This window comes from Meleagris gallopavo, chromosome 1 (assembly GCF_905368555.1).
Source record: "Meleagris gallopavo chromosome 1, MGAL_WU_HG_1.1, whole genome shotgun sequence".
NCBI lineage: Eukaryota > Metazoa > Chordata > Aves > Galliformes > Phasianidae > Meleagris > Meleagris gallopavo.
Window position 1 is genome coordinate 50,774,504 of NC_139404.1, and position 139,331 is coordinate 50,913,834.

The window sequence follows — 139,331 nt, forward strand, 5'->3', positions numbered from 1 at the left end:
CTGACCAGCACGGTGACTCCACTGCAGTACGTGATCCCAGAACTTAAATTCCATCATTTAAGTGCCACTCCTCTTAAACACAGTTATGTCAATTAACCTGGGGGCAGTGTCTAGTCTATAACAAAAGTGTCACTAGGGATGTTAGATCGGGGGAACAAAAACAGTTTGATGCTTTAATGCCACGCCAAGGTTGCCATTTTGATACAAAGCAGAGCCTCTTGCATCCTGGTAATGTTAATAAATTCGATAAAAAGATCACTGATACAATAAACAGTGGCTCCCCGCAGAGCCATTTTAACAGACGTTTTTCGGAGTAGAACCACAGTTTAAGGGGAAGATAACAGCAGATATAGTGCAATGTTGTAGTTTTGAGAAGCGCTTGTATGTGCAGGGCAGGAAATTCAAAGTAAAGGTTAAGAGAGCATTTTTTGGAAAGTACCAGAAATAACTTGACGAGCGTCTAGAGATCTTCACAATATATCCTAGCAGAAAGCAAGCTTTGGTGGCCATCAGGGCCATCTCTGTCCACATCTCCATGCTTCCTGCTGAGTCTACAACCTTCCCACCACTCAACTTAAGAAGATCACAGAGACATGACATTGAGATGGATCTACAGAGCCCTCCACCGAGCTTGTCCCTGGTGAGCTTGATGATTTCTAAACCACAAGCAAGGCATCCCAATGAGCTTGGGACCTCAGCTCCAGCTGAGAGCTAGCAAAGGGAAGTGGTGTGTCTAGCCTAACCAGCTAATGAGACAATAAATCATGCCATGCTTTTGTACTTCACACTTCTTCACTCTCTTTCTATTTAGTGAGAGTGTTCCCCTGTCCACCTTGAAGAGTCACTCAGCAGACGTGCAACTGAAAATGAGAAGTTTCAGCAGCACTTCTCTTCTCTTATGAAAGCAGAAGGGAGGCAAAAGATCAACCTGTCCCAGCCTTGAGGGCTGGAAAAAACTGACATTGCTTCTGACACATTGGTCTGGCCCAAATAACACCTTTTACCAAACCCCCAACTGTGCACTTTTACCTGCTGCTTTAACTCTGCACAGCTGAGCTTACGGGTGAGCTTGCATGCCTCAGTCACCATTGTAAGGACAGGAAGGCAATCACTAGAACACCTTGCACTTATCACTCACGGTGTGGTTTGTTTGGCTTTTTAAATTGCAAATGGCACCATTCCTAAGAACACCAGTGTAAAGGAGTTTAAAAGTGCCAAAGTCTCAGTAGTGCAGTGTCCTTGGCAACTGAGTCTGAAAACTGTGTATCAGATAGGGTCTAGACACAGCCCCTTCTTCCTACTCCATGAAGTTGTTGTTTTAATATATTCTCAACGTGTTTCCAACAGATATTAACAGTACTAAGGCAGTCCATGTATTCATGCATGAGTATTTTCTGTTAGATGATCAGTCAGACCATTCTTCCTTCCCCCACAGTTTTGGAAAAAATCAATCAGTTTCTGATTCTTATACATTAAAACAAAAACAAAATACCAAGGAAATCAGTGGGATTTTCTTTGCTTGATTAGCTGCACAATAAAACGTGTGTTTTATGCTCTTTCTTTCCCAAAGTGAAGGAAGGTGCAGATTTCTTTGTCTGAAGGATAAATGAGAAAAATGATGGTAAACATGAATACTGCATTGCAGCTGCAAAGCTGGTGATACCAAGAAGTTAATCCCAGAGCACGTCATTGCTTCATCCAGGCTATCAGCACCAGTGTAGCTGCAGTCATGCTAAGAGCTCCTGGGAAATGCTGTGTCCTGATGATCCATATCAGGAGAATCTTCTGTCTGGATGTGGTGTAGAAAAGCCCTCAAAGCCAGGAGTTTGTTTTAGGAGAAGCTGAGAGCAAGTTGCCACACATTGGGCCCGATGGCTGTCTCCAATACCCTGGGGACATGTAGGATTGCAGCCTATTCTTTGGGAAATGTAGATCTGATTTGAACAGGTGCTGGTAGAAATACTAAGAGATACTCAAAGTCCCAAGGTACCTATCCGCCATCCCTCTCTCAATCCTGATGGGAGCCTTCAAGGTGCAATTTGTGCAGTCTAAGCATACAGCAAGCATACAGCCCATTCTCATTCATATTCCTCTTCAACAGGGGCTGACTGGTCACATTCTCCAGTTTCTCTCTTGCCAGTCTTCAGATTGTCAGCAAGAGCATCCAGATGACACCTCTGAAATCCCTGGACTGTCAAGAGCAGGGAAGAGATGTTGTGCTCCAGACCAGTCCATGTGCTTGACGCTGTGTTGCAATCTGAACCGAAATGCTCTGCCAGAAATGGCTTTCAGGACCCAGCATTGCAGCCTCCTTCAAAATGCCTCTGCCTGTGCCTTCAAATCACTGTTTTGCTCCAACATTCTCTCTTCTTAAGATCTGATATCTTCTTGAGACCCGCTCTCTGGCTGGACTGCCTGTGACTAAGAACCCATCCTCCTCCCACACCCTTTTTCCACTACCTGAAACCAACATCCCTTTGTTGTTACAGGAAGCCCCATCCTCCAAGTTTGTTTAGTCCTCAAAAAGGAACTGCCTGGAGACCTGGGATTTGTAATTTTTGGTTGGGAGAATGTGCTGGTGGACATGTGCCTTGGCCTTGGGCTGCTCTAAGAGAGAAAAGTGAAGAGCAGGGAGAGTGGTGACCACCGTGTGCATAAAAAGAGAGTCTCATCTTCCTGCCACACACCAGTGGCCATCTTTGTACTGTCCAGACCAAACAGGAAATGTGAGGTGTGTTTCAGAGAATTCTATTTGTGTATGGAAAAAGAGAGGTGTGTGGGTTCACATGTGTGTGCAAGTTTATTTATGAGCCAGGCAACTAGTGGGCCTATGGACTGCAATCTGGATTGGCTTGGGAGGGCAAGTTGTGTTGGGAAGATGCCCGCAGTGAACGGCTCTTCTATTATTAACTGTTCCGTGGAGAACTGGGGGTAGATTGAGCCTTAGAAGAAAACTGATGTATTTTTTGCATCCTGCTGAATGGACTAAGTCATGTGAAGTAGGCACTGCAGTTGTTGTGGGCTAGCATAGACTGTCTGAACTGAGAGGTTCAATTCACAGGGAAGGGTTCGTTCTTCTGTGGCATGAGTGGGGTGTTTTGCTGGGTAGGCACACTACAGGACAGGTGTTCCTGTGGTGTCACACCATCTAAAGTGTGAGGGTTGTGCTGCTGGCTCACTCAGCGCTGCCCTTGTTCCACTCCAGCTCTGACCCAGGATGGATCCTCTGAAACTGGGGCACTGGTGGCAACGCTGGTTTCATTCTGGTGTTGCTTAGGTCAACGACTCGAGCTATTTTTCACTAAGTGGTTCATTTTGTATTTCTACAGCAGAGTGACTCCTTCCTCAGTTTCAGATTGAACTGTGCATGTATGCGGACACTGAAACTGAGCTTCTCTGGGTACCTGAAAAAGGAAGCTACGGGTCTCTTGATGGTTTCTGGAGAGGACAGGTCTTTCTCCCTCTCTTTTACTTCCCAGTAATTGTTACAAACTAGTCCCTTGTATATCTGAGCATTGTGAGCTAACACCTGATTCTCCACCCTTGTTTCTGCACCTATTGCTTTACCAGCAGGAAGTAGGACGTGGTTTGGGGCTTTTTATTCTCGGCCTCGCTAGCCTTTTCGATACTTCAGGGCCTCGTCTCATTCTGACAAGGCAAGCAAGCAGCAGCTTCCTGTGCAAAGGTGAGAGGGAGCAAAGACTGAACACACACGAGAGGAACAGCTCCGCAGCAGACCAGCCTGTCTCCTCTCATGCCAGCAGCTCTGGCTGGTGGGTGGATGTGCTCTGAGCAGAGCCCCCCTCCAGCCCTTCTCCCTGCTCCCTGCTCCCCTCCCAGTTGAGCCAACAGCACCTGCATCCATCTGTCCTCGCAACCCCACCCATGGAGCACTGGGTGCCTGGAACTGGAAGGTAATGCAAGTGATGCCAGCTCTGTCCCACATGGGGGTGGCTGATCTGAGAAGTGTCTTGGATGGAGTTTCGGTCTGACAAGCTGATTTTTGTCACTGGGGAGGGCTGAGTGCGTATTTATCTCTGTCTTTCCACAATCCTCTCAGATCATACCCCGCATCTCAAAACGACTTCGTCTGGTTTCTTTCTTTCCCTTTCTCTCCCCATTTGTCTTGAATGTGTTGTCATCCTGTTTTTCTTCCTCTGATCCTAATCTTTTATCATGACTGGGATCTATAGCATGCCTCATGCCAGCCTTTTAAAAAACCCCCAGCTCCCACTTCCCCAGTAGAGTTCAGCAGGGCTCTGCCTTGTGCCCAGCCCTGCCTGTGTGGAGAGGTAAGGATGGTCCCTTCTCCTGCAGGCAGTGACAGACCTCAAGGTACGGGTGTGTAGTTGGATGGGTACAGGGGGGATGCTTGCTTGAGCATAAGCCCCATTTGTGGGGATTGGCTACACAGGCTTTGCAGGGGTTACCTGATTGCAAAGCCTGAATTTTCTGCTATACCTGAAAGCACACCTCTTTTCAAGGCAGTGCAGGGTCTGCTTGGCAAGAATGGTGCATAATTTGTGTGCAACTGTCATATTTTATGATATGGTAAATCTTTACCTTTCCAGAACTTGGTAAACTTTCCTGATTTTACCATTTTCCCTGTCCCAAGCAAGCCATTCAAAATCTACCTCCCAAGCCAGCTTCTGGTAGTTGCAGCCCTCTCATTCAGCAGACCCCTAGTGATTTCAGTCCCAGGATTTACCAAAAAAAGCCACATGCAGCCACGGCAGCACTCTCTACCTGAGTCAGCAGCAGCCTGAAACAGTATGTGCAGAGTACTGTGCGCTCACACACATTTCCAGAAGACATCAACTCTGCAAACAGCCCATCTGTGTTGCTCTGTGGATGGTTTCAGTGCTGAGCAAAGCAGCAGCAAGGCAGGAAAACAATGAAGAGCTGAGGAAAAGCAGGCTGGAGTAGAAGGGGTATGAGTTTACGAGCATGGAAGACAAACACTGGTTTTGAGCTCAGGGAGAGTGGATACCCAATGTGAGTTGACAAATTCTTAATTAGCATTGCTGAATGAGGTTGTGGGGGTGGTCTTCTCTCTTTCAGTGTGTCCCCAGAACAGATGAAGCCCTCCTCACTGCTTCTGCACCACCTCTGGCTGCTCAGTCTGATTCCTCTCTCGTTGGCATCAGGCTCTACACAAGGTAAGAAATGATCTCATGTGTTGGTATCATTGTTGAGTAATGCCCACGTTGTAACATACAACCAGAGGAGGCTGCATTAATGAGAGAGCTTTTAGGAGCACTCCAACCTCCAAAGACAGAAAGCAGCCAGAGGAGTCAGTGGCTCTGCCTTTCTTACCTGGAGACAGCTATCTGACTGAGGGGTCTGTGTGTAGTTTGGGATGGGGCAGAATTGTCTGGGGTTAGTGGTAGCTGCTTAATGCCAAAAGTCAAGTAATTGTTAATTCAACCACAATGCTGTCCATCTCTTCCCTGCTGACAGGCAACTCCAGTCTCACTTGTTGGTATGACTCGAGGGCAGCTCTCCTTTGTGACTGGAACTCAGGCAGGGACCTTGCTGATGCACCATGCAATCTGACGATTTCATCAATATACAAATTTTGTGACAGGTGGGTGACTGGAAAGGCTGAGAGAAGGCAATGCTTTGAATGAAAAGTGTCCTGGAGAGAACATCAATGTAGGCTCCTTCTAACAAAGCCAGGTGTGGCAGAGTCACACAGCTGAAGGGTTTGTCTTTGAAATCTGTCTGTCTCTGACCCCAGGTGATCTGAGATATTGGCCACTGCTCAGTGTTTGTCATCTGAGGGTTCTAAACTGCCTAGCACCGCTTATATCCCAACTCTGTCATGCTGTCCTTCATTTTGCAAAAATCCTTCATCCCTAGTAGCAAGCCTCTGTATTGAAGGCCATTTTCAACAGAACAGAGGAATGTGCAAAGAAAGGGGCAGAGGGAGATGGAATTAAAGTTATATAGGGACCTTCTGCTCATTGCCAGAGTCAGATGGACATGATGATTGCACACTGAGCAACAGTGAGTGAAGAAATATATTGTTCTCCTGTCGTTTTTCATCCTTGGCCCTTACGTCCCTCTGAGTCAATGATACCCCAGAAACGGGCAATGGAGCTGTGAAAGGTCTGGAGCAGAAGTTTGATGGAGAGCAGCTGAGGGAACTGGGATTGTTCAGTCTGGAGAAGAGGAGCTCAGGGCAGACCTTATTGCTCCCTACAATGACCTGAAAGGAGGTTGTGGTAAGGTGGGGGTCAGTCTCTTCTCCCAGATAACAACAATAGGATGAGAGGGATTGGTCACAAGTTGTGCAAGGAGAAGTACAGGTTGGATATTTGTGAAATTTTCTTCTCTGAAAGAGCGGGCACAGGTGTCTCCATCTCTGGAGGTGCTCGAGAACCGTGTGGATGTGGCACTGAGGGACGTGGTTAGTGGGCATGGTGAGGAGGGCTAATGGTCAGACTAGATCGTCGTATAGCTCTTTTCTGACTTTAATGATTCTATGATGTTTTCCTCTCCCAAAGGAGGAGGGGTAGGTATGCAGCCAGTACTGCAGCAGGGGCTGGATTGTTTCTCTGTGGTCTCCAAGTATGACATTTTCAGTAGGAAGAGTTACTGGTCTACCCAGGGATTCACTGGGTGCTTGTCATAAGAAAAGACTAGTGTGGTTCTGGCAAGGGCAGATTGCTCCTGACTGTCAGTAGAGATGTCTCCAATGGGGTGAGATAGGCAGACACATTCTGAGGCTGGGTACATGGACCTTGACAATCAAACATGTCCTTGCCCTGTGGAATTGAATCAAAAAGTAAGGTACGCTCCTGGCTGGCTGGGATGTGACCTGGTTTGGAAGATGCCTCCTGCCTGGTGTCTGAGATGCTGTAGGGCTGTCAGTGGCTTGAAGGAGATGCCCTAAAGGGACTGAAACTGGCAACCGTCTCCCAAATCAATATGTAGCAGACGAGTTAGACAGAAGTTTGGAAGCCTCCTATTATCTTTGGTTTGAAATATCTGGGATGCATTTGTTCTCCATGCACGTAAAACTTGTCTGAGTGATGCAGTGGGGAGGGAAAGAGGGACTATATCCTAACTGTAAGCTGTTCAGAGTATGGTAGGTTGCAACATACCTTGAAAGGCCTTTAGTGTCAGATAAAATATAAAACATTGTAATAACATGTAAAACAGATTCCCCAGCTTACTGGAATTCTCCTGTTTAAAACCCAGGTTACATTCTTCGTCTGAAAAATCCGAGCATTGTGCGTTACCCAAGGCAGAACACATGACTGGGCTGAGGAGATGCATCAAGATTTTCAGCAAAGACTATAATGTGAGTAATTCCTCTAGGATGTCCTGGCTAATTATAAGGATGGTATGTCAATTTGGGGAATATAGAGTGTGACTCTCAGGAGCACTACGAAAATCCCAAGGCTTGACTGCAGTTTTGGGCTTGGGCTTGTTGTGTGATGCCCTGTGTGGGGACTGGCTTCATTGTGAGCTGGGTCATGATGGCCTGAGTCATGCAGAAGTGCAGGGTAGATTGCGTGCAGCGTCCCATGTCATATTTATCTAGGTTTTGCCCCCATCTCTTCCTCTGAGGAGGAATGACCATGATCCCCAGCTCTGAAGACACCTCTAGACCTTATCTTCATTGAAGAGTTCAGTACCATATTCCAAATTATTAACTACTGTGGAACCTGGTAAAATGTGCCAAATGCAAGATGCAACAGCTGTACATCAATGAAACCAATATTGATACAAATCCTCTGCTTATTATTCGTTATTTAAATCAGTCTCTTTTTTCAGGCTTATTGGGTACTTCCCTCAGTCATATCCAGAAATTACTGTAATTTCTGTGTTTTCAGAAAGAAAAAATAGAATAGCTAATTCCCCTTATTTGCAGAGTCACAATGAGTTCTGACAACAGCCAAGCTTTTTTTACTTTCACACATCATATGTGAAGACAAATTGTAGGGCTGGTAAACAACTCCGTAAGCTACTCTTTCAAACATATTTTCTTTCTAATCAAGCTGTTTGGCCCATTTCTTATTCAATTCTGCGTGATGTACATAGCTTTTTAGTATCATTGTAGAACTGTGTTCTATCAGTTCAAGAGTTCTACTCATTTCAAGAGTAAAATTGAATACCAATGTTATCTCAATCTTACCAGTGAACATAAAGCATTTTAGTCAAAATATTTTATCTCAATAAATGTCACTTGCTGAAAGTAACTTTTTCCTGCTTAGTCAGCATGTATAGCAATCCCAGCAAAATACCGTACCAAAATATTTTGTGCCCTGCTCTTCAGTGAGCAACAACAAAAAATGAGTAAAAAGTTTTGTTTCCTCTACTGAAAACTGAAGCTTATGCTTTTCAAAGACAAGTGTCACCCGTACTTACTGTCAAGAATTTTTAAATCTCTTATATGCAGGCAATGCTTGGAAGTATCAGTGGTTATTGATAAGGCTCCCTGTTACTAATGGTAAATTTTCTTTGCAGATGCAATGCTTCACTTCTGCAGATAGTCTTAACATGACTGTAGACTGCCAGATTGGGGAGAACAGGTCTATACCTGCACAACTGAAGGATTTTAGACCACTTCGAAATAGTGAGTGCTCTTCTGTCTTGCAGTCCCTGAAGCTCCCCTATGAAGGGATACCCAATTTCTTGTCCCTGTCTACAACTATGCAACACTCACAGCAGAATTACCTGTTTTCATTGTCCCCTGCTACAACTAGCAATTCGACCATATTGACTCCCACCCCATTTAGTGTGCAGTGTCATTCAGCCACTTCCCATCCTGCTCTGTATGTGGGACACTGGTGAATGATAACACATTGTGATAGGAGTTCTGGCTTCAAACAGGCTATGACAGCTCAGCTGACTTTCTGAAAAATACGTGCTAAAGAAGGAGAGAAAGTCTTGTTGCTCTGCCCCTCCTACAAGACATGTGCTTCCACTCTCCTTTAAGCCAGCTTTGCCAAGAATCAATCTGCTGACTTGATTCAACTCACTAATCCAGTCAAAAATCATCTTCTTAGTTCTTTTTCTTTTTTTGCTGGATGTGTGAGTTTATTTGGCTTGAGAAGACATCCAGTGAAGTTACTGCAATGTGAGCCATAAGAAGTCATGCCTGGAATCAGGGGTTGAGAAGATTCATCCCAGACAGTCTGTGTAACTCCTGCCCCTGTGGCTGTAGCTCTCTGAAAGAGCAGCTGAGAAGAAGCTGTCACCCCAACTGTGCTCTTTTCCTGTCCATACAACTGCCTTGTGGATAACCCTGTGAGATAGGATGAATGCAGTGGCAATTCTCACAGGCTACTGGAGGAGTTGCCTTTACTGTAGTGCCAGGCCTTTTGTCACCAGGGCCAGTGGGTAAGAAGGATGAACAGAAAGAAGGAACTCACTAAGGATCTCACTCAGCCACGGTGCTTAAGGCCTGTGTGCCTATGTACCAACCCAGCTGCCATGGTGTCTGACAATGGAGCCTGTCACAGATGGTGCACTGGTGACATTCCAGTTCTTTTTCTCTTTCCAGTAAAATTGTGGCCTCCAGGAAATCTTCAGCTGTTCAGCAAAGCTAAAAACACCTACAACTTAACGTGGAGCCTGAATATTTCCTCTCACTACTTGAGTGGGAACCGGCAATATGAAGTGCGGTACCGAACCACGAGTCAGTCATGGGAGGTGAGTAGACACCATACAAAACCTGGTCTTCCTTACATCCCCCAGGAAATTCCTCTCAGAATGGAACAAGTTGTAGTCTAGAGAATGGCCAGGACAGGTTCAGGCTGTATATTAGGAAAAACTTCTTCTCAGAAAGAGCAGTGCTGCAGTGGCACAGCTGCCCAGGGAGGTGGTGCAGTCACCATCCCTGGAGGTGTTCCAGAACCGTGTGGATGTGGCACTGAGGGACACGGTCAGTGGACATGGTGGGGACGGACTGACAGCTGGATTTGATGATCCTAGTTGTCCATCGTTAATGAGGGGCTTGTCTCCCCTCTCCCTCTTATGTGTGTCATCTGCTGCCAGTGTTTGGTAATGACATGGAAACTGATGGGAAGCTTATTTTACTTGGTGCTGTCACAAAAGAAATCCAGGTAGCTCCAGGGCACACCTGAAAGTGATGAGAAATACAAAGCAACGGACAGGTATCCTCTGGGATGAAAAATGCAAAGTGAAGATTTGTCCTCCAGTGCAAACAAGCAATGCACAAAGTGGAGGGATCTGAGACAGGTCCTCTCTGAGGGTCTTGGAAAGAATGAATATATGAGGCTGAGTCACAGCAGGATGCTGGGGATGCTATAATTTTGTCCCTATTCCAGGAGGCCGAGACCTTCATCATTAGTCAGGACCAGATGTGGGCACCTTTTGAAAGACTCTCCCCCAACATGAAGTACGAGGCTGCTGTCCGTGCAAAGCCAGGTGCCTCATGTTTCTGCAAAGGTGTGTGGAGTGACTGGAGCAAGACAGTACTGTGGAGCACACATGTTGAAGGTAAGGATCAGAGTCAGGCAGCCTGACAGGGAGGGGGAAGAGGGAACTCAGATAAAACAAGGCAGGAGGCCCAAGGCAGGAGGCCCAAATTAGGCTGAAAATCTGGAAGAAGAAGGATAGGAAGGATTGCATTAACTGAAGAACAATGAGATGATTGGAAACTGTCAGTTCCTCCTAATCTGGCTGGTCAGTCTGGCTTAACAGGGCTTAAGCACAAAGATTCTCAGTCCCAACAGATTAAATAGCAGCAACCCCTCTGCCTCCCAGAGGGCAGGCAAAATTCAGAAGGTACAATTCAGGGTCAGTTCAGTGAAGACACTGATCGGTAAAATGCAATGAAACTTGAATCTACGAAGCAAAGTCTCATAGAGAATGAAAGAGATTTACAAGTGTATAAGTTCCTTCCAAAAAGCTCTGCTGAGAGATGCGCCAGTCATTACCATGAACCACAGCATGGTGGACACCTACAGCCTTGAAATACAAGGCTCTGAGCAAGCCTCTTTAGTGAATCATGGGCTGTGGTCTCTGCCACATCTTTCCTGGAAAACAAGCTGCTAGAGGTTATTCCTCTTCACGTCATCCTGCTCTGTCCCTGCCCAGTCCCTCCCTGTTGTTTCTGGTGCTGATATAAACACAGGAGCTATGTTTAGAAAGGGCATTGCGTTGCTGTGGCGATCAAATTTTGACAGTGTGTGATGTCAATGAACAGGATACAGCCGCAACCAGTTGTCATAGCAACCAAGAACCAAAGATAACCAGGGTACCAAAGGCAGAGGAGACAAAGTGATCTGAGTAGTGTCTCAAGGACGGGCAAAGAAAGGGCTTTCTAAAACTGTCTTCTTTCATATCTCTCTGCTTCCTCACAAGTGCTCCAGAAAAGCTGTGCAGGCCCAGAGCAAGGGGCCTTAGGGATGGAGGGAGATGAGGGTGGCAGGCAGAGGAGCCAGGCACCAGAACAGCATGACCAGGCAAAGGTGCCTTGGGGAGATGTGTGAAAGAGGCAGATTAAAAAAGTTGGAGATGATGCCAGAAAAGGTTGAGGAATGCTGGCAGAGCTAGTAATGAGGAAATTCACTCACTTTGTACTATCCTTACAATTCAAGTATCAAAATTAGCGTGTGGTGGAAAGCTGTAGCTTTCTGAAAACTCTCCTCCAGATATCCAAAGGAAGAGGCTAAGCCCTTGACCCCAGCCTTGTCCATCCTTGGCCCTGCTGCCCTCTAACCCAGACCCATGAACCCCTTGATTCTATTTCTCCACTGACTCATAATGCTCTTTGAATTCTGCAACCTCTCTTAAACTGATTGTAGGACTCCCTGCTTCCTTTTGCAATGAATAGGGCAGGATGTTGAGCACTTCTACTAGTGGACTGCGGCACCTCATCCATGGCAGTCCTCAGCTGCGGTGCTGTTATGAAGAGGGAGTTCCAGCTGTTTAGCGAGAATAATCTATTAAACCATGCCAAGCAGACACTGAAACCCATCAAAGCTCCAAGGCATCCTACACAACAGAGAAGAACTCATTTATCTGACCTATATACTCTATTCTGTTCTATTCATTTCTATCCCATCCCATCTCATTATAATTATATTGTATTATATTACATTGCATTATACTATATTATTATTATTATATTTTATTATTATAATTAGCAACACATCATATAATAATAACATGGAAAAACTTAGTTTGATCAGTCTGAATAGCTGTGGATGTGCTGTAGCTCCAACGTCCAGAACCCTGGCTAAATGTTCATTGCAACTCCCTCTTTGTCTCCTATCCTGCAGGAACATCCCGGCCAGTCCTGCCAGCGATTATAGTGAGCACTTGCATCTTTGTGATCATTGGGTCTGCCTTCCTTATAAACTTACGGACCCCAAGATGGTAAATGAGAATCAGTTTTCCTGTTTGCTGTTCTGCTGTGTATTGTGTGTCCTTTATATTCTTGTTCATTTTTTAACAAGCATTACTCAGCATACAGAGAGACTCATATTATTCACGTCTCAGCATTTTGAGGTGAGATTAGAAATGGCTTCAGGTTTTCTCTTCTCAGGACAGGCACAGAGAAACAGGGCACTAATCCTAAAATTGTAGAATCATTAAGGTTGGAAAAGACCTCTGAGATCACCCAGTCCAACCATCAGCCCACCCCCACCATGCCTACTGACCATGTTCCTCAGTGCCACATCGACACAGTTCTGGAACACCTCCAGGGTGACTCCACCACCTCCCTGCGCAGCCTGTGCCACTGCAGCACCAAATGATACTGGTGGCAAAAATGTTCTCAGGGAAGAAGGCAGCAGAAGTTGAGATGGTTTCTTTGTAAAGAAAGGAGAAAGGTATTAACTTAAGATGGACACAAGGGAAATCACTGCTCACTGTGCTCTGCCTTGAGTCGTAACAAAAAGGTGAGGAAGGACTAGCTATATGGGACACAGGGAGACAAAGAGGCCTATCTCCACAGAGTGTAATTAACTTGTGGGTTTGGATGAAGGATAATGCTGAGGTAAGATGCAAGGAAGGATTAGACATGCATGAATAAAAATAGCATCTGCAGTGATGTAAGTTTGTGTTCAAGTGATGCTAGTTTATATTTAAAAACTAGCAAATTCTCATGCTTCGAGAATGCATTGATTGCCTCCAGAGGTCAGAAGGGTCTCTTCTCTAAGCTTCCAAAGCAATGTACCAGCAATGTGCTGACAGGATTAGCCAACCTCTTGGAGGGACCGAGGAGCAGATGATATCACTTCATGCTGCCTCAAGAGACAACACATTAGTTCCAGTAAAGCGGAGGTCATTCTACTGTTGTATGGCATGCTCACATGGGCTTGCACATCCAATAAGTTCCATATCATATGGCGAGGTCCTGTTCACGTCATGTGGTCCACTGAGTTATTGTGGTGTGAGCAAAGAGAGGGACAACTTGCAGAAGTTGGGCCGTGGAAACAAGAGACCTTTTCAGACCTATAAATGAGCAGAGGGCAATGGAAATGCTAAGGTGACTACCAAGGTAGAGAAGGCTGTGAACTGTTGGTTGTGGGATCACTCTTATACTCTTATACTTTACCTTTCCCCCACATCAAGATAGTAGCCGTGAGCTGCAGTGCTCCTCCACTACCACAGTGCCAGAGAGGTTAGGATCAGTCCCTACTTCGTTTCTCAATCTCCTTCTCTTTTCTCAAGGTTTAAGAAGATCCTGAAGATTCACATCCCAGATCCTGAGAAGTTCTTTCCCCCACTCATCTCTGTTCACGGAGGCGACATTCAGGTATGGGAAGGGTCCAGATGGTTATTAGGGAGAAATGAGGGAGAGGATGGTCCAGTTGCATGTGCCTCGGGCAGACATCTGGTGTGTGGACCTACACGTGCACACACAGCCCATGTGTCTATAGCACCAGATGCTGGGTTCTCTGCTTGAGTTTTATTTTTTGACCTAAAACCTGACACCCGGTTGATGCATCTCTGATTTCAGAACCGAGAAACGGCAAACCACGCAAACCTCAGCATGCTGCTCCACTAACAGGACACCCTGAGAAAATAAAAAGAACTTGTGGGAGGCAGCTTGGCCTCTCAGATCCCCTTCCAATCTGCTTCTTTCCCTCCACCTGTCCCAGACTGCCCAGCTCTTCACAGATTTTCTGCTTTTTCTCCCTTCTTCTGGTTGAAGGCTTTACCTCTGCTCTTGATGTTAATTGCCATTATTCTGGATGATACTTAGCCATATTCTACATTCTTCTTTCTTTTCCTTTCCTTCCCCATCCCGTTTTTCTCCTCTTTCTCCCTTCTCCAGTTTCTTCTTGAGTATAGGCAAGGAGACAATTACCATTCTGTGCAGCTTTAAAGGGAGCATTAGATGCAATACTGGAAGGTGGTCCCATGAGCAATCTCACTTTAAGAAGGACGGAGACAAAATGCAGAGAATCCATAGGACAGCAAAGTTTTGAAAAAGCTTAAGTGCAAAAAGCCTTTGAAAGCTAAACTTAGAAGGGAAGAGTGCCAGGGAGGGAGGTACAGTGGGCATCAGAGTCACTTTCTCAGCGTTGAAAAAACTAGAAGAATTTGCTTTACTGACGATAAATGAAACTAAGTTGGATATTATCAAAACCAGATTATTTATAAGGATAACGGCACACTGCAGGATGTAACTTGTTGTGAATGTAGAAGTCCAGTCACAATCAAATTGGGAGAGCAGTTCAAACAAGAGCTGCATGCAGCCATGTAGAAGTATTAAAAATTGGTTCAGTTCCTAGGAATAGATTGCATGAGACACAGCTGAGTAGTACTTTCTCTGTTTCCACCTCCACTCTTCATTCCAGTCTTGTCATTTTATCTTTTTCCTTTCCTCTCATCTCCTGTCTTCTCCTCTCTCTTCTCCTCTCCTCTCTTTTCTCTCCCTTTCTCCTCACTTTTCCTTTTAGTCATCCCTCCTCAATTACCTCCAGAAATTTCAAAATGGGTTTGCAAGACTGCTATTGATTTTATAGTGACACATAATGCCTTTGAAACACTGCAATTGGGACAACACAGACATGGATTTCTGTATCCCCAGTTCCAATTGCTTGGGCAAAGAAAAGGTCACTTAATAGCTCAGAAGGAGAGGCTCTTTGTTCCTCACTGTATTATGTTTGAGCATAACAGTCTCTCTCCTGTATTTCTTTCCCATCAGAAGTGGCTCTCCTCCCCATTCTCTACATCTTCCATGTGTGTGAACAGTACAGTCCCAGAAATCTCAATGCTGGAGGTGATGCAGAAGAACGATCAGGAATCCCAGCTTTCCAAGGGAACTTTGGCACCTGATCCTCCCTCAGAAACCAGTGGACACTCTGTGTCCAGCTGCTTCACCAACCAGGGCTACTTCTTCTTCCACCTTCCCAACTCCTTTGAGATCGAGCCCTGTCAGGTCTACTTCACATATGAGCCTTTCACCCAGGAGGGCAATGGCAGCGAGGACAGCGAGACTTACCATGATCTTCCCTCCCCAGACCTCTGCACACTGTCAGAGGACATGCCAGTGTTGCCCTACAACTTTCTGCACAGTATAAATGGGATCCAGGGCTTCCAAAATATCTCCTTCGTGGCAGAGACACAAGGTGAAGCCCAGTGGGCCATGGCTTCCCTGTCAAGAGCAAGCACCTCACCAACACCAGTTCTGAGGCAAGATGAGCAGATGACTGACAAAGCAGCTTTACAATCTGCTGAGGCCCCATGCCAGGTGGACATAGACTTTCCTGACTCACCAGACCTGCATGACAACAATACTTCTGATGTATCAAGTGGGAAAACAGGCCCTCCAATTGATCCCAGTGCTCCAGCAGCACATGCTACGTCTTCCTTTGCTCAGCCAGCAACTCCAAGGCAAACCCAGGATGAGGATCTTTGCAGAACAGCCTTTTCCAGCCAAGTGCCAAACACTGGTGCCTACCTTTCTCTCAAGGACCTCCAAAGCCAATACAGCCATGGCTCTGTCTAGGATCACTTGGGGAAGTCTACAAGCATAGGAAATACCTTCTATCTGAGGAAGATTAGATGGACATTTCTCCTATTCAGAGCATGAATGTAGTCTCCAGTCACTGAACCACTGGAACTGTTCTTTAACGAGGCTGGAGAACAGAGTTACTCTAGAGGGATGCAAAACTGCGGAAGGCATAGGGTGGACAAGGCGTAAATTCATAGATGGGTCTGATGACAAAATACATGAAGACATCTCTTCCTGACTAACCAAGAGTGTCTTTTATTTTTTTCCTATGATGTTCTTCCTCATGTCAGGTTTCAATCAAAGTACATTCTGAGCTGCTCACTCTAGTTTTAAACTCAGGTTCTAAGATTAGCTCAGAGCCATAGCTGTGTCAGCTGTCTAAGCAGTGCAGTGTAAAAAGAAATCCCCATTATTGGGTTAAAAATACTGGGGAAATCCCCTCCCCTTCCACTTTCTCCCCCAAGTCTGATGATGGCAGTAAAAAGAACACACACAATTTCCCATTCTTGCTGCAATATTTTTCATGAAATCGAAAGCCTCTCTGCTCTTCTGGCAAAATACCATTATTTGACTACGATAAGCTGATTGCAGAGTAGTTCATTCCACATCCTGTATTAGTGGAAAACGTCGTAAAGGTGCTGCCCATTCCTTCCATTGCTCAGGGGAAACCATTGCCTAGTTAGCGGCAAAGGTATGGTAAATGAGCCCAGAAAACTAACTCACAAATCAGCACCTTCATTGAAAAGAAGACTTCAATCCACACACCGAAAAAAAAAAAAAAAGAAGACTGCAAAGACTACTTTTTTTCTTTGCATTTGCTGATCTGGGTTGATAAACAGCAATAACACAGAAGAGAAGCGTTAAGGCAGAGCGAGACATGCTGTTCTGCTTCCATCCATCCTTGCATTCAACATCTGTACTGTCTGTCTTTTCTCTTGCCATGTTTCTGGCCTACTCAGAAATGGGAAAATACCAACCTGTTGCTACAGATCTTTCTTCTAAAATCAAAAACTTTCAAGGTTGTCAAACCTCTTGGTACTTTTGCCACTCCTTTGAGTATCACCTCAAAAGAGCTGCTCAAGGGACTTGATTGTGCCTACAACAGAGGGGGCTGGGGCAACCCTTGTCCTCTGCTCATCAGCTTCTTCATCTGCCTCAAGATGTAGACTGACCCTTTGCCTCCAGGACATATCAGATGAAGAATATCCCCACAGCTTCCTAGATGAGCAAGCACAAGATTTGCCCAGCTATTTGCTGTGCTTTGGGATTCTTTCCAGATGGAGCTCAAAAGGAGACACTGAATCCCTTGCCTCAAGAAGCAAATTGATACATTGCATAGGTCAAGGATCCCAGTTCTATGGATGGTTCTCCTGTCCCTATGTAGACCTTCATAAGCTTCTCAATTATTCTTGCTGCTATGATGAGAATAAAAAACCTACCCCTTTTTCCTCTTTGTAAATAAAAGAAATATTAAAGAATCTACAGTGTTTTATTTGGAGTTGAGGGGGGATACCTAAAAGATTTTATAAATACGGGACTAGGTAAAGCTTGGTAAAGATGGGACGAACATACCTTTAGCCCTCTTGCTCCTCCGTTTCTCAAGGCGCACCACCACCTAAAACAGGGGGTATTTGCACTGTGTGGGCAAGTGGGTTTTGAAGCCAGGGCAAAGGAAGAGGATGTATCAAAAGACATTTGCCTGGAGGACACAGCTGCAAGTAAACCATCAGAAGCCATTCGTAGTGAATGGCACTTCCCCTATGGACTTCAGCACGTTCTGAGTCAGCTCCAACATTCAGGCAAAGAGGAGTAGGGTCGGACTGAAGTTCTGAGGGGGAGATGCACCACTTCACAGGTTGCCAAGGTTAAGAAAGAAGGGAAGATGTGTTAGCTACAGCAAACACAGAAAGTTTGGCATACTGCCATAAGAAGGAGGCAGTTTTACTGAGATGTGCCCAGAGAGCAGAGCTGGAAGTGAATCCTGCTGTGGGGCCTTGAGGACCATCCTGCTGGTTCAGTACTTTTCCCTCTTGTGAAAATGCTGACAGCTTTCGAACCGGCAAGCTGTTAGCACTGCATTAGCAGCCACACTGGGTGTGAATGTGTGACACTCTGTGGCAGGAAGCCCTCAACATAAGATCTGTCGATAACTGGACCTTTCTTCCAGGAAGATGAGGTCATGTGGTCTCGTATGTGAGTAACCCAGGTTGTGAACACTGGTGACACAACATTCAGTGATATGGGGCCCTTTCTCTTCTGGGTCCCTGAGAGCTATCTGGAAATGTCACAGGGGCAAACGTTCCCCTCCCAAGCTGAGGTGAACATGCAGTGCAAGTCAGACCACAGACAAATGACAATGTCCATCACTACCAGAGTCATAGCGAAATTGAACAGCAGTTCAGCTAACAGCCACAGGCATCAGTCCTCTCTTTATCTTAAACCTGGAGGTAACAAAGATAGCTGTCACATCTCTCATTTCCCTCTTTCCAAAATACTTTATTTGCAACATCACTCTCAGACACATCCCACATTCCTCCTGTTTGTTGGTTGTTTTGTTTTTATTATGTTTCTTTTTTGCTGTGGAGAAGCAGTAAGTAAAGAGTATTTGCAAAAGGAATTCCTCTGAAGTCAAATCTGATCAAGGTTTTGGGTCCTTGGTTGATTCAAAAGGCTGTGGTGATAGATGTGGTATGTTTAGATAGATCAGATTGAAATCCTGTATATTTTGTTCTTCTGAAAACACCAGAGAAGGAAGGTGCTTCTTTCCAGGAAAGGAAAGATCTCTGCCACTGGGTAATACCCTCAGCTGGGTTCTGACCCACTGAGGCAAACTCTTGTAGCGTAAGTTTTGGAAAGCCATACATATACACTTAGAGATACAGCTATTCTTCAGTTATCTAGGGAAATTTTGGCTCAGAGACATTTCTGAAAGTGCAATCTTGTCACTTAAATCTCTTAAACAGTTCTGAAAGCATTTCTTATTGTCATTGCATGCCTCAGTTTCCCATAGGTGCAGCAATGGCTTAGTCAAGATAACCACATTGACACGTTCCCAGTCAAACACTGCAGGTTTCATCCACCCTCAACATTTTTTCTACTAAAACCCACCACAAGGCTACTACAACAGTGATGATGGGAAGAAACCCAACCCGACTGTGTGACACCTCCACAGACTGCAAGGAGGAAGTACTCAGTCCTACATCAGACAGGCAGGTTCAGAATGCCACTCAACCACAAGTTGGCCCCCCATTGGCTGGAACTCAATCCTGGGTCAAGAGTAGACCATGTGTTCTACTCCCAGCTTTATTGACAGGATAGCTCTATTTACACTGTGAAAAATAAGGGACACGAACAGAGCTGCGGAGCCATAGGGAGAAAGTAGTGCAGGCAAGAAGGACCTGGGAATTGAAGGCAGCAGATGCTGCAGGAAACAGGGAGTAGTGGTGCAACTGAGTGTGAGGAGCACCACAGCAGGACAATGGGCAGCAAGGAGCCCAGGAAGACCAGAGGGACTGTTTCAGGTCTGTACTGATGGACACTGTGCTTCGCTTTCATCAGCATGACTGCTGCCATCAATGCATGCAGTCTGCTTCCCTCTTTTGAACCTTCTACACCTGTCAGCCAAGGAGCTCTGCTTGCCAGCACCCAATGGGACCAAGGAGGGTGCCTGAGACATACAACAGTCGCTCAGCAACTCTCTGTCTCGTGAGGAGGACAGCCTAACTACCTGCACCAGCCTCCGGGGTTGCTCTCGGCACAGCTGGAGGTGCACCTAACCTGTAGATCTCCTTCAGCAAGCCTCTGAAAACTCCATCTCTGAGTGCACAGGGTGTGCTGACCCACCACAGTGGGACAGTGCAGGACAAAGGCCGAGCTAAAGGGACATGGCATCCAATTATTGATCCCTGAGGAGACCTTGAGCTTGGGTAAATAGATTTCTCTCCTCTCCCTCCCTGTGCATGTGTGAGCTGCCTTGCATGGGGGTTTGGGTTCATCCTCGCAAGGCGGCAGCAGGCTTCAAAGGTAGGTCTGTAACTCTGGGGGGAAACCCCTGTGTCTACAATTAAACCTTCAAACAAAGAGGTTCTTCTGCTGTCGTTTCCTGTCTCCTCCCCTCACCCTGCCCCTTGGTTTGTGGTTCTTTGCTTATGTCTGCTGTTGCTGTAAAGATCCTATGGTAGTGTCTCCCCTGGGCCAGCCAATGGGTTCGGTGAGGAGAACCTACAGAAAGGTGACCCTGCAGGGAAGCCCTGCTAGGCCTGTTTATACTGCATGTATCTCTGGAAGAGTGCCTCAGAGCAAGCACTGTGCTGCTGTATGTCAGAGTGTCGATGTTTGCCAAGCTAGGCTTGATTTTCTGGAGTGGATCACTTAGTGTTTACGTTGTGTGAACATGTCTCTGTGCTGCAAGCCAGCCTGGAGTGTTAAGGCTCAGTAATGGGGGGAGAGGAGGCAGGCCAAGAAGTCTTTGTCCTGTGAACGATCCCAAGGATGGAAGTTGTTTGCATGCTCTCACTGTGTTAGCACAGCTCCTGAGTCAGGGGCACCATGGGCTTAGCCCTGGGATGTGTGTCTGGGTGGGAATGGCATGGTTTGTTTGCTTGTAGGGACTGAGGGCAAAGTGCAACTTCAGGGTCCCAGGCTGGGGCTGCTGTGTGTGACCTCTTTATGAAATTGAGGGCACCAATTTACCTTTGTGTTGATCTCCAGGTCAACAAAATATCAGTTTTAAAACCATCCCCAGCCTGAGAGGACAACAATCTTGTTTATGGGGAATTTTATTATTGTACTCACTTGTGTTTTGGGCAGGAGAGGAAATCCAGGGATTTTGGTGTATGCCCCATTTATGGAGACATTCTTGCCAAGGCTGGACTAGGCTCTGAACACCCTGATCTAGCTGTAGCTGTCCCGGTTCATTGCAGGGGAGTTGGGTTGGGTGGCCTTTAAATGTCCCTTCAAATCGTATGATTCTATGATTATCTTTGAAAATTGGGGGATTCCCAGGGACCACAGATGGGACAGTGTCCCAGAAGCCTGTCTTCTATTTGTATAGAAGTTCAACTTGCATTTGCACTGAGCAAAATGTTTGATGGTTAGCCCACAGATATCTTGGGGGATATAGATCTGGGGAGAGGATCACAGAGCTGACAGTGCACTTCCCAAGATGGATGTAAGAGGCTGTTGGAAACTCATCCCGATTGTGGTAAACTCTGTCACTAGATACCCCTGATGGAGGCCGAGGAACAGGAGGAAGATGCCAGCTCCCTCTCAAAGAGTGATTCAGAGACTAACTCACGTGTCTACCTCCGCTATGTGTCTCTTGGAATAGTCTTTCTCTTGCTGGCTGGAGCTGCTGCAGCAACATGGTACTTCCTAGGTAAAAATTCAACATATTTTATCCCTACATAGGAGGTGGATGGGGTACAGTAAAGGCAACATCCAGGCCAATGAGCACTTGTGACCTTTGGTGATCTTTACAGATGAAAACTGAGTAAATTACTGAGCAAATCCCTCTCTCCTACATATCAGCAGGGTAATCTATAAGTGTCTTCTGTTGGCAGACTACAGACCATGGCACCTGGAACCAACCATCCTGCAGTTTTACTCTGGCAGTCTTCAGGTCCTCAATCGCCGATACTTCTCAGAGCTTGGACAGGTGGAATCCAGAGCCTTCTGGCTGGAGTCAGCTAAACTCCAGAACATGGTAAGGCAATATTATGACCAGAGCTGGCCCTGAGGCAGTTCAGTGAGTGAAAGAGGAAGGGGTCAAATATCCTCATCTAAATAACAGACCTGGTGGGTCTGTGCAGCAAGAGGGATGGAGGGCTGGACATATGTAATTCATCACTGTAATCATTGCATGATTGTTATCAAGTGACTTTCTCATTGCAGTTGAAAGATCTCATTCATTCCACAGAGCTGGGTCGATATTACAACTCAAGCACAGTGTATGCCTTTGGGTGAGTAACATCCACGGTATTTTCGCTTGTTTGCATGAAAAAGTTCCCTTGTACATTGGTATCACTGAAATCTGGCCATGACAAGCTGCTGCAGTTCTCACCATGAGCACAAGGCTTGGTTGGGCAGTCCATGTCCTGTCACTCCAGCATGATAGAACTATGGATGTTTTGATGTTCATATTCATCCATGATCGAGATGAAAAGCCAAAATCGATTTATTTATTTTTTTCTCAAAGAGACAGAAGTTCAAGTGAGGGAAAATACTGACTGAGAAGAACTGGAACAAAAAAATCTGGGCTTGGCATTCTCAGTATAAACTAAGCAGCTATAAATCAATTTCTCTAATTTGAGGAAGTCATTTTTTGTGTCCTGATTCTAAGCACCAAAATGGAGAGGTCAGAATGTACCTTGGAAAAGGTGTTTTGGCCAAGACATGTGGTCCACCTGGGAATAGGGAACAGCAGAATGGGACAGATCTGGTAATTCACAGTAATTCAAGAAAGCTGGAATAACTTCCAAACTGATATATACAATTGCTTCTGTTTTTTGTGTTGTTTTTTTTTTTTTTTCCTCATGGAAAACTACACCGTTAAACTTGTCCTTCAGATAAAGAAAAATCCAATTTTGATGTAACTCCATTCAAAGAGGAAGGAATTATTCCACTTGCAATTCTTCCTCTAGCTTTTTACTGAAGAAAATTTTGCTTCAACATCCCTTCCCCAGTCCTTCCCCATCCACCACCCAGTTTTCTGTCAGCTGGTTGGACAAAGACTTCCCGGTCCTAGTCTCCTGCAACTTGAGCCTCCTCAGCATTAATGGTTTGCGATAAGGTAATGAGTTGTACATCATCCCCTTGCCACCCCTGAGAGGTGATACAATGAAGTCTTGAGGGTGTCATTTCAGCTCCTTGCAAGCAGTACCAAAGGTCACTTCTACTTGAAATAATAGTACTCATTTAACCAGTCTTGGTTACATTAATTTGCCTGTGTATGGTCATCACTAAAGGCAGATGGCATAAAATGGATTCCTCCTGCAAAGGCCTGAGCTTTAACTAGTACTGTGGCCATAGCAGCTCTTCTACACCAGTCACAGTAATTCTTCTGAGCCACAGCAATGAGTTTGAGGGTCCTCTCAGAATTGCTTGAATTTGTGGATAAACACTAAATAATCTCCTGGGTTTGCCATCCCAGAAGATATTTAACATCCTGTTTCTCTGTTAGGGAGGGGGCTCTGACCTTCTTCTTCTGGTTTACCCTCCAAATTCCTGAGAGTCAGCAGAAGGAGATGACTGCTGAGAGGGTAAATGCAGTGCTCCACCAAGAGCTTACCAACAGCTTCAACAGTTCGGGCAGCCTGTCCTACCAGGCAGAGTACAGGGTCAACCCAGACTCGCTGATTCTGCTGGGTAAGTACCAGCTGCTCAAATGTGGCCTAAGCAGTCAGAAATGGCCCAAATTTGGCCAAAGGTGCTGAAGGGAGGTTATAAGAAGCGAGCAGAAGTCACTACTGAAGGAAATAGAACAAATCTAAGAGGATAAGGAAGGAATAAGGATCAAGATAATTACATATGTTTCTTCCTCATAGAGGAATTCAACTTTCATAATGGACATCTTTATTTGAAGGATTAAACATTCTTGGAGATGCAGCTGACCGTGACCAGTTAGGCAACAATTTTTTTTTCACCTTCTGAGAAGAAACATCTCACGCAGGTCATGACTTTATTGCAAATTTTGAACTGAGCTGATCAACTAGGTTGTCTCCTTTCACTGTCCTCTTTCATACGCCAGTCTACTTGACTGAGGGAACAAAGTCAACATATTTAAGTCACCACTAGTCTTACTCCGAGACAACGCATTGCAGCAGCTACAGTTCCTTCCCAAAGTAAAGATCACAGCCTGTTTAAAAAGAAATCCTACAGAAATTCTCTAAATCTGTGTTAGGTAAAGGACTATGGAATGTGTCTACATTCAGTGCATCTAAGTTCAGTGGAATTTGTATTTAGCCTTTATAATGAAACTTAGCTTCTCATCCTGATCTGATCCCTCCTACAGAGCCCCAAACCACAGAGGTTTTAAAATACATTGTGTTTCTTCTTTCCTCTACAGTATCTCACTTCCAAGTTTCTTCTTCACATTAAATGTTACAGCTCCAAGTTTTTTTTCCCCAGACAATGTTATGTTGCGTTTTTCAAAGATAAATCTTATGTTAATATATCCCACTCATATTTCTTTAATTTTTCCCTCCACATCTCAGTTGTTTTGATTTAGCTGTAATTTTTCTGATGTCCCCAAAGTAAATTTGATTCTCTTAAAATGATCTCACTCCCTCATCCATATATTTGTGTTAAGATATTGTGTTGAAACTGCATTCACATCCCATGAACACCTCTCTCCCTGCCTGCAGTTAGAATTAGTCACTTCTGCTTATCATTTGTTTCTGCCTATAATTTGTTTCCAGCATACTAGACCTTATGTTCAGCCAACTTAAATTAACTTTTTTAAGAGAGATGTCAAAAGACAATATGCTAACTGCTTCAAAATCAGCCCATCCTGCATTTTCTATTTACTTACTTCATAACGTAATTCACAAAAAATACAAATGATGGTGACATTCTTTTAACTGTCTCCAGTTTCCTCTTATTCCCTTTGCATCTGTTTCACTGCTGTCTTCATTTCAGGTAGATTTGCATGAGCAGGAAGCACATCTTCCCATTTTAAAGCTAACACGCTAGTTATAGTTTCTCTGGCTCTTTCTGCTTTCCCTCATCCTTCCTGCATTCCAGCCTAAGCCACAAACTTTTACACTGCAGGGCCAGAGTGAGTTCAGTCCAGTGGCTTAACCTCTGGCTTCCTTTGCTCTTTAAAAGCAAAGTGAAAAAATAGCCAACTAATAGCAAGCCATTAGCACTTCATTGCTTTCTGACAGTCTCACTTGCTGACCTGCTTAGCTCTAAATATGAATTCTTGCTGCTGTGGACTACTGTCTAGTGCATGAACATTTTCCAGCCTTCCAGTGCTTTATTTTTAACAACCACACTCACCTCAGGTCCCTCATTACCCCCCAGAGAGTATCAAGACTTCCTTCATTCTCCTCGCAGGAACTCAGTTTTATTACCTTCAGATGAAAGAGAATGTAAAGCCAGCTCAGCATGTCCTTCCCTATACACAGCATGTGTGTCTCTCCTTATGCCTGCAGGATCATCCTTTCCACAACACCTGTTTGTACCATGACAAAACACCAGAGCTCTCCCCGCAGAATTGGAAGCTTTGCTTAGTAGTCAAAAAAGACCAAAGCCCCAGCCTAGACAAGTTTCCAGCAGCAGTCCTCACATCCAGCTGACTTCATTGTGCCTCTTGTTCTGGCAGTTGCACCTGATCCCTGGCTGCTCCCTGTTCAGCTGGGAGGCTGAAGCAGGACCCAGCTCCTAAAAGGGTTGTGTACCCTGTAACTTTGTTCTGTGTAAATTTAGAGTCCATGCTGGTGCTTTTCTCTGCATCACATCCCCAGAAGTCTCTCCCCAAGACGCTATACTACACCAGGGAGTGGTCTCAGGGGGGGCTCAGAGGCATTGTTTGAATTATTCAGTTACTCTTCTGTGTTTAACCCTAAATTGCTGTGGTTATTCACAAAGATATCAGCAGAGCCTTCCTTTGACTTTGATCTGTAGCAAAAGCTGTCAACCCATAGCAGTACAATTAAGAAGCCAAACTCCTGATAATCTGAGAGGGTGGAGATCAGATTTACCCCATGACTTCAGATGCAAAATTTCAGGACCTGGACTTCAGTATCAGCTGGGACCTGGATATTTGGTGGAGTCACTGTCCCTGGAGGTGTTCAAGAAAAGTGGAGATGTAGCACCTGGGGACATGGATTAGCGGGCCTGGTGGTGATGGGTTGACGACTGGACTCGATCTTAGAGGTCCTTTCCGAACTTTGTGATTCTCTGATTTGGGGACTAGCACCAGGATACCAGGAGCATTCAGTCCAGGAGGCAGAGCTGCCAGCACCTCCAAAGCATGACTTAAAGCCCAGAGGCATCACTCCTGGGCTCCCCTCTCCTCAGGCTTGGTGGTGAGGAGTTGATGGTTGGACTTGATGATCTTGGAGGTCTTTTCAAGCCTAATGATTCTGATTCCTTAAAGATGGATGTTGTAGGCTATTCAGTAGCTATCAACAACACACCATCAAGAGACCTGCTTCTCCACCTTCAATAAATCCCATGCTTTTCAGTGAGAGTTATCTGAATTCAAAGAGCAAGGTGGAGGCTCTGGAACGGGAAGCTGTGATCTGTGCTGTGGTTTCCAGCCCTGGTAAGAAAGGGAAAAAATCTCCTGAAATACCACCAGGGAGTGGGAAAGTGAAAAAAGCAGATAAGCCTGTGGTGGGCTGGAAATAATGAATTAGGGATTTTGGATTTGGGGCAGGGGCCAGGGAGATGTTCTAATGGGATGGGATGAGAAATGCATGACTGAAACAGGTCTCTGAGAGCAGACAGAAGTACATGGAGAGTACCCCAAGCCAAAGTTTTAAGGGAGTCATCTACACAGGAAGGGAGTCATCACCTGCTATGCTAACATGCAGATACAACCATTTTTCTTTTTATCTTTCTTTATATATTTATTTTCTAACAGAATCCACTGTGAAAGACATAGTAGTGCTGAAATCCACTCTGGGTAGGCTATCTTTTATTTTCCTTTTGAATTTATTACCTTGTGGGAGGGATTTTTACAGAGGACAGAAGGTCTATTAGTTTCTTGAGGCTGTAAAACCTGGGAAGGGGAGATAAGAGCACTAGCAAGGGAGCACAAGAAAATCTATTGTATAAAGCTGGGGGTTTCCCTCCATGGCTCTGCATTGGATGTGGTGCAATCTATTGTCCTAATGATGATTGAAAGTGCTTTCAATAATTGTGAGCAGTGCTTTAAGTGTTGTGGCTGGCAATTTGCATTAGCTCTACTATTAGAAACTCACCTATAAGCTGACCTTGCTCAAAAATGCAGGTTTGGGAAGCAGCTGAAGCCTGGAAAGCAAACATGGGGGTTGTAAATCTGGGAAGAATATGGGGAAGAGAGAAGAAAGAGATGCAAAAGAAAAGGAAGCCAGTGGAAGATGACTGTGCTGTGATATTTAAAACCTGAGACAGGATGGGCTTAACCAAGGGAGCGGGGACAGTTCTACAGAGGGAAGCTGGGACACCAGTAAGAGGGGATTGGTGTCACTGAGACATGTGTGAAAGTAACCTGAGATCACTGGAATGATTCAACCTAACCCTGAAATAGAGCACACACTGATATCCCAAGTGACAATCCCATATCTTAAGTTCCTTTACAACCACCGCTAAGCCCCTCTTCCCTCCAGCTACATCACCCTGAGGTTTAAAACCGTCTATCTTTCCTCTGCATTCAGGTTGCTACAGATACAGCTACGTCCAGGAGGATGACTTTCTAACACTGGAGGGCCCTGACTACCTGGCCTCCAGTTGTCTTTGGCACCTCCATGGCCTCGAGGGCTACATGATCAAGCTACGCTTAGAGTGGACTCTGCCAGACTGCAGGGACCGCCTGGCTATGTATGATGCAGCTGGTCCCCTGGAGAAACACCTCATCACCTCGTAGGTAGCTCCTGAGCAGGGCAGGCACGGTGGGGAAGCAAGGCAGGATGGCAGAACACACCACAGCAGGGGAAGGTGTTACACTTCATCAGAGGAAATTCTCTTTGATGCAAAACCTGTCTCTCAGTGATGAGATGAAGTCACTGATGTGGGATAGCACACAGTCAGCCCTGCAGTCTGATAGATTACAGCAGCACAAGCTGTCTCTCTGCTGGCCCTATATTTGATTCAGTTAGAGTGTCACAATGGGCATGTTTTTTGGACAACACAGACATCTGCTTTCTCTCTTTCTCATTCTTCTCTTTCATTTGTTTGTTGCTTGCTTCACTCCCAACTTTTTTCCCCATGTCTTTGTTCTCCTTTCAGGATCTATGGCTGCAGCCGGCAGGAGCCTGTTGTGGAAGTCCTTTCATCAGGCCCTGTCATGTCCATTGTGTGGAAGAAAGCCCTGTACAGCTACTATGACCCCTTCATCCTTTCAGCACAGGTGGTGCCCCTCAAAGGTAAGGAAGGCTAGAGGAGGGTGGCCATAAGTGCGGAAAGGTTATCTCCAACAATACAGTGCACCTAGAGATGCTCCATTCCCATTAGGGGCCAAGATTGCAAAGGTAGAATTGATGAGCAAAAAGCGAGTTAAATTTTTCTCACTGGCCTGAGCTCACATATCAGTATCTGGCAAGCACAGACTCTGGCAAGCAGAGCCCAGAATGATCATGATACTTCAGAAACAAGCTCAAGCTCTTGTGACTGCACAGACCAGATATCATCTGGGCCACACATCCAGCTACACTCATGTAAATTCAATATAGGAAACTAAGCAACAAAATACATTGCCATTGTGCTTCTCTGGACAAGAGGAGAAAGCTAAAAGTCTTGCCAGGTGGAAATGGCCTCTTAAAGGGAGTCACATTTCAATTAATGAATTCCACTATGGATTCTCTAACAACAATCTGAAAGCAGATTGTGGTGAGGTGCGGGTTGTCCTCACCTCCCAGGTAACCGTGATAGGATGAGAGTTACAGCTTCAACTTGTGACAAGGGAAGTTCAGGTTGGATATTAGAAAAAACTTTTTCTCCAAAAGAGTGTTGCTGCACTGGCACAGGTTGTGCAGGGAAGTGGTGGAGTCACCATCTCAGGAGATGTTGAAGAACCATGTGGATGTGAGGGACATGATTAGTGGGCATGGTGGGGATGGGCTGATGGCTGAACTGTTTAAGAGGTCTTTTTCAACCTCAGTGATTCTGCAATTCTATGAATGTTCGCATCAAGTCTTAGACCCTCTTTTCTTCCCTACCAGAATTGGATAAAAATACCAGGCTGAGCATGAGCTGACAGGTAGCAGGGTTTTCAATGTCTTTGTTTACAGCCTGTGGAGTGAATATAACCCTGCGGGAAGGCCTGGACTTGCAGGGGAAGATCAGCACGCCACATTACCCCAGTTACTACTCGCCCAATACCCAGTGCACCTGGCACATGTCGGTAAGAGCCAACCCCTACGAGAGCATCCACCTTCTCCCTGAAATCCATGTGGCATTCTACACCATTCTGTGGTTCTGTGATTCTATAAATCCGTTATGCTATGATTCTTTGATTCTATGATTCAGGTGGTGTACAGCACTTGGCCAGTTCTCTCCATGATACAATCATGAGAAGATGGCAGCAGCCTGCCTAGCCTGCACTTTATGTGTGTTTCTGGAGGCAAGGGAGTCTCATATTGCATGCTAGAGCAGAGATGCCATTGCTGAGCAGGAATCTGTAATCTTGGCTCCAGAGCTGTTCTTCAAGACAAAACCAGATTACTAGAAATTACCACAATCTGAGACTGGCAGCAGAGCCACCTTTGGCTATAATGTGGGCCTAATTTAGATGGTCCTTCCTTCTAGTTTGCAATGTGTGAACTGGTAGCTCTCCCCTTCACATCTACCCTGCTCACTTCTGTTGCATGGGGTGGGCTGTAGCACTCACAGGAAGCCATCATCTTCACACTGCTCTTGACCTCCTCCCCTGCAGGTCCCATCCCTTGACTATGGGGTCACTCTGTGGTTTGACGCTTATGCACTCAGCAGACAGAAGCAGGACCTGCCCTGTACACAAGGCCAGTGGATAATTCAGAACAGAAGGTTTGTGCTAGTGTCCTGGTCTCTTGCTTCCCACTCCTCAACTGGGATGAAACCTCTGCAGGTTCCTTGCTCAGTTCAGCCACCAGGTCTAAGGATGGAGATCCTATCACCGTGCTCAGTGGTTGCTACCAGGGATGGTGCCTCTTTCTGGCCTGCCTACTTCTTTTTCAGCCTCTCTCATTCACAGGCTCCCTAGTGAACACATTTCCTATAAATTTGCTCCGAATTACCAGCCTGCCTTCTCTGTCTTGCTGTTTGCGTCATGCTTCCTAGTTTTCCCCTCTGTGTGTAACCTTGGTGTCCTCCCACGTCTCCTGTGTTTGCAAATCTGCCTATCACCACCTCTGCACTATTATCTGCGTGTGCTGTTGCCTCGCATCCACCTCCGTACAGATCTTCCGCCAAGTTCCAGATCCTCCTGCTTTGATTAGAACCGCATACCCCTGGGGGACTTCCCATAATCTGCCTCCTCCATACATTTGCTGCTGCTCACCACCACCTAGGTGCAAGGAGACACAGCTGCACTCAAAGCAGGCTCAGAGCTGGATGGACCCTTTTGTTTCCTAAGAATCACTGCAAGATTGTCTTCTTCCTTCCGAAACCTTCCCCAGCATGCCTCACTGACTTCCTCCCTACCATTCCTGCAGTGGTAACTTCTTTTCCTCTGAAGGATCTGAAGTTCAGTAACTTCTGAATGTCCAGAAGTTACTGAACATTGCATTCCCCTGGCTTAGGATTTTTATTTTTTTTCAACTTACCTTCCTCTCTGAAATCATCAGAGCTACAGTTTCTGCAACCTGATTTCTTAGGGAATATATATATAAGAATTGAACTGCTTTGTGTAGCCTGACTTCAACACTTGCCCCCAAAGTGGGAAATGCCCAAAAGTAGGGTCACTCTGAACTCATGTATGGCTAGAGGGTAGAACTGAGTGACAATATGTATAGGTTGTTCTCATCTTGTTCATCAGGCTTAATTGTGCCTTGTTGTGCCCAGATATTTAGCTTCTGATTTCTTGGCCTTTCTACTTGTTTCCCTTTTTTCTGCATCAGTTCCCACCACAGCATACATGTGTAGTGTTTTCTTCATTCCTATTTATCTCTGGGTCTTTGTCACCCACCTTTTTCAGTCATTTTGGGACAGGCCCTAGCTTAGATATGTTGCTTTGTGCCCAGAGAGGGCCTCTTGTTTCTACAGGGTTACTCTTTCCCACTTGATCTTGCTCAGCCATTGTTCTGTGGCAGGAGGAGCAAGATCCAACCAGGCAGAGCAAGATCCAGTGTCAGCTCTCCTACATGTTGACTGGACATGGGTGTAAATCATAGCCTTTTCCCATTTCTCATTTATAACCTTATATCATTTTAAAGTATTTTGCCTTACCTCCTGAACCCTGTCCCTTCCCATCATCCCCAGCCCCAGAAAACCTCCTTGCCTCTCTTGGTTGTCTTCTCCCTTGCTGCCTGGGACATCTCATCTGTGTTTGCTCCTCAGGTTGTGCGGCCTGCGGACCCTACAAGCTTATGCCGAGAGGATCCCAGTCACATCCTCTGCTGACATTGCCATCACCTTCACCTCGCAAATCTCCTTAACTGGCCCCGGCGTGCAGGCAGCTTACAGCCTGTACAACCAATCTGATCGTAAGTTCAGGACTCCCATTTTCTCCTTAGAGGGGTGGTGGAGGTCCCAGATGTTTACAAGCAGCCCCTTATGTGCTTGGGTTGTGTTAGGAGAAACACAAAGCACATCCCATGAGCTCCAGGTGCCAAGTGCTCTTCAGGCACGTGTCCATAAACACAGTGATGCACACACCACTGATCTCCCAAAAAGAAGTGTTTACATCTAAAGCTGCTTCAGCAATTATCTCTGACTCATGTTCCCAGAGCATTCTGGCACCAAGGCCCAGCTCCAGAACACTGCTTACTGGCTCACCCCTGTGCCCACAGCATGGATTGGCCTTGGGATTTGAATGGGAGGCCATCTCTGACTTGAAGAGGTGTTTGTTTCAATCATAAGAGCTCTTAGAAGAGATCTGTTTCCTGCTCGACTTGGAATAGGTGCAAGTGAGAGAGAAATGAAACTACGCACAAATAATGCACGCATACGTATGCAATTGTGCACCCATACTCCTTTCCAAGGTTTTTCCAGTTCCTTCCTATAGGGTTGCTGTAATCCACACCAGTACCTGAATATGTGCACCTGGCAACAAGTGTCTAAAAACAGCTCCTCTGTGGCCCTGACAAAGATTTAATCACAGCCCCAGAGAAATGACTTCATTTTTGCTGTGGTGCTCAGGAGTCATGGAACAGTGCTAGATCAGAGGTAGAGTGTGCCAGGCAGGTGGATGATGTAGCAAAATTGGGGGATTTTAGTGAGGCCACATGCAAGCTGCTGCAGCTTGTGTGTAGTCAGGAAGGTATGCGGTTCCATGCTCCACTTTTAAGTCACCATGCTCTGCTTCAAGGTTTCCAGTCAGTGGGAACTGATTGCTTTCTGGTGGTTTCACAGCCTGTCCCAGAGAGTTCCTGTGTTCAGTGAATGGCTTGTGCGTCCCAGCCTGTGACGGAATCAAAGATTGCCCCAATGGGCTGGATGAGAGAAATTGTGGTAAGTGATGTCCAGCTACTCGTCCTTGATCCCAGGAGGACACAAGTCCTTGCTCTTCCAAAGGTAGGAAGAGATGGGGGAGGATCCATATGACCAGAGTACAACCTGTGCTTCCACCTTCAAGAGATAAAACCTATGTATCCACAAAAGTGACATCCCACTGCCAGGTGGTTTCAGATTGTTCCAGAAAGAGGAGCAGCAATTATTCATAGAACCATAGAATGGTTTGAGTTGGAAGAGACCTTTAAAGATCATCTAGTCCAACTCCCCTGCAATGTACAGGAGTACCTACAGCTAGATCAGGATGCTCAGAGCCCCTCCAGCCTGACCTTGGGTATCTCCAGGGATGGAGCATCCACTACATCTCCTGTGCATAGTGCAGTCCTCCCTGTAGAACCCTGATATCATGCACCAAGAGCTTCAGATAGTCTGGAAGATCCCTCTGTCCAGGCTTCCAGGCTGACCACCACCTTATCCTGGTCTCCACCACCCTGTCCCGACAATCTATCTCAGCCATGGCCTGCAGCCCCCTCTGCTGTCTTTGCACTCAGTGTCCCCTTCCCAACCCTCCCTCCCTGTCAATGCTGCCTCAAAACCGCTCTGCTCCCTCCTCATTCCCCCAGGCCAGTTGTGACACATTAAATGCAGAAATCCTGAACGATATATAGCCAACCAGTTGGGAAATATCCCAACCAAACATCGATTCTCAGCACAAATACCAGTTGATACTGGTTCAGAAAGTCCACAGTATCCCAGGATTCCTGCAAAGTCTTGTTCTCATAGGAAGAGCTGTTCAGACTCAGACAAGACACCTGATTCAAACCATATCCCATCACTGGTATGAGTGGGTGCTCATCACATTGCTGCCACAACTAATTTTTCATTAGTTGTCCCATCTGGCTGTTTTTTCAGACAATAAGATCCCTGAACTACTGAAGATAGTAGCCAATTCTGAAGGATTCAGAATTCAGTCTAAAATATAAAAGAGAATAAGAGAATAAAAATGGAGAAATCTTTCAAAAAGAAATTTTCATTTGTTGGTGAAAGCATGAAAGTTCTCACAGAATCACTGAGTTTGAGGGGCAGCTATGGGGGGTCAATGAATTATAGAATTATCTTGGTCTAACTCCCCTTCAATGAGCAGGGATACCCACAACACTATCAGGGTGCTCAGAGTCCATCCAGCCTGACCTTGGATAGGGATGAGATATCCAATACCTCTCTGGGCAACCTGTTCCAGTGCCTTACCACCCGAAGTAGGTCACCTAGGTTGTTCATGGTCTTGGGCAGTCAAGTTTTGAGTACTATCAAGCCCTGAAATGAACACAGTGCTCTGGAAGTCTCTCACCAAAGCTGAATAGAGGGGAAGGATCACCTTCTTTTGTATTTTCTGCAGATTTGCTGAGGATGCACAATGTCCCATCATCCAGGTCTCTGACATCAGGGCTTGTATACTTCCCTCTTGCAGATAGATGTTCTTCTGATTATTCATCCTCCTATATGGAACAGATCTTGTCTTTAAAACCAGTTTTCACACTGCCTCACACCTTCACGAGCCTTTAATCTTGTGGAAGCCTCACATTAATTAGTGAAGGAGTCTTTGTAGTAAGAAAATGCCTAGGAGGTAGAGGTCCATCATGTTTGGTGTTGCACACAAATACATAAAAGAACAGAACAAACAACAGTTCTTGCTATATAAATTCATAATCAAGCTGTGATGAGTAGGCATTGGTTTCCATCTTGAGCAACTACCAGCCATCATGGATATCAAGAAATCCATCAAGGTTCAGGACTTACCTACCACAGAGCATGAGCAGCTGTTCTGTAGGGGAAGGTGATCCATGAGAGCAAAGAGGAGGAACACTGACCTCAGCAGCCAGGATGCCACCCCATAGAATTTGAGCAAGGTAAGCAGAGCAGCTATGGAGATGTAACTAAAGTCAACTCAGAGCCCAGGGTCCATGAGACAAACCTACAGTGTTGAGGCAGGTCTGAGGTGAAGCCAAGAAATCAAGGCAAGCCAGGTCAAAATCAGCAAAGTATAAGATGTGGTGCATAAATATCTACAGTGTAGCTCAGGCAAAGACCAACAACAAGAACCTGAAATTAAATGCCTTGTGCACAGGCTGCCAGGCTCTCATGAGGCAGGGAAAGAGGTTGTGGAGCCTATTGGTGACATTGCACCTATGTCTAGTGTATTTAATTGCTGGTTGCTTCCATCCTGTGCAGTGTGCCCTGCAAAGTTCCAGTGCCAAGAGGACAGCATCTGCATTGAGTTCAGCAGGGTCTGCAATCAGCAGCAGGACTGTGTCAATGGGAGCGACGAAGAGCACTGCAATGAAGGTAGGGAAGGGACAGGGAGGGGCTGACACGTGCCTCGTCCTACTCTCAAACCAAGGCTGTTGGTAGTGTAGCTCACATTCCCTCAGCCCTGTCTCCCCTCCATCTTCACAGTGGTCCCCTGTGGTCCTTTCACCCACCGCTGTGACGATGGGACCTGTGTGAAGAAACCCAACCCGCTGTGTGATGCCACTGTGGACTGCAAGGACCTGTCTGATGAGAAGCACTGTGGTAAGAAAATGCTCAGCCCCATGTTAGACAGATTCAGGATGCCGCACAACCCCAATTTGGGCAGGGAAAGAGTTTATGCTTTGATTGCCCTTCTTAGTAGCTCTGAAGCTTCCACATTGCCAGGCAGGGCAAGGGTCCAAAGGAGTAGAATTGTAGAATCACAGAATCATAGAATGGCTTGGGTTGGAAGGGACCTCAAAGACCATCACGTTCCAACCCCAAGGAAGGGCAGACATGATATCTCATGTTCTTTCATCCACTAAAGAATGAACCGTGTCTTCTTCTCCACAGACTGTGGGCTGCAGGCCCCTCTCAGCAGGATTATCGGCGGTGCTAACTCTGTGGAAGGAGAATGGCCATGGCAAGCCAGCCTGCAAGTCCGGGGACGACACATTTGTGGGGGAACGCTCATTGCTGACCGCTGGGTGGTCTCAGCTGCACATTGCTTCCAAGATGAGAGGTAAATAGAGAGGGGAGGGTGATGGACCAGAGAAGGATGTTAAGATTCATAGTGTGGCAGTGGGTGAACAATGGTAGTGAAAGACATCTCATAGGTCCTTCTTTCCTTTGGCTCTGACCTGTTCCCATGCTGCTACTGCTGTGGACACATCAGCATGTGGTAGGATGGGACTGGGATACCATCACCTGCTGAAGATGCTGTTTGGTTCCCACACTGCCCATCTCCAGGGCCTGTTCTTTCAGGAGGAAACATGATCTTTGGTCATCTTGAAGAGTTCTGATGCAGAATGGATAAAGCTAGTTCAGCTCTGTTAGATGGTATGTGTGTGCATGCGTTTGACAGGGAGACAGTGTAAGTCAGCTGAGAGATAAGAAATAGAAGGAGAGAAAAGAGGAACAGAGAGATGGCCATAGAAAAACAGGGAGATTTTTGTACCCAGAGAGGTAATGTAGGAGAAAACAGCATGTGTAAAGCAAAAAGACAGAATTTTGAGTCTAAAACAATCTTTTCCTGCTTCTTTCTGCTTAAGCCCAGGGAAAGTTCCCCTGTGCTCCTATTGTCCTGCTGGAGATAGGATTTTCTTAGAGGTATCATCCTGATGATACCTCTTCCCATCCTTCCCTGTTTATGAGATGAGTTTTCTTCTTTGCTACGTACTACAGATTGGCTTCTCCCTCTGTTTGGACCATTTACTTGGGCAAATACTTCCAAAACACCACCAGCCACACAGAGGTGTCCTTCAAAGTGATCCGCCTCTTCCTCCACCCTTATTATGAGGAGGACAGTCATGACTATGATGTGGCCCTGCTCCAGCTGGACCATCCTGTGATCATCTCACCCTTCATCCAGCCCATCTGCTTGCCTGCCACTTCCCACCTCTTTGAGCCTGGCCTTCACTGCTGGATCACTGGCTGGGGAGCACTCAAGGAAGGTGGTAAGTGCAGTGTTTTTGCTGGTGGTCTACAGCAGCTGGACCAAGGTGGAAACATAGGTTCAGATGTAGAGTAGATAGAACAGTCTTCTGCTCACCCTAAAGTATCATACATCCTTTGCTTTTTGGTCACAATTTACCTGCTGAATGTCTCAAAATCTCTTTCAAAGAAGTAAGTTTGAGAGTCTAGTAAGATGTTTGAGGATAGCATGTGTTCACCCAAAATCTAGAATAATCCTGCAGAATTTATTAGTCTGGCTACCTATGGTCATGGAGGAGCCCCAGTCCCAAAGTCCAACCTCATGCTATGCAGGCATGTTGGCTCCTATCATGTTGTTCTCCAGAGACAGTGCCCAAATGGAGAGAGCTGAGATAAAAGACTACTCCTCATCAAACTGTCTCTCCTGGGGATGCCCTATCAAAGATCCTATCAGCCATATCTTCCCAAGCAACAACTGTGCTAGTAAATTTAGTGCACAGACATCACTGAGTGATGTCCAAGAATCACATTAGCATAGTTTGGATATACAGAGCCCATACACCGCTGAGAGACAGCATGGTCCAAGATATGTTCCCATGATTCCCAGAGTCTACTCTGTTTTGTGAGGAAAAGAGAGTTTAGCCATATGGGAATAATCCTCCACATTCCCCTCCCTCAAGGCCACCAAACAGGCCCAGACTGCTTAGTAGTGCATGGCACAGGAATACATACTTACATGCTCACTCAGTTCAGCTTTGTGTCTTTAGTCACAATCAGACTTCCTCCCTTTGCTTCCTAAATGGAAATATTCAGAGGATTCTGTCCAGAACTGAACATTCTTGGGTTTGCATTACTTAGTCAGAATGGCTTAAAATTCACTTCAGTGAAAAGCAAACCTGAACACTGGCATTCCAGAGGTTGACCCAAACCAGAATCCTCCTTGTCCCAAAAGCTAAAATGCCCATGACGTATTCCTGCAGGGAAAGCAGGGGAATGCTATTCCTGTCAGGCAGGTGGAGTGCTCTGCTGAAAGTCAGAAACTCTGATGCTCATGGACAGTAGAACAGAAATTCAGGTGGCAGCTTTCAGCAGGCAATGAGATGGGGATGGGCTGGGGGAACTGGGTCAGCTGTGGGAAGCTCCACTCTTTCTCACCTGCATTGCTCTTGGTGCTCTACCCCCAGGGCACATTAGCAATATCCTGCAGAAGGTGGATGTGCAGATCATCCAGCAGGACATCTGCAGCGAGGCCTATCACTACATGATTTCTCCCAGGATGCTCTGTGCTGGCTACAACAAGGGCAAGAAGGATGCCTGCCAGGTGACAGTGGGGTTGTGGGAGCAGGGTGGGTAGCATGGGTGAGCTGTGTCCCAGGCTTCCCAAATGCACTCCATAGCCTGAAATGAGGGCGAGAAGACCATAGAACACCTGCCTCCCCAGTCACTCCTCAGATCTCAGTGGCCTGAAGCAGCTCACAGGACAACTTCTTCCCAGTATTTTTGCCTTAGACAGGATTCAAATACACAGAAACTTCTCAGTTTCTCATTCCAGCTCATTTTCCACTCTTCACCTCCCCCTTCAAAGTCACATGTCTACATCAGTCTCTTCCCCTCTCATTTCACTAGCATCTGTCAGACACAGTAACCAGTCAGTTCCTTCACTACAGTAAATCAATCTCAAGCAATTCCTCTGTTTCCCATCCCACAGGATATCCTGTTAAGTTTCACCAGCTTCCTCGCTCTCCATGTATTTGCAAATGCCTCATAGAGCAGAAGGAAACAATAGATCTGCCAGCTGCCTGGGAGCTGGCTAAGGGGGAGGGATTTGCATGATGAAAGAATGCAGCAATACATCAGATGTTTGTGCAGGAGACAGTTTTGACATCTGTCTAAGGCATAAGGGATGTTGTGGATGGCGCAGACATAAGTTGAGGAGATATGTGCATAGGGACTCTGAAGCCAATGAAAAACACATAGCTGTGGGTCACCATCACACCATTTTTTCTCTCCTTTTCTCTAGGGTGATTCTGGAGGTCCACTGGCCTGTGAGGAGCCCAGTGGCAGATGGTTTCTGGCTGGTTTGGTCAGCTGGGGAATGGGGTGCGGGCTTCCAAATTACTATGGAGTGTACACCAGGATCACTCAAGTTCTGGGCTGGATAAACCAAACCATGAGCTGAGAAACACACACCTCTACTTTCTCCTTATCAGATCTACGCTCATAATGGCACTCATTCCTGACCTTGCTCATTTGCCTCTCAAAGAAAGAGAGTTTCTGTACGGGATGTTGTCAGCCTCAGGATGCTCTTTTGAGCAGGGTGAAAAGAAAACACAAAAGCTTGCATTGGGGACTGCAAAGGAAAGCAGGCATAGCCATGTACAAGAAGAGCTGAACTTTCCATGAACCATGTGATTCAGCCACAGTCTTACGCTGGAACGTCTGCTGAAAGAAAATGTGACTGATGTAGTTAGAGATTCCAGTAACTGTGAAATCAATCTCCCTCCCTCTTCCTTCCTGCTGCTCATTCTTCTTCCCCCTTCCCCTCCCATCACTCCTCCTCTTCCATCTTCCTAATTGCTTATTTTCTTAGCTGGTGTGTGCTGTTCAGCTCCGCCAGGCAACTCTTCACGTCTCACTGACTCTCATACACAAGTTCAGCATCATGCCCTGCCTCCCTGCTGGAACAGCACCCAGCTGCTGCTCTTGGAGCCCCTCAGAAGATCCCAGGCCTGCAGTAAAACTATTAGAGCATCCCTCCTATTCTCTTCCTTCGGCCCTTCTGAACACCTTCAACATGAGGGATTCTCAGCTGCTTCAGAATCCTAACTCAGATAATCCAGGAGGTGAAGGAGAAGACTTAGGGGCACAGTGCTTTAGAAAATGACTGCTATGGGATTGGCTGTTTTTTACTGAAGATAAACATATACACATACATATATATATATATATATATGCATAAGTAGGTATATGTATATATATAACATGGCCACTCTGGAAATAGAAATAAAAATCATCTGAATTTTTTTTTTTTTTGCTTTAATTTGATTTATTATTGTCTACTATTTAGAATGAGAGCTGGTGGTCTGAAGTTACACCAGTAGAGGTTCAGATTGGATATTTGGAAAATTTTTTTCCCAGAAAGAGTGGTGCTGCAGTGGCACAGGCTGCCCAGGGAGGTGGTGCAGTCACAGTCCATGGAGGTGTTCCAGAACCGCGCGGATGTGGCACTGAGGGACGTGGTCAGTGGGCGTGGTGGGGATGGGCTGGTGGCTGGACTATATAATCTTAGTCCTCTTTTCCAACTTCTATGATTCTATGATTATTCTGTTATAAATTCTTTTGGGGTTTGAATCTTTTTGGCCAAACTCCAGTCCTGGCACTGGCAAACTGGTGCAAGTTTCCTGCCCTCCCTCCCAGCTATGTCCCAGACACAGCAGGGTCAAGGTGTCATTAAGATAGGCAGGCTTCATTGTTAAAGCTTAGGGGTGTGGATAGGGATTAGCAAACCTGATCTGTAGCTCCACCTGCATGGAGATGCAGCACAAATGCAGCAGGAGATATCCCTGTGCCCAGTAGGAAGGTTCAAGTTCTGATGGCTCCAGGTGATCAATCCTTTTGTCCAGCCTCCCAACACCAAATTTCTACCACTTGAAATGAGAGGCAGCAAGGAGGAAGAAAGTGTGAGATTTATTTAGGAGCTACAACCTCGCATCTTCAGACACAGCGGTGAAGTGAACCCCTGGCTCTCTGAGGCAGGGATGCTCCTGGGCTACCAGACCTTCTGTCAGGTGCCAACACATCCCCAACAGGTACTCAGGCAGCACACACCTGCCTCCACTCACCCATCCAGTGTAGAGATATTTAGGGGGACAGGGAGTGAGATACCAGCAAGGTGACACCCAGTACAGGGATACTCCACCAGCAATGCAGGTGGCCCAGAAAGAAAAAAAAAAAAAAAGAAAAAGAAAAAAAAGGAAAAAAAGAAAGGAAAAAAAAAAAAACAGCGTCTCTGCATTTGCCCTCTGGGCAAAAGCCCAGACCAGTTGCCTGCAACTGTGAATGGACAAGGAGTGGTCCTACGCAAATACCAACACATCTGGGCACCGGTGCTCAGGAAGGAAGCAAAGTTCTGCAGTGGTTGATCACTGATGTCCCCAGCAGGGGCCACTGTGACATTAAAGAAAGCCATTCTGCAAGGCAAAGGATGGGGCTCCAGCCCCTGCAGCTCTCCTTGGAGCATCTGCCCTCCTCCGGGCAGAGATGAGTTTGTAAAAGTCAACAGCTGAGTGTGGAGAGTGAAGGGGGCTGCGGGTGTCACTGCGGCACAAGGGGCTGCCATATGCTACCGTACAAAAATAAAGATATCAAGCAGAAATTAAAAGGCTGGAGTGCAGAGTCAGGATCACATCCTCAGGCCTCTGGCTTGTAACTGCTAGAGAAGGAGAGAGGGAGAGAAGGAGAGAGGGAGAGAGAGAGAGAGAAAGAGAGAGAGAGAGAGAGAGAAGCCAAATCAAACAGGGCAAGAAACAGAAAAAGGGAAAGAGCACATGACAGAGGAAACAAGATGGAAAGGAAAAGGAAAAGGAAAAAGAAAAAGGAAAAGGAAAAGGAAAAGGAAAAGGAAAAGGAAAAGGAAAAGGAAAAGGAAAAGGAAAAGGAAAAGGAAAAAGAAAAGGATTGAGGGTGGGGTGAAAAGAGAAAAATAAGGGAGAAGTCTATGATTACACACACTGCCTTTTGAGAGAATAACACTCAGGTCCCATAGCCATGAACAAGGAGGCTCTTGAACAAGGGAAGTGAGAAATGCCATCCAGCTAACAAGTGCCCCCCATTAGGATGGAAAGTGGCACTGAGCACCACCAGTTCAGCAAGAAATCTGTTTTCCGGCTAGAGAGAGGGGTCCTCCTATGAAAGCTTTCTTTGTTCAGCTGCAGATGGGCAGCCTGTCTCAGAGGAGACATAGCAGAGGTCCCTTTGAAGCACAGCTGTAGGAACATCTGGAGCAGGGACCCACAGCTTCCACTGCACTTTCAGCACCCTCTGGCACTGCAGTGTCAAGGGAAGCATGAGCAAGAATGGATGGCAATCAGGAGAAGTGATCTGGCATGCATGGCAGGCAGCCACACGGCAGGCATTCCCCTGTGCCATCCCTGCCTGCTTTGCATTCTTCCCCATTCTTCCCCGCCCTCCTCCTTACTCCTGATTGCATTTTCCCTGCTGCTTCCAGAGCCTCCAGCCCAGAGCTGTAAGAACTGCTTGGCAAGTGAAGGCACATGTATGATGAGAATCAGAAAAGCCACCTTAGAAATGACTCAACCTCCCCTTGCTTTTCCCCCTCCCCAAGCTCTACAAACCAGGACTTTATCCACAAGAGGGAAGGATGTGAGTCACTCATGCAGAGCTCAAACTGGCAGGATCTGAGAGTGCATATAGGTAACATACCTGCAGAGTAGGAAAAGTGAGGAACAGAGAGAGATGGGGCCCTGAGGAGGGAACAAACAGAATCTTGGGTTTGGAAGGGGAGACAGGAACCAGGTCTGCTGGAAGGAGGCTGTGAGGAGCAAAGAGAGCAGAGGGGAGAATGCCGGAGGCTGGGGAATGGGGTGGGGTGTCCCAGGCAGGTGACAGTGCAGAGATGGAAATGGAGGGGAGCAGGAGAGAGTGTCCAGTACATGGACAGTCTGCAAATAAAAATATAATATAAATAAACCAAACAGTTAAAAACACAAAGCAGCAGCCAAGGTAAAAACCCCTCCCTACAAGCTTTATCTCCAGATAAACTCCTGTTCCTTGGGAGGACGTCCCCTCTACCCCACACCTGTCCTAGTTCTTCCCTGCTGCTAGCTGTGAGTTCTCACCAGAAAGGTGGATGAATCTATGCCTGGGGGTTAGTCTATTTTTTTCCTCAAGGATTTGCTGCACCTTTCTCTTCTGCTTCTGCCTCTGCCTCCTCCTCCATCTCCTGCTCTTCTTCCTCCACGTCCTCCTCTGCGCTCTGCAGGCCAGCATGCAGGACAAAGGGAAGAAAGAGTGGAGACACTTGCCAGATGAGCTGTGGAAATTCTTGCTGATACACAAGTGCATAAAGCAATGGTCATGATGCTGAAATAGAAAGGGACTTTTCCCCACAGCCAAGACAGCTGTGGGGTCAGGGGGCAAATAGACTTTTCTTATAGAGCAACATATAAGGGCTGTTCTTACAAGTGATCCCACTGCCCAACAGCTTCCATCAGTTTCTAGTGCTCCTTCTTGTATCTAGGTATCTACACAATGTCATGCAACACCACATTTTCCTGTCCTTCCCTCCAAAGGGGAGAAAGTGACCTCCTGTCATTTAGATAGGACTCAACAAGGAATGAGAACGCTGCAGAAACTTTAGGGAGATCACACAGCATGGTGATGAGGAGGTATGAGGGGGATTTTAGAGAAGCATAAGAAGTGCCAGGGTCACTTGGTAAAGCTATTTGGCACACACAGCCAGACATCACCACTTGAACACACACATTCCTTTTTTTGGGCCATTGGTGTAATGTCATGGTGTAATGTCATAAAGCCCCTGCATATCACCATCTATTTCACTACTAGGAGCTCCACGGTCACAGTGGAGAGAAGAAAGGAAGAGGGGATGAACAAGAGCAAATTGTTTCATAAGAAATAGGAGAATTGTGAATAGTGAAGTTGGTCTCACCTTGGCCTTGTGGCTGGACTCAGAGCTCAGACCACTGGGAGAGTTGTACAGTTCCTTGGAGACCACACACAGGAACTCTGTCTGATCCTCATTCCCATAGTTGTAGCACGATCCAATGTTCACTAGCTGGAGAAGACAAAAGAAATGATAACAAGCATGTTACCGCAAACTTCCACTTCACCTAGGGAGTAAAGGAGGAAGTCAGCCACACAGCAGGACTCCAGCCCCTACCCCCAGTAGAAAGGCCTTATAACTAGGCTGAGCAAGTGCAGAAAACAGGGAATGTCCTCTAAGCTTCAAGAGAAGAGGTGAGAGACAGTAGGTGTGCCAGCACCATCAACAACTGACCCAATTTTCTCAGGTAGGGAAGATACCTTGCCTGGGGGCTGTATGGCATCCATACAGCCATCCATCTGTGTTTCAAAAGACAACTCCTCACCCTCCTCCTCTATCCTCCCCATACCTGCTCAAAGCGCCATCCATCAGACATAGTGGAAACCATTTGAGTGAGCTCCTCTTCCTGGCACTGTAGCACACGGTAGACATGTTTAGGAGGCACCTAACAGAAAAAAATTGCAGACAAGGATGTTGACAGAGGTCAAATACTAAAGGCCACTGCCCATCTGCAGAAGGAAGAGGTAGCACCCCTTCTTTACAGACCTATCCTTCTCACCATATCCATGATTTAAGATGGGGTGGAAAGTACAACCAAGCCTTGTACTGTGCTGTTTTGGGGAGCAAGAACGATGCTATAACTTTTGGAGAAAAGGAATTGAGCTGAGAGCTTTATGCAATGTCCTCAGAAGACAGTGGGTTCTTTCCAACAGGGAGTTTGCATTTGTCATTACAAAGTCATTTATGCAAATGCCACAAATATTGATGGGGTTTTGCAAGCACAAAGTGATTGCATTGCTGGAGGCTTACGTCCTGAGGCAGACATGATGAAAAGTGAGATATCAGTCAAGATTCCCAGAAGACAGTTTTGAAAAGGTTATTAGCCAAGACAAGGTGTGGCTGTGCCATGGGATTGATTTCTTGTGCTTCATTTTCTGCACTTCTCTTCTACAGACATTTCTTCACTTTTTCCCTTCAGGTTTCTCTAGAAGTATCCCTACATTCTTCACTGTGATTACACTCTCAGGACTCCCCATACCAGAGTACTCCTTCCCACAGCACCTCCTCTCTCACCACAAACACAGAATCATAGAATCATTGAATCATAGAATGGCCTGGGTTGAAAGGGACCATAATGATCATCTAGTTTCAACCCCCCCTGCTGTGTGCAGGGTTACCAACCACAGCAACTAGCAGGCTTCTTCTAGAAGCCAATTTTGTTTCAGAGGCTACATCCAGCACTACCTCTGGAGCTGCAAAACAAATGTGGAACTTGTTTATTGTGACTACATTGGTGTTAGCTTGTCCCCAAGCAAGATTTTGCTAAACAGAGATTAGTACATAAGCTCTAATTAGTTGCTTCTTTCCACTCCTTTCTGCCTCTTCCACAACTGCTCTCCCTTTAGATTTCATTCTCCCTTTCAGCATTTCCTCCTTCCTTCACTATTTTTGTTTGCTGTCCCACCATACCTGTGTCACTGTGTAGTCCTTCTCCTCCAGTCGATCCTTAATTATCCGGATTAAGGGACCAATGTTATAGAACTCTGCTTCTTCCAGGACCCCTGAGGAAGATCGACACAGAAACCACGAAGTTAACAGTCATTATTGTTTTGCAAGCCAAAAAGAACCAACTCTAAGTACATTTCCCAAGGTCTTATCCCTTGGATGAAATGATACCTAAACCTTACTCAGAACTTTAGCAAGTTCTTGTTGCTTGAAACCTTTACTGCAGAGAATTGAGCACTGGCCCTCTTGTGTTGTGTTCTACTGCTCACCCCAATTTCTTTGTGCTGTTTACCATTACAATAACAGTGAAGGTTGGTGCCGAGGTCTGCTAATGTATTCCCAGGGAAGAGGAGGATTTCGACTTTCAGATTACAGGCCAAAATTCCATTCTTTCTCCTGGGCCTGTTAGAGTTGCATCCTCATATGATTTCAATATTTTGTTCTCTCACCTGTGCTTCATCTCAGAGCAGGCAAACAGATAACTGTTTTGATTTTTCTGCATGGTGTCTGCATCCTTCACCTCTCCTGAGACTCTCCTGTTTGCTAACAAGCCATCAGGGAAAGGGAGGTGGGTTCTCAGTGGGTTAGTGAGGGGAAGGAGGCCAGGAACCAACATTCACATGTACCCAGATCAGCGTGCAGACAATGCTGATGGGGGTTTGATTCTTCTCTACCTGAGAACTCAGATCCACTCAGAGTCCCTCATTCAGCCATGAACCCTCTAACGGGTTGGTTTCATGCTAGTCTGTCTGTGTCAGGAGCACAAGGCAACAGATAAGCTGTGAACAGAACAAGACTCCTGTTTATGTTTCAGATCTGGTGTTAAAAGCCTTGGCTGAACTCTGTCTGACTGGGGGGTGACAATCAATGATAAGTAAGGAACATCTCTGAATCGTGTTTATTATAATTCTGTACTATTTCTTAGATATATTTCTTGCATTGTAACTCATAAAATGACTCTGAATAAAACACTCCTTGGTAAAAATATGTAAGAGAGGCAAGAAGGCTAATGAACCTGCAGCAACTGTGCTTGGCAAGGGCTGGACAGCACAGCCTGTCTTTGAAATTGGCTGCTTGTTAGTCCCTAACATCCAAAAAATAATGAGGCATTGGGGATTGCTGGCTCGTAACACCATGATGATGTTACTGAGTTATCCTATTGGACTCTGTCAACATCAAATGAGGGATTGGTTTGTTTGGCTTGCTCCACTGGAATTGCTGCAGTCCACAGCCCATCAGAGCACTATTAGCATACATTACATGTCACTGATTAATTATGGGGTTTATTACAGTCAGTTGGTCTGTTTGGTCTTCTGGGTTTTCACTCCTAATTAGAAACATTCAGTCATTAACACAAACCTCAGTTGCAAAGCCTGGTTAAAAGTGTATCAGGAACAGGTAATAAAACAGTTTATCGAGGATGAGAGACCTATTCTGCTTCCATCTCAGTGACACCTCTGCTCAACTAACAGCCATAAGGACTCAATATATGCAGGATGCCTTCTCCACCTGCTCCATTCCCACTTAGTGAAGGAAACATGCTTTCCAAGAGCTGCAAGGATGACCTTCCCACACCAATCTTCAGAAGGATAATGAAAGACAAGGAAGTCAACTACAAATTCTACTGTTCTGCTCTAGCATGGTTAAATGGGAAGCTTCTGAGCTTCAAGACTCACCCTCTTCAGCCATATCTTTATCCAGGACCAGCTTCCCATGACGGAGGAAATTCAGGATGGGTCCAAAGTAAGTAGGGTCCCGGTCTATTAGGTATGCACCAGTCTCATCCTAGCAACAAGAAGTAGACCATGAGGTGAAAAAATGTGGGGCATCTTGGCCTGCACACATCTGCAACTCACTCTCCTGAGATATGCTATATCTCTATAGTAGACCATAGCCAAGATGACTTCACTCAGATTTTAAGTCCTGCATTATTATGCTCAGAATGTCCATCTCAGCATGGACCAATCCAGATAAGAAAGCCAAAAAAACTGATCTCAGGCTCCTGCAACCATGCGTACAGGCCCAGTGTGAGGGAGCAGAGATTTCTCGTAGGGAAAAAGGTTGAGTCAGGCAGCTACATCTGGGAGGACCCCCAGGGCATCTGGGGTGATGGAGCAGCAGAGGTGGAGGGAACATGGCCTTGCTTTTCCCCAGGTGGAGAAATTAGATGCTGGGCTACAACACAGCCAGGCAGTAACAGGGAAGATAAAATTCTTTCTGGGATAGTGGAGAAAGTGAAGGTATTTTTCTCTGGGTTACTCCTACAGCTGTTGGGGTCTGGCTCCAACCCTGTAGCCCTGCAGCCCTCCCCATGCTCAGAGGGGCATGGTGCAGGAGGCAATGCAGCTGCCTTACCCGGTCCGACTGCAGCTCCTCGCCCTGGCACAAGCGACACAGGAAAGATTTCTGCTCCCGGCACAGGGTCTGCCTGGTGGTAAGGAAGACGGTGCCCCCCACATTGAGCCTCACCCACTTGGCCTGGGCATCAATGGGAGGTGGGTCCCAGGCGCAGCGCAGCCCCACGGCACCCTTCATCTCTTCCCCACCCTCCATCCACATCCTCATCCCCCCAGCCATGCAGGGACTGCCGCAGGTGCTGCCTGCTAGGGAATGCTGGGATCTGTAGTTTGTCTGCTCTCCTTCCGCAGCAGCCGTGCTTCCCTAAGGGTCAGGATCCTCCCTGCGTCTGCCCAGGGAGACCCCAGGGGGAGAAGGATGCCCTGTGCTGCAGTTACCAGGTGTGGGCAAAACCACAGTCTCAGTGCTCCCTGGCTTTTCCTCCATTTCGCTTTTCACTAACCGAGGGTTGGCCAGCACTGGAAATATGGGGTGTGATGCAAAATTCCTCAGCAACTACTTCCATGTACACCTCCCCGGCTCATGAAAAGGTTCTGGGAACTGTAGTTTCTGGGAGATGCACAAAAGGGTGCTGGGAACTGTAGTTTTTCCAGCCTGCCATCCTCACAAAAGGGGATGCTGTAATACATAACCCTGACACTACAGCTAGTCATTTGCTTGCTTTGAGTCATGGATCTTGCAGGCAGGCATCCCTGGAGTAGAAAGAAGATCTCTGATCTCTGGCAGTCAGCAGATTAAGCCCGTCAGCACTGCACTCCACAGCTTTCCGTTCGGGAGATACATTACCCCAGGCTCACAGCACTGTGCTGCATCAGTTGCCACGCTGTTCTTGCTGCAAAGTGTGCAGACAGTTGTCTTCCTGCTAACATATGTAGGGACTCTTCTGGGAACGGTATCTTGGATCTGCACAAAGTGCTGGCAGGGGGGGCAGGAATAATTTTTCTTCTGACTCAGAAGAGTCGCTGATTCAGCTAATATTCCCCTTCCTCCTCCCCCTTGGTATGGTCCTACCGTCACAAACCATTCCAGAGACCACTATTTCCCAGCTCTGATGCTGTCTTGGCTGCAAAGTGCTCAGATTTTAACCCTGCTCTGCATGGATCTTTACCTCTGCCCCAGGCATACCACATGCAGATACCAGTGTGCCAATTGCTCCTTGCTGAGCACAGCCCTGCCTCTGCCACTCCTCCTGCCAAGTCAAGCATGGAGCTCGGCAGTTCATACCCATGGGACTCTGTTCAAATGCACTCCATGGCATGGACATGACCTGAATGAGTTCTTTCTCCAGCAGCTCTGCTTTTCCCTCTCTCTCTTAAACACAATAGTGCTTGCCAGCAGCTCAGGCACACTGGGGATGGAAAGGAAAGGCTGATGTTTCACCTGAATGTGGCCCAAAGTTTTCCTTCACCTAAAGCAACTCTGTGGCTCCTCCTTGCCAGGGCAATGCAGCACTGCAGGAACACCACTGTGCCCTGCAGACACTTTGTTCTTTCACCTAGATCTTGGGTCTTTTGAAGTGGGGGCTACTGGGGGGAAGTTAGTGGAAAAATAAAAAGATCATGTTTTACTCACATTTCTTGTCTTTTCTTCATTCTCTCTTTTCTTTTTAAAAATCACTCCCTTTTATCATCACAGAACATGAGCATAGTGTCACCCTTCCCCAAATTACCCAGAATTCTCCTGACAAAGATGGTATAACTGTACTTTGCTTCTTCTGTGGAGGAATGCAAAGGGGAGGGGGGAGAGAGTAACAAGGAAAAGGTTTTGAAATTGCTGACCTCCAACTAATCTAAGCACAGGAACAAATCAGCTGCTGCAGGGTGTAAAATCAAATAAATTTGGATCTCCTTTAATTTATATCAAGAGCTTGCCAGCTCTATAGTGACCATTAATGGAGAGAGGTTAATTTTTTTTTTTTTCCTATTTGCATTGAGCAGGTCCATTAATATTAGTCCCCAGCCCCTGGGCCATTCTCTACTGAGCAGCAGAAGACATCAAGGATGCTCAGACTGTCACCAACCTGAGCTGAAGCATCAGACAATACAACACAGCTCTGGGCTGTGAGACTGTTTCCTTCCTACCTCTGGCTCTGAGTCGAGCCATGGCATATATGAGAGCTTTGCATTATACTCCAGTGTGTTAGGAATACGAGATCCTGTCAGCTCTGGCCACAGCTGCAGCAGAGACAAAGAAGGAGGACCGTGGCTCCCTGATATGCATGCAGCGGTAGAAGGTGGCAGCCTACTGCCCCTTATCTTCCCCTCCCAGAAATCTGCCCTGCCTTTGTTTTGTTCCTTTTTCTATTAAGGGTTCAGCTTGCCTCCCTTTCCTTCAAGCCTGTTTCACAGCCCCTCAGTCTCTCTCTCCATTTTAGATCCAATCCCTTGTTTTTGATGCCTTCCTCTCCAACCTTTCCCATGCCAATGCTGCTCATGGGTCAGGGATGGCCTGTATTCAGAGCACAACTTCTTCCACCAATGCTAGTTGCCATCTGTAGCCAACACTTGCTCACCCCAGGGCAATGGGGTGAAAGGCAAGTAGTTCAATCTGAAGTAATAACATGTAAGCATGAAAAGAGGTCAAGGTACAACAACCCCATCCCTTTCTGCAATACACAGTATGAGCTTTACTGGAACTCCCTCAGGCCAGGGAGTTTCTCATTGTAAGTGAAAATCTCTTTTAGGAAGAAGACAGTCCACGGTGAGTTACCAGCTGAAATGCTATAATGAGTAGTTGGGGTGGGCTACATAAGAGCCTGATTTGCACATCTTCACTGGATATAGTTCCAAGCTGCCCTTCTTAAGGTCCATTAAAATTAAGCAATAGAACAGAGGAGAAATAAATTCAAATAATAAATGGTTGCTCTTCCTGCTTTGATGATAACTACATACAAGACATTTGCACAGAGTCAGAGACAACAACAAACAAGAGCTTATAGAGAGCAACATGAGTATGCAATGCCATACAGCCCCACTGAACACAAAGCTGATCACAGGGACAGGTCCAGTTGCCCAGACAGACCAGGGGCAGGGAAAGCTGGGCAACCACTGTATAGATAGGTAGTGGGCCTGAACAAAGACGAAGGTAAAACGGGAAGGGGTAAACTGAGATTCTTTGTTCAGTAGCCAGCAGGCCTTCTGTTAAAAGCTGCAGACACTGCAGCATTCAGTACACATACATCACAGCCAGAAGAGTCCAGCTGGGTACATTGCATGTGATGCATCACTGAATCTGTGGAGCTGCTAAGTTTCGGAGCATCAGTGGGAGAAGGAATCACAGTGTGTCAGCATAGGCAGAGTCACCACTTAGGCAGACTGCAAACACATCTGGGTTTCAACCTGCATGATCATTAAGTTAATGAACACACTGTGGCATGAGGCACTGGAGAAGAAACCATCTTTTCTCTTCTCTATGGTGGAGGGCAAGTAGCACTGACATTTGCCATTAAGCCCACAGCAAATTGGGCAAAGGAAAATCCCTACATGGGACATGCTGATGAGAGGAAGACAGTACACTTGTAACCAGCAGAGCTCAGTTTGACTGCCAGCTGAGCCAGGCATGTTGGACAGGAAGAGAAAGATTCCATAGGATACAGGTGTGTTGATCTTCCTTGAGTTACTGTGAGCAACGTACCTGTACACAGAATAGCGTGTAAATAGCACCTAGTTGTGTGCTAGGACCAGAAGAGATGGGAGGACCAAGACAAACCTCTACAAGTAACAGTGATTACTATTGCTCATGCAGTGGTCATTAATGGAAAGAAACAGTGGTGTGGGAAGACAGTGGTGCTGCTTTGAGATTTGAGAAAGTTTGTGGGGGAACAAATGGCCCACAGGGAAGTCAAGTGTGAAATAATGCAGCAGGATTTCACAGACACAGGGGAGGAAAAAGGTGGCAGGGGAGAAAGAAGACAGGTAAGGAATGTGAGACTGTAGGATTGTTGTTAGAGAACTGTTCATGCTTAATCCCTATAAGAAGTGGAGCTGTGTTGCAAATGTGTGATGAAATGAGCAGGAGGTATATGCGAGGGACACAGTCATGTTCCTGGGAGGTGAGGAGAAACTCTGTATATGACAGAATGACTGGCATCAGAACTCGGGAAAAGAGATTGAGAGGGAACTGCAGAGACAGCAGGGTATCGTATATGGCCAGACCTGGGGTCAAAACATGAGCTACACAATGATGTGGAATTGTAGGAGGAGAGCAATGTCCATCCTTAGGTATTTTGAAGTTAAATGCAGATGATAACCAGTCATGAATGGTATTGCCCTGTGGTAAGTATTGGGGCTGGCCTTGTTTAAGAGCTCTATTGTCAGTCTGGACAAGGCAACTGAGTGCACCTTCAGTGAGTTTGCAGATGGCCCTACAGAGAACTGGATAGGCTGGATCAATGGATAGAGGCCAATTGTATGAGCTTCAGCAAGACCAACTGCCAGGTCCTGCGCTTTGGTCACAACACCATGCAACATTACAATACTGGAGCAGAGTGGCTGGAAAGCTGATTGGAGGTAAAGGATCTGGGGTTACTAGCCAACAGCATCTGAATATGAGTTAGCAGTGTGCCCAGATGGCATAGAAGACCAATGGCATCGCAGCTTGTATCAGAAATGTGCAGTCAGCAGGAGCAGGGAGGTGACTGTCCCTCTGTATTTAGCACTGGTGAGGCTGTACCTCAAGTACTGTGTTCAGTTTTGAGCCCTTCTATACAAGAAACACATGGAGGCCCTGGAGCATGATCAGAGAAGGGCAATGGAGCTGTGAGGGGACTGGAGCACAAGTCTGATGGAGAGTAACTAGGGGAGCTGGAATTATTCAGAGTGGAGGAGAGTCAGCTTATCACTCTCATGACTGGAAAGGAAGTTATAGCAAGCTGGAGGTTGGCCTCTTCTCCAAGGTAACAGTAATAGAATGAGAGAAAATGGTCTTAAGCTGTGACAGGAGAAGTTCAGGTTGGATTTCAGGTTGGATATTAAGAAAAATTTCCTCTCCAAAAGAGTGGTGCTGCAGTGGCACAGCTGCCCACGGAGGGTGGTGCAGTCACTGTCCCTGGAGGTTTTCCAGAACCGTGTGGATGTGGCACTGAGGGACGTGGTCAGTGGGCATGGTGGGGATGGGCTGGCAGTCAGACTATGTAATCTTAGTGATCTTTTCCAAACTTAATGATTCTGTGGTTCTATGATTTTCCTTTCCCACTGAATTCAGATCCATTAGGAGGCAGCTGCAATGCTTCCTCTCCCTCTCCATTACTACTGCTTCACATAATGCGCACACGGCTACATTGCCAGGTGCAGAGCAGATCCAAGCCATTGCCACCATGGTCATCCCTGCAGGGCTGGAAATACTCAAACTCTCAAAGCTGAACTGTGCTCTGAAAGAGGCACAGGGTTATTCATTGACCAGACTGTTTGTTCACAAGTCCCAGACTGCTTTTACTGTCTGTAAAAGCATTACAGATAATAAAATATACCAATTAAAAGTTTACATGTTGACCTCAAATTCTCAAATTTATACGGAGCTGGAAAAGCTCAAGCCTGAAGTTAGCCACAGGTTAATATGACCTATTCCCACATCAGATTTGATTTTTAGGCTACTTTCACCAGGAACACATTACCCAAAATACGCTATTCCTCTTTCCCAATAGCAAATTTTCCAGAGGAGAGTTATAAAAATTAGTGGTATGTACTCATCTTCATTTCTCCCCTTCCCTGTTTCCAGTTCCATAGGGAACCCACCCACTGAGACAGAGACATAAAGATCTGCAGAACATTTTTAGTCCTGGTGCAAGTCCCCTCAGCTGTTCCATATGTCCAGCAGCATCTGTTCTGGCTCAAAATAGGCTTTTGCAGTTTCCAGGCTTTGAAAACTTTGTCTCAGATCCCACAATGTTCCTAGTTCTTCACAGTGTGAGAACAGATCTCAGCTAAAGTGAGGGAAAACATCAGAAGACTGTCTGGGACAGATTTTTGGTATATGATGTAACAGGGCATACACCAAAAACACAAAATATATTGGTGTGGGGAGGAAGTTCTCCATTTCTCCTGAGAGGGGAAATCAAAGCAAAGTGCTTGGTAAAAGATTTGCTGAACGCTGGGAAGCGGAAAAACTGCTGAGAAGATTTTGTAATTCTAAAGGCAGCAGGGAAAAGAGCATTGAGCTCTGCAAGTCTTGGCACACTTACCAGAGAGGGGAAGGGCCCTGTTGGATGCCACAGAGTCACGCAGTCAAAACACAGAGCATGGGGAGAAGGAAATCTTTCATTTTGTCATCTCCAGGTGACTTGCTGGGCTGCACCAGACACCTCTGCCTGACACACGTGATAGAAGAAAGAAACTCAGGATCAAGAGGAAGCAGAGAAATTCCCACTAACACTGCTAACAAGAACTGCTTTGTCCCAAAAAGAAACAAGGGCAGTACAGCAGTGTGCTGGATACTCTGAAAGATAAAAGACAAAGCTAGCCCCCTGCATCTACTGTAAATGATGAACACTGAAAGAATGCATTCATTTTCACTAAGAAATTAGTTTTCATGGAGAAGCAGGGCAGGCACAGTACTCCTGTTTGCCCATTTGTACATACTGACAACATCTGCCACACCTCCTTACCACACCCAGAAAGTTAAACCTTAACGACCTATGGCAGGTAAGCTTGGCTGGTGGAGTGAAAAGCTAAAAATCCAGAAAAGATGTCAGAGGCTATATCCTCTTATAGGATCACATATTAGACAATGCTGTCTGTACAAATATATTTAAGGTGTCTTAAAAAGCAGGGTTCTTGTTGTTCACATTCGGAGGCCCATCCACAGAGAGTTTAGAACCTACCAGCTGATTCACACCAGTGCTTATCCTTCCATTTTTATCCCAATACCATACTTCAGCTTAAGAAGCCTTTTACAAGTACCATCAGTTAGAAAAAGCATCAGATGTCCTACATGACACGTGGACCAGTTCCTCCCTTTCAATTGCAGGAAACAGTTGCTAGAAAATTGCCCCACTTGGATTAAAGCAAAGTGTTGCTACCAGCCTTCGCAAATACAGCAATTAGATGGGTGGGGAAATCCATAAAGCATGGGAGTAGAAAATCTTTCCCTAGCAGGAAGAATAAAATTAAACAGCCAATTAGATCAGGAGCTGATCCAGAATGGTAAGCCTTCACAATTTTCCAAGATGTGATGCAACTTGCAAAAAGCACTTCCAGGAAGTTTAAACCCAAAGAGCTAAATGGAAGCAAACAAAGATAAAGCTTTATTATTTTATTCTAACCTGTGTCTTGCTCTGCCTCCTTGAAGGTCACTTGTTTCAGTCTCCCATGCACTCTGTATACTCAACACTTGCTGCAGTGTCAGCCCCAAGACCCTTAAGGAGCTGAGTTACCACACAGAATGCAACCAAGGAAATTTAATGTTTTCAATCACTAGAAGTGGGGGGGCAGGGTTGTGGAAAAGGTTCATAATGTATGTGTGAATGGGTGGGTAGGAAAAACGAAGAAATCATCTAAACAGCAGAATTCTTTACTCCACAGGAGATCCAAAAACTGGAGCCTGTGTCCACATAAGCCAGGGCTACAGCCAACACAGATGGAGAAAAAACTTCAAATGGAAGTGTAACCAGCTGCTGGATTCAATGCCTTGGTAGGAACCCTGCAAATCTGTGACTATAAACATTCACTAGAAAGCATGACCACATCATCTCTGATATCAACAGGCACATGGAGCTGCATGCCCCAGAACAAAACCTTATTAACTAAGTTACCAGTGAGCCACAAAAGATGCAAGTTTTGTTGTTTTTTTTTTTTTTTTTAAAGAAGGGAGAAAATCCTAGGTAAAACAAACTGTTGAACATGGGCAGAGATACCTATGGGGATTTCAGCTCTCAAATATGAGACAATGGTCATTTGGAAAAAAAGAATCCTGCCGTTTTGTGCTACTCTACTGAAGGTTACAGTTGCACTGTTTTTTAAGGTTACATAGTAAGTCTCATGGAAACAGTGGGAACACTTATTGAAAAGAGTAAATCCCGTCATTCTTTCCCTCCCCTTCATGTTTCACTGACTGAATGTCACACCAATACAGTCCATTTTTCACTGTAAGAACTGACATTCAGTCTTTGAGGAACAGAACTGCGACTGACTATCACGGAGTTTAAAAACAAAAAACAAGCAAGGACTGTAAGGAGGGAGATGGGAAAAAGACCCAAGAGAGAGGCACACCATTACCTTTCCAGGTCCAAAGAGCTCCTTGAGGGTAAGAAAAGCAGCTCTACTCATTGAAGAAGAAAACACCCCACGAAAATAATCTAGACAATTTCCTGGAAAGAACTCATCCAAGCAACACTTAGATAAGCACCATTCAGCAGAAAGACCTTGAAACAAATGTTTATTTGCTCTTTTTTAAATTCCAGAATCTTTTTTTTTTTTTTTTTTTAAAGGGGGGAATTTTGCGCAATGGGGATACAAAATTGGCTAAATATATACATTGCATTTAAAACTCCAAATACAAGAAGAAGTGCAAACTAAATCTCTAATCTTGTTGAGTGCCAACTTGGAAGCCACACTTCCTCCTTTAAAAACTTTATTTTTTTTTCCCCTGGGCTTTTCACCCAAAACAGTCCTGATGTGTCTGGCTGGGTTCTAGGACAGAGGCAGAGAATAAGACCATGAGGCACATATACAAATATGACCATCCTTTGACTAAACATGGTGAATGTCTTGAGTCATAAGCTTGGCTTGACACAGTAACATCCCCACATTGCCATCAGTGCTCTCTCCATGTGAAACTGCAAAGTCATCACAGATCCACAGAACGGTTGAGGTTGGAAGAGAGCTCTGGAGATCATCTTGGACAACCCACCTGCTCACGCATGGTCACCTAGAGTAGGCTGGTCAGGTCGCCTTTACGCTCCTAAAGAGTCAGAGAAGGCAAAAGTGCAAAGCACCATGCGCCAATACGTATTCCCTAACACCTTCACCTTATGACACTTAACCAGGAACATATAAACTCATCTTTTCCCAAATCCAGTTTCAAGGCAGAGTATTTGTATGACTAAGAGATGAAGCAGCTCATTACACAGTCTTCCCCTTTCCCTCAGAAATAATATTTTCAGGCTGCGCCCTCATGTACCATTCCACCCAGGCCCCATCATACACAGCAACATCTGGCTTGCCACAGAGGTATGCCCCCAGAGCCACATGGCAGGCAGTGACCCCAGAGCCACATGTAGCTACCAGAGGCTTTGAGAGGTCCACTTTCTTCTCTTGGAACAGACTTCTGATCTGCTCCGGGGTCTTCTCTAATCCAGACTCCGTGAGGAAACTGGTGAAGGGAATGTTCAGGGAGCCAGGGATATGACCAGGCTCAATTCCTGAAAGAAAAGCAGTACACATAGGAATTAACTTCTACTGTTTGGGAGGATTCTACTGCAAAAATTCTGTATTTCTGTATTTCACAAGGAGTATTTACTGTTAAATGTATTTTGTTTAAACAAAAAATATAACATTAATTTTTGTTAAAGTTCTGTTCTTCCTCTCAACTCCCTCCACATCTTCCCTCCACCAGAGCAACCCACATTGCAGACTGTCTGTAGTAGCACTTCCACTTCTCTTCTGATGGAAGAGGAGCAGCAGTACATGGAGAGATCAATACACATCTTTGAGGTGTATGAGAACTGCTTACCTCACCCCAGCCCTTCAAGAAAAACAAAAACAAAACCAACAAACAAACCACAGCTTCCCCACTCCAGAGTTTTCAAACAGCAGCAGCCAAAGGGCAAAGAGAAAAAGTGAATACATTGTTTCAAGTACTACCCATAAAGGAAAATAATATTTCCCATCCCTACCTCTACAGGAGTCAAACTTAGAACACATTAAGTCTTCCTACTACCTACTGGCTTATTAACCAGTATCTGTGCAGACACATTACCATCTCGGGGTTCTGGCTCTATTCCCCGGAACCGTCCTTCAACGCGTGCATCCACTACTTGGAAACGATGGGAATCCAAGTTATCTAAGATGTCCTCATAAGTTTTCACCATGCACTTGTCTAAAGTGGCATGGAAATCAGCTGGAGCTACCTGGGTTTTCCCAGAGCTCAGTGGAAATCCCTCTCGCAGCCAGTTCTTCAGGCCACCATCTAGAAGGGAAACTGCTTCATGTCCAAAGACGCGGAACATCCACCACACCCGTGGTGCTGAGAAGAGTCCTTGGTCGCTGCCATCATACACTACAACATGGGAATCATTCCCCACACCCAGCTTCCCCACATACTCAGCAAACTCATCGGCCTTGGGCATCATGTGATCGTAAGGTGAAGTACGATCACTGCACTGGTCAATGTCAAAGAAAACTGCACCAGGGATATGGCGCTCCTCAAACTCCTGTTTCGGGTCACGCTTCATCTTTGGCAAATACCAGGATGCATCCACAACCTTCAAAGCCTGTCCAGTTTGCTTGGACTTGATGGCTTCTGAAAGCCATTTTGCAGAGACCAGAGCACGGTAGAGGAGTTGTTGCGACATAGCTCCCAAATCCTGGCTGAGACTACCTGAGACACCTGCCTGCAAAAGCAAGAAAGCTACAAATTAGAGGCCAGTCTTACAAAAAGACATATTTAGGTACCAAAGCCCTGTGTATGCATTGAAAGGCTAGCTAACCCTACAGTGGTAAGTTTGCAATCAAAGAATCATTAAGGCTAGAAAAGACCTCTAAGATCACCCAGTCCAACCGCCAGCCCATTCCCACCATGCCCACTGACCATGTCCTCAGTGCCACATCCACACGGTTCTGGAACACCTCCAGGGAAGTAACTCCACCACCTCCCTGAGCAGCCTGTGCCACTGCAGCACTGCTCTTTCTGAGAGGAAATTTTTCTTAATATCCAACCCGAACCTCTGCTGGCACAATGCTTCCAGCTCTGGAGATAAAGAGTCTCACAGAGCTCAGCCCAAGCCTTGCACCAAGCAGGGCAGCTATGCTCAGGGCCCAGCACTGATAGCAGCACCAAGGGAGCAAGGCAGCCCCAGGATCCTGAGGAGATGAGTCCTGTGCTGAGGGAGGCTCAGCCCGCAGCACTATTGCCCTGCTGCCAACCGCCCCGAGCGCCCCGCGCACAGAAGGTGAACGCACAAGGCCCTGTACCTCCGTACCGGGCCTCTGCCGAGCAGCTCCCCGACAGCCGTAGCCTATGCCGCTTCGGGGGGCGGGAGCCAGGACCCTCCCAGCAGGGCGGTGCCGCCCGCCCCCGTGCCGCCATTTTGTGCGTGTGTGTGGAGGGATAGGCCTCGCCCCGCCCGTGCGGGCTGATTGGCCGCGCCCCGCCCGCGGCCCGGCCCATCGCGGCCGCCGCTTCGGTCCTCGGCCTCGGTGCTCCGAGATGGCGGCGCAGGCGTTGGGCCGCGCGCTAGTCAGCGCCAAGTGGCTGTCTGAGGCCGTGCGGGCCGGCAGGATCGGGGCCGGGCTGCGGGTGCTGGATGCCTCCTGGTATCCCCCGCAAGAGCGCAACGCCCGGCAGGAGTTCAGGGAGAGGCATATTCCCGGCGCGTCCTTCTTCGACATCGAGGAGTGCCGGGATAAGTCCTCCCCGTATGATTTCATGCTGCCGAGCGAGGCCCACTTCGCCGACTACGTGGGGCGCCTGGGGGTCGGCAACGACACCCACGTGGTAGTGTATGACGGCGACGAGCTGGGCACCTTCTATGCCCCACGTGCCTGGTGGATGTTCCGGGTCTTTGGGCACCGCGAGGTCTCCGTACTGAACGGTGGCTTCAAGAACTGGGTGAAGGAGGGCCATCCCGTGACGGCAGAGCTCAGCCAGCCCGCGCCGGCGGTCTTTAAGGCCAAGCTGGACAAGACCCTGCTAAAGACCTTCGAGGAGATGATGGAGAATGTGGGGTCCAAGAAGTTCCAGGTGGTGGATTCCCGCCCTGCGGGCCGGTTTCAGGGCACTGAGCTGGACCAAGGTAAAGTAGAGGGAACTGCTCCCTGTGTTGTTGCAGGATGAGCATTGGTGGTGGAACAGCTCCCAGCCAGCAGGCGTGCCTCAACCCAACTCATGGATTTACCTTAAGGAATGCGCGTTTGAGCATTTGGATTCCAGCACTCTCACAGGATGCTTTTTCTTGTAATTCGTTGTAAAGCTGCAGGAGAAAATAGCAGAAAAGGGAATGGAAAACACCCAGAAGTCTGCAGTCAGTTGGCTCCAGAATGCTCCTTTCCACACCCTACAGAAGATAGTCAGACAGAATGCACATGGGATAATGCAGAATGGGAGATGAGGGCTTTCATCGGTTTCTTTAGAGCTTAATCTTGTACTAACAGATGTGCATAAACTAACAGTATTAATCCAGGCACTTCTCACATTAATGAATTCACTAGTGAAAGCCCAGTTTGTTTCAGGCAGTGCTGTTACTCAAGAGACGTTTTCCTTATTGCTCTGATTCCCAACAAATAGAGAAGTTCTGGTCGTAATCATTGTGCTTCTGCTCTCTGCCATAAATCTAACAAGAAAGGAAAGCCCCAAACACATCCCAGACACAGAGGCAAGAGTTGGATTCAATGATCCTTGTGGGTGCCTTCCGACTTAGGATATTCTGTGCTATCACCCTTGCACCTTGTCTCTTTGTAGATGCAAACAACGGGAACTAAAATTGATTTTGTTACCTCAATCACTGGACATGCAAGCAATAGAGGTGGAAGAAATACTGTGCAGTGGGGACAGCTGGTGCAGCAGTGTGCCTGGAATGAAGTTTGAGTTGGTTCCTAAAGGAGGCCTGTACTGTGTAACGTAAACCTATACTGCAAAATAACTTCTCCTAAAATCAGAATCACTCAAATGGTTTTAAAAGTGGGAGTTAAAAAACAAAAAGAAGAACTCAGCAGCAGTAGTTTAGTTGGAGTTGCAGTATGCTCCACAGGAGTGGATGTATTACAAGCTCGCAAGGTCCAATGGCTGTGCTATGCTTCTGCATTGCAGGTGGGCTTTCAGACTGAGTTTCATTGTGTGCGCTGCTTTGCAGCCATTGAGTGGGACATTGTGTCCTATGCTCAGAGGGTCTCATCCTGAAATAAATTCCCACAACCAAACCTCAAAACTATTTGTAATGGCTGTGTACACATAAAATCCGAATCATTTGAGTTGGAAGGGACCCTTATAGCCATTTGGTCCAACTACAGTGAACAGGGATGCCTACAGCTAAATCAGGGCAAACTGTTCCAGTGCTTCACTACCCTTACCGTAGAAAACTTCTTCCTTGTATACAGTCTAAATCTCTCCTCTGTCATATCACGAGAGACCCTGCTAAGCAGTCGGTCCACTTCGTTCTTGTAGCTCTTCTATAGACACTAAATGCCTAAGTGTCTGTGGTGAACCCCAAACATGCTTCACCTCTGCTAGGCGCTGTGGAAGGTAGGAGAGTTAACAGGAGTAACAGAGTAGGCTGTTGCAGAGAGAGAAGGTAGTTAGGTTTATTGCTCATTCTGTTTCCTTGCCTACTACAGCTCATCAAAGTGAAGATATAATTTTAATCTCAAAACATGTATAAAGCATTCTTTGCTGATGGAGGTGATGGATTTCATATTCTCTTTCCCAAAGTGGGAGTTGTCACCGGATGACAAATACTGCAGCCCCTGAAAGCATCTTGGAGACAGATTTTTCCTTTGAAGTGAGTCAGCATGAAGCAGTTTATTTGTGGTAGTCCAGTTCTGCTTCTCACAGCAGATCCAGCAGGGTAAGCACTCCATCTGCAGCTGCTCATTCTGCAAGAGCTCGTCAGCTTTCTGAGCCAAGCTAGCCAATAGCTGTGTTACAACCAGTGGTAGGTAAAAGGTAGCGCTTACACCTAAAAGAGCAATTTGAAATCAATGCTGATTAATTACAGGGGTCATTCAATCAGGGAGAAGAAACGTAGCCTGCAATTTAGAAAAGAAGAATGGTCTTGAGGTTAAGGAACTTAATGTGTTCTCAGGTGATTTCAGTTTAATTATTGCCTCAGCTCTTGACTTCCTAATTAAGTCCATTAATCTCTCCAGTTCCATGAACTCCATCTCCAGAAGAGGCTAATTTCATCTGACTCTTTTGTCTGTTTAATTTTTTCAGCTCCTTGTGGTAGGAATCAGCTGCCCCTGTTTTATTCTTATATAACCGTTACCTTGCTAGGACTTAGGTCTCTGTAATGTTTGAAATAAGCCACAATACATGCTTCATTTTTAGTTGCTGGTAGAGGTTTACAATGGTTGCCAGGGTGGAGAAAGATAAATGATGTGTCTTTAAGCTGGATGTCATAGGTCTTAAATACAAGTATTGCTTTGGATGAAAAAGCAGCTTTGGTGTTTGTACATGGTGTGCATCTACAGCTGATCAGAGTGGTTAAGTGTCCCTACATGGTGCTGTGTTCCTGGATGTACCTGTGTCTCTGTCTCCCGTGGACATACACTACTCTTTGGGTTCTGGTCATTTTCCAAGCTCTCAGATCTCCCAAACAAATCTCTTGCTCAGCTTGAGTGTTCAGTGGCAGTGGGAGAGAGAATGAGATGTTACTACTACATCCCTCTCTTCTCCAAGAGGAGTCTGTAGCATAATGCACACTGACTCCACTTTGTCCATGAAGTAGTACTTGAGGCACAGCATGGAGAGTGAGACTTCCAAAATCTGTTTCATTCCATAAGAGCTTACAGGCAAAGGTGTCTATCCTTTGACTGGACTGACAAATATCAGATGCCACAATGAGCATCATGCCAGTTCTTCAAGTCAACTCTTCTGGCCATGTACATGCACAGTGTTTTGAGACTAATGGCAAAGACTTATTGATCTGGCTACAAGGATGTATCAGGCCAGGTCTGAACTTTTCCTTCCATTGAGTTCACATTAGGTAGGATGTAATCATTAATAGAATATAGAATAGAATGGTCTATTTGAAAACATACAGTCTGAGTGGAAGAGAGAGAAAAAAGTGGGCAACAGAGGGGGATTTTGAAGGGAACAGCTATTTGTACTCTGCTAGCTCCAGGACCACAGGGAGTTAAATGTGGACAAGGTACATCTTTTATCTTTTTGTCCAGAGGAAATTCCATTTGGAGGTTTTGTCACAAAGGGAAAGTCTGGAGAGAAGGAACTGTACTCTTAGCTAGATAAATAGCCAATAAAAAAGAGAGGTTTAAGCAAAGAACCTAACAGATGTGGAAAAGGGGATTAAACAGTGAGGAAGATAACATATTGCAGGTTACAAAGTGTGAGGAAGAATTGCCAGAAGCCAAGCTGAGTGAGAGAGACTTGGCAAAGGAAATTAAAACAACAAAAACTGCTGGGGCAAAGTGAATAAAAAGAACAAGGAGAGAGGGAGTAAATAAGGTTGCTATGCAGTTAGCAGGGGTTCTGGGCAAAAGACTGTGTACAGCTTCAGAATTATACTGAGGCTGTGCTGCTGGATTTTTTTATTTTCTGGACGTTTGGGTTTTCTTGTACATGCACAGTACTTTGATATAGAGTTATCTGTTGTCATTTTTCTTTTTTTACCTCTGAGGATATTGTCTATAATAGAGTAGTGTGAGGGGTAGGTAACACAGGAAGGGGGGAAAGGCAGAAATGATCATTTTTAAATGAAGTATATAACCAAAAGATATCCGTGTGCTCAAATCTGTGAGGCAGATAATTTCTGTCCCAAGCAGAAGTCAAAAATCAGTCATGTGACATTGCAACTTAATGAAATGAGACATTTAATAAGATCACATCAGAACATGGTTTTAAAGGAGAGAAACACTAGCAAAGCTTGTCTTTTTACTTAGGATAGGAGATACAGAATGGCCTGTATAGCTGTTGCTCTAATAATGTAATATCAGTGGACTGTAATGGTTTCAAAAAACTTTTCAAGAAAATATTTAAAGTGAAGGCAGAATTGAATAAAATACCTTGGTAAATTTGCACTCCAACTAAGGGCTCAATTTATTTGACAACAGAATTGATTTGCAAAGTAAGAGAAAAGGAAACACGCGTGCATGGCTGTAATGTTTGATCCTTTCTTCCAGCTATTGGAAGCAGCTTCAAAGCAGTTTGATCCATTTGAGTCTCACTGATACTTTGGACATAAGGTTAAGGGGACCATTATTATCTCAATGTGAGAAGAGGGCAAGTAACACAAGTACTGTTTGATGCCCAAGGGAGGGAGCTAGAAGAGAGGGAGCTGATAAAACTTCCTCAGCCACTCAAGAGCACTTCTTCAGCAGTTCAAGGAGCTGTGATAGTGCAGTGTCAGCTAGTTTGTTCAGCTGAGCGCCCACACACAGGAGTAAGTGCTGTTTCTACAGATTTCCCCAACTTTCACTTGCAGAGACTGAGCACTGGTCTTTCTGACTCTGACAAACTTTTGAATCTTGCTACAGATAAAAGCCAAAATACTCCAAAAGTGAGAGTTTTATGATCTGCCCTGCTCCTAACTAGATATTTGTTTAAAGGTGGTGAGTGTAAGACTGCAGTGTCCAGTAAGAGGATGCAAACATACATATTGTGGACAGTCATGATCATTAGACCTGGAACAGCTATGAACTGAATCAGTGACCCAGCAAGCCTCTTTGAGCAAGGGCTGGGCTCTCTTGTTCAGCCTCCAGGACTTCTTGACCTTAGACTACTTCCCTAGTGCCCTAGGATGATATGAGGCTGCAGTTACTGTGGTTCAGAGACTTATCTGTGTTGGTGCAGCAGTGTCAGATTTGTACGACACTCAGGATGAATCAAGAGAGCCCATCTTGAACAGTGAGAGATTTTGCTGTCTAGAGGTTCTCTAGAGAGCTTTGGCTATCTATAAGCTCCTACTTTTGCCCAGCTGAGCAAAAATCCCCTCTTTAACAGCACCTTATAATCCCATTTCCTTGTGGGATGTCCTGTCATGTCATAACATCATTTTGCATGAGTGATGAAACTGCAGCATCATTATGGTGATACCGTCTCTGACCAAATGTTACTTTAATCTTTTGGCTACAACGAAGATTCCCTGCTCCAATTTCTTCCCATCTCCTGAGATCAGCTACTCTAATGCCTTAGGGAAGTGGAAAGTTATAAATGAAAGATTACCATTTTTGCAACTTTCCCAGGGCTATCTTGTTAGAAATTCAAACCTAGTAAGGAGCCATTCAAGGTAATACTTAATGTTTCCTGCTTTGACAGGGCTTGATCTAAAGCTTCTCAAAGTCTGTGGAAAAACTTGAGTTGAATGTAATTGAATTCAGTTAAACCTATGGTGAGAGTTTCAAGGATGTGATGAAAATCTCATCCGTTGTATTTTTGTACCTGCATCTCTCTAGAGAACTTGTTCTTGAGATGTAAGATTCAGCTTAACTGGTTAGTTATACCAGTAGGGAAGCAGAACTCACACTGATTTCATCCATGAGGTAGATAAGAAGTGATAGAAACTCTAAATTCTTACTCCTCTGGCTCTATTGCTCTGGTATATCTACCCTATCAGTAATCAGTCTATCATTTTAAGGTGGCTTTATTTTTCTGAAGCATGATTTTAATGTGATACAGGAATGCTGTGTCCCTACATGATGCTGGCATACTTTAGGAAGGTCAGAAATATACTGCTGTGTTTCTCTTTATGCAGGTGTGCATAATACCTTTGCTAGGATCTTTCCTGTCATGGCTCTTTGATTCTTGTCATATCTAGGGCTGCCAAGGCTTTAAGATTCCTACCTTCCTCCCCTCCTTTCAGAGGGAAACAATTTTCTAAATAAGTTTAGTCAAGTTTAAATAATGTTTGCCCTCTTTTTAGTTGCATACTGCTTTGCACCTCCATCACAACCTGAAACAACTGAGCATCTTGGGAAGTATCTGCAGCAATGTCTCTTTAGTGTCTCTTTTGTAGATATCCTTCATCACCTACGTTAATGACTCCCTGCTCATATTTTTTCTTCTTGTTTGCTCTTGCAGGGCTGGAATCTGGTCACATCCCTGGTGCTGTGAATATGCCCTTCTCAACATTCTTAACAGAAAGCGGCCATGAGAAGAGTATTGAGGAGATTCAGCAGATGTTCCGTGAGAAGAAAGTGGATCTCTCAAAGCCACTGACTGCCACGTGCCGCAAAGGTGTCACTGCATGTCACATTGCCTTGGCAGCCTACCTTTGTGGCAAGCCTGATGTGGCAGTTTATGATGGCTCCTGGTCCGAATGGTTCCACCGTGCCCCACCTCAGTACAAGGTCACTGAGGTGAAGCGCAGCAAGGGCTAGAGGGAGAGTTGTTCCTTAGGCTGTCTGTAGCCCAGAGTGCGGAAAGGAAAGGGAAGAGGTAGAAAAAGGAGGAAAAAAAAATCATGTTGATTTGTATTTTGTCGATTTTTCACGAAATGATCAGTAGTTTTCTATCACAGCTTGCAGTTTCTCGCAATTAAATAAAATCTATTTCTAAAATAATGCACTTATGAAAGTCTCTAATTATTTTCTGTTGCCCCTGACTTCTTTGTGCTGGGTGGGAAAAGCAGCTTCGCAGCATGAGGGATTTCTTTCTCCAAGAAATCCTATGCATGTGATGAAGACTTATGGACACAGACATGAGTCTTTTATTCTCTTTCCTATGTTGTTTTTGGTGGTTTTTTTTTTTTTTGCTTGTTTTTGGTTTTGTTTTTTGATCAGAATGCTGCTCATCTCTGCCATGTTTCTTCTGGTTCCCATGGTGACTACAGCTCATAGATAGAGGGAGGGTTGTTCCCTAGCAACTGTTCCCACCTTTCAACCTTCAGACCACCTCCATACCCATCAGGACCTGCCTGCTTGTAAGAATCACTGTGGCACCACATCAGGGGCCATGGACCAGGTGAGAGAGGTAATTATGGAAGGGGCTTTGCCCCTAGTTAAATCTTCAATCTTTTCTATATTGGGGAAAAAAAAAAAGAAAGAAGGGTAGAAATGATTCCACTACATTGTAACATCTATGGAACTTCTCAGGTCTGGAAAGTCAATTAAATATCCTCATATTTTGGAGGCGCAGCCAGATGCAGAAGGCATATAAGACCGTGCTTGATCACATCTGTTGAGTGGATGAGAATGGCCTGTTGATTTTACATCTGTATTTCCTCCATGTCTCGATGTAAAGGAAGTCAAAGACTATAGAAACACTCTTCTTTTTCTTCTATTTCAGAAGGAGGTATCAAGTTTAATAATTTTTATGTTTGATCAATAAATGTCTTTTCTGGTATGTCATTTATTGTCCCTCACATAATTGGTTTAGCAAAGGAAGAAGTAGACATAGTTCTGTGGTGTCTGTTATTTAGGAGGATAGCCAAATGATCTGAGAGTCCTTCTTCATATTAAGATTTAGGAGTCTCAGAATGATATTTTGACTTTGGACCTTCTGGCTCAAAAGTAAAATGAACAGTAAACAATAGCAATAAAGTCAAATCCAATCACAAGTAAGGAAACTAAGGGCAATTGCAGGACGTCAGCATCATTTTGTCCAGCATGAACTGGGAAAATGAAGGTTATTAGTGAATGGGGCTTGAGAAATTAGAACATTGCCTCTGTGCTCAGAAATTCTGCTTCATTGAAAGAGGGGCATTGAAATGGAGAGAGGAGGAATTTCTACAATGGTGAACTGGAATGTTCTTTCTACTGAATATAGTAACAATAACAGACACAATTTTGTTTTAATTAAGAGGTGGGAGTTAATACAGTTTATTTAGAAACACAGATTCCTGCTCATGTTTAAATGTTTAGCTCTTCTTTAAAAGCAATACAGAAAAGAAGCAGATGCCACCACGTGAGTCTTTGCGTATCAAAGCATTTTTCTCTTTGTGGAAGATTTCTCTTGCCACATTTGCACAGCACGCAGCATTTACACTTGGAGTCTGACTTATACAGTGGCTCCAGTTTCACGATCCCAATGTACCAGCCATGCTGCTGCAAAGCACTGGTATAGTGTGGAAGAAGTTGCTGGCTCAGATCAGCCCTGTTTGTTCCCATGAGCTAGCTTTGAAGCAGTGGGCTTCCTGCCCCCTCAGCTGGTGTTTGTATTCCAAAAAACAGAGCAGAAGCTAAGCATATATGACATACCCTGAGCTCATTTGATAAATGCAGACGTATATCCCTGTCTGATCCAGATCACTTTTGTACTGCTGATAGACTCACAAACAACATGTTCACCATCGTTGAGCATGGCTTCAGCTCTAACCTCTCACAGAGTTCACTTGAGTGAAATCAGCTACGCTCCATTTGCTTAAGAATAAAGTATGTCACCAAAAGACAAGCAGATGAGCAAGGCCACCATCCCCTTAATTCCCTTCTCTGCATCTGACACAGCATTTGTTTTTCTTCTAAGGCAATGACAGAGGTCCCAACATCCCCCAGACTTGATGTGGCCCAAAGTGATTCTGTGCCTACCAACAATGCATCAGGTAAGCAAGATGGCAATGAAGCTGTCCCTCCTCCAGAGCTTGCTTTGCAGTACAACTTGTGATGCAGTGTGTCATTCCCTCTCTCCTTCCTGAGGAAGCTGGTGGGTTAAAGTCCCTCAGTGTGTTTTCCCCAACTTGTCTCCCTATCTCCCTGTGCAATAAGCTGCTGCTATTCAGTAAACTCATCAACAAATACCAATGAGTGACAGACTCTAAATGGATCTTCATGAGTGTGGCAATGATCATCAGTTGGGAAAGCCACCTACATGTAAGAAAATACAGTCCTGTGTGTGCATGTCTGACCACAAGACTTTTACTTGCATATTTCTGTGCCTGTTCATGTATCAAAAACATTTAAGACTCCTCAGGCACCCTCTGGTTCAGCATGAAATTTGACACAAATCTATTGTTGTTCATTTCTGCTTGAGACTTTAATTCTTTTGTTGTCTGCCAATGACAGAGTGACATGCCAGGTTTTTTCCAGCTCCATTTAAGTTACCCCCTATCAATCGTCCAGACAGTATCAAGTTCACTGAGCTATGCCTTTTGTCTCTAAGTGGAACCTGAGGAAGGGAAAAAGGAGTATCTTCCAGCAGGCTTAAGTCCCAGCAGACAAAGAACATCTGAAAAGATTTCCAGCACAGTCTCCTGCAAGATCTCGAAGAGCCAAGCAGCTCGGGGAACAACGAAGAACTCCACATGTATCAAATCTAAGGCATCTCCTTCGGTAAAGGGTATTCAGAATAAAAGACAGAGTAAACAGAATCTCCAAGCCAAAACTCCCCACATGCAGAATCATCATTCAAGAAGACTTGAAGAGGAAGGAGAAGATACTTCTGCCACCAAAGACCCAAGGGCAAGGCTTGAGCCAAGAAGCAGGAACAGTGTTTCCCATCTGTCCGGGCAGATGGAGGCAGAGAACACCAAATCCATGCACAATGGCAAAGAGTTGTTAGTAGCAGGCCAGCAGCAAACCCCAGGTTCTAAAATGTCTGGATCTCTGTGGAAGACCACCAAAACCAGCTGTGAAAAAGTCAAGGAGACCAATGAGTCCCTGTTATCAATAGCACCAGATATGAAAGCAGAGTGGAAGATGCCTCTGGAGAAGAAAAACAGTTTGACCTGTGACAACAACAAAAATAAATTTGCCTGTGCAGATGAACTTAACAGCAATGAAGAGGTATTGAGGAAAGATGTTTTACATCTCCTTTATGGCATACTGAAGGATGTTTTATGGTACAGAGTGAAATATTAGCAGTTTCTAGAAGACAGAGAGAGGGATGGTTTGGGGCTTCACAGTAAGGGACAGTGACATGTTCCACAGACAGCTTTCACATCTCCTTTTTTTTTTTCATTTTGTTTTTCCATCACCCCTTCATTTATAAGGTTCCCATAGGCAGGCAGAGTAGTAGCTCACAGGGTGAAACAGGGTGGCACCTGGACCCAGTCCAGAGCCCAACACCCTTGTCCCTTTCTGATTTGCACCTATTTTACCATTTCCAAATGTCCCATGCAATTACAGTGCATACAGAAACTGCTGAAGGAAACTCAAGGGCAGAGTCAAGTCCCAGGGATTTGTTGTAGCTCAAAAGCTTATGCAAGGATGGAAACGCCAGGAGTCTCTTGCATGTAGGGAGTGATGAAAGATGATTGTTTCTTGCTATTTGTGTTTTCAGGAGCGGCGGTCTCTGTGCATGACAGCACTTGTCATAGGACAGAAAAGACTCAGTGACCGCTCTGAGGAGACAAAAAAAAAGCTGGAGTCATTTGGTGATTTCAACGAGCTGGGTTTCAACCTGAGGTCAAATATCTTCCAAGGTAAGGGATGCTTGTACGTATGCCTGACCTTCAAGCTGGTTCTGTCTGTGTTGTGCCTGGGCTCAGAGCAGCTGCACTGGTTTGGACATAGGTCTGACCTCTTACTTCTTTGATAACCACAGTCACTCCTTTCCCGAGAAATGAAAGCTAGAGCCTCCCTTTCTACATACTTCTCTCCTCTCTTCCCCTCTCCCCTTTAATTTCCAAGCCATGAAAATTGAAGCAGTTTTATGACCCCAGTTCTCCCTGTTCGGTGCTAAATGAACACCATTTGGAATTCAATGCGCCCTGTCGTCTCTGGTCTCAAATTACCTCAATTTTCAATACTAGCATTACTTATCTTCAAGATATTTGGAGATATGGGCCTTTGAAATGTCTTCTCAAACCTCTGTCAGGTATTGGAGATTGCATTGTCCTGGGCTTTGTCACATAGAAAGGAGGAACATCTCCCAGGAAGCTCAAAATTATTATTATCAAGGAGAGGGTACAATAAAAAGAAAACTGAGAAGGAGAGAATAAAAATAATGCTCCTGAAATGGCCAGAAGTAAAGAGGCAGTAAACAGAGAAGTCACACTTAGGAGCTAATTTTAAGTATTATGGCAAAGTAGGAGCTCAGGAAGGCCTGGAGTGGTGCAGTAGTGCTTTTTGTGGAGCTGTAATGTTGAGTAGAAAGCTACTTACTTGGTTGAGGAGATTCAAAGGGAGATCAGGTGGGCACTTGAGTAAAGAAAGTGCACTGGGATACAAATAAAGGTGATATCCTTGCTGTGCCCTCTAAACATGTCTCATCCTTGAGAATGAAAAGCAGATATACTGGCAAACATAAGCTCCCTCCTGGGTGATGATGAAACTATTATTCAGCAACAAGCCACACATCTGATCAAGGGTATTGCAGTCAACACATGACTTTTCCTGTGCCCTTGAAATTGCTGGTGTTGCTCCTCTGCTTCAATTCCAGGACTGCATTAGGGTGATATCTGCATACATTTCCTCATTTGCTGTTCCTTGTAGGCGGCCCATTGGAAAGCAGAAGCTTAATGAAAGATTCCTACACCCCTGATGTACTTCAGAAGGCAACCAGGGATCCCAGGAACTGGCATGGAAGGAGGATTGATGACCTAGGTATGGAATCTGCCAGGAAAAGTACGTTGCTGAATTCCTGAGAAGGGTGCTGCCTCTGTCAGGGGGTAATGGATGAATCTGGGCAAAGATGGGGACTACAAATTGGCATTTAGACAAGAGAGGATTTCCTGCAACTAGAAAAATCCCTGAGGGATAACAGCAGTAGAAGGGAGGCTGTAACTGAACCATTATTTTCTTCTTTACAGGAAGGTGGCATCAGAAAAACGCCTTAAATCTTAACCTGCAGAAAGCATTGGAGGATAAATATGGGAAGAAAAAAGCCAAGCCCTAGAAGATGAAGTACTGAACTGCATTCACTACGTGATCTTCTTCCTCAACCATCTAATAAACCTGCACGTATAGCACCGACCCACTGCTTAAAAGTTGTCAGCTACAGATTTGTTTCTGTTGCTCTCCTTCCCTCTTGGGTAGAGTGTCTTTGAGAGAGTAATGCAAGATAAATCTGAATGCAAATGCAAATATATATATACACCTTTGATGGTCACTGGTAAAGTGGGCCTGACTTAGGTGTGAAGTAGATTCCCTTTCAAAGAGTAGAAGGAGCTCCTAAGATGGAGTAGGACCGATGATGCAGGGCCAGGAATCCCATTGAGTGGTATGAGAGGACAATAGGGAGAATTAAGTCCAGGTGGAAGTGAGCAGGGCTTTTGAATGTCACCCTCCCTGAATCCACAGTGTGAATGGATCCCTACTGAAACTCATAAACTGTACTCATCTATGTTAGCCCTTTCCCAATCTCCAAGGAGAAGCATCATCACCGGACATGTGTGCATCTATCACACAGTGTGCACAATCTGAAGTTCAGAAAGTGTATCTGAACAATAACCTAAGATCATCAAGATGCTTGAATGCTGCCAGATGCATAGGGTGTTTGGGGATTCCTGTTGGTCCTTACTGCAGGATTGGTCCTTCCAGTTCCATAAAGTGTATCAGTTCGGTGCAGCAATTCATGTCTGGAAATAGTGATGTCCTGAGTCTTCCCCTCTGGCCTCAAATTTTCACAGTTTTAAAAGACTGCTACTCCACTAAGTGATACATCCTGTTTGGGGGCAGAATTAGGATTTTTACTCTACCCTTCATTGGTTGGGGATTAGGTAACAATATGCTGACTCCATAAAAGTGAAGGATGAACTGCTCTGCACCAGTGCAGCCTTATCTCAAATACTGCATGCAGTTTTTGGCACCAATATAAGAAGGATATAAAAGTATTAGAGAGTGTCCAAAGGAGGTCTACAAAGATGGTTTGGAAGGCAAGACACATGAGGGGTAGCTGAGGTCTCTTGGTTTGTTCAGCCCAGATCAGAGGGGACTGAAGGGGGGCCTCATAGCATCATACGTTGCACTGCTCTGAAGGAACACCCTGTTCTGGGTTCATCTGTCACTGATGACCAATGTGTATCCATAATAAATACCATCTTCTGAAACAGTGCATGGGGCAAGTCCTAATCCAGTAAACATAAACAGAAATATACCAATATTGTCTGGCATACTGAAAGTAGGCAGTTCAGGGTATGGTTAACTAATACACACATAAGACATAACATGTGGGCTGAATCAGCATACAGACTTTACAGCTCTCTTCCTAATGTCTGAGCAGACAGACTGCAGAATTACTGTACAGCTTGGAGAAAATGCACTTTGCTACCCATGGAAGGCTAATGAAGAGACTTGATAAGAAGGAAAGCAGACTGGAAGGTCTTGCTGTATCATTACATGCTGTCACAAACCATGTTGTTTGCCTTCCGCAGCAAAGAGCAGCAAAGTCATTCTGCATGCTTCCTATAAAATAAAATATTGTATTTATAAGCAGTTAAATGATACAAAATAGTTGACATTGTACAGTGGACTTGAATGGGTGGCAGCTGTTTGATGCCAACTGAACACACCCATGTGTCAATTCCCCTTCATCTCCATGCTTCACCAAATGACAGGAGAGACAGGGGCAAACACTTTGCAATGGGTGACACATCAAAAGCTGACGAGATAACTGAGATGGCTTTCAAGGAGACAGCTCAGCTCCCAAAATCAATGAGTACTTGAAGTTTCTGAGTGATGAACAGAATAATTTAGCCAGAATCTTGGCTAGGAACACTACTATGTGGCACTCCATGATGACTGGATTGCTTTGGGCACCCAAACATGCATATTTTAAGCCAGTTTTGGTATCTCCAAATAGCACGTCAGATGCAAGTAGGCAAGAATTGGTCTGAAATAAGCTCTTACCACAGCTGAAAGTCTCCCTTCTACCCATTCATATCCTCTCAAGCATTCATTCTTACTCGCTTCCTTACCTGCCAATACTTTGAACCAATTCCACTTGATGATCAGTAGAAGATCAATACAGAAGGGAAAGAAAAGCAAAATTAACAAGTTATCAAAACAAATTTCTTAAGGAAAAGACCTCATTACAGGTAAGGCAATGAGTGGTGGGCTATGCAGATGTTGGGGAAGAGGAGCATAAAAGAAGTGGAAAGGGAAATGGCTTTTCATTGCCTTTTTTATACAGTGAGAAATGAGTTGGTCTCTGCTGTGCAGTCTCACTAAGCACTTTGCAATGCATTTCAGTGATTTTACCAGGTCTTATCATTGGGTGGCAGCTGTGAGCCAATGTTTTATCTGCAGGCAAGAGCTTACAAAAAAAAATGGATTATTCTCTAGCTTTCTTAAACTGTTTACCAAAATAGTTATTTAAGTGCTGTTTCAGACATCTGTAAACAGTTAATGTGCTTGAAATACAGATAACCATACTATAGCAATTTGAAATTGAAGAGACCAATTACGTCCAAGGTTCTTTATAGGACAAGGGGAAATGGTCTCAAACTAAAAGAGAGGAGATTTAGACTGGATATGAGGAAGAAGTTTTTTACAGTAATTGTAATGAAGCACGGGGACAGGCAGCCCAAAGAGTTGGAAGATGCCCCATTCTTGGAGACATCCGAGGTCAGGCTGGAGAGGCTGTGCACCTCGATCTATCTGTATGTGTCTGTATTCATTGCAGGGGAGTTGGAGCAGATGACCTTTTAAAGGTTCCTTCCAATTCATCTATGATTCTATAATTCTCCTACCTTCTAGTTTTTCCTGAAGTAAATGATATTTCCTAGTCTAGGTTTATGCATCCCTGTAATTGAGAAACAAGTGATTCTGAAGGATATCACTGTTAAGAAAGACTTTCTGTTCTCCAGCCAATATTTTATCATTCAACCCTCTGACTTCTACCTATCCTGTCCTATGCTGAATGATTCCAGTCTCCAATATCTCCACTGCAAGTGATTTAGAATGGCTCACTAAAGAAATAGTAACAACTGTAAGAAGTCAGTGCAAGGGCTCTTTTCAAAGTCTTCACCCTGCTATAAGTTCACCATACTGTGAAGCTTGCACTGAAATAAAACTTAAATTCAGAGCTACATCTCTCCTGACATAAACCCGATATTCCTAAAGGAATGGAGTACTTACTGCTAATCCTACCTGTAATAAGATAAAAGAGAAATCCGGAGCTTCCCAAAGTGGCTGGAGATCTCAACAAAGAGAATGCAAGTGAATTGACTTCAGTGGATTTCAGTCTTAGACACTGTGACTGAAATGCACTTGTGTCTTCTGTTGGAAGGTATTTAAAACACCATTACTCACTAGGAGAGAATAATATTTTGAGCATTAGGAATTACCTGTGTTGATGATACTCATAGAACAAAGGAACTATGGAGGAAGAAATGTATTTTTTTTTCTTTTATTTTCTGAGGGTTATCTTTGGATTTTGCTTGCCAGTGACTCCTCCCCCGAGGATCTGAAAGGTTGAGGAGGAAGTGTGAGGACTGTGAACCAAGGTTTCTTGGGCTAGAGCTGCTACAGCAGTGGCTCTGCATCACAGAATCACAGAATCACAGAATGGACAGGGTTGGAAGGGACCTCAAGGATCATCAAGCTCCAACCCCCCTGACACATGCAGGACCACCAACCTCCCCATTTAATACTAGACCAGGCTGCCCAGGGTCCCATCCAATCTGGCCTGGAACGCTTCCAGGGACAGGGCACCCACAACCTCTCTGGGCAGCCTGTTCCAGCACCTCACCACTCTCTCTGTAAAGAATGTCCCCCTGACATCCAACCTAAATCTCCCCTCCCTCAACTTCAAACCTTTTCCCCTTGTCCTGCAGCTGTCAACCCTTTCAAAGAGTTGATTCCCCTGCTGTCTGTAGGCTCCCTTTAGGTACTGAAAGGCTGCAATGAGGTCACCCCGCAGCCTTCATTTCTCCAGGCTGAACAAGCCCAGCTCCCTCAGCCTGTTGTCATAGGGGAGGTGCATCAGAGATGGAATCACTGCATTTGAGAACAACAAAGAGAGGTTTAGGAACAACATTTCCTTACACAGGAACAAGGGACTCTTTCAACTCCCGGCAAAATGTGGGAGTGGGTTACTTTACCAAGATGCTTTCAGGTTCTGTTGGTGACTTCAGTAAACAGACCTTCCACTGTTCATTTTGAGTTTCCATTTTACCCCTTTTAATAAGATTCCTTTTCTTTTAAACACTTGGATTCATTGCTTTTATGCAGGAAAACTGATTATCCAAGCTTATTATGTGCCCAAGCAAAATCATTTTCTTTTCCTATAACCTGAGATGCGTGAGCTGAAATTGATTACCTATTTTTAGAAAGAAGCCCTAGCTAAATCGGGCTTTTTCCCCTGCCAATCATATCTATCAGTGGCATGCGAAGCAAGCTTATATAAATGCAGGTATATGAGAATTATGGCCTTCTCCTTTTTACCAAATACATATACTGAAGAAAGGAGTAGGCTGAATGGACAGCAATTTCTCCTTGTTTCCTGCTGGGTCCACTTCCAGGCTGGAAGGACACCACTGGGCTGTACAAGTATGGAGCACTGGAAGCCAAGCAAGGGATTGCTGTCTAAGAAGCCATACTTGCATCAGCAGCGCTCATGCATGGAAGCCTGGCCAATAGGCAGCACTGTGCTGCGCTCTGATTCTATGGGCAGGCAAGTACAGCTGACAAAAGTGAGGTTTTAAGTGGCACTTCTGATGTCTGACGAGAGATCTGTAGAATCAGCGTAGAATAGGGAATCTTCACTGTCTCTGCCTTAGCTCCAGGGAACTCTGCTGAACTGTTCTTAATCATCCTGTTTAAGTGAAAAGCAAAGGGCATAGCTGCTATTGACAGCTGCCTAATTGACAGCTCTCTAAGGTGATTTCTGCATACAAACAAGAGCTCCTGTAAGGGGGTGCACAGTCTTCCAGGAAGCCAGAATGAATCTTTGGCCACATTTCTCGTATTTTCCTCAGAAGATGCAAGCCTCAGCCTTTTCTATGCAACAGCAAGGCGCCACGCATCTACTGCCAACTCCAACTCTATGCCAAGATGTGCAAGTACAAATTAGCTTTTTGAGAAAGGTTGTGCTTTTATTGTAAGCAAAATAGAGCCAGGGACCATTCTTTGGACCTCATGCTAAATGGGCATGTCACACTGTATAGCCTTGCTTGCCTGACAGGTCTCCCATGGTTTCTCTACAGTCTAAAACACAGACTAGAGTCATAGAATCATAGAAAGGCTTTACTGGAGAGGACCTCAAAGCCTACGCAGTCCCACCCCCTGCCCTGGGTAGGGCTGCCTACCCACCAGATCGAGAAGCCCAGGGCCCCGTCAAACCTGGCCTTGAACACCTCCAGGGACAGGGTGCCCACAGCTCTCTGGGCAGCCTTTGCCAGTGCCTCACCACCGTCTGAGTAAATAATTTCCTCCTAACATCTAACTTAAATCTCCCCTCTTTTAGTTTAAAGTCCTTCTTCTTTATCCAATCAAATCCACTTGTCCCATAAAGTGAAGTTTTTGTGCTTGCTTTCCTCAAAGTGATGCATGCAGCACAATGTGAGCACTGTCTTACAGCTGTACTCATAGTATGAGAGCGAGGCTGTGTGTTGCATGACCTGGGTGCAAAATTACTAGAATTCTGCTGAAGGACACTAGAGAAAGCCAAACCTGCTACAATGATGTCCATGTTGCCCACTGGGAACAGTGACTGTGCTATCTCTCAAATTGTACCAGGATGTCACCCTGGAGAGCATTAGTTGGCAGAGGCCAAACCATAGCCAGAGAGTGCTGACAACGAAAAGCAGTATGAGCAGTTACAAGGCAGTGCTTGATACTACATCTTGGCCCTGATTTATTTAGCAGTATAGACTCAGGCAATGTGACTGCTAGCATCAGCATTTATGCAGCTCTAGAGCTTTCAGTGATACTTTGCAGTTGCAGTTCAAAATAAAGGGCCTTGTCTCAGGAATCTTACATATACTGAGTGTGAAACTTGATAAAAAGAAAATTCTAGAATCATTTGAGTTGGAAGGGACTCTTGAAGGTCATCTGGCCCAACTCCTCTGCAATAAACAGGGACATCTACAGCTATATCAGGGTGTTCGGAAGGCACAGTAAGATTTCAAAGAAATAATTAACATAACCAATCTGTCTTTCACATGACTTACAAAAGTGTACACTGAAAAGAGCTGCTCTCTCTCTTAAGAAGCATATAACCACAAAACACAAGAGTCAATTTATTTATGCCAGCTTCCCCCTGACTGTTCTGCAGCCTCTAACAGAGCACTGTGGTCACCCCTCCACCTTTGAAGACCTGGCACAAACTTGAGGCTGTATGAACAATTTGGAACTATTACTAATCACTCACAGTGGTTGGATCTTCTGCAGTTCTGTGTACAGTTTCCACTATCAAAGTCAGTTTTTGCTTGAATGAGCTGAGAGTGTGTCATTTCTGAGTGAGAGAGAGGTAAAGGAATATGCATGTTTATCTGAGAGGGAGGTTATGCTCAGAGAGGCTAGGAGGAATTCAGCCAAGATTTCCATCCTGGTTGGTCAATGCATTTTATAGTTTTAGCAGTTTATCAACCTGTGCTTCATAAGTGATCTTTTCAAAGATATTTCTGTCCCAGCAACCTTGGTATTCTCATCTGAAGGGCCATGCTGCTTCCCTATCTAAACACAGCAGTAACATTGCTACAGGCCATCTTTTATAGATTGACACAGGCTTAAAAACTGTCAGTGTGAATAAATTCCTGGCACCTTCGTACCCCTTCAATTTGTTCTAACATTATCTACCAGCTTTTCCCTTTTTTGTCCTTGCTCCAACAGCAGGTCCTCTTCACATTTCAGCCCTCAATCTCCTGTCAAAACAAGATGAGATCTGTTTTTTTTCAATTCAAGCCACAAAGGAACAAAACACAAAGCAACAACACTTTCATGGCTACAAAATACATTCTTTTCCTCCAGAAAACTTTTCCTTCACATCTAAATTCTCACAACCACGTGATGAAGAACAGAGAGCACTTATGCATGGAAAGCTGGGTTTGAAATAGGAAGCAAAGCTCCTCTTTAGAGCAAGGGATGAATTGGGACAGAAGGATCTTCAAGGTAAGGGGTCAGGCTGATTGCGAAGATAGGGGTGGAAAGCTAAAGGTATTGGGACTGGAGAAGTAACTGAGAAGTTAATCTTTGTCAAGACCCTTCTTCCCTAGAGTTATGCATCACTGATTTAGACTGCAGGGAGCCAGAGATCAGGTGGAAGTCAATTAGCGTAAGTAGAAGATAATACACAGAGGCAAAAATAGCACGATCTCTGTCTGTGGAATGGAGATTAGCAACATTGCCTTAAGGAGATAGAGACGTCACAGATGTGAGATCAAAATACAAATCCAGCAGTTCAGGGGAGACATGCAGATAGATAAGGCTGCAGAATTCTGCTAGTGAGAAACAGACACGCAAAAGTCAACTCCAGAGGAACTCAGCCACTATTTTCATAAAATTTGAAGTATGCATCACACCATGCCTGTTTTGGTGATATCCACCTACTGGGATATCATTTATTTGGATCACAAGATTTGCATGGCCTTACAGATGAGATCGGGAAATGGCTGAGAGAGAGATATGGAGAATAGAAAGCCAAAGATTAGACTGTACAAAGTACACACTACTTTTTGCTCTCTCCTTTCCTACATGGAAGAAAGTGTTCTTGTTGGCTCCATTCCCAGGGATGTGTTTGGTCATACTGTGCTGTCATGATCTTTTCAAAAAGAAGAAATAGGCATAATGCCATCAATAGAAGGAACAACAGCATGGGTGTCCAACCTTCTGACTTGCCTGGGCCACATTGAATAAAGATAAATCCACTTGAACCACAGCTATGAAGGTTGCTCCAAAAGTAATGCCTCCTAATATTTTCCATGGAAACTACAACATATACAAAGAGTGTGATAACACTAATAAAGCAAATTCTCAACCATAAAACACTTTCTTGTAACGTAGTCACCACCATTAGCTACGTATTTTCACCAGCAATGAACAAGAGCCTGCATGCTGTGCTTGTAACTATTCATATCTGCAGAGGTGACCCACCATTACTGCCACCACTGCTGAAACACAGCACCCACCACCTTACTGTGCTCGCATCATAGAATGGCCTGTGTTGGAAGGGACCTCAAGGATCATGAATCTCCAACCCCCCTGCCATAGAGAAGGCCGCTAACCCCCATATCAAATACTAGACCAGGCTACTCAGGGTCCCATCCAACCGGGCCTTGAACACCATTAAGGACAGGACATCCACAGCCTCTCTGGGCAGTCTGTTCCAGCACCTCACTGTTTGCTCTCCATAAACATTCAGCAAGCATCAATGAGTGCCATTTTTTCCACGTGGAGGAATTCAGTGACACGCCTTTGCTCCATACACACTTCTATGTCAGACGCCCATTTTGTCAGACTGCCACTCTGCTGCCATCTGTCACACAGCAACAAAATGTGATAGAATATTGGTGGCATACAATTATTTGCCATAATTTGAGCCAGCACTACTCTGCACCCTCCCCATGCACTGTTTTCAGTCCAAACAGCATTAAGTGTTCCATTAGTGCTGAGTGATGGTACCATGCCCAGGGTCAGGCACCAGGCCCAGCTGTGCTGGGCCGCATGCAGGCTGCAGGTTTGACATGCCTGAACAACAACATATTCTCACAAGGAGATAAAAGCTGCTATGAGGAAAGAATTAGAGTGCCTTTTTACATACGAAACATTAAAAGGATTACTCTGTGTGAGTGAAACACATGAGAAGCAAGACTGACGAGTGCAAGTTTATGCATGTAAATTCTACTAACGCTCAGGGTGTTTTCCCAGTTCTTGGAAAATTTTCTACAGCATGTTCATCTCCAGGGGCACTAACACGAACCTACTATTTTCACCTAGTTCTGCAACTCTCCCTGGCTCCAGACTGTGAAGAACATCACCAGAACCTACAGATGCATGCAGGCAGACATGATCCACCAGGCGTGCCTCACTCAGCACTGCAGCCCTATCTCATCCAGTGCTCAAGGGACCACTGCACAAACCTCCAGGAGCTCCACTGGGTTCTCAAAAAACTGCACAGTGACACACTCTCCCCCAAAACGTAGAACTGCTCAAATTCTGAATGTGACTCTGTACTCCATTGAGTTTTTATTTTATTGTCCATTGACTTCATCAGCTGTCATGTCAGATTGTGACTAAGTCCAATAGCTCTTTCTCAAAGCTAAAAACAAGACAACTTCTTTCCATTCTCATTTCACATGTTTTCTTAACACTCTTCAATCTATCTAATGTTCAGCCCTCCATCTCCTGCTTCTGCTATCTATTTTTCTCCTTCTTCTATTATTTCCTCTTTCTCTGTCCCTTCCTCTCCCTTATACTCTCCAGTTCACAGGCTCTGCGTTTTCTTGAAAGGAAGCAGAAGTAGTGAAAAGATAGTGACAGACACAACCCAGTATCTCTGAGAGGAAACCCAGTGAGACAAACATGTACAACTTGTGACTTTCTCACGGCTTGTTTTCAAGAAATTGTTTCCAAGTAGCTATGCTCTTACCAGCATAAGGGCAGAGAAGAAGCCTTTTATGCCATACTAACTAGCTGTTAACAATGTCATATCTCATGTAGCACACCCTTCTGCACTCAAGCAAAATAATTAATGTGTCCTCGATCATCATGCTGTGCATACTATTTTTCCTTATCCTGTAGTGATTCAACTTTCTCCCGAGCCAGAACATAACAGTTGCATCTGCACGTTGGATTTGCACGCTGGATTTGCATGCCATTTGCACACTGCATGCTGCACTAGCTGAAGCCCAGGCCACTGTCCTATTGCCCATCTCCATCTCCCAGGTTCAGCAGCCAAGCCCTTTCAGACTCTTCACAGAACACTAGCCAGGCATTTACTTTGCATGGCTATAGTTAGAGTTCAGCCACATTCAAGAATGCATGTGCCTCTGAGCACTCTGCATGTTGCAAGACAGTTGTGGTCATCTGACAGGAGAAAATAAAGACAAATTGGGCATGAAACTAGTAGTAGGAAACAAGTAGCAGTAAAAGGAACCCAAACTCTGCTCCTGTGCTGGATAAAGCAGAGAGAGAGGAGAGAGGAACAGGGCTATGGCCTTTGCTGGGAACACCCTCTCTGTAGTACAACTCATACTGTCGAGATTTCACAAATAAATTGTGGCCCTTTGCATAGAAACTCAGAGGCAAGGAGTCTCCAATGGCAGCTGCAGCTCTGAGTAGGCCTGACTGTAGTTATGTTACAATTTATCAGAATTTAATTGCAAGTCTTAGGAAGCCTCAACTTTTTGATTATTGGTCTACATCAAGGTGTTTATGCAAAAAAAAAAAGAATCTGATCTACAAGCTCTGAAGAAAAGCTAGAATTGTTTCATTACAGTAAAATTTGTTTTCTAAATGTATTGAAGCATTCTAATTCAAAAGATGAGTATGAAGTCTTATGCTTGATGTTTTTAAACCTCATTGGTCTTTGTGCCTTTGATTAAAATGAGAAAAACATCCTTTCTTTTCCATTCCCTGACACTCAGTGTGATCTAAGCTCTGAGGTTGTACCTCTGTTTCTTTTCCTGAACTGCAGAGTTGCAGTGCTCCATGGAACTCCAGCAGGCAAGAAGCTGGGCAGACAAGCATGGGTATAAGCATACCTATTATTTCATTACCTTTTGTTTAATACAATCTTGGGACCTATAACACTTGGAGTAATTAATGAGTAATTTCTTCACTTCATACAGGTGCTGTAGCCTCTGCTCTGCCAGTTGTGTTATCAATTGGTTCTCAGCTCCCTGTTTCTTATGGTGCAGCCATAACCTAAAGAAAAGGAGACTATCATGAGAAAATAGGACAAGTCAATAAACATAACAAAGAGACACTTATTATTGGGGAAAATTGACAGGCTGGAAAAGTATTTTTCTTATATAGACCAAAAAGATATTTAATAGGCAAAGTCACCACTCATACAGGCAATAGTCAGGCCTAGTTAGATGTGAAACTTCATGGCTACTCAGTTTAAATAAAAATACTAGCAGACTGAATGTTGTCTGGCCCATAATGTTTGAGGTCATACCTAAATACAGTTCACAGCCTTGCCATTAATGTACATCTGGAGCCCTTGGTATAGCCCTGGTAACTATACATGTGTGCATGTTCTCTTTCTGTCACTAAGATGAAAGTAGGATGGAGAAATGCCCTGATAAAAGAAGAACAACAATAGAAAAGAAAGAAGGAAATAAATAAAGTAGCCTGAAATTCACTTTTAATTGTTCCATTTCCCTAAATCGTGCGTAGAGCCAGAAGAATGATTAACTCTGTCATCTTCACGTCTTTATACACAAGCATGATTTGTCAGGCAACAACTCCCTGCATCATTGACTGTTTTTCCTTTATGCTCTACAGCTACTGTACATCCTTCTTTGCCATCTGCTATAGCTGGAAGCAAAACTCATGAAGTTTGGTAGGTAAGCCTTGGGCCTTCTCTTGGCCCCAGGCTACCTTTTCATCAACACTGTTCAACATATTTTGATATGGAGGTGCTTATTAAGAAGAAAAATTTCTACTGCTTCACTAGAGGACAACATCAAAACTTGCTTTTTGGAACTAATGACAAGGTTTTTGACCACTTTCTTTCACCTTGAGAGTAAGGAATAAACCCTATTTTATGAGAAGGAATTAATTATCCACGCTGATTCACCCTCCCAATCCACACAAAGTACACCCTCTGTTCCACTGAATAATGAACCTGTTCAAAAGGAAGCACTTCCTTATCTTTCTTACCACTCCTCCTTACAATAATATAGTTCTGGCAAGCTGAGAGATATCGTCCCTGTTCTTCCCATTACAAAAAGCCCTGATTCATAGGGCTTTTAAGCCCTTGTTTGTTTGAAGGGAGAATGTTCATTGCCAGTTCCTTCCTCCCACTTGCCTTAAAGGAATGCTGAGTGATCTTCAAGACAGGTGCTTCAGAGAGGAAGTGGATATCTGACTTTCTTATTTATCACTCACAGGGAGTTGGTGCAAATAAAACTGCTGGTGGGACACCTACAGTCTTACCCTTTCACATAAGCCTGTATTTTCTTTCCTCTTTGGTTATACTGTTACTGTCTTTAGCAAAGAGACAGATGTGTGACTCACTATCTTTAACCTTCCAGCTTACAGCATAAGTTCAACAGCTGAGTGCCTGATCAGATGTCATACAATTTTGAAGAAGAGGGAAGGAAGTCCTTTTCAGTGTTCTGCTTAAACACTTCTCAAGAAAAGAGACTAATCTTTCAGCAAAAGATGTGTAATTTGTTCTCTCTTCTGCTGAGTTGTACTCAAAATCTCCCCTTTAACTCACCATCCTCCTTGTATGCAATGTTTTCTGAAAGGAAAATTCAAATAGTCATTAAATAAAACATTAGTTTGCGTTGTGAATGTCTTCTTAGAGATGCAACCTGACTCCCATAACGCTGTCTCTGTACAAATAGTAGCATCAGAAGTGCTAATTCTGTTTATAAGAAAACCACAGTTAAGGGATTAAAATTCAAGTCAGACTTTAATTTGAATAATATCACATTACATCAGTAGAAGTGAAGAAAATGCACTGAGATGGAGACAATGTAATTTTACATGTATTTAGGTCTTTTTAATCTTAGGAGGAATAGTGGTGGGAAGTGGGGGCAACTAGCAGAGTGGGAGGATGTGAAGTTTCTTACAGCTTTCTCTTACCTAGACTGTGCAGTCTCTGGAAGGGGAGAGTTGGGGACTTCATCCATTGAAAGTACCTTACCTTCGTCCATTGAAAGTAACAGAGTTCAGGCAAATTCAGGCAAATCAGAATTGTCCACAATTTTTTTTTATGAATCAGTGGCTGGGGAAGTATATATTTTTTAAAAAAGATAACTAGAAGAAAATCAGCGTAAGCCAAAGAAAGGAAGAAGAATCTGGTTGGCAGTAATTTTCAGGACATGCTGCAAAAGCTGATACTGCACGCTACGTGCACACAAACTTGAGACTGGAGACTTGTCTTTGCAGTTGCTGAAGGTCACATCTGCACTGTCTTTCTCTTCACACTCCTTTCACAGATGAGAAAAAGATGTAAGTTTATCCTTTTTTTACTCTTAATGGACAGAAATCATTCTACTTATTTGCAGAGCCTTTAAAGGAGAAAAGACTGCTAGTGAATAACCATGGACTATGTTTCTTTATACTTCAATCATTCATAATTGCTTTTTCTCCTTTTCATGTTTGCTAAGCACTTTCACAACGTGTGTGTCTCCAAGCAATATTCCATTACAGAACCACAGAATCACAGAATCGTAGCCTCTCACTTAATTTAAGTCAAATGAGATCTTAGTATCCTAAGCATGAAGGGTCTCCTTTCAGATGCAGCGCTTCTGCAATAGAACAATGGTTGGTAAAGTTGAGCATGAAGTTCCTGTGGTTGGAACTAACACATCTCTTCAGTAAGGCTGCTAGAGTGACTTGAACTTGCATGGAATGTGCATAGATCAGTGATAGCATATTAATTTTCTACCTACAGTGAAATCCACTAACAATCTTGAATAACAGGTTAGGATAGATGTTGAAGACAAATCTTCTAAAAAGACCAGGTAGGAGGGATGAGTCTTAAATCCCAAATTTCCTCTGCTCTGCAAACAGAGCCACAGTAAAAGCAATCTTCATGGATGTATAAAACAGTGAGCAGACAGCCACAAATTCAATGGCAACATATACAAGACTACTACTAAGTTCCACTTGGGATGGGATCCTTGACCAGAAAGGCTTAAATTCATTCTTTTAGAAAACCCAAAGTCATAAACTGATATGACACCAAAAATCCATTTACTAGTCAGACAGTATTTTTTAACCCAAAAATGAATTATACTTCAGTTGAAAGGATAGACAAGTCAAGGACTTTCACCTCCAAGACAGAACATGAGGATGAAGCCAGATGATCCTTTAGGCACAGTGTGAGTCTTGTCATATCTGTGTAGGTCATTCATAGCCTTCCTTGCACTCAATGGAAGCTCTGTCCAGCATGCTATATCACAGACAGGGCAGCAGCTAGATACCCCTGGAGAGCAGAATGGATCTAATCTGAGGATCTGATCTACACCTGCAGGACAAGATCACTTTCAAGAAGGACATCCTGACAGCTATGAGTGCTCACTGAGAGTTACCCAACAGGTATCACGTGGTTCAAAAGTAGCTGAGTATCCTAAGTAAGATGGCCTCCCTTTAGGAGAAAAAGAAAAAGATGTCCCTCATTTCCAACAAAATTAAGCAGGATCGGAAAAAGTTACAAACACGAACAAACATTTTACTATAAAAAGCACATACAGTTGAAAACATGGCACATAGCATGAGGAATTCAGACATCCTCATACTCAGTGAAGAGAAACACTCAGTGGTAATTAACCATATGAACAAGAATAACAGAGGATCAGCTGGAGAGGTCCTGAAAGAAAGCTTAAACCAAGAAACTAAAAAAGCAGTCCTACATAGAAGCATTTTTCAAAATGGTCCTTGTCAAGTACACTGTGTCAGACAGCAGAGGTTCAGTGCATGATTGATTAAACTTGCACAGAAAAGGAGATTATATTTACTAGTATCGGGCAAATTTTTTGAGGTAGATAGAGTTTATATAAGATGGTTCTACCTAATCAAAATAGAATCGGTGCAGGTGACATTTAAGATTAAAAGTGCTACGAGATAATTTTAAACTGAAAACCAAGGAAAACATGCCAAGTGTGGAAAGTAAATTGTTCAGAGTGATATATCTGTGTAGTCTGAAATCATAGAAAACCTATGACTTAAAAAAAGAAAAAATCAATAAAATAGAAGGTACTGAAAAACAAGCAAAACAAAACAAAGAAAAGCAACTAATACTCCAAGTAATGAGCGCACATCGAAATAGGCAACCAGATCAAGTCAAATGTCCAAATATTTCCATTAAAATACCTCAATTTTAAAGTAGATTAAATGGCAGAAGCACTGGGGAATGCCCATATTTGTTTTAAAACGAAAGTTTAATGATAGGAAGATGTTCACTGGAACATTAATAAAGGAAAACAGATTTCATACAAGACAAGTTGTTTCTTTTTACACATTAATGCTAAAGAACATATGGTGACAAACAGGATGTGTTGTAATACAGAATTTCAATGGCTGTGCAATTTCATTCCATGATAAAAAGAGCCGTATGTCGTTGGTGCTGTGCTATCAATCATCTGACCAAATTGAGGTGAGTGAAGTGCTAGAGACAATCAGAGAGCTTGAAGGGCAGACAATCAATAACAATGGAACAGTACAATCATGCTAGACAAGGTAAATATAATAGTGCACTGTGACACAGATTTTGTCTGCACTGGAGGACTACACCAGGATAAGACAAAGGCTTGAGCTCTGGACTGTGATCACAAGCTTCTCTCAGTTGTTAGCAAACAGTTTAATATGTCTGCTATCCATATTAATGAGCAAGTCAAGGACAATTTCCAATACACAGTGTGGAAAAGGTCCCCTCCTACTACTGGGGAAAAGAGTTTGGGTATGCGGAGGTTCCATGATTGTTCCATGTCTTCTATCCTTATGACATCTATTTCCCAGTATTGATGTAGGTACGGATTAGTCACTGCAAATAATTGCTTCTTGGAGTTATTTTATGAAAGTACATGCAAGAAAAAAAAATCATAAACTATAATTTAATCCTAAATAATAAACAAGACCCAGTACAAGTTGAAACAGCAACAACAAAATAAAGAGACAACAATAAGCCCAAAAAGCCATTTAAAGTGCCAAATGTCTGCAGCAACAAAAGAGCTGTTTAAAAGAATCATTTAAAAATTCAGAAGAGAACTTAAGCCTTCTGCAAATCCATCCATGCTATAAAGGTAGGATTTCTGTAGCCTCAATTTTTGGAAAGGGTAAATGAGGCAAGACAGGTAGAGAAAAACGATAACTTATGATTTTTTTTCCAAATAAATCCTTTGGTTTAATAAAATACAAGTATCTTTCCTACAAGACTTGCATAACCTATATTTGTACTCACTTGCTTTCTTATAATAAAATCTATAAACAAACTCAAAATGCAATTGCTGACCAAGTAATTACAGCAAATAATCAAAGGCTTTGGTTAGTTTCAGTACCAGAGAAAAGGAAGTACCAAATGAGATTTTTTTGAGAAGGACTCAAAGAAGAATCCAGGGAAATACTGGTTTTTGCGTAGCTGATATAGACCATAATGAAAACCAGAAGTAATAGATAGAGAGAATTAATGCTTCACAAAACTACTAGAGCTCTTGAAAGAACTCCAGGAGCTAACAGAGACTGGGTCATCTTGATGCTGTATTCTATTTAGATTTCTGAAAAGCTTTATGAATTCCCTAGAAAAATAAAAAAGGAATATTCCTTTATGTAGATTAAAGGCAGCAAAAGACAGAAAACAAGTGGTTATTTTTCACACTGAAAAAAGCTTTAAGTGAATTCCCCCATGAATTTATGTTGTTCAGCATAATAAGTGATCTGGAAAAGAGGGTAACTGAGAGGTCCGAAGTTTTAACTGGAGTACTCAAATCTAATAATGATGGAAAACGTTACTAGGTATAAGAGGGACATTAAATTCGATGTTAGTAAGTGCAGTGTAATTCACTTTACAGAAAAATAATTCTAACTACAGAACAGTATCAAAGAAGGTGTAAGAGTAGACAAACAATAATGGCACTGAGAGAGTCCAATCATCATTGACTAGCTCACTAACTTATTTCTTGAATCCTGTATTCAGTTTTTGTCCTCTCATGCCTAAATTAATACTGTAGAATACACTGAAGAAATAGAAAAGGTGCACAAGCCCAAATAATGATATCAGAAATACTGAATTAATATGAAGAGAGGGTAATCCCACCAGAATTCCTCATCTTGGGAAAAAAACAATACAAAACAAAACCCAGAGGTGGTATGACAGAGGATTAAAGTAGCACAAACAGGAGTGAAATTGTAAATAAGAAATGATTATTCGTTATTTCTTACAAAGGAAGAAGTCTTCTCAGAAAGGCTCTAGGCCAGATGCCAGGTAAAAATATCAGGTAAGGATTTAATTATTTAGTGTGCACTCTTCTGTGCTTACTACACACTTGCTTTAAGCATCCACTGTAAGCTATGAGCAGAAACAGAATATCACACAGGATATACTTTAGCCCCACCATGTTTATCTACGTTTCTATATCACAGACATCTACATTTCTATATCACAGACTTTGCTCAATGTAAAAGAGAAGAAAACGATGTCTTCAGATGCTGAAACAGCTTCATACAAACCGTAAGAACACACGGAAGTACTTCTTTACAGTAAGTGTGTCAGAGCACTGGAACGGGTTGCCCAGAGAGGTTGTGGAGTCTCCTCCTATGGAGATACTCAACACTCATCTGGATGCCTACCTGTGCAATCTACTGTAAGGTACTTACTTTAGCAGGGAGTTGGACTGAATGATCTCTTTAGATCCCTTGCACCCCCTGCAATTCTGTGGTCATGAATCCATCATGAGTCTCCAGTAATGAAAATAAACTCAAGATATCCATAGCTATCCTACAGACTTCTGAATGCAAAAGACAGATAACTAGTTAAAAAGTATACTACATGACTGCAGTAGATGCAGAAATACTCCACTCAAAAAGTATACATTGTGAACAAGGTTCTAGAAGACTTTGAAACAGTGATAGTGTAATGTGATGGAAAGCACAGCAAAGACAGTACAGAAGCAAGGTCCCAGGCTGCAACAAGTAGGATTTGCACAAATGCAACAGCCATGGGCACAGATATAAGGGAAAGAAGCTTACTTTTACTTACTTTTAGAAGGCCTCGGGTAAGCAGGGATGTCCAGCAAGATACCCTTGTCTCTCCATTGCCAACCTTAAATGAGGGAAAGGATGGATGCTGGCTCTACCCCTTCTGGTCACTCAGGTGTATTGCATGCAGCTGAGCTCCACTGGGCTGGCCTTGCATTCCTACCACTGTGATACTGTACTCTGTGACAGAGACTTTGTCTGCACTGGAGGACTACACCAGGATAAGACAAAGGCTTGAGCTCTGGACTGTGATCCACAGTGGTGGATTGAACCCATCACTGGTTCAATCACTGGTTCAGGCTGCGACTTAGCATTTCTGCTACAGTTAGGAAAAAGTCAGCCAATTGTTTCAGATAGTTTTACATCTGTTGTTTTAGAGAAAGAATTTAGCCTTCAACAGTGAGAACCATACACTCCTCTATCAATGAACTGAAAAGGACATAATGAATCCGCAAAGCTTTGGACCAAAATCTGGCTTATGTTGAGCAAGTTTGTAGGGTCAGAGCCCACCTGCTTAACACCATGGGGAAATATCCATGGAGTAATACAAGGAGTTATTATGGTTGAGGCTGAAGAGTACTGGGAGCCACAAGGAAAGTGTTACAAGTGGCCAAAACAGGCGTTGAAATCATTGTGCAAGCTCTTCTCCATTTACATAAGATGATTCTGAGGGTTTCTTTTCATGGAAATTTCAGCTCTGCAGTAAGAACAGAGGGAGCACGTAGGGAGTGAGAGGAGTCAGAGATTAATCATTGGAGATGTATAGGAATAAGACTGTGTACAAATGTGTTTGACAGTGTATAAACAAGTGTATAGCAGTTGGCAGGATGGGTTGGGCTTGTTTTGCATTACACTGTAGAGATACAATTTTCTCAGAAATTATCCAGCTGCTGTTCTTTGCAGGCTTTCCATTGCTGTTTCTTTTTCTATTAAACCATTCATCCTCAATTTCCTTCTTTATGTAAAAGACAACCCCTAGACTCGCAGAAACACAGCAACTGACTTGTTCCACATGGATCATAATTAGAACTATTGAGGTCACAATATACTTAGCAGCTTAATCTCATGCAAAGTCAGGTAATATATTTCTGGCTGAGGCTTATTCTTATAAAGCAATAATAAAGTTATTACCTGAGAATAAGAAAGAGAAAAGTTCTGACTGTCAAAACACAGGCAGAATCTTTGAAGTTTGAGTCAGGGAGATGTAAAAGGTTGTCTACGCTATTAATTGAGATGTCCACTTCTCCTTTTTTGGCTACCTAGGAAATACAGGAGAATCACCTCTCAAAGATACAGGGTGAGGGACTTAAACTGCTTTGTGGCAAACCTAATCACTAGAGCCTATTACAAGTGTATCCTGTGTCATCAGAATCACAGAATCATTAAGGTTGGAAAGACCACGAAGATCGTATAGCCCAACCATCATAATGCTTCCTTTCCTGAATATGAGTACCTAGCATAAGGGAAGATAGCCACAACTCCTTTTGCACAGTAACTCTAGGTTCTGAGCTGTTGATCAGGAAAGCTAAGACCTAGGACATGCAACTGTCGCAAAGCCAACAAAGCACAGAATTGCATGATTTTAGCATTCCAACTGCAACGAGGCCTCATGCAGAAAAGAATGTAAGACAAAGACAGAATTCATGGAAGCTTTGATTCTGTAACTCCGTAATAAGTGGACTTCCCTAGCACAGAGTAGCCATTCTCCTGCTTCCACTGTCCATTGCATATTTTCTTTAATGATGCTTAGGTGGATATTGCACAGCTAATCCTTATAGCAGAAATTCTTTCTGTTCCAAGGTGATTGTTATTATTGCTGATGAAAATCACCATTCAGCTCCCCTACCTGGACAATGGCATGTTACTCTTCAAGTTCCATGCTCCTCAAGTAATTTTCACATTATTCATGCTGCTCTGTGGGATCATATTCTTGTACCTAGAAACGTCTTTGTATCCGTAAGTCCTGTCTCCAAGAGCTGTCTCTTCAAATGCCCAGTGAAGTGCAGGAGGAAAAGGCAGCGCTCAGAGTTCTGATCACAACATAAATGAACTTCGAGTGGAACAGAAATTCTTCCACTGCCTATTCTTCATGATTATTAAAACTGTAGCAGTTCAAGGCCCATCAAGGTGGTGCATATCGGAGATCTGAATCCAGGTACCTGATTTGCATATGAATTTGAACATCTTCTTTTAGCACCAGCCTAGATAGAGCACAACCATACAGCCTGGAAGAAACTGGCTTTCTTACGCATAAAAGGCCAAAGGGACTAAAAAAACTGAAAATCATTTAAGGTGTTCCTCAATATTCTCTATTAGTGGCTGCAACTGTATGCCATTTGCCTTCAGGAATATCAAATTGAATTTGCACTCCTTTCAGATTTAAAATAGTATTTGTATGGAATTAAATTGTGGAAAAATAGTGCATTTCTCTTCAATTTCTGAATCAGCATTGTCCCATTAAACCAGCAGGAGGAATCAGCAGGCACAAATACAGAACTCCTTCTCATTAGGTCTGTCAAATAATATGGCAAGCTCAGGAGAAAACATCCTACTTCATAAGTGGCAGCTCTGAACCTAGAGAATCTTTTCAGGCCTATTCAAATGACAATTTTTTTGTAAGTACAACATTCTTAACATATGAAAGAAGAGATTTGTAAGAAGAAATAATATATTTTATTAGATAAAATTATATATTTATTTGGAATGGCAAGTCTATCTTCAGATCTAAAACCAAAGCCTTTTACTAATCACAGAGTGACAGTTCTGTGCATCTATCTTGCAACACTTTCTTTACAGAAGCAGAATAAGTAAAAAAGTGGTTTCTCTTTTCCAATACAGCTTAGGAAGAAAAAAAAAATAAAGAACACATCACATAGTTAAGATGAATTATAACATGCATAAACATCCAGTGAACTTAAAAGAAAATCATTTTATATTTTAACATACAGAAATGGAAAAACCCCACCAGACACAGGCTTCTGCACCTCCATACCTTTTCTCTCATCTTGTTCTCCTTTACTGGCCCGTTCCACTCCTTTTATTGTACTTAGTGAGTCCTTGGGAATTCCTCCAATAATATATATATTCAGTAATGTCTCCACATTAAGCGGAAAAGTTCAAAAAACACCATGTCTCTCAACGTGGCAACATTTAGATTGCCTTTCATGACAAAATTGCAAAGGTCACTGAGGATGAGATCAAGCCATGGCTTTCAACACATTGCACTGGAAGGTAGAAAAAAGGAATTGTTTATTTGCTCCTAGCTTGCAGAGATCATTTTTACCAGATAGCTGCCAGCTCTTTCAACTACTCTTAGCCTTGCTATTCACTGATATTTACTCCTTTAACAGATTTTCTGTTACCCTCAAAGATTGCTGCCAGGAGAAGTAATCATCTGATTTAAGGCTTTTGAACAGCTGAATGGCCTGCTGGGTCTCCTGTGCATCACAGCGTTTCCCCCCAGCAGTGGCAAGTGGCAGGTGTGTGGTGCTGCTGGCTGATGGCAGTAACAGGCTGTCTGTGGTGATGTACTCCAAGGGCCACTGCTGAAGGAATGCCGGACAGCTAGGAGCCTCTGGAGATTTCTGCTCTTCTGTTCTCACATCTGTGCTTTTCCCACAGCTGGTGGGAAGTGGTGAAACTTCCTTCTTGTTGAGGTACTGCATCGCTTCCTTCTGCTCTGGGAGCAGGAAGGGCTGCAAAGGACCTGCTCCTGGCTGCTCTTGCCTCCGTGCAGCCTGGGGACTGGCTTTGTCTGGAAGGGTCACATACTGCAGGGACACTGCTTTCTCCTCTTTTCCCATTGGATTCAAGCTCACGTCCAGGGTCTGATGCACCTCAGGCTGAGAAGCCATCACTGGGCTGTACAAGTATGGGCCATTGAAAGCAAAGCAAGTGATTGCTGTCTCGGAAGTTATATTTGCATCAGCACAGTTTGTCCTTGGGCAGACAAATGGGGCATTTAAAACATGGCGTAGGTGCTGTAGGTCCAATGCAGGAGAAGAAACCTCTGTCCTTTCAGTCTGCGCTTCAGGGGACTCTGCCAAAATCTTCGTCTGCCTGAAGGAGGGACAGTTAAAAATTGCTCATGAGAAATGTATTTGTGGTAAACACAAGGCAGAAACACAAGCTTAGTAGAAAACTGAAGTAGCTATGCATATGGATAGAATGATCTGTATAGGAGAGCAAGTTACACCAAATAGCACAGAATTGTATCCCAAGCTCAGAAGGGCCATGGGCTTTTAGGTGACAGAACTTTTGAGTATGGCTTCCCATGAATTAGGGAGCTCTATAAGCATGTCATTCACTGTGTGACTGCAATGTTCTCTTCATTCACCTGTCCACAACTTGAAGGAAGCTAGGCTGATCCACATTCTCCACAAGGCTGCATTTGTTGAAATCCAGCTGGCTGCTTTCATGCCTGTTTCTTAGAGGAACTTTCTGGAAAAGAAAAGAAAGTTGAGCAGACATGAGAGGTATCTTACCAGCAATAGAATCAAGACCCACACGTTGCTTATGGAGAAGGAAAACAAGTAGCATAAAGCATGTGGTAATATGATCTAGTAAAGTTGGGTATGATTTCACTGATAGAAATAGTTGTTTTCTCCGGGCAACATTTCAACATTGAAAGACTATCATCTATATGAGGTGATGAGAGAAACAGAATTATAAGAATGTTTACAAAACAAGGGATAAGATGATTCAGGGCGAGGATGGGAACTTTCAAAACTATTAAATTAAGGCATTGAATGCTTGTGGATGGGGAAGCAGGTTATCATATTGCAAAGGTCGTGGAGCAGATCATCTTGAGTGCAATCACACAGCACATGCAAGACAACCAGGGAATCAGGCCATGCCATCTTGGGTTCATAAAAGGCAGGTCTTCATCTCTTTCTGCAGCCACGTGACCCGTGTAGTGGATGAGGGAAAGGCTGTGGGTGTACTCTGTCTAGCCTTTAGTAAAGCCTTTGACTCTGTCTCTCACGGTATTTTCCTGGAGAAGCTGGCAATCCACAGCTTACGTAGATGTACTCATTGCTGGGTAAGAAAGCCCGGCTGAATGGCTAGGCCTGAAGAGTAGTGGTGAATGGAGTTAAATGCAGATGATGGATTCTCCAGGAGTCAGTATTGGGCTGGCCATGTTTAATATTGTTATTGACAGTCTGGACAAGGGGATTAAGTGCCCCTCAATAAATTTGCAAATGACACCACAGTGTGAGGAAGTGTCGATCTACCTGAGGGTAGGAAAGCTCTACAGAGGGACCTGGGCAAGCTGGATTGATGAGCTGAGGCCAATTGTATGAGCCAGGTCCTGGCACTCACTCACACAAAAATGTAGATATGTAGGTGCCCATTGGCCTCACACAAAACTTTAACTATTGTACTGGCAGGTAATTAAGATAGAATAAAGTCAACCGTTGCACAAAAACGTGTTTGGAAGTGCAGTGGGAATGGAGTGAGAACACTGTAGAATTAGAAGTTCTACTCTTGCAAGGCTGAAGTGTTTTACCACCAAAATTCAGCGATGCCTATTCCACTTATTCTTTTTCCATTTTTGGAGGAAGGAGGGAAGGAGAGATACTTCACTGAACAAGTGCTATCTAACCACGTTCCTCTCATTCCAAGACAGGAATGGTAACATAAAGACATGTAGTAATGTTTATTCCAGAAAATCCAACCCCTCAAAATGAAAGCTCCTTAAACAGACCTACCATCGCACTATAAAACATTCTAAATAGTTATCATCTGGAGACAAAGAAAAGCAATAGATAATGAAGTTTCCAATGACACTAGATTGATTCACTCAGCTGAATTCTTAAGGGACTGAAAATTTCCTAGCTTACATACGGACTGAACTTCTCCTAGCAATAAGGAACAGACTAATTAAAGTGTACATTCCTTGAAGATTAGGTGAAAAGAGGAGCTCTTGGAATTATTCGGATTCATGAAGAAGAAAGAAATAATGAACCTTCAAAGATACAGATGCCTCTTACCTTCAAGTAGCTCTGGATCAGCAGACTCTTGCTGGGGTTTGGAATCTTTTCCTCCCACAGCTTCTTCTGCCTGCAGCAACACAGAGTTTTCAAGGTTCGTGTCTCAGTGTGGCAAGAAGAAGAGACTACACCTCATGCACCATGCTGCTCTGCTTGGCCTCACTGTGGCCGGGGAAGCCAGCAACAAACTTGCACCGTTGTCCAGCCATGCACACGGCTGACACTGCACACCAAGGCTTCTCTTCACGTAATCACTCTCATAGCAGACAAGCAGTGCCTCACCCTTTATTCCACTTCCTCGGCCAACGCGGCCAACACACAGCTAAATCGCCTCCTCACAGCACAAACTTACCTGAGTAAATACTTAAAGCTGCAATAAGCAACAACGAGCAAAGTGATGATGAGAACTGGGAGCATCAATGGGAGAACCACTGGTGAAAGAACTGAAAGAGAGAAAAAAGGAATGGGGAGTCAACATCTGAGGCCCCACTTCCCGTAATAGGTTTTGCATTCAGGTCATTCTTCATGAAAGCATATCTGGGAAGTAGAAGAGAACAAATGTGTCCTGAATACCTTATTGATGACCAAAGGAAGTCATCTTTTCCCTCACTGATTCTTTTTCTAGTCTTCACTGACTTCACTGGGAAAATGATTTATCCTAATAAAAGCCAGGTAAGGTAGTGGAATTCACCGTGAACATCAGACGTTCGCAGAGGTCTTAGGCTGCCTGACTTTGTACAGTCCTGGAGAGATGGCAATCTCAGAGATTCTCCTGAGCTGCCTCTGCTAATGGATGTAGATGAACATGGAGGTGAACATCTTGCCACTTCAAGCTTCCCAGGGACAAATTCTAGAATGTCACATATCATTGGGCACGTGAGCATAGTAATCCCAGGCATTCTGCTTCTAACTCCAGAAACTGCATAAACATGATATTGTCTGCATCACCAGTACACTCCAATTGCCTATAATTCAATGCCATGGCCTCTCTGTAAAATGAAAAGGCTGATTTTTATCCTGTCTTCCTGCATTCTCAAGCGCTTCAGTTCCTTAAAGCAGAATAAATTATTGATATCAGGAAACAGCAGTGGTCTTTGGCTAGGATCTTCTCATGATTGTCCACGTAGAAACCTTTACAGCTAGCTGTATCAGACTGGGGAAGGGAATCAGGAAAGATGCTTACAAGCTCCATCTGCTCATTGCCTATGTTGGCATTCCTGCTGCACTGAAAGGGAGCACACAGAACAGTGACCACTTTAAGCAGCCCCACCACAGTTACATGGCGGGATCTACCTGCAACATTCATTCATCACAAGAATGCATGTGTTTCTCTACAGGCATTTCATCCACAAACCGTACACAAAACCTGACAAAAACTGCGGGTGAGAAATACCATTCTCAGTTTCCCAGATGAACTCCTCACTCCATTCACTCCAGTATCCCTGATAATCCTGATTATTCACCATTGCACGCATTCTTCCCCTGTATTTTGTAGACGCTGACAACATCTGATCAGTGAAGATGAAGGGAGGTTCATCATTGGTAATGTTTATTGTCTTCACGGTCTAGGGAGAGGAAAGAAGTACAAATGGAAGAGGTGAGAGGAACTGACGTCCCCAGACACAAAGCATAGAGAAACCCTGGACTCCTGCACTTCCTATCACTCACCTTTTCATATTGGTTGTGCTTCCAGAACTGGACTTGGTACTGCTGTTTTATGAAACCATACCGTAAAGTGTGTTTTTTCCACCTCAGTTCATACTCTTGGTTTTTCGTCAGTTCCACTGACACATTTGCCGGTGGCAGCACCTTGACTAGAACACAGAGAATATCCCAGAGTACATATCAACAAACACACCCAGCACACCCATTCACCATCTTCTGCAATCATCCACCACATTTCCTAAGATTTGCAGTTACAAAGTGATCTCCTCTACCTTTGCGGAACTCTCCCTAGCTCCAGTCTGTGAAAACATCTCCAGTACCTCCAGATGCGTACAGGCAGAGACAATCCACCTGGTGCACCTCACACTGCAAATCAGCCCTACCTCATGCTGTGCTCCAGGGCTTACTTCACAAACCCCCAGGTGAGCTCCACTGGGTCTGACCCACAACATCATTCCATGTGCTTCCCTTACCAAGTCAGATCTCTTCCTCCTCCCAAACAACTTTCCTCACTCCCACTGACTGCCCTGTCATGGTTTCAAGATTTTTGGTTATCAGTATTCCACATCATAACATCATGTAATGCACTGGGGGTTTGACTGCTGATGCTCGAGTTCCGGGTGCCTGTCCCGAGGAGAAAAGAACTACATTTCCCCAGGGGGCTTTGTGGTCAGCGAGGAGATATAACTCCCGTCAAGGTCACCTGATATTCTCTTCTTTACCTGCGCTTCTTTGCTTTCACTACTCCGTCTGCGCTTCTCCGTCGGTGCTTCTCTGCCTGCGCTTCTCTGCCTGTGCTTCTTCATCGGCTCAACTGGACTGCACTTCTCATCACACTGTTGTGGTGATGCTGATCCACCTTCCAGACACATCCTCTCACTCTCTCATTATATTCTGCTGATACTATATTTAGTAAATTAGTTTGTTTCACCTCAGATTGTTGCCGCTGTTTTCAATTATTTCGGGGTCCCCTATTTTCCTTTTTCGGGGGCGCGGATCTGCGGATCCCTCCACCCTTCTAGTCACGGAACCGGACCGAACCAGCTCGTAAACCACTGACACTGCCCTCATCACGTCTTGCCCACACAGGGACTCTCCCAGAAATGTCCCAGGAGAGGCAAGACTTCACATAGCAACTCACTGTTCTTGTAGGTTTTTATCTGTTTCTCCTCCGTCTTGGTCCGCACAGATACTTGGTACTGGCTCTGGCTGCTGATATTGCTAACAGGGATTCCACAGCTCTGCACCACATATGGGACATGGGGCAAAGCCTTCTCATACACAGGGGAGCACTCCTCTTCCCTGAGAGGAGAAAAGAAGGTGGTGCTGAGATCAGCAGGAATGGCACAGAGCAGCAGCCCAACAGGACGGGCAGAGGTAAGTGTGCTGCCACTGGCAGATCACGTACGCTGATGCTGGAGTGGCCTTGAAGAACAAGCCAAAGATGACAGAGCTGGCAATCACTTTCTTCACTTCCCAGCTGCACTTCAGATACGCACCGTTGAAGAGGCAACGAAGGTTCCTGGGATGAATGCCACCTACAGAGAAGATCAGAGCACGCTAAGAGGCAGGAGAAGTCCAGTGAAAGCCTTTGTCTTGCATGGGCAGGTACCATACAATGGGGTGGAAACACAAAGCACACTGAAAGGGGCAAGATAGGCACTTGCTCTTGCTCACATTTCAAACTTCTCCATGCCCTTCTAGGACATAGCTATCCTTCCAAAGGAAGCAAGACCAACACCACAATGGAAGACAATAAGTGGACTTCTTCATGAGCCACATCCCACGTCACAATCAGGACCCCGTGGAGGGCTCCAGACCTCCTGCAGGGGGCACAGCCCCCAGCCATTTCTTACTGCTTGGAGTATCCCAGTGAAACTAGTGTTGAGGATCCCTGAGAGAAAGCCATGACTAGAAGGGGCTTCACCGGCAACTTTTGCCTTTGGAAGGGAGCTACAAGGATCACTGCCTTGCCCTGGCTTCTCAGCCTGACCTCCCACCCTTGCACAGCCCTGCTCCATCCATCCCCCTTTACCTTCGGCGGTCTCCCAGGACACATCTGTGCTCCACTCACTGTATTGTCCAGAGAAACCTCTGCCCTGCTCCGGTCTGGCTCGCACACGGGCAATGTATCTGCTCCCTGGGATGAGGTGGCTGAGATGGCAATGAGTGGTGGTGGAGAGTACGCGTGAAGCAGCCTTCCGTCATCAGGGGAAAGGAGGGAGAACAGGAGTCAGTGGTGAGGGGTGGAATGAAGACAGAGAAGGAGTACAGATGCATCTCCAAGCTGTCTTGTACACATGAAACATTTTCAAAGGTGTCTTGCCTTTCTCCCACGTGAGCCCACAGGCTGCTCTTCAAACGTGCTTTAAATTCATGATGGAGGGGTGCAGGGTTAAATAAATTCCAACTCAAAACCCAATTGCACTGCTTTTTTGCAGTGAAGAATTGATTTTTGCATTCAAGTCAGGACAAGTGGTATTTCACCAGGAAAGTCACTTGCAGACAGAAACAAAGCCTCTTTCACCTGGCCTAAATCAGCATTTATTGCAACCCTTCATAGTGCCTGAGAACCGAAAGGCTGCCCATTTGGATGGCATTTACCATAAGCCCTCAACCAGGCAAAAGGCTGCTGCAGCCCGGGCCAGGTCAGCTCAGCTCTTCCTGCTCTTACCTCCCAGGACTCCCAGTCCCGCTTGTAAGCAACTTCATACTCCAGTGCATTGCCCAGCCCTTGGCTTCCATCAGGTGCTGTCCAGGTGAGCAAGAAGGCTCCTGAACTTTCTCTGACTGAGAGGTTCTGAGGTGGAAGGGGCTGAACTGGAAGGTGAAGGTACAACATGAGATGCGATACTGAGGACAGGGACATGGAGAGGCAAACAAAACAGTTGGTTAAGCTTCCTCATTTCCACAATATCTTATCAGATCCTACAGTAGGAAGATGCTTGTTGAGTGCCCCTCCAACCTCCACCTGTTCCCACGCTCGCCCTTTCCTATCTCAAGGTTGAACTGTTTGTCAGTTTTTGCAATATCATTGCAATTCATCTCCTAACTGAACATCAAAAATGTTCTCAAAGATCCCCCAAAAGCATTTGAAAATTTGCCTTGGAATTTATTCCTTACCATTTTGGAAAAGATGAACTTTTAGCTCTGCTTCAAGATTCTGCTTGGGTTTGAAGCTGTAATAGTCATCCACCCCGGTTCCAAAATACTGTAGTGTTTTCCAACAAATCCAATGGCTGTAGGGATCTGAAGCCTCACGTAAGTCCTCTTCCGGCTCCTTTTGGCAACGCATCTCCTCACTGTCACTGTGTGAATAGAAAAAGTAATCTACAGAGGCCTGATCTGGTCCTATGTAGTTCAGGCAAAACTAAACGTCAGAAAATAATTCCATCCCATAATGATTATCTAATTGATGTGGAAAGTTATATCCTCATTATCACTTATATTCCCATATTGCATCTATTACTATTACTAACATTTTTGTCAGCATGAATCTTTTACCAAATGCGTTTTCATTTCAAAGTATGCAACATAATATTCGGTTTTCATGTCAGTCTAGTTTTGTTAGTTTTCAGTCTAAGCCTTGATAATCTCACGATTCTATGTGAGAAGTAGTTTGATGAAAAATAACATCAGAGAAATGCATTGTTTACTTTGAGTGAAAGGGAAGGAAGTTTCTGATGATCCTTAGCTTCTTGAAGGAATTCCCTTGGCAGTCGCAGAGAGACACTTAAGCGTTTTTTAATTCAGCCAAAATGTACTTCTATAACCTTAGCAATTCTGTTCTGTCAAGAGACCTTATGTATTCATTAACTTCCTCCAGAATGCTCGGCATCACTTTAGATGGACTTTCTCCAGGCCAAAAGGCATCATCAAGATTAAAAACAATATATTATGGTAGTCAGAAGTGGACGAGCTTTGTGTGCTTGCAGAGGTCTGAGCTGCTGAAGAGATGCAGTTCTCCTTTTCGTACCCTCTGGACTTCTGCATGGGCCTATGACTTACTGCCCGTTGTTCCCATGCTGATAAAGCCGTGGCTACCTGAGCTCAGCTACTGTCCTTCAGGACAGGATGAGGTCTCCGAGCCAACCGTATGTCAGCAGGCATTATTCAGCAGTGCTGATAACTGTCAAAGTTGGGTACTAGTAAGGAAACCAGGGATATTTCTGAAGGAAGGATGGGACTGACCGGTCATGATTCCTGTATCAGCCACTGAAAACACTCCATCCTAAAACAATGTTCCAGAGCAGACTCCCAACATCAGAGTAATTTTCTTTCATCTTTTCTTTCCTTCCCTTTTTTTTTTTTTCCAGAATAATTGGCCTCAAGGTCCATTTTCAAAGACCTTCAGCACATTTCACCTGCTTTTAGGTGTATCGATTCTCTCTTACCTGCGATAAAATCGAGTGTTCCCTCTCCTCCCTTTCCTTTCTGTATCCCAAGATGTTAATACATTTTCTTCTCAGCTTTCCGTCTTTATCTTCCTCTCTTCCTTGACTGTTCCTCCCTATTTGGCCTTTCTTATCCTCACAACTGATCAAGTCTGCTGATGCTGTTCCCTTTTCATAAGGAAACAGATGCAGCACAGAGATACTCTCATAAACAGACCGGTATCTCTGGGAGGAAGATTGGTAGCACAGATGAACTTACCCATACTCACACTTTCACAAGCGTAGCCTATTCAGGGTCTTCAGAAGTGATCAAAACCATACTCTCAGTAATGATCCTAAACAGACAAAATAACTGGGGAAAAGTCCCCCCCTGGTAGGTTTATGAATCACCCTCGAGCCCACTCTTCTTCTCAATCTATCTTCTCTACCTCGTGGACAGCCATCTGCGTGCCCCTTCATATTTCCTATCCTGGACTCTGCTACAAACTTATGAGAAAATAATTGAAAATATGATAAAATTAAGTTCACTGGCACATGATTCAAAGTCCTCCCCTTTTTAGGAGAGGCATCAGAAGCAACTGCAACTTTGACTGTAACCCTGTAACAGCTGTTACTTTCTGAAAACCTGACTGCCAGCCCAGAGACTGCAAGTTGTGACCAGATGCTCTTTGGATGTTTTTCCTGCACAGTCCTTTTCAGATACTTACTTTTTAATAACGTTCCATTGGTACAGAGTCAAACCAAGGAGGGCACGAGCCTCGAAATGTTCCTTCCATGTGCACGTCACGAGTGAGTTGTAGTCATTGTGGCATCTCAAGCTCTTCATCGGAACGCTTTCTGAAATGGCATACCAGCCAAAATAAAGATACACTGCTTACAAATGAAATAGTGAGAGCTAACAGGAAGGACAACGATTCTGCCATCAGAATGGGAAAGACACCAATAACAACACTCTTCTGATGGCACCAAATAATGACCCTTGGGAAAATATATTTGAAGTTGTGTTCGTTCCACACATCTCCACAATATAAGAGTCAAGCCAACATACAACATTAGTGAAGTGAGATCTTTGAGCCTGCAAGACATGTTTCTGGCCAACGTATCACTTCCAAGCAGAGACAGTTTTCTGGGCATAGCGAATATCACTGTGTCAGTAGGGATGCGGTGATTATTTCATCCTTTTGAGTTGTCCTGTGGGACTTCTTTGCAACCAATTTCCACACTCTCACCTATTTGTCTGCACCTGCACCTGCCACAAACTGTCTGCTTTTGATCTGAATGCTTTTTGTCCTACAGTGGAGAAGATGGGATCAAAAGAAAGTAGGAAATGGGGAAGAGTGAGTCAGGTACAAAAAAGAGAAGAAAAAGGCAGGAATCTAATAGATGAAATTATAAATCTGAAACTCACCATTAATGGCTTGGTCACTGAAGACCAACGACAGATTTAGCAAAAAGATGCAAAACCCTTTCATCTTCGTACTGTCCTTTGAACACACATTTTCATTTAAAAAAAATGTTTTCATTGCCCACTCTTCTTTTGTCTTATTGTGAAGCTTCTTGTTTTCATTTCTTGTAAAGAGAAGTAAAACTAAATTAGGGAACCTTAGGCATTTTGTTGTCTTGAAGTGATATTTGGAAAGAACTCCCTCCACTAATTTGCTGTGATAAAATTCAGAACATCTACAGATTCTTTACTGATGGGCAGAAACCTGTTGTTTTTGTGTGAACCTGCAACATGAGCAAGGGCTGAAGAATAAATGTGCGCATCCAAGGAAATGCACAGATTCTTTCAGCTCTTAACAAGCAACATGCATATTCTGTGAATAAATTTATCCTTCAGATTCATTCGTCCTTCTGCTCTTTCTAGTCTTCCTACTCTTCCTTCTGTTTTGTTACTTTCCTTAAAAATATATTCCACAACCACATACCTCCAGAGTATGTGATTGAATTTCCATATTTATTCATTTTCAGGTTTCTCTTGAATACGGTACTCCCCAGAAAAGTTGCAAATTTTAGCAACAATTTCAAATAAATTATTTCTCTTCTTTTGCGGAAGACCATGGCCCAAATTCTTTGCTACTAGAATACTAGCTCTTCTGGCCATCTCTCATTGCTCTTTCCAAAGTATGATAAACTCACAGAGCTGAGACACCTGTACTCAGGGAACTCTAGCTCTTTTCTACTGGAGAGGAACATGGAGAGATCTCCTTTTAAATCTCTGTTGACTTTCAGATTCCTGAATGCCTCTTCTTGACACCAGAAACAGCTGTATGAGCCTTTGCATGATCATTGCAAAGCATTCCCTTAAGGGCTGTCAAGACTTTCCGTGAGAGAAGACTGCTATTTTGCTTTTCCCAGAAAGAAGCAGTTCTCTTACCTGCATCCAGAGCTGTCTGTGAGGCAGATGATAAAACCTGGTGGATGACCCTCACCATTCAGCTTCCCCAGCAGTATGAGAATCTTCTGATGCAGCAACCAGCCACTTCTCTACAAAGGAATCTATAAATGACTAGAAGATTTTTGTACCCTCCATACATTCAAATATCAGTTTTGAAGAAGCAGACCACACCCTTTCAGGAAAACAGACGCTTGTGCAGTTGCACAGTCACGTTCCTCCTGTTTTAAGCTCCTAAGCAGTTACTCAGTGCGGACTATTTAAGTGGGAAATATGGGGAAGGAAGTATGTCACTGATAATCTGTATGTTAAGAATTATCTTTTCTTGGGATTAGTGTATTTATGAAGAAAAAAGGGGCAGAAAAAGGATCGACTGCAGTAAATGTATGAAAGTATAGGAAGGAATTCTTTCTACTCCAATATTTTTTCTTGCTTTATTGTAGTCTTAAAAAGCTCCAAGAGTGGGTTCATTGTTTATTTTGTGCTTGTATGTTTATATGTAATTTGAAACTAGAGAGACTACCTTTATCACTGCAATCCTTTAATTTGAGCAATATTTTAAAACCATTTACATTTTACTGATTTCAACAATTAATAATTGATGATGATTTTTATAATGCATAGATTAAAGTGAAAACTGAGGCTTTGTTCCCTCTAATCTCAACCATTCTGTGGTTCTGTGAAAGACATACTCAGATTTGTGCTTTTATGAGTAAAGTACAAGGGGCTGAGATGGGTCCCCAGATACAGAATATAACTCTTCAGTCTGTTTGTTTTTCACAGCCACTAGACCTCTAAAATCTGACCAAAACCACACTTAGCAGATATAGCCACTCACAAGAACTCCTTCAGTATGCAGGAGAATATATACATACATATATATATATTCTGTGAATAAGGGAATAATAGAATCACAGAATGGCTTGGGTTGGAAGGGACCTCAAAGTTCCAAACTCCCTGCCATGGACAGAGTTGCCGACTGCTAGATCAAGCACTAGATAGGGTTGCCCAGGCTCCATCCAGCCTGGCCTTGAATGTCTCCAGGGATGGGGCATCCAAAACCTCTCTAGGCAGCCTGTTCTTGCACTTCACCACCCTCTCAGTAAAAAACTTCCCCCCGACATCTAATCTAAATCTCTCCTCCTTTGGTTTAAAATTGCTGCCCTGGACCTATCACTATCTCTCCTTGTAAAAAGTTGATTTCCCTCCTGCTTATAACTCACTTTAAATACTGGAAGTCTATAATGCAGTCTCCCTGGAACCTTTTCTTCTCCAGACAACAGGCCCAGCTCCCTAAGCCTGTCTTCATAGGAAAGGTTCTCCTACCCTCTATCAACCTTATGACTCTCCTCTGGATCTGCTCTAACAGCTCCATGTCCTTCTTGGGATGGAGGCCCACGCTTGGATGCAATACTGCAGGTAGGGCCTCACAAGGGCAGAAAAGAGAGGGAGGATGACCACCCTCACCCTGCTGGCCACCTTTCTTTTGATGCAGCCCAAGAAACAGTTGACCTTCCAGGCTACCAATGCACACTGCTGGCTCATCTTAAGTTTTTTATCTATCAGGACACTTAAAGTCTCTCTCGGCAGGACTACTCTCAAGGAATTCTTCTAATCTGTATACATGTCTGGGATTGCTCCAACCCAAGTGCAGTATCTCACGCTTGGCCTTGCTGAACCTCATCAAGTTTACCTGGGCCCTTCCTTTTTGTTTCTCAAAGTCCCTTTGGGTGGTGTCTATTCCTTCTGTCGTATCAACTGTACAACTCAGCTTGGTGTCATCTGCAAACTTGCTGAGAGTGCTCTTGATCCCAACATCTGTGTCACTGATAAAGAGCATAAGTCCTAAGACACCACTCATCACCAGCCTCTACTTAGACGCAGAGCCACTGACCACAACCCTTTGGCTACAATATTCAGGTTACCCAAGGAGGTTGTCGATACCTCATTCCTGGAGGTATTGAAAGCCAGGATGGATGTGGCTCTGGGCAGCCTGGTCTAGTGGGTGGCAACCCTGCCCATGGCAAGGGTGTTGAAATTAGATGATCTTTAAGGTCCTTTCCAACCCAGGCCATTCTATGATTCTATGATTCTATGATTCTGTGATTCTATGATTCTGAAATTCTATGATTCTGTGATTCTATGATTCTATGACTTTCTGGTAGATACATCCTCGCTTTTACTGCCTGTGCACGTCCTTTATACCCTCATTTGACCAACAGGTCCTTGCTGAGCCATACTGGTTTCCTGCTTCCTCTGCTTGTTTTCATGTAAGGGAGGACAGAGAGCTCTTGTGCTCACAGAAAGACATCCAGAAAGTTGCCAACTCTGCTCCCTCCTTTGTCTCTAAGGACATCTTTCCACAGGAACTCACCCACTGATTCCTTAAATAGCCTGAAGTTTGCTCTCCTGAAGTTTGGGGTCCTGACTTTGCTTTTTGCCAGGCCCATCCTCCTCAAGATCACAAATTCTACCAAGTCATAGTCACTACAAACCAGAGTGCCTCCCATCTTATCCTGTTTAATGAGCTACTCTGAATTGGTGAGGACCAGCTCCAGAAGAGCTTATTCTCTAGGCAGTTTGTCTAATACCTGGAGCAGGAAGTTATCCTCAACACGCACCAAGAATCTTCAGGATTGCTTGCAGTCTGCTGTGCTGTTTTTCCATAGACATGTAGGTAGCTAAATTCCCTGTCAGTATCTCCTGCGACTGCAATGCTTCCTATAGCTGAAGCAAGAATGGGTCATCCATAGGTTCCTCCTTAATCAGTCAGCCTGTAGTAGACCCTGACCACCAAATGTCCTTTCTTGGTCCTGTCCCTGGTTTTCACTCACGAGCTCTCAACCTGAGCGTGGCTGTTTCTCAGATGCAGCTCCTCACACTCTGTCCAACTCTTAACATACAGAGCAACTCCCCCACTCCTCTTTCCCTGCCTATCTCTTCTGAAAACCTTCGAGCCCTCAATCATCATACTCCAGTCATGTATATCATCCCACATGACTGTGATCACAATTAGGTCATACGCTTCTAATTGCATCATGGCTTACAACTCTTCCTGCTTATTACCCAGGCTGCATGCATTGATGTAGAGGCACTTCATTCAGGCTACTAGCAATGTTATCTTATCTGAGGAGTCCTCACAAGATCCTTTGAGACAATTCAGAGGTTTTTCCCTGCTGTTTCCTAAATTGCCTGCATTTCCTGGCCCTTCCCTATCACATAGAACTCCATCTCTTTCCTCCATCAAATCTAGTTTAAAGTTCTGCAAATCAATCCAGCCAGCTTGCTTCTCAGAATACTTCTGCCCCACTTGCTCAGTTGCATTGCATCTGATGCCCACATACCCAGTCTCTCAAAGGCCTAAGATCATAAAGGTCTAAGATCATAGAGCCCGAAGCTTTGATCCTGGCACCATCCGCACAGCCAATCATTTACCTGATCTGTTCTCCTCTTTCCAGTTCTCAGCACCAATTGGGAAGATAGAAGAGAATACTATTTGCACTCCCAAACCCTTCCATGTTTTTCCAAGGGATGCAAAGCCTCTCTTAATGTTCTACAGTATCCTTGTCACAGCCTCCTGACACTCAACTTGAATGAGAACGAGCGGATAGCAGAAATGAGGTCTATCCCCCTTCACTCTGCATGTTGTGGTGACCTTTTTCCAGTGAGAAGCAGACTTATTTTTCCCTTGCAGGAACTTAGGACAGGGCTGGGGGCACCTGTACCCAGGACACCTCCCTCAGGCTCTTGAGGGACGTCCAGATTCCCCACAGCCAAAGTTGTGGACAGCTCTGTCAATCCTGGGGAGGTCCATCTGGGTGCACACATAGGCCCAAAAAGGTCGTGGCACATGGGTCTGCACCGCTACCTCAGCCCTGCTGTTGCAGATCGTGGTCACCGTGTTTGTTGCGACGCAGTGCTGCACCTCGGTGTGCCCAGAAGAGCAGAGAGCAGTGTGGCCTATGCTAACAACAAGGAAGGCTTTGGGTCAGGTTCCAGGAAAAGATATCGGGGGTAAGGATGTAATTATTTGCTGTGCACTTTTCTGTGCTTACTACACTCTCGCTTTAAGTATCCACTGTAAGCTATGGTCAGAGGCAGAATATCAGGCAGGATGTAATGACTGTTTAGCCCCATTCTGTTCATCTGTGTTCCTATATCACCAACTTTCCTCCACATAGAGGGGAAGAAAACAATGTCTTTAGATGCTGAAACAGCATCAAAGGGAGTAAAAGGAATCAGAGATTAATCATTGGACATGTATGGGAAAAAGACCGTGTACAAATGTGTTTGACATTGTGTGAACTACAGCAATTGTCAGGGTGGGTTGGGCTTGTTTTGCATTACACTGTAGAGATACAGTTTCCTCAGAAATTATCCAGCTGCTGTTCTTTGAGACCTCGCTGGGCTTTCCATTGCTGTTTCCTTTTTTATTAAACTATTCACCCTCAATTTCCTTCTTTATGTAAAAGACAACCCCCAGACTTGCAGAAATACAACAACTGATTCGTTCCACATGGATTGGCATTGGAACTATTGAGGTCACAATGTACTTTGCAACTTAATCTCATGCAAAGTCAGGTAATAATACATTTCTGGTTGAGATTTATTCTTGCAAAGCAATAATAAAGTTATTATCTGAGAGTAAGAAAGAGAAAATTTCTGTCAAAGCACAGGCAGAATCTTTGAAGTTTGAGTCAGAGTTGTAAAAGTGGTCTACGCTATTAATTGAGATGCTTACTTCAGGAAGGAATGTAAGACAAAAACAAAGTCTATGGATGCTTTGATTCCAAGATGATGCATATCGGAGATCTGAATCCAGATACCTGATTTGCATATGAATTTGAACATCTCCTTTTTGTACCAGCCTGATAGAGCACAACCATACAGCCTAGAAGAAATTAGCTTTCTTACGCATAAAAGGCCAAAGGGACTAAAAAAACTGAAAATCATTTAAGGTGTTCCTCAATATTCTCTATTAGTGGCTGCAACTGTATGCCTATTCTCATTAAGAATGTCAAATTGAATTTGGCCTCCTTTCAGATTTAAATTAGTAAGCAATTAAACTGCGGAAAAATAGTGCATTTCTCTTCAATTTCTGAATCAGCATTGTCCCATTAAACCAGCAGGAGGAATCAGCAGGCACAAACACAGAACTCCTTCTCATTAGGTCTGTCAAATAATATGGCAAGGTCAACTTACAGGTGACAATTCTGAGCTTACAGAATCTTTTAATGTCTATTGAAAAGAACTAATAGTAATGTTGTTTTAAGTACAACATTCTTAACATATGAAAGAAGAGATTTGTAAGAAGAAATAATATATTTTATTAGATAAAATTATATGTATATATTTGGAATGGCAAGCCCCTCTTCAGATCTAAAACTAAAGCCTTTCACTGATCACAGAGTGGCAGTTCTGTGCACCTATCTTGCAATACTTTATTTACAGAAGCAGAATAAGTAAAAAAGTGATTCCTTTTTCAATACAGCTTATGAAGAACAAAAAAAGAAAAGAACACATCACATGGTTAAGATGAATTATGTCGTGCTTAAACAGCCAATGAACTTAAAAGAAAATCACACAATGAGAAATAGAAAAGCCCCACCAAACACAGACTTCTGCACCTTCACAGCTTTTCTCTCGTCATTCTCTGTTATTGCCCCTTTCCCTTTCTCTCGCTGTACTGAATAAGTCCTTGGGTTTGCCTCTAGTAATATATCTTCCCTATAGTTCTCTAGAGCCTATTTCATGTATCTCAGTAATGTTTTCTTCTTATCCTTAGAACACATCGTGATACAATGCATCTTAAATTAAGAAAGTTTTCCTGGACTTTGGCCATTTTTTCTCATTTTCAATTTATGCTTCTATAACTGTCTGGTGATTTTTCATCTGAGATGATACCTAACCTATGCTAGTAGAGAAAAGGTAGAAATAATTAAAGGTCCTTGATGAGTCTTTGATCTATTTCACACACACACAAAAGATAATAAAATTACTTGAAACAATCTTATATAACAAAGGTCTCCAAACGACTTTCAACCTGATATCATTTCACAAATTCAAGTCAGCATTTCTTCCAACAGGTTTTGCTCCAGGCAGTCTGGAGCTATGGTAAAATGATTGCAACCAGTGCAGGACCATAAGAAGGCTAAAGTGTACTTTGTAAATTATACAAGAATCTAAGAAAACAAGAGCTATCTCACAGTGATGATATTTGGATGGTCTTTCGTGACAAAATTGCAAAGGAAATTGAGGATGAGATCAAGCTATTGATTGGCATGGCTTTCAACATGTTTATTTGCTGAGTTCATTTATTATATCAGATAGCTGCCACCTCTTTCAGCTACTCTTAGCCTTGCTTTTCATTGATATTTGCTACTTTAGCAGATTTCTGTGATCCTCAAAGATTGCTGCCAGGAGAAGTAATCATCTGATTTCAGGCTTTTGAAAAGCTGAATGGCCTGCATTTTTGATACATCTCCTTCCTTGCAAGTGATGGATTCGTCATCTGGTACAGGTTTCCCAGGTACTGTCCTGCCTTCAGAAGGTTTCTTGATTTGGGAGTATTCCTGGCTCATACACATCTTCTCACCAGATTTCAGGCTGTGGAAGCAATAGTCACCAACTTGGCAAAGGAAAACCGGCTCAGTGCTGTCAGGATTTAACACCACCAGATTACCCTCGGACAATGGCTGCTCTTTAGGAAGAATGCTTCCCTTCTGCTGAAAGGGCAAAGAAATCTTTGAGAATTCTGAAGGTCCATGGTGACCTGAACGGACATCAAGGTAGTCTCCAAATGCATCCAGGTGCATTTCAGGAGAGGCTGATGTTTGGCCTGAAGGCGGGAGCATGACAACAAATTTCCCAGGAGAAACCTCATGGCAAGAGCAGTCACTGGAGGGCTGGGTCTCCTGTGCATCACAGCGTTTCCCCCCAGCAGTGGCAAGTGGCAGGTGTGTGGTGCTGCTGGCTGATGGCAGTAACAGGCTGTCTGTGGTGATGTACTCCAAGGGCCACTGCTGAAGGAATGCCGGACAGCTAGGAGCCTCTGGAGATTTCTGCTCTTCTGTTCTCACATCTGTGCTTTTCCCACAGCTGGTGGGAAGTGGTGAAACTTCCTTCTTGTTGAGGTACTGCATCGCTTCCTTCTGCTCTGGGAGCAGGAAGGGCTGCAAAGGACCTGCTCCTGGCTGCTCTTGCCTCCGTGCAGCCTGGGGACTGGCTTTGTCTGGAAGGGTCACATACTGCAGGGACACTGCTTTCTCCTCTTTTCCCATTGGATTCAAGCTCACGTCCAGGGTCTGATGCACCTCAGGCTGAGAAGCCATCACTGGGCTGTACAAGTATGGGCCATTGAAAGCAAAGCAAGTGATTGCTGTCTCAGAAGTTATATTTGCATCAGCACAGTTTGTCCTTGAAACAGAATATGAATAGCCAGGAATCTGACTTGGGCAGACAACTGGGGCATGCTCTGGCATATTTAAAGCATGGTATGGGTTCTGTAGGTCCAATGCAGGAGAAGAAACCTCTGTCCTTTCAGTCTGCGCTTCAGGGGACTCTGCCAAAATCTTCGTCTGCCTGAAGGAGGGACAGTTAAAAATTGCTCATGAGAAATGTATTTGTGGTAAACACAAGGCAGAAACACAAGCTTAGTAGAAAACTGGAGTAGCTATGCATATGGATAGAATGATCTGTATAGGAGAGCAAGTTACACCAAATAGCACAGAATTGTATCCCAAGCTCAGAAGTTACTGCCATGGGCTTTTAGGTGACAGAACTTTTGAGTATGGCTTCCCATGAATTAGGGAGCTCTATAAGCATGTCATTCACTGTGTGACTGCAATGTTCTCTTCATTCACCTGTCCACAACTTGAAGGAAGCTAGGCTGATCCACATTCTCCACAAGGCTGCATTTGTTGAAGTCCAGCTGACTGCTTGCATGCCTGTTTCCTAGAGGAACTTTCTACGAAAAAAAATTAGAAAGTAGACGTGAGGAAAGATAAGTGTCATATCAGAAGCAGAATCATGGAGAAGGAAAATAGGTATCAGAGGTGAAAGCATCTGGCAATGCACTCCAGTAAAGTTCGATCCAACTTCAGTAAGATGACTGGTAGGTGCTTTCACTTCTCCAGAAGAATCTTGATTCAAAGCCAAATTGCCTTTCTACTGACCTTACATAACACTATATAGTTCAGATGGTTGGAGCTGTTCTCTGAAAGATCTTATAAATGCTGCAGGATCTCATTACAATAAACAGAGCTATGGCTTCATGCAAATTCAAAACGATGAAATTATAGTTCTTACAGATAGAGAAACAGGTAAAGGATTAAAAACAAGGCTCTAAGCTGTTTCTTTGAATGTGGGGGGAAGGAAAAATCAGATTTTAATGAAAGATCATGTAGAAAACTTATCATAAGGCTTTAGTAGAAACAGAAACATTTTATCTTCTGGCACAGGAGATAAAATACTGAAATTTTCCTAGCTTGATTTTCCGTCACTGTCATGCTGACAAGCGCAACACAAATAAGTCTGCAGGTATACATGCACAATCTCACTTCTGTTGCATACGGACTGAGCAACAAGAAACAGACTAATTAAAGTGTACATTCCTTGCAGATTAGGTGACAAAGAGGAGCTCTTGGAATTATTGGGGTTCACGAAGATGAAAGAAATAATGAACCTTCAAAGATACAGATGCCTCTTACCTTCAAGTAGCTCTGGATCAGCAGACTCTTGCTGGGGTTTGGAATCTTTTCCTCCCACAGCTTCTTCTGCCTGCAGCAACACAGAGTTTTCAAGGTTCGTGTCTCAGTGTGGCAAGAAGAAGAGACTACACCTCATGCACCATGCTGCTCTGCTTGGCCTCACTGTGGCCGGGGAAGCCAGCAACAAACTTGCACCGTTGTCCAGCCATGCACACGGCTGACACTGCACACCAAGGCTTCTCTTCACGTAATCACTCTCATAGCAGACAAGCAGTGCCTCACCCTTTATTCCACTTCCTCGGCCAACGCGGCCAACACACAGCTAAATCGCCTCCTCACAGCACAAACTTACCTGAGTAAATACTTAAAGCTGCAATAAGCAACAACGAGCAAAGTGATGATGAGAACTGGGAGCATCAATGGGAGAACCACTGGTGAAAGAACTGAAAGAGAGAAAAAAGGAATGGGGAGTCAACATCTGAGGCCCCACTTCCCGTAATAGGTTTTGCATTCAGGTCATTCTTCATGAAAGCATATCTGGGAAGTAGAAGAGAACAAATGTGTCCTGAATACCTTATTGATGACCAAAGGAAGTCATCTTTTCCCTCACTGATTCTTTTTCTAGTCTTCACTGACTTCACTGGGAAAATGATTTATCCTAATAAAAGCCAGGTAAGGTAGTGGAATTCACCGTGAACATCAGACGTTCGCAGAGGTCTTAGGCTGCCTGACTTTGTACAGTCCTGGAGAGATGGCAATCTCAGAGATTCTCCTGAGCTGCCTCTGCTAATGGATGTAGATGAACATGGAGGTGAACATCTTGCCACTTCAAGCTTCCCAGGGACAAATTCTAGAATGTCACATATCATTGGGCACGTGAGCATAGTAATCCCAGGCATTCTGCTTCTAACTCCAGAAACTGCATAAACATGATATTGTCTGCATCACCAGTACACTCCAATTGCCTATAATTCAATGCCATGGCCTCTCTGTAAAATGAAAAGGCTGATTTTTATCCTGTCTTCCTGCATTCTCAAGCGCTTCAGTTCCTTAAAGCAGAATAAATTATTGATATCAGGAAACAGCAGTGGTCTTTGGCTAGGATCTTCTCTTGATTGTCCACGTAGAAACCTTTACAGCTAGCTGTATCAGACTGGGGAAGGGAATCAGGAAAGATGCTTACAAGCTCCATCTGCTCATTGCCTATGTTGGCATTCCTGCTGCACTGAAAGGGAGCACACAGAACAGTGACCACTTTAAGCAGCCCCACCACAGTTACATGGCAGGATCTACCTGCAACATTCATTCATCACAAGAATGCATGTGTTTCTCTACAGGCATTTCATCCACAAACTGTACACAAAACCTGACAAAAACTGCGGGTGAGAAATACCATTCTCAGTTTCCCAGATGAACTCCTCACTCCATTCACTCCAGTATCCCTGATAATCCTGATTATTCACCATTGCACGCATTCTTCCCCTGTATTTTGTAGACGCTGACAACATCTGATCAGTGAAGATGAAGGGAGGTTCATCATTGGTAATGTTTATTGTCTTCACGGTCTAGGGAGAGGAAAGAAGTACAAATGGAAGAGGTGAGAGGAACTGACGTCCCCAGACACAAAGCATAGAGAAACCCTGGACTCCTGCACTTCCTATCACTCACCTTTTCATATTGGTTGTGCTTCCAGAACTGGACTTGGTACTGCTGTTTTATGAAACCATACCGTAAAGTGTGTTTTTTCCACCTCAGTTCATACTCTTGGTTTTTCGTCAGTTCCACTGACACATTTGCCGGTGGCAGCACCTTGACTAGAACACAGAGAATATCCCAGAGTACATATCAACAAACACACCCAGCACACCCATTCACCATCTTCTGCAATCATCCACCACATTTCCTAAGATTTGCAGTTACAAAGTGATCTCCTCTACCTTTGCGGAACTCTCCCTAGCTCCAGTCTGTGAAAACATCTCCAGTACCTCCAGATGCGTACAGGCAGAGACAATCCACCTGGTGCACCTCACACTGCAAATCAGCCCTACCTCATGCTGTGCTCCAGGGCTTACTTCACAAACCCCCAGGTGAGCTCCACTGGGTCTGACCCACAACATCATTCCATGTGCTTCCCTTACCAAGTCAGATCTCTTCCTCCTCCCAAACAACTTTCCTCACTCCCACTGACTGCCCTCATCACGTCTTGCCCACACAGGGACCCTCCCAGAAATGTCCCAGGAGAGGCAAGACTTCACACAGCAACTCACTGTTCTTGTAGGCTTCTATCAGTTTCTCCTCCATCTTGGTCCGCACAGATACTTGGTACTGGCTCTGGCTGCTGATATTGCTAACAGGGATTCCACAGCTCTGCACCACATATGGGACATGGGGCAAAGCCTTCTCATACACTGGGGAGCACTCCTCTTCCCTGAGAGGAGAAAAGAAGGTGGTGCTGAGATCAGCAGGAATGGCACAGAGCAGCAGCCCAACAGGACGGGCAGAGGTAAGTGTGCTGCCACTGGCAGATCACGTACGCTGATGCTGGAGTGGCCTTGAAGAACAAGCCAAAGATGACAGAGCTGGCAATCACTTTCTTCACTTCCCAGCTGCACTTCAGATACGCACCGTTGAAGAGGCAACGAAGGTTCCTGGGATGAATGCCACCTACAGAGAAGATCAGAGCACGCTAAGAGGCAGGAGAAGTCCAGTGAAAGCCTTTGTCTTGCATGGGCAGGTACCATACAATGGGGTGGAAACACAAAGCACACTGAAAGGGGCAAGATAGGCACTTGCTCTTGCTCACATTTCAAACTTCTCCATGCCCTTCTAGGACATAGCTATCCTTCCAAGTGGAAGCAAGACCAACACCACAGTGGAAGACAATAAGTGGACTTCTTCATGAGCCACATCCCACGTCACAATCACGACCCCGTGGAGGGCTCCAGACCTCCTGCAGGGGGCACAGCCCCCAGCCATTTCTTACTGCTTGGAGTATCCCAGTGAAACTAGTGTTGAGGATCCCTGAGAGAAAGCCATGACTAGAAGGGGCTTCACCAGCAACTTTTGCCTTTGGAAGGGAGCTACAAGGATCACTGCCTTGCCCTGGCTTCTCAGCCAGACCTCCCACCCTTGCACAGCCCTGCTCCATCCATCCCCCTTTACCTTCGGCGGTCTCCCAGGACACATCTGTGCTCCACTCACTGTATTGCCCAGAGAAACCTCTGTCCTGCTCCGGTCTGGCTCGCACACGGGCAATGTATCTGCTCCCTGGGATGAGGTGGCTGAGATGGCAATGAGTGGTGGTGGAGAGCAGGCGTGAAGCAGCCTTCCGTCATCAGGGGAAAGGAGGGAGAACAGGAGTCAGTGGTGAGGGGTGGAATGAAGACAGAGAAGGAGTACAGATGCATCTCCAAGCTGTCTTGTACACATGAAACATTTTCAAAGGTGTCTTGCCTTTCTCCCACGTGAGCCCACAGGCTGCTCCTCAAACGTGCTTTAAATTAATGATGGAGGGGTGCAGGGTTAAATAAATTCCAACTCAAAACCCAATTGCACTGCTTTTTTGCAGTGAAGAATTGATTTTTGCATTCAAGTCAGGACAAGTGGTATTTCACCAGGAAAGTCACTTGCAGACAGAAACAAAGCCTCTTTCACCTGGCCTAAATCAGCATTTATTGCAACCCTTCATAGTGCCTGAGAACCGAAAGGCTGCCCATTTGGATGGCATTTACCATAAGCCCTCAACCAGGCAAAAGGCTGCTGCAGCCCGGGCCAGGTCAGCTCAGCTCTTCCTGCTCTTACCTCCCAGGACTCCCAGTCCCGCTTGTAAGCAACTTCATACTCCAGTGCATTGCCCAGCCCTTGGCTTCCATCAGGTGCTGTCCAGGTGAGCAAGAAGGCTCCTGAACTTTCTCTGACTGAGAGGTTCTGAGGTGGAAGGGGCTGAACTGGAAGGTGAAGGTACAACATGAGATGCGATATTGAGGACAGGGAAATGGAGAGGCAAACAAAACAGTTGGTTAAGCTTCCTCATTTCCACAATATCTTATCAGATCCTACAGTAGGAAGATGCTTGTTGAGTGCCCCTCCAATCTCCACCTGTTCCCACGCTCGCCCTTTCCTATCTCAAGGTTGAACTGTTTGTCAGTTTTTGCAATATCATTGCAATTCATCTCCTAACTGAACATCAAAAATGTTCTCAAAGATCCCCCAAAAGCATTTGAAAATTTGCCTTGGAATTTATTCCTTACCATTTTGGAAAAGATGAACTTTTAGCTCTGCTTCAAGATTCTGCTTGGGTTTGAAGCTGTAATAGTCATCCACCCCGATTCCAAAATATTGTAGTGTTTTCCAACAAATCCAATGGCTGTAGGGATCTGAAGCCTCACGTAAGTCCTCTTCCGGCTTCTTTTGGCAACGCATCTCCTCACTGTCACTGTGTGAATAGAAAAAGTAATCTACAAAGGCCTGATCTGGTCCTATGTAGTTCAGGCAAAACTAAATGTCAGAAAATAATTCCATCCCATAATGATTATCTAATTGATGTGGAAAGTTATATCCTCATTATCACTTATATTCCCATATTGCATCTATTACTATTACTAACATTTTTGTCAGCATGAATCTTTTACCAAATGCGTTTTCATTTCAAAGTATGCAACATAATATTCGGTTTTCATGTCAGTCTAGTTTTGTTAGTTTTCAGTCTAAGCCTTGATAATCTCACGATTCTATGTGAGAAGTAGTTTGATGAAAAATAACATCAGAGAAATGCATTGTTTACTTTGAGTGAAAGGGAAGGAAGTTTCTGATGATCCTTAGCTTCTTGAAGGAATTCCCTTGGCAGTCGCAGAGAGACACTTAAGCGTTTTTTAATTCAGCCAAAATGTACTTCTATAACCTTAGCAATTCTGTTCTGTCAAGAGACCTTATGTATTCATTAACTTCCTCCAGAATGCTCGGCATCACTTTAGATGGCCTTTCTCCAGGCCAAAAGGCATCATCAAGATTAAAAACAATATATTATGGTAGTCAGAAGTGGACGAGCTTTGTGTGCTTGCAGAGGTCTGAGCTGCTGAAGAGATGCAGTTCTCCTTTTCGTACCCTCTGGACTTCTGCATGGGCCTCTGACTTACTGCCCGTTGTTCCCATGCTGATAAAGCCGTGGCTACCTGAGCTCAGCTACTGTCCTTCAGGACAGGATGAGGTGTCCGAGCCAACCGTATGTCAGCAGGCATTATTCAGCAGTGCTGATAACTGTCAAAGTTGGGTACTAGTAAGGAAACCAGGGATATTTCTGAAGGAAGGATGGGACTGACCGGTCACGATTCCTGTATCAGCCACTGAAAACACTCCATCCTAAAACAATGTTCCAGAGCAGACTCCCAACATCAGAGTAATTTTCTTTCATCTTTTCTTTCCTTCCCTTTTTTTTTTTTTTTTCCAGAATAATTGGCCTCAAGGTCCATTTTCAAAGACCTTCAGCACATTTCACCTGCTTTTAGGTGTATCGATTCTCTCTTACCTGCGATAAAATCGAGTGTTCCCTCTCCTCCCTTTCCTTTCTGTATCCCAAGATGTTAATACATTTTCTTCTCAGCTTTCCGTCTTTATCTTCCTCTCTTCCTTGACTGTTCCTCCCTATTTGGCCTTTCTTATCCTCACAACTGATCAAGTCTGCTGATGCTGTTCCCTTTTCATAAGGAAACAGATGCAGCACAGAGATACTCTCATAAACAGACCGGTATCTCTGGGAGGAAGATTGGTAGCACAGATGAACTTACCCATACTCACACTTTCACAAGCGTAGCCTATTCAGGGTCTTCAGAAGTGATCAAAACCATACTCTCAGTAATGATCCCGAACAGACAAAATAACTGGGGAAAAGTCCCCCCCTGGTAGGTTTATGATTCACCCTGGAGCCCACTCTTCTTCTCAATCTATCTTCTCTACCTCGTGGACAGCCATCTGCATGCCCCTTCATATTTCCTATCCTGGACTCTGCTACAAACTTATGAGAAAATAATTGAAAATATGATAAAATTAAGTTCACTGGCACATGATTCAAAGTCCTCCCCTTTTTAGGAGAGGCATCAGAAGCAAGTGCGACTTTGACTGTAACCCTGTAACAGCTGTTACTTTCTGAAAACCTGACTGCCAGCCCAGAGACTGCAAGTTGTGACCAAATGCTCTTTGGATGTTTTTCCTGCACAGTCCTTTTCAGATACTTACTTTTTAATAACGTTCCATTGGTACAGAGTCAAACCAAGGAGGGCACGAGCCTCGAAATGTTCCTTCCATGTGCACGTCACGAGTGAGTTGTAGTCATTGTGGCATCTCAAGCTCTTCATCGGAACGCTTTCTGAAATGGCATACCAGCCAAAATAAAGATACACTGCTTACAAATGAAATAGTGAGAGCTAGCAGGAAGGACAACGATTCTGCCATCAGAATGGGAAAGACACCAATAACAACACTCTTCTGATGGCACCAAATAATGACCCTTGGGAAAATATATTTGAAGTTGTGTTCGTTCCACACATCTCCACAATATAAGAGTCAAGCCAACATACAACATCAGTGAAGTGAGATCTTTGAGCCTGCAAGACGTGTTTCTGGCCAACGTATCACTTCCAAGCAGAGACAGTTTTCTGGGCATAGCGAATATCACTGTGTCAGTAGGGATGCGGTGATTATTTCATCCTTTTGAGTTGTCCTGTGGGACTTCTTTGCAACCAATTTCCACACTCTCACCTATTTGTCTGCACCTGCACCTGCCACAAACTGTCTGCTTTTGATCTGAATGCTTTTTGTCCTCCAGTGGAGAAGATGGGAGCAAAAGAAAGTAGGAAATGGGGAAGAGTGAGTCAGGTACAAAAAAGAGAAGAAAAAGGCAGGAATCAAATAGATGAAATTATAAATCTGAAACTCACCATTAATGGCTTGGTCGCTGAAGACAGATGTCAGATTTAGCAAAAAGATGCAAAACCCTTTCATCTTCATACTGTCCTTTGAAAATATGTTTTTATTAAAAATAAATGTTTTCATTTGTTTCATTGTCAGCGCTTCCTTTTGTCTTATTCTGGAGCTTCTGGTTTTCATTTCATGTAAAGAGAAGTAAAACTGAATTAGGGAACTTAGAGCATTGCACTGTTACGGAGTGACATTCAGAAAGACCTCCTTCCGTGTATTTACTTTGTAAAAATTCAGACAGAATGTCTACAAAGCCTTTACTGACAGACAAAAATCCAGTTTTCTTATTGTGTGAACCTGCAACATGGGCAAAGAATGAAGAAGTAAAAATGTGTATATCTAAGGAAGCACAGGAATTCTTTCAGCTAAAACTAATAAGAAGAAAAATGCCTATTCTGTGAATAGTGTCAACCTGCAAGTTCTTTCATCCTTAAGTTCTTTATGTTTACGTTCTTTTTAATGAACCCCCATGTTAATTCTTTTTCTTGCTTTCCATAAAGACTTATTCCCACCGCATACTTCCTTAGTTTGTGATTGAATTGCTGTACTCATTTGCTTTCAGGTTTCTCTTCAACATGCAACTGCTCCAGCTACTCCCCAGACAAATTGCAAATTTTAGCAACAATTTCAAATAAATTATTTCTCTTCTTTTGGGGGCTGTCAGGATCTAGAGTACCTTGAGAAGTTCAAAGACCATGGCCCAAATTCTTTGCTACTAGAATACTAGCTCTTCTGGCCATCCCTCATTGCTCTTTCCAAAGTATGATAAACTTACAGAGCTGAGACACCTGTACTCAGGGAATTCTAGCTCTTTTCTACTGGAGAGGAACATGGAGAGATCTCCTTTTAAATCTCTGTTGACTTTCAGATTCCTGAATGCCGCTTCTTGACACCAGAAACAGCTGTATGAGCCTTTGCATGATCATTGCAAAGCTTTCCCTTAAGGGCTGTCAAGACTTTCCGTGAGAGAAGACTGCTATTTTGCTTTCCCCAGAAAGAAGCAGTTCCCTTACCTGCATCCAGAGCTGTCTGTGAGGCAGATGATCAAACCTGGTGGATGACCCTCACCATTCAGCTTCCCCAGCAGTATGAGAATCTTCTGATGCAGCAACCAGCCGCTTCTCTACAAAGGAATCTATAAATGACTACAAGATTTTTCTGATAATTAAGTCTTTAAAGTAAGTACTGTACTTTTCATATATCTGCTATACATTGAAATGCCAGTTTCAAAGAAGCAGACCACACCCTTTCAGGGAAAGCAGCTGCCTGTAACTGCATTCTGTACTTCCTATTTTAAGCCCCAAAGTACTTACTTAGATGGAACTGTTAAATTAGGAAGGAAATATGTCGTTGCTAATCTGCGTGTTAGCGATTGTACTCCTGGTAGAAGAGGGTTATGAACGTATTAGGAACAGTCCCAACTAAGATCCAACTAAATGATGAAGGAACTGGGGCGTCTCTCCTGTGAGAAGAGGCTGAGAGGGGTGGGACTGTTCAGCCTGCAGAAAAGGAGGCCTAGGGGGGACCTTATCAATGTATATAACAACTAAAGGCAGGATGCAAAGAGGATGGATCCAGACTCCTGTCAGTGATTTCCAGTGCCAGGCACAAACTGGAACACAAGCGGTTCTGTCAGAACATCAGAGGGCACTTCTTTACTGTGCAGGTGATGGAGCACCAGCAAAGGTTGCCCAGAGTGGCTGTGGAGTTTCCTCCTTGGAGATCTTAAAAATACACCTGGACGTGGTTCTGGATTTTGTGCTTGTGGTACTGTGTCATCTATCATGATACCATGGACTGTTGTCACTGCTTCAGCGGGGCATTGGACTAGATGATCTCCAGAAGTTCCTTCAACAACAACCTTCTGTGGTTCTGTGAAAGAAACTCTGGCTTGCACTCTATGGGTAAACTTCAGGGGGCTGAGATGGGTCCCCAGATACAGAAGAGGACTCTTAAGTCTGTTTGTTCTGCAGTGGCACTAGACCATAAAACTGATCAAAATCATACTTTGCAGATTTAGCTATATAATGTATTTATATACTTCAGTGTGTAGTGGGGAAAAATATATATTCTGTGAATAAGGGAAGCAAGTACAGAGCAAGGAGGTTGTGAGAGAATCTGAGGAAACTGTGTCATTTTGACTACTAAGATGTGTTCATATAAAAGCTGTATTACTGGAATAGCAGAATTTACTTTGCATTATAGTATAAATGCAGAAAGGCATTCTCCTGCACTGACTTTCAAAGGCTAGTATGTTTTTATGTGTTCTTCCTCTACCCATAGAAAATAGATTTCTTGTTTCCCAGAAGACATTATTCCTTTCTTTTCTTCTTCAGCTCCTCCATCTTCAAACAGACTTGATAAGCTTCTGTTTACACTAGCATCTAGCTGTCCACGAAAATCTTCAGATATTATTCGACCTGTTCAACTCCTTACACAAATAACTTGTGTTCCTGTATGCACGTTTGCCAATTAGTTTTCAAATTACAATGTATTCTCTTGTATATCACATGATGCAAGATTATTAACATTATCACTGCATGTCATTTCATCTCCATCCTAAACCCTATTGCTACAATGCCTTTAAAATGAGAAGTTACTGTTTGTAAAATTTTAAGAAAATAATATCCATCAAAATCTTACATAATTGGAAAAAAAGATGACAATCTGTGTCTCTCATGAATATCTTAGAGGATCGTGATCAACAGCGCAGAGTCTAGTCTGAGGTCTGTAGCTAGTGATGTTCCCCACAGGGAAGGGCCTGCTCTTGTTCAACATCTTTGTCAATGACCTGGATGAAAGGATGCAGTCCACTCTCAGCAAGTTTGCTGATGATACAAAGCTGGAAGAAGTGGCTGACACACCAGAAGGCTTTGCTGCCATTCAGTGACTTCTGGACAGGCTGGAGAGTTGGAAGAAGAGGAACCAGATGGGGAACCTGAAGGGCAATGCAGAGTGCTACATGTATGGAGGAATGACCTCATACAGCAGTACAGATGAGGGGCTGACTTGCTGGAGAGGAGCTCTGTAGAGAGGACCTGGATATCCTGATTGGCAACAGGTTGGCCATGAGCTAGCAGTGTGTCCTTGTGGCCCAGAAGGCCAACAGCATCCTAGGGTGTGTTACAAAAAGCATGGCCAGCAAGTCAAGAGAAGTTACTGTCCCTCACTCCTCTGCCCTGCTGAGGCCACATCGGGAGTGCTGTGTCCAGTTCCGGGCTCCCCAGTTCAAGAAAGACAGGAAACTTTTAGAGAGAGACCAGGGGAGGGCCACCAAGATGATGGGGACCTGGAGCACCTCCTTTATGAGGAAAAGCTGAGAGCCCTGGGACTGTTCAGACTGGGGAACAGAAGATTGAGGGGGCATCTCATCACTGCGTATAAATATCTAATGAGTGGGGATAAAATGGATTGAGCCAAGCTCTTCCCAATGCTGTACAGTGGCAGAACAAGGGGCAATGGGCACAAACTGCAACATGGAACATTCCACATGAATACAAGGAAAAAACTACTTTACTGTGAGAGTGACAGAAGCCTGGAACAAGCTTCACAGAAAGGTTGTGAGATCTCCTTCTACAGAGATATTAAAAATCTGCCTGGCTTCTTCCCTAAGAAAGATGCCAACAGTAGGTTTACAGTAGAGAAGATTCTTTAGCAGACGGTTGGACCAGACGATACCCAAATGTCCCTTCCAACGCCCACAATTCTGTGATTCTGTGACGTATAATCTAGCACTGAAATTCAATATGCATGGATTCTTCAGGTGAAGCTTTTGAGCCTGAAAAGCAGATGTGTCCTGCAGCATGTAACAGTACTTTGGAAAAGGAGTACTTTCTTATACAGGTCTGTACACATCTAGTATATTGCTAGATCTATATACTTAATAAAGAGTCAAGTAAGAAATTGTTTTCTGATCTCAATTAAGGAAACTAAATGCTTGCCTTTCAATATAAATTATTTCAATTATTTACAACACAAATATGCACTAATGTGAAGCTACAGACAAATGTGGGAGGTTCAATGGGGAAGTATAGTTTAATGTCACAGAAATTAAGAAATGAATCTAAACCACAGTACTTTTTTCCTGATTATATTTATGCATGGTGGTATCCTTTTAGCACCACGACTGCATGGTATTTTTATAATACAGTATTTTAGGTATTGTAGGATTTACATAAAGCATACGTAACTTCTTATTCTAACAAGCAGCAATAAATTTGTTCAAGAGGAACATTTTAATTGCATGACCATAAATAAATGAAAGACCAGAAGGTTTGGGGCTTTTTTAAATAACAAACTCCTGCTTAAGAAAAGCTAAATAGGTGACATTTAAATTCTTTCTCCAAGTTCCCTTTTAAACAAAATTAATTAATTAATTAATTAAAAGAACATGAATTATTTCATCCTCTCTAAGAATAAAAATTTAAAAATGTAATAGACACTGATAAAATAAATACATGCATAAGTTTATTTATGGAAAGGTCTGATACAGTCATTTATTGTTAGTTCTGTTTTGCAGTGAGGGGTTAGAAAGCAGAAGAAGAGAGACTAAGAAGAGATTACTAATTGGACAGGAATCACATCACTTATCGCAGAATCTGGAAGCAGAGAGACCGTACAATTATGAGAAGTCTATAAGTAACACTGCAAGTATACTAGATTTGATTTACAGAATTCAAAATATGGGCCAAGGGAAAGAAGAAAGCAAAACCAGGCTGTAATTTCTTTGCTGAAATAAAGTTTTCTTGATGCTTCCAGAACTGCAGACAGCGACAAAATAAAATAAAATAAAATAAAATAAAATAAAATAAAATAAAATAAAATAAAATAAAAGCTTATGAAAACATTCTGGGCAAGTAATTGGCTCTGGAAGCAAGGATGGAGATTAGAGCAGATTTTGGGCTCAGGATGCTCAACCTTTATTGCAGCATAACACTGGCATGCTTTGTGAACAAATCCAGTGATTTTACTTCTCTATTCCTCGCTTTCCCTGGTCTTCATAAAGATATCTTTGTAACATACATAGGAGTGCTAAACAGCTCAAAAAGCTAAGTACAGATTTTACATTGAAAGGTAAGTTGACTCTTTTCAAGTTCTCTTCAAAGCCTTGTTGAAAGAAACTGTCTGCAGAGAAGGATTCCTGAAGGACAATGTAGTTGCCTACTGCTACCCTACAGCACTCATGTTGTCCTAACTGTTTGTGTATCACCTATTCCTGGACTAGTGCTGTAGACACTGAAGTCATCCTTGTGAGTGATGTGCAACTTCCAAGGGAAGAAATGCTTCTCAGTGGACCTCTTCCTGCTCTGAGACACCATGAGCTCAACGTCCTGATCAGAGAGGAGCCGGATCAGATCGCCGTCGAGGTCCCGGTAATTCAAAACAATGTCATGTTGGTCAAACTCCTGCCTGGTAGAAAAGAAATAAACTGATTGCCACAAGTCAAGGAATGCCCGAGAGGTGACGCATGATGAACGATATACAGGCAATCTAATAATTTTTCTAAAAGTCACATTAAGCCTTGGGTGTTTTCACATTCTTGATACAGCTAGTATTAAAAATCCTACAGACGCATTCATGCTGGGTTATATTTAAGCTAAGAAGCTTGACAGAACCATCTCCAGTAAGTCCATGTGCACAGCATGATTACTCTGTGAGCTGGACAAAAATTCCCATACAGATGAGTTGACTATGGTTACTCACCACTTTTGCCTGCTTACAGTTCCCTTTTATGAGAGAAGGGCAGGTTAAGGAATGGAAGAATATTTACTTGTATCACAATATTACCGATACTCAATATTCTAATGTTTTGATGTTCAGCGCTACTTCAATCTAGTTCAACAGTGGTTTTACAAATTATGAGGTGGTGTCCTGCATCCTAAAGAAGTATATTAGACAACAAATCTTTGGCTGGGAGCATGGTTCTGATCTTACAGCAAGAAATAGAAAATACTGCCCAGAACATGTGTGGTATTTGTGTGTGGCATGCAACACTCACTGACAATCCCAAAGCAAACTGCTGTCTGAACAGATGGGCCTCAGCCAAATCACATTACACACTCTTGAGAACACTTGAAAAGAGTTTCACATCCAAAACGTGGTGATGGTCAAGTAAAATGTAGAAAATTTAGGACTGGAAGGGACTTGACAAATGATATTAACTAGGCATCTACCCGCTTCCACTTACTTTATCAGTTCCATAAGATCTTTGAATAATGGAATACTGCTCAGATCCTCTTCCACTGATATATCCCTGTAACACAGATAAATCTAATAATCGCATATCATGAAAGAGAATATTGGCATCTCTTCAGCAGAAACCGGGAATTCTATTTTATTATTACCTGATAGTGCTTACTGTCTCATCATAGTAATAACAGCGTATTTTATTAACTATGTCTTCCTGCTGCGGTAAATCTTTTATGATCTTCACAAAAGCAGACGGGAAAATCCCAGTGGCATCATTAACTGTTCCCTGGAATTACAGGAAGGGTTAGCATGAAGAAAAACTTGCAATTTTGGCTACATGTGATAAGTTCTGAAATTTAATTAATTTCCATGGAAACAACAGTAAGAATTGTTCTTCTATAAGCAAGGAAAGACAGGCTATGGGAGTGACCTGATGCTATCTCTACATAAGGATTATGCAATTGCATAGCCAAATACAAGGCAAATGAGTGAAACTGAGTGCAAAAAAATGAACATCAGATGGTTACTAGGGAATGCTGTGGTGTTCAAGCAAGCAGAGATACCATATCAACAAACACACAGTATGTTCTCCTCATCCTTTTTCAGAACACTGCTGCATTGCCCAAGTTCTCTGTAATTAAGCTGACGTGTGTTGTGGTATGAAGCATGAAGTATACAGCAACTCACCCCGAGGCAAGAAACCAATTAATCGCTGAAATGGAGTTTCCATCTCCTTTCTGCGGCCTTTTTGTGCTCTAATCACTTCCAAAGAATTAAAGGACATTCCAGCAGAAGAAAATGCAAATGAAAACTGAAGTCTAGAGGGCAGGAAATTTGTAAGCTAAAAACCATTACAGGAGAAAACAATTTCAAATTTGGAGTCGTGGATTTCTTCCTGGCTGTGACAACAATTATGATACAGTTTCACCTTGAAAGAAGGGGAAAGATCCCAAGGACTAGGAAAGCCCCTTTCTACTCGTGTAAAGGTATGCCAATAATTCAGTACCACTGTCACAGCCTTACCTCCAACCAGTCTTTGTTTACTCTGCTAAGTAGGTAGATCAAGTCTCCTTTCTTGAAACTGAGTTCCAGTTTACTGGTTCCAGAGAAATCAAATAGTGCCTATGGAAAGCAATAACACTGAAATTATTAATTCAGAGTTATACATGTGATTTTTATTTTTTTTTTAATCTGCTCCTGAAGTGCACAGACAGAAGGTAAGCAGCAGAATAGTATGCATTTTGTCAGCGCAGATCTATTTCTGAAGTAAGGTCACATAAATGACTGCAGTGTGCAGTTCTCACAATCCCTTCTCCTACTCTGCACACACAAAAATGCTTTGTGGGAGAAGTGAGAGCATCGAGATAAGTGTGGCTCTGAAAGGACTAACATGCTATGATTCTAGAAGTGTCAGGACATGGAGCACCAGAGAATTGAAGACATTGAAAACACATTAAAGCAAGTAAGTCAGCAGAGTTGAAAACGATTGACAGCTTGAAATCTTGACAACTTGAAATCCTGAGAATCAAACCAAAAATGTATTATTTCTGTAGTTTTGCAGCTTTCTGATTTGCTGCAAAATGTCACAAAGAGCCTTAGGGAGTTGTGGAATTGCGTCCTAATTTAAGGGTAACTAACTGTTCTTTCTACACCTAGCTTTCAGGCCTACATGCTGAACTGAGAGATTTGGGAAAGTCCACGAAACTAATGTGTGGTTAAAGTGGAACTTAGATGCCCCCTTCAGGAAAAAAAAAAAAAAAAAAAAAGAGGCAAACATATGCCACTATCTTAACAAGCTGTTCTTGAATAATTAAAATTGCTGAGTTATCAAAAACACACATCTACCCATTGTCCTTTGAGAACACAGCAGTCATTTAAATGCTCTTAGAAGAGCAAAAATGAAAAGATTCCCTACTATTCTGTGTTGTGATGGTACTTTTGGTCTTGTTAATGCCAAATTTCAGAGCCTCTATAAGGCTGTCTTTTACGGTTCTCCTAATAAAAAGAGACAATAACTATCATGCTAGCAGTTCATATGTCTATTTAATAGCTCTTTCAAAAGCCTTTCTTTGATCTATTGAAAAGTTTTGGTAGGTAGATTAAATATTAATAAAAGAATACATAAAACCCAAGAGATATGGCAGATCTGAGAGCTGTTATCATCAGCGTAGAAACAAAACAACCTCAAAGCAATTGCATGTTCTTTATTAACATTACGTGAAAAAGTCACATGTTCCAGAAAGCAAGTCCACAAGCACCACTTGCAAAGCAGTTCTATGTGTCTAATACCGAGACAATTTATAGCAAAAGAGAAGAGTATAGGCACTTTCAGTAGAACTCTAATGTTACATAAATTGCCAGGATGCCTCACTTGCAAAGCTTTCAAACATATGCTGAATTCAATGAGACCGAAGCTTCAGTTTGCTTTAAATGTAATTTATGGCTGTAACTATGTAAATGTGGACCATTTGGCAGTACATGTCTCTCAGTTTTGAATCTCCTGTTATTCTGACTTCACAACAGCCCTCCTTATTATTTATGTAACGAGGAACAGAGCACTTCTTTCCATTCCGTGTTTCATTCCTTATTGTTAGAAGCAATTGCTTTCCTGTGTCAATTTCACTTTCCCTTTCTTCCCAAAGCTCTAATTGGAAGAGGCATCTTGATCAAAGAGATACCAGAGCAAAACAGAGTTAATCTCTGTCCTCAATGACAGATTGTGCGGATTACTCACCTCAGCCCGAGGAGTTGCTACACGGTCCAAAACAGACAGTTGGGATGAAATGCTTTTACTGGAAAGAGAAAACAGGGAGATAAATTTGTCTTTTTAGTCATCAAAAACACTACGTGATCAGTACAGTGTCCACATTATCATTATTTACAATGCAGACAAGCCACAGATCACTGGAGAAAGTGCATGATTCTGTGTGCAGCACTGAAGTAAATAAATATGGATGCAACAACATTGTCCTAGTTCTCCTGGTTTCAGTGCAGAGCAGCAGCAATCTGATGATGTCTGCTGCTGAGAACAGATGGAATTTTCAATACAGTCAGTATGCTGGACCTGTCTTTTACAGCATTGCTCAGCCCCTCCGCTCTACCTTCTGGGCATTTCTGTTTCTAGCATTTATGGCACTCAGTTCAAACTGCTGTCATACATACACTCAGGAATGCATACACACTCACAGGTTTTGCACCTTTTGGGGTGAGTGAAAAGGAATCAAGTCCATCTTTTCTGTGTTGAAAAGCAAATTAATTTCCGTGGAGGGTAATGAGGTACAACATCTACTTAGCAAAGAGTGCTGGTGCTGGCATATAAGACAGATCTGTATTCAGACAAAGGACAAGAACAGGCTGAATATTCAGTTTCATTTATTGTCTGAACCAGATCTCATTTGATTTGGTGTCAAAACTCACATTGACTTTAGTGGTGCAAGCCTGCATCCTTAAGCTTGGCCTGAACATTATAACAGATAGAGTCACAGAATCATAGAATGTCTTAGGTTGGAAGAAACTTCAAGGATCAAGAAGCTCCCTGCCTCATGCAGGGCCACCAACCTCCACATTCAATGCTAGACCGGGCTGCCCAGGGCCCCATCCAACCTGGCCTTGAACACCTCTAGGAACGGGGCATCCACAACCTCTCTGGGCAGCCTGTTGCAGCACCTCACCACTCTCTCTGTAAAGAATTTCCCTCTGACATCCAATCTAAATCTTCCCTCCTTCAACTTAAAACCACAAGATATTACCACTAAAGAATTATCAACAGGTAGAGTTAGGGAGCTTTTTTTTTTTTTTTTTTTTTTTTTTTTTTTTTTTTTGAGAAAGCATACTATAACATCAATTTTTAATTTCCCTTTTAATGAAATACCACATGCACTTTAAAAACTTTACATTTTTGAAAGCAAGAAATACCATTCTTTCACTCTCCCACAAAAATCCTCATATTAGGACTTCATAGGTTGCCTTTGTTCTGGGAAACACAGTGATGATCTTCAGCTCTCTTTCCTCACAAAACTGGACAGCATCTCCTACATCAAACTGAAAAAAACATGTCAATCGCTTACACTCGACGCGTCCGTGGGCGAAGCCGTCTCAGCCTTCTGGGCACCTGTTCACTATCAAAATTGGAGTGGTAGAAGAACAGACGCACCTCTTCATCCATCAACACCCAAACAGGTAGGCAGAGTAGGTTCTGTGCCAAGAGCAAGTAGGAAGTAGAGTAATAACAGTGGGAAAGATCAATTCTCTATTTATTTGCGTGTACCAAATATGCTTCTCTGATCTACAAGATCATGAAGGATATTTATTGCTGCCAGAAAAATCTCCCTCCTCTCCCTTTTCCCTCAGCAGGACTAGGCTGAACAGCTGACAGTTTCTCCTGTTTACTCTTAGAGTTGGCCAACATATTGCTTCACTCTTTGTGTGCCTGATTTACTGCAGGAGTAAATTGTTTCCTCGTGTTTCCTTTCAGAACATGAATGACTGTGGAAAGAGGGCAATCCTAAGTACTCGGAGACTTGACCTATGCTTCAGACTGTTACTGATTTAAAGTCAGATTTCCCATTAACCTGCAGCCAATAATTTCTCACCTTGATGTTGCTGGCTGTATCCTGATTGTGAAGGAGGTATATTCCAAAGCTCACTCTGCTTTACTAATCCCTTAGGTGAACATAACCTCGTATTCATGCAACATCCTAAGATTCACCATTTCCTCACACAGCCTGTTTGTTTTGTATCTATCTAGACGTGAAGGCAGGTTTTCACTTCCTTTGTGGAGTGTGTATTTCAATGGATCCCTACAGTCTGAACAATCTGGCGACTCGGATTGCAGATTGTCCCATGGTGTGGACACTGTGTCTTCTGAAAAAAGGTGCAGAGAGCAGCAGATACCCAGGAATATAACAGTAACACCTCTCTCTGTTGATTTCAAGGGGTAAAGTATCTGCAGTGCACAGTGCAATCTGTATCCTATAATAAAGTTTTACCTTCATGTAGATATTTAGAATAGGAATCCTATTTTCAGCAATTTCCCGTTTGGCCCCAACATAAACTTTCCCTAGGAAACATAAAACCAGTGGCAGTTATTGAAGGGAAAAAAAAAATAAAAACGAAAAGAATGGAAGCTGTCAGAGAAATAATGCAATCAAGAGAAAGCAGGAACTCCAAGAAAATAGATATTTTCTAAAGGATTTTAGGTTTCTATATGAATTTTACCACATGGAGAGAGACTATCAATGGCCTTGACTTCTCTAATTTCCACAGCTGGGAAATAATTCTTTGTCCCAGATAGTTATCTTGCGTACTTCCATACAATGCCCTCCTCTCAAGGACAGACTAAGAAAGGACAAAGGTACTAATCATGCAGATTTGGTACTCACAGCTTACCTGGCAATACAGGGAGTGTGCAGCTAAAAGGGCTATTCTTGCTCTCCCCCCCATATCTCTCCTCTAGTTTGGTGTGTAGGGCATAGAACTCACGATAGCGTCGGAAAATCAGGTATCTGCCACCACTTTTAATCTTTACTTCAATGACAAACATCTGAAACAGAGAAAGAGGACTCAGGTTGACATTCAGACTTAAAAATAGTTTAAAAATCAGAGTGAGGCATACAATAGGCAGTGTTACAGTGGTGGGAATATTGCCTCAGAGGCAGAGTGGAAGGCAAGGCCCCAGTTAAGCATCTGCACACTCAAGTACTGGAAATTAACAGCTTAATACTACTTAGCATGGTATAAGTATGGGTTCAACTTTCCTATACATCATGTTCCTGTGGCCTCTTTCTATCGCATGAAAACCAGAAATGAATAGATGACACTTTGTGCTTACACATCTTCCTTCAGAGAGGAGCAAAGCATATTAAGAAGGTAAATATAAATACTGTCATATAAAATACAATGAAGACACCAAGGAATCAAAGCCAATACTTTCAATAGTAGGATGTACATCTATATCTATAGACAGGAATGTAAATGAACTGGTTTTCAAAGTAGGAGGCATTCATACTTCTCTTTGACTTTGAAGTACACATTTTCAGAAATTATGGTCTATGTAATCTGACCAAAAGTAAGGATAGAATGAAAAACAAAAGCAAACTAACAAACAAAAAAAAACCCTTAGACTATTTACTTTTAATTACTTCCCTCAAACTCCTATGGTGTTATCTGTTGCCAAACTTGTTTGCTGTAACAGTCCTTGATTTCCATGCACTGACCTCTGAGTCACATTGCAGTTGGATCCATCAAGAAACATACAGATTGAGCAGCAAAATATCACTACATTCTAAAGTAAAAGCTGCTTACTTCTGTGGGAAGATTTTATGAGCAATGTCTCCAGGAAAGAAAGCACATGCAGAGGTCATACTGAGCTGGTCTTACGCAAAACCCCTCTTCAGAAAATCTCCATCCTTTTCCTACTATTCCTTTTCCGTGCACACTTTCATGACTCACTGTCAGATCTAAATATGATATGGAAGACGTGCTATCTTCTATGTAGATGGCAGAATCCTAACTTGCCAGTACCATGGGAAAATGGAGGTAATACCCTCCCCTTCTACCCTCTCTGAATTCCTTTCCCTACTATATTCACCAAGGTTACAACATTCTAACAGGAAATAAATCAGAAGTTAGGTAAGAATTTAGAAACTAAGAAGTATTAGAGGACACCTTTGTCAAGTTTCTCCCAGCAAAAAAAAAAAAAAAAGGACTAAATGCGTGATAGACTAATCTCCCTTTCAGAAAACACAAGTTCTGAGATGTTTTCAGCATGGAACTATTCATGCCAAAAAGCAGCTACACCAGGTTCACCAAACCAGTCAGAGATGAGAGCATATAGAGATAAATCTCCTTGCTTACATAATAATTAGTAAAGCCTTTCTTCTCTTCAATATCTGCAATGTTAGCTGAAACAGGTACGTCATCTGGAAGCTGGTCAAAATCACTGTGAAGCAAGAAGAAAAGATTTTAGGAAGGAGGGAGAGGATTGGAGATCCCTGAAGGAACACCTAAAGAGCAGCCATGTGACCAGACTCTAGTGTTTATTGTCTACATTGTCCACACAAGAAAACAAATGGACTGTCAGGTTCTTCCTCCTATGGGACCTTGTCACTGGCACAAAATCTTCAATGAACAGAAGACATTCGCCTTTGCTTCCATCTTGTACCACTTGTTCGAGTGGTATTTATGTTAACACTTAAATAAAAAGGATCAAGAGCGAGATAGAAAGAAAAAACAAACTGTGAAAAGGATCTACTAAGGAATGCCAAGTTGAAGTAATCTTACATCTTCTGGTCCTATGAAAAAAAAAAAAAGCTTAATTTATTCTGCTATGAGACATTCCAAGCAGGGGTTTCCGCAACACATAACTCTTCTGGAGGGCTGAACTAGTGATGCAAAGTCTTGCAATCTTGGTGTTCAAGGAGAATGGCATGAATCAACACCACCCACAATACCGTAAATACCACCACGTACTGTTAAGAGGGATGTGGCTATGGAGATCAAGAGACAGAACACTACATTACAAACACTCATGTCACAAATCCCAGTGAAAGCAAAACTGTGGCTATAAAGAGGACAGTGACTCACTCTTGTCCCAGATCGTGAACATTTCCTAGGAAAGGAGAAAGAAAGTCCACTCCAACTTGTTACATAGCGTGCTCCTCACTAAGAAACCAAATAGCCAGGCGGCTATGGTAATAAGAAGCCTGTTAGACTCATCAAAGAAGCTTGCTGCCAAATTAAACACGCAGATCATAGTGGTTACATGGAGGCTTGTAGGAAGGAAGGACAGACATATTACCTCTTTTCTCGCAGCTGTCGGGGAAGAGACATGCTTTTCAGCTTCCCAAATCCAAATGGCTAAGATCTGTTCCTCTGCTTCTTAGGTAGATCTTGAATGAATAGGATGAGCCTGCTCACAGCACTTGTCCCTGTATGAATCAAGACTCCTTTGCAAGGCCTCAGAGATCTTTTTTCCTAATGTTTCAGTGTCAGTTTCTTCTGTACTTCCCCACCCCCACTGAATTGAGGAAGTAGTGCAGTAAAACCAGTCATAAAGAAAGATTCTTTTGTGAGTTCTGTTACGTATTGAAACTGCCACTGTTGAGAAATCAAAAGCCCAACAAAACGCAAAAACTGTGAGACATTGTTCACCTCTTCAGAGAATCACTTGTCTCTGGAAGCCAGTATGACTGGGCCAGCATAGCCCCAGCTATAACGTCACCGCACTAACAAGGCATATAAGCTAGAATTAATACCTCTGATCCCTTCTTGAGCCCCTGTGATTCCCAAGGATCCTCTTTCCCTTGGACCATGAGCCAGGAGGTGGAGCTAAAGAATAAATTTTTGAGGGGGAACAGAAAGGATGGTCAGGAAATTCAACCTTGTCAAAGACACAGATGTCAGGAAATCAGGCACAGGAGGTAGAAAGTGAGTTCTGAAGGAATGATCAACACAAGTAAGACATAAGCCCTGCAAAGACCAGAGATTTTTCATCTTCATATGTTCCAACAACCCACATTTGCCATCCACTAAGACAAGGTCACAGATCACCTAAGGAGGATCCTAACTATTCTGCCTCATACACAGAGGGCAGTGGTATAGTATTTGTGTAATGTGAGTTTAAAATCTTCCAAGAAGAAAATAAAAGGAATAAAGTGACAGAGAAACCACCATTTCCTAATGCAAAGAATAAGTTGTGGCATATCTTATCTACCCTAGCCAAAAAGTTGTCATTTGTAATACCTTTGCCTCCACACTTCAGCCTCTAACTCTCTTCCATGTTCAGTGCATACCTTGTTTCTTCTCATCCTTCTGCCATCAATTACCAAAAAATTCTTATCTCAGTGGAGCAAAACTCAACCAGCATCCCTCACTGTAAAAATCTATTGACAACTGTAATCATCAGACTTAAGAGTAACTCCATTTTACTGCATTTTAATGAAATAAATTCTTCACCCATCTCTTTCCTGTGAACTTTTAATATGTTGATGTTGGATATGAGTACCTCCCAGATCTCCACACTCTGCTATGTATTTCATTTTCTTGATTAGGCCTGCTAAATGTGCAGTTCTCATGTAACTTGAGGGCAGACTAATTATTCTCTTTCCTTTGCCCTGAATGAGAATGACCATAATGAAATTTTCTAACTGCAATCTTCTTGCTTTCTCCTGGCCTTCAAGAGGAAATAGAAAAAGATCACCTTGACCAGAACTTTTTATTACAAGATCAGTATATATAAACTCATGAAAATTCAGAGGGACTCTCCTTATATGCAAAAAGATTGCAGAAGGCACAAGAACTAGACAAACTCTAACAGAAGAGAAAGGCTGGAAGGATGCTAAGATTTGATGTATTCCAAAATTTTGATATGAAATTCATAAAAAGGACATCCTAATCTTTTCAAATCTCTTGTGAGACAACCTAGATACGGTGCAGATACACCTTTTACGAGACAGAAGATATGACATAAACATGCTAGTTCATTGTTGGCCTGCCTTTACATGATGAGGCTTTCTTAGAGTAGGTTGACAAACAACCTCACAGATAAATTGTCTGTGCAACTGCTTTGATGCAGGGTGAGTAAAAGAAACAACTTTATAGCAGCTCTTCAATCCCATTTTGGTCTACTAGAGATTACAGGAAATAGTAATACTGATCTGACGGTATAATGTTAAATGTGCTAGGAAAGTTTCTGATCCTGAAAATATTTTCTCTTTCTGAACTAAACCAAACTGAAGAAGTTGCTTTCTGAAGGAAAAAAAAAAAAAAAAAAAAAAAAAAAAAAGAAAGAGAGAGAGATTCCACTCTCAGAAGAATATATAGCTGATTTATTCATACGCAAGCAAAAAGCAGGCATCCGGTACAATTAATATAAATAAATTATTTAATTAAAGGAGTCTACTATAAAGGAACATAATAAAAATCCAGAATGAATGAAATCAGAATGAATTCTGATGACAGTGCTACATAAACTACTAGAGCATCAGCAGCTAATGTGTCACTTTGGTTGTGTACACCAGTAAGCTCTAGAAAAATAGTTTCTATCTGTTGCACACCTTCCTATAAAAGTACTGTATAACCATATTCAATCATCAGCCATAGAAATAATGTATTAAGTGACAGAAAAAAGTGAATAAGAATAATACGATAGAAAGATATGTGCAAGAAATCTGAACAGCAAAAAGAAACACAAACAGAAGAGTTGTTTTGCACAACATTTTAATTCAACCTATTGCTTTAGAAAAGTATATAGAATATTTGTTTCAGTAGCACAATAGTGTTAGTAGCTGAGTGGTTGCTTGAGGCTGAGCTCCAACTGACAAACTGATTTTGGAAAAAGTGGTTTGGGGCTATATTCATATTACGTACTTGTACAGATTTTGCTTTTATAGTCACCATCTGCTTTTCAGAAGGCTTTGATGCACATTTACATTATTTTCAAATACAGATATATTCAAACTTCTTATCATTATTATAATAGCACACTAATGATAGAATCAGAGAATCATTAAAGGGCTTCCAAAATATTTGGAAAAGACCAGTAGGATCACCCTGTCCAACCGCCAGCCCATCCCCACCATGCCCACTGACCACATCCCTCAGTGCCACATCCACATGGTTCTGGAACACCTCCAGGGTTGGTGACCCCACCACCTCCCTGGGCAGCCTGTGCCAATAACTGAATTATGGTTGTGCAAAATATTTTTATAAAAGTTACATAAAATAAGCTTGTTATGTTTGACTTGTGTCTCTCAGTGTTCTTTTGCAGTTAGTGATACTAAATCCTTAGGAGGAAGCTGCTCTAGTGGTCAGTAACAATGTTCTCTTTCTTGGATACATGCTTTGAAGACAGATGAAAAAGAAACAGATTGGATTACTTTTATATTCTCCATCAGGTAATGTTGGCTGAGAGCACTTTGAATTGGGAAGAAGAAAGTACAGAAAACAGATATGTAGAGCTTAGGAAATATGCTTTGATTTAAAGCTGGTTACAGTTTCCATGACTGCCTATTTAGGGTGAAAAGTAGAAAGTTGCAGAAAAAGACTATGATCATGCCCTGCTGACATAACAAAACTGAACAGCCCATCTCAAAGCAAAGAAATGTAAAGGTGAACACTTACCACTCTTCGTGACAGTGAGTTTGGTCATGCAGTTTATAGTAGAAATTAGTACTCAAGACAAATATGTACCACAGAGACAAATACTAAAGAATCAGTGGCCATCTTTTAAAATGAAATTATTTTTGGGATATCAAATCAGATCTCATAATTGAATCTCACACTTTGCACCTTAACTGCTTGAGTAAAAGCAACTCATGATGGAATGGTGACTGAAGAGTGAAGAGTACCCCCCAAAGATGTGGGTTTTCTTTAGTCTCTATCAGCTATTTTGTAAATATGCATTCAAGAGTATCATTCTGGATTCTGTTAGTTCTTGGTGCTGTAGCCACCTCACTGGGGAAAACAATTCAGCCTTTACCATGGATCTTTAAATAGAGGTAAGATACAACATGATTGCTTGAGAAAGCAAGAATTCAAGGAAATCTTACCACAGGAGAAGTAACTTCTTGATGAGCAATAGGTGGGTTTTTTTGTTCTTGCAGAGCTCAGACACATACTCATGCCCAAGATTAGGCTAAGTGAGAATAAACGGAAGCTTGGAAACAGGAACAGAGCATTTATTTAACCAGCTAGCATGTCACTTCCAGGATAAAAGAGGCAAAAGGGGAAGAAAGAGAGAAGAAATATGTCAGACTTTGTCACTGCTACTGTGTAGGACAGATATGAGCTGGAGGTGGACTGATAGTCCAGTTAACTACCAGCGTCAAATCTGGTAAATGGCCACTGCAGGCACAGAAGTAGAATGTCTTCATGAGGCAACTCTGTGCCTACAGCCATTCCTCCAGAAGCTTAGTAGCTCCAAGTGCACAGCAGCGATGACCTTTTGTGGCAGGAGATTCTCTGTGTTTCAGATTCCTAAATGTCTCTAAAGAGTCAGAAATCTGTCAGTCATAGTTATTGCTATTCAAGGCAAAGAAGATTCTACTTCATCTGTTTCATTAGTTCAAAAGATCTACTCAATTTCTTTTTCACTGCACTTCCCCAGATCTCAAAACTAGGGCTAGGATTTGCAGTGCTGCATTCAAACCATCCTACACCATTCCTAATACTTAAACTTCCCCATCTATTTGATGAAATCTTGTGACTAAATTCCTTTAACTTAGTTTAGAAACTTCAGGTGAATGCTTTTTTTAGTTAAGTGGAAGTTCTCCGAATAGACAGTGAAGAGAGACACACACCTCTGGTCAATAAATCACACCTCAAGTGGGCCAACTGCACCTCTAAAGGTTTTATATATCTCCTTGAAATATATGTGAACTATAAAATAACTATATTCCCGATTTGGTCACCTCTGGTTCCTAAGGTTAGGGATATAAATCTGTGCCTCAGTGTGAACCTAGTTATTACTGGTATAAAGGTAACTTCCCATGTGGGACTCAGCTATATTTGGATATGCACTTTTACACCGGTATAATTGTCGTTACCCTAGGGGAGTTGTACTACTTAAGCTACACTGATATACTCAAAAAAGCACAATTTTCTGACGCAGACATATCCAGTCTGCTTATTACAGGGAGATTATGGTTCATAAACTGGGACAATATTCCCCAATAAAACTGGTGGGCAAAGATTAGGATAGGAAAGCGAGTGGCAAATGTAGAAGTTACAAGCATCAAGATGCTATAAATTTCAAAGTTTTGCTCTGCCAGTATTCCTCATGGTGTACGCTTAGAGCTTGCCTCAAATAATGACCATTAATTCAGCCTTTATGCCTTGAGCTTATGGAATGAGCCCAGAAGTAGCTGTAAAAATAAGCAATCTCATCCCAAGTCAGCTGCCAGTATGTCCATTTCAGGTGTGAAAGCTGGAGGTTTTGTATTCCACATCTCAACAGGCAGAACGCTGCCTTGTTATATAAAAATGGGTGTAAATGAGAGAGCTCTTAATTAAATACTTTCTGTTCAGCCTCTGACTTACTATGTTATTCCCTATCCCTCAACATTGTCAACTGTAAAATAGGGTTGACAGCAATATTTTTTTCATGAGAAGATAGTGAGGTGGGGAAAAACTCAACAGAGTGATAATTTTCTGGCAAAGTTAGGTTAAAAATGATAAACCACAACTATCATCCTTAGCAGCCCACCTGCTCTCAAAATCAAATGTAAATTGAAAATATAGGAACATCGTTCTTTAAAAATGTGCCAGTAATGTATGCGCTGGTGTCAGGTCTTAGAACTGATTCCTGATCTATTACAAAGTAATACAGCTACTAAAATATCACATCTGTTAAACAGCAGCAGCCACTGGGCCTGCTCTACTACAGAAAAGGAGAAAAGAAAAGCAAATGAGGAATAGCTTTCTGCCTAAGAGTGGCTTCAGCTCGCTTGTGGATTGCTTCAGTAATCTGAGCCCAACAAAAGTAATGGCTGCTGGCTGATATGGCTTCATGAAACAAGTAGATGGTGATGTATTTTAGGAAATACCCTGTCCTGACATAGTCTTGCTCTTTCCTGCCCCTCAGGAAAGCACATGTGAGGCTATGATGTATAACGCCAATGGATCCAAATGTAAAAATTCTTTATAAGCCACAGATCAGCTTCTCAGATCAACTCACGGTATAGGAATAAATATGGATAAAAAGGGGAGAAATGCATCAATTTGACATTGCTGCCAACTTTCTCTTATAAAAACATGCTCTGACTGCAGAGTGAATGCATATATTGTGTACACGTGCGAGGGCTACTCTGAAAGTAATGCCTCCTATTTTATGATGTTGGCCCACAACATCACATGCAGATGTTAATGAAATGGCAGCAGAGGTTGTATCTGAGAATCTGCATTATCAAATAGTGTTATTGTGCTCTTTGTAGCTGTAGCAGTTTATGGAAATAAATAGGAAGCATTACTTTTGAAGTGACCTATGTGTATCCCCGAACAGTCAGGCAAAGGTACACCTCACATCTCTTGATAATTCACCTCTACATACAGATGGAAATGCAGCATCCACCACACATGCTTCAGGGCAATCTAAGACTAGCACAGCAAAAAAAAAAAAAAAAAAAAAAATCCTGGTTTTATGATGTAAGGAGGGAGCCAAAACACAACCTCAGCCATGACCTTTTCTGCAATCATTTTTCTGAATGACATACCTGCTACTGAGATAGCATCTGAAGAATCCAGTCCTTGAAGAGCTGTGTCTCTCTGCTTTAATGCCTTTGCCCCGTTTGCCAGCCCTTCATTTAGTTTGCCAGATTCCACTACGAACAGCTTGTAGTATCTGCCATAGAATTGGAATTTATTGCCACCACAGTGGGTTTCTCACTGGGAATCAGATAACAGCAGAGTGGAAAGGAGGGCAGAAAACCAAATGTCAATAGCTCTTCCTCATGAGTGAAGAGGGATCTCCTTGTGTGAAAAGACACAAAGAAAGACATTGCAGATAAAAGGAAAAAGAGTAAGCGAAGGAGAAAAAAGGAAAAACCAATCTTTTTACTATGAAATGCAATAAAATGTACTTGCTATCTGAACAATTTTGTTTCAAGCTGTCTGGCTGCGACACTCTCAGTTCAGCCTGCTGCGAAA

The 139,331-nt window shown here is 43.6% G+C and overlaps 9 protein-coding genes across 24 annotated transcripts; 4 read left to right on the forward strand and 5 right to left on the reverse strand.

Annotated features, from left to right (window-relative positions):
- Nucleotides 1–3,639: 3,639 nt before the first annotated feature.
- IL2RB (interleukin 2 receptor subunit beta) lies at nucleotides 3,640–17,430 on the forward strand. 3 transcript variants are annotated; one of them, XM_010711417.4, is made up of 10 exons: nucleotides 3,640–3,914; nucleotides 5,062–5,159; nucleotides 5,461–5,587; nucleotides 7,207–7,309; nucleotides 8,479–8,587; nucleotides 9,518–9,666; nucleotides 10,305–10,476; nucleotides 12,264–12,360; nucleotides 13,660–13,744; nucleotides 15,143–17,430. In XM_010711417.4, exons 1-10 carry the CDS (start codon nucleotides 3,886–3,888, stop codon nucleotides 15,944–15,946), a joined length of 1,773 nt encoding a protein of 590 aa, XP_010709719.1. In that variant the 5' UTR covers nucleotides 3,640–3,885; the 3' UTR covers nucleotides 15,947–17,430. The 3 variants fall into 3 exon arrangements, with proteins under 3 accessions (XP_010709719.1, XP_085082995.1, XP_085083002.1); XM_085226869.1 differs by lacking the exon at nucleotides 3,640–3,914 and adding an exon at nucleotides 4,777–4,931; XM_085226876.1 differs by lacking the exons at nucleotides 3,640–3,914; nucleotides 5,062–5,159 and adding an exon at nucleotides 4,783–4,995.
- Nucleotides 17,431–18,427: 997 nt separating this feature from the next.
- On the reverse strand, nucleotides 18,428–47,227 carry KCTD17 (potassium channel tetramerization domain containing 17). 6 transcript variants are annotated; one of them, XM_085226901.1, is made up of 7 exons: nucleotides 46,854–47,227; nucleotides 46,175–46,283; nucleotides 44,463–44,554; nucleotides 43,342–43,437; nucleotides 42,879–43,004; nucleotides 26,884–26,932; nucleotides 18,428–26,219 (listed from the first exon to the last, which is right to left on the reverse strand). In XM_085226901.1, exons 1-7 carry the CDS (start codon nucleotides 47,073–47,075, stop codon nucleotides 26,149–26,151), a joined length of 765 nt encoding a protein of 254 aa, XP_085083027.1. In that variant the 5' UTR covers nucleotides 47,076–47,227; the 3' UTR covers nucleotides 18,428–26,148. The 6 variants fall into 6 exon arrangements, with proteins under 6 accessions (XP_085083027.1, XP_085083042.1, XP_085083033.1 ...); XM_085226907.1 differs by lacking the exons at nucleotides 18,428–26,219; nucleotides 26,884–26,932 and adding exons at nucleotides 39,210–39,837; nucleotides 42,049–42,185; XM_085226916.1 differs by lacking the exons at nucleotides 18,428–26,219; nucleotides 26,884–26,932 and adding an exon at nucleotides 31,275–33,744.
- TMPRSS6 (transmembrane serine protease 6) lies at nucleotides 19,738–39,213 on the forward strand. Of its 2 annotated transcripts, none has more exons than XM_003202263.5 (18): nucleotides 19,738–19,878; nucleotides 21,173–21,329; nucleotides 21,514–21,656; nucleotides 21,845–21,912; nucleotides 23,133–23,317; nucleotides 26,544–26,585; nucleotides 27,319–27,523; nucleotides 27,890–28,026; nucleotides 28,891–29,003; nucleotides 29,535–29,644; nucleotides 31,136–31,281; nucleotides 32,150–32,248; nucleotides 34,478–34,591; nucleotides 34,703–34,819; nucleotides 35,111–35,279; nucleotides 35,942–36,213; nucleotides 37,375–37,511; nucleotides 38,211–39,213. In XM_003202263.5, the coding sequence occupies exons 2-18, from the start codon at nucleotides 21,182–21,184 to the stop codon at nucleotides 38,367–38,369; spliced, it is 2,364 nt and encodes a 787-aa protein (XP_003202311.2). In that variant the 5' UTR covers nucleotides 19,738–19,878; nucleotides 21,173–21,181; the 3' UTR covers nucleotides 38,370–39,213. The 2 variants fall into 2 exon arrangements, with proteins under 2 accessions (XP_003202311.2, XP_010709744.2); XM_010711442.3 differs by lacking the exon at nucleotides 19,738–19,878 and adding an exon at nucleotides 19,906–19,975.
- Nucleotides 47,228–55,420: 8,193 nt separating the features above from the next.
- MPST (mercaptopyruvate sulfurtransferase) lies at nucleotides 55,421–58,125 on the reverse strand. 4 transcript variants are annotated; one of them, XM_010711524.3, is made up of 3 exons: nucleotides 57,991–58,125; nucleotides 56,769–57,402; nucleotides 55,421–56,211 (listed from the first exon to the last, which is right to left on the reverse strand). In XM_010711524.3, exons 2-3 carry the CDS (start codon nucleotides 57,361–57,363, stop codon nucleotides 55,913–55,915), a joined length of 894 nt encoding a protein of 297 aa, XP_010709826.1. In that variant the 5' UTR covers nucleotides 57,364–57,402; nucleotides 57,991–58,125; the 3' UTR covers nucleotides 55,421–55,912. The 4 variants fall into 4 exon arrangements, with proteins under 4 accessions (XP_010709826.1, XP_010709815.1, XP_085083108.1 ...); XM_010711513.3 differs by having other exon boundaries at nucleotides 57,983–58,109; XM_085226982.1 differs by having other exon boundaries at nucleotides 57,971–58,051.
- A 27-nt stretch (nucleotides 58,126–58,152) lies between these two features.
- On the forward strand, nucleotides 58,153–65,242 carry TST (thiosulfate sulfurtransferase). The gene is made up of 2 exons (XM_010712223.3): nucleotides 58,153–58,803; nucleotides 64,761–65,242. Exons 1-2 carry the CDS (start codon nucleotides 58,218–58,220, stop codon nucleotides 65,057–65,059), a joined length of 885 nt encoding a protein of 294 aa, XP_010710525.2. The 5' UTR covers nucleotides 58,153–58,217; the 3' UTR covers nucleotides 65,060–65,242.
- Nucleotides 65,243–65,391: 149 nt separating this feature from the next.
- On the forward strand, nucleotides 65,392–71,493 carry CIMIP4 (ciliary microtubule inner protein 4). 4 transcript variants are annotated; one of them, XM_085226962.1, is made up of 7 exons: nucleotides 65,392–65,651; nucleotides 65,774–65,972; nucleotides 67,143–67,218; nucleotides 67,776–68,398; nucleotides 68,895–69,036; nucleotides 70,049–70,159; nucleotides 70,366–71,493. In XM_085226962.1, the coding sequence occupies exons 3-7, from the start codon at nucleotides 67,146–67,148 to the stop codon at nucleotides 70,449–70,451; spliced, it is 1,035 nt and encodes a 344-aa protein (XP_085083088.1). In that variant the 5' UTR covers nucleotides 65,392–65,651; nucleotides 65,774–65,972; nucleotides 67,143–67,145; the 3' UTR covers nucleotides 70,452–71,493. The 4 variants fall into 4 exon arrangements, with proteins under 4 accessions (XP_085083088.1, XP_085083093.1, XP_085083082.1 ...); XM_085226967.1 differs by having other exon boundaries at nucleotides 65,811–65,972; XM_085226956.1 differs by having other exon boundaries at nucleotides 65,392–65,972.
- Nucleotides 71,494–91,022: 19,529 nt separating this feature from the next.
- LOC104911311 (cytokine receptor common subunit beta-like) lies at nucleotides 91,023–103,049 on the reverse strand. The gene is made up of 14 exons (XM_085227006.1): nucleotides 102,802–103,049; nucleotides 101,833–101,993; nucleotides 101,132–101,261; nucleotides 99,154–99,338; nucleotides 98,705–98,850; nucleotides 98,066–98,228; nucleotides 97,439–97,568; nucleotides 97,172–97,332; nucleotides 96,034–96,179; nucleotides 95,759–95,930; nucleotides 94,718–94,808; nucleotides 94,366–94,435; nucleotides 92,709–92,812; nucleotides 91,023–92,431 (listed from the first exon to the last, which is right to left on the reverse strand). Exons 2-14 carry the CDS (start codon nucleotides 101,945–101,947, stop codon nucleotides 91,708–91,710), a joined length of 2,337 nt encoding a protein of 778 aa, XP_085083132.1. The 5' UTR covers nucleotides 101,948–101,993; nucleotides 102,802–103,049; the 3' UTR covers nucleotides 91,023–91,707.
- A 5,073-nt stretch (nucleotides 103,050–108,122) lies between these two features.
- On the reverse strand, nucleotides 108,123–118,628 carry LOC104916799 (cytokine receptor common subunit beta-like). The gene is made up of 13 exons (XM_085227013.1): nucleotides 118,460–118,628; nucleotides 117,759–117,888; nucleotides 115,778–115,962; nucleotides 115,329–115,474; nucleotides 114,690–114,852; nucleotides 114,062–114,191; nucleotides 113,795–113,955; nucleotides 113,196–113,341; nucleotides 112,921–113,092; nucleotides 111,880–111,970; nucleotides 111,528–111,597; nucleotides 110,682–110,785; nucleotides 108,123–110,400 (listed from the first exon to the last, which is right to left on the reverse strand). The coding sequence occupies exons 1-13, from the start codon at nucleotides 118,626–118,628 to the stop codon at nucleotides 109,203–109,205; spliced, it is 2,865 nt and encodes a 954-aa protein (XP_085083139.1). The 3' UTR covers nucleotides 108,123–109,202.
- Nucleotides 118,629–122,495: 3,867 nt separating this feature from the next.
- On the reverse strand, nucleotides 122,496–132,731 carry NCF4 (neutrophil cytosolic factor 4). 2 transcript variants are annotated; one of them, XM_003202261.5, is made up of 10 exons: nucleotides 132,487–132,533; nucleotides 131,544–131,628; nucleotides 130,077–130,230; nucleotides 129,677–129,747; nucleotides 128,756–128,883; nucleotides 127,423–127,480; nucleotides 125,712–125,810; nucleotides 124,844–124,974; nucleotides 124,687–124,752; nucleotides 122,497–123,908 (listed from the first exon to the last, which is right to left on the reverse strand). In XM_003202261.5, exons 1-10 carry the CDS (start codon nucleotides 132,516–132,518, stop codon nucleotides 123,680–123,682), a joined length of 1,053 nt encoding a protein of 350 aa, XP_003202309.2. In that variant the 5' UTR covers nucleotides 132,519–132,533; the 3' UTR covers nucleotides 122,497–123,679. The 2 variants fall into 2 exon arrangements, with proteins under 2 accessions (XP_010709858.2, XP_003202309.2); XM_010711556.4 differs by lacking the exon at nucleotides 131,544–131,628 and having other exon boundaries at nucleotides 122,496–123,908; nucleotides 132,487–132,731.
- Nucleotides 132,732–139,331: the final 6,600 nt, after the last annotated feature.

What these genes read in the sequence shown, in the direction of transcription:
- CIMIP4 (XM_010711534.4), top strand. An exon ending in GCCTACCAACAATGCATCAG is followed by an intron (nt 67,219 to 67,775) that starts GTAAGCAAGATG and finishes TTTGTCTCTAAG; the next exon opens with TGGAACCTGAGGAAGGGAAA. An exon ending in GAGGTCAAATATCTTCCAAG is followed by an intron (nt 69,037 to 70,048) that starts GTAAGGGATGCT and finishes TGTTCCTTGTAG; the next exon opens with GCGGCCCATTGGAAAGCAGA.
- IL2RB (XM_010711417.4), top strand. Translation starts at nt 3,886, where the DNA reads ATGGAGCACTGGGTGCCTGGAACTGGAAG. An exon ending in GTGGAGCACACATGTTGAAG is followed by an intron (nt 10,477 to 12,263) that starts GTAAGGATCAGA and finishes CCTATCCTGCAG; the next exon opens with GAACATCCCGGCCAGTCCTG. An exon ending in AACTTACGGACCCCAAGATG is followed by an intron (nt 12,361 to 13,659) that starts GTAAATGAGAAT and finishes TCTTTTCTCAAG; the next exon opens with GTTTAAGAAGATCCTGAAGA.
- MPST (XM_010711503.4), bottom strand. An exon ending in AGAGCCAGAACCCCGAGATG is followed by an intron (nt 56,212 to 56,768) that starts GTAATGTGTCTG and finishes CTTTTCTTTCAG; the next exon opens with GAATTGAGCCTGGTCATATC.
- NCF4 (XM_003202261.5), bottom strand. Translation starts at nt 132,518, where the DNA reads ATGTCTCTTCCCCGACAGCTGCGAGAAAAGAG. An exon ending in CGCCCACGGACGCGTCGAGT is followed by an intron (nt 127,481 to 128,755) that starts GTAAGCGATTGA and finishes TTCTCTTTCCAG; the next exon opens with TAAAAGCATTTCATCCCAAC. An exon ending in GAGACAGTAAGCACTATCAG is followed by an intron (nt 124,753 to 124,843) that starts GTAATAATAAAA and finishes TCTGTGTTACAG; the next exon opens with GGATATATCAGTGGAAGAGG.
- LOC104916799 (XM_085227013.1), bottom strand. Translation starts at nt 118,628, where the DNA reads ATGAAAACCAGAAGCTCCAGAATAAGACAAAAGGAAGCGCTGACAATG. An exon ending in CAATGGAACGTTATTAAAAA is followed by an intron (nt 115,963 to 117,758) that starts GTAAGTATCTGA and finishes CTATTCACACAG; the next exon opens with TGACAGTGAGGAGATGCGTT. An exon ending in GGGACTGGGAGTCCTGGGAG is followed by an intron (nt 114,853 to 115,328) that starts GTAAGAGCAGGA and finishes TGATGACGGAAG; the next exon opens with GCTGCTTCACGCCTGCTCTC.
- LOC104911311 (XM_085227006.1), bottom strand. Translation starts at nt 101,947, where the DNA reads ATGAAAACATTTTTTTTAAATGAAAATGTGTGTTCAAAGGACAGTACG. An exon ending in GGGACTGGGAGTCCTGGGAG is followed by an intron (nt 98,229 to 98,704) that starts GTAAGAGCAGGA and finishes TGATGACGGAAG; the next exon opens with GCTGCTTCACGCGTACTCTC. An exon ending in TGATCCAGAGCTACTTGAAG is followed by an intron (nt 92,813 to 94,365) that starts GTAAGAGGCATC and finishes TTTCTTTTCCAG; the next exon opens with AAAGTTCCTCTAAGAAACAG.
- KCTD17 (XM_085226928.1), bottom strand. Translation starts at nt 47,075, where the DNA reads ATGGCTGGGGGGATGAGGATGTGGATGGAGGGTGGGGAAGAGATGAAG. An exon ending in AGGACTACACAGTGACACAG is followed by an intron (nt 43,438 to 44,462) that starts GTATGGTGGGAC and finishes TTTTTCTGTTAG; the next exon opens with GTGCCTCCTAAACATGTCTA. An exon ending in AGTCCAGCCACAAGGCCAAG is followed by an intron (nt 42,258 to 42,878) that starts GTGAGACCAACT and finishes CTTGTGTATCAG; the next exon opens with CAAGAATTTCCACAGCTCAT.
- TST (XM_010712223.3), top strand. Translation starts at nt 58,218, where the DNA reads ATGGCGGCGCAGGCGTTGGGCCGCGCGCTAGTCAGCGCCAAGTGGCTG. An exon ending in GGGCACTGAGCTGGACCAAG is followed by an intron (nt 58,804 to 64,760) that starts GTAAAGTAGAGG and finishes TTGCTCTTGCAG; the next exon opens with GGCTGGAATCTGGTCACATC.
- TMPRSS6 (XM_003202263.5), top strand. Translation starts at nt 21,182, where the DNA reads ATGGAGGCCGAGGAACAGGAGGAAGATGCCAGCTCCCTCTCAAAGAGT. An exon ending in AGCACAGTGTATGCCTTTGG is followed by an intron (nt 21,913 to 23,132) that starts GTGAGTAACATC and finishes TTTCTCTGTTAG; the next exon opens with GGAGGGGGCTCTGACCTTCT. An exon ending in ACAGGTGGTGCCCCTCAAAG is followed by an intron (nt 28,027 to 28,890) that starts GTAAGGAAGGCT and finishes CTTTGTTTACAG; the next exon opens with CCTGTGGAGTGAATATAACC.